This window comes from Aplidium turbinatum, chromosome 2 (assembly GCF_918807975.1).
Source record: "Aplidium turbinatum chromosome 2, kaAplTurb1.1, whole genome shotgun sequence".
Taxonomy (NCBI): Eukaryota; Metazoa; Chordata; class Ascidiacea; order Aplousobranchia; family Polyclinidae; genus Aplidium; species Aplidium turbinatum.
Genome location: NC_137473.1, coordinates 23619053 through 23763231, shown reverse-complemented (window position 1 = coordinate 23763231; position 144179 = coordinate 23619053). Strand labels below are relative to the sequence as shown.

The 144179-nt window shown below is 39.0% G+C and overlaps 3 protein-coding genes, 2 long non-coding RNA genes and 1 pseudogene across 6 annotated transcripts; 3 read left to right on the top strand and 3 right to left on the bottom strand.

Moving 5' to 3' along the window:
• Positions 1 to 42157: 42157 nt before the first annotated feature.
• LOC145788447 (calcipressin-1 pseudogene) lies at positions 42158 to 42787 on the top strand (annotated as a pseudogene).
• Positions 42788 to 63981: 21194 nt separating this feature from the next.
• On the bottom strand, positions 63982 to 65769 carry LOC145788445 (uncharacterized). The gene has a single exon (XM_082600212.1). It carries the CDS (start codon positions 65767 to 65769, stop codon positions 63982 to 63984), a length of 1788 nt encoding a protein of 595 aa, XP_082456338.1.
• Positions 65770 to 66261: 492 nt separating this feature from the next.
• On the bottom strand, positions 66262 to 69576 carry LOC145788444 (uncharacterized). The gene has a single exon (XM_082600211.1). It carries the CDS (start codon positions 69574 to 69576, stop codon positions 66262 to 66264), a length of 3315 nt encoding a protein of 1104 aa, XP_082456337.1.
• Positions 69577 to 78552: 8976 nt separating this feature from the next.
• Positions 78553 to 101041, top strand: LOC145764652 (uncharacterized). 2 transcript variants are annotated; one of them, XR_014288500.1, is made up of 6 exons: positions 78553 to 78611; positions 91997 to 92221; positions 98764 to 98838; positions 99972 to 100187; positions 100305 to 100464; positions 100817 to 101041. It is a non-coding gene; the product is annotated as an uncharacterized LOC145764652 (long non-coding RNA). The 2 variants fall into 2 exon arrangements; XR_014288501.1 differs by lacking the exon at positions 78553 to 78611 and having other exon boundaries at positions 91917 to 92221.
• Positions 101042 to 105054: 4013 nt separating this feature from the next.
• LOC145765167 (uncharacterized) lies at positions 105055 to 108320 on the top strand. The gene is made up of 3 exons (XR_014288548.1): positions 105055 to 105362; positions 105783 to 105992; positions 106343 to 108320. It is a non-coding gene; the product is annotated as an uncharacterized LOC145765167 (long non-coding RNA).
• A 13637-nt stretch (positions 108321 to 121957) lies between these two features.
• LOC145786789 (uncharacterized) lies at positions 121958 to 128099 on the bottom strand. Its single transcript, XM_082598535.1, has 4 exons — positions 127936 to 128099; positions 122760 to 122946; positions 122416 to 122534; positions 121958 to 122136 (listed from the first exon to the last, which is right to left on the bottom strand). The coding sequence occupies exons 1-3, from the start codon at positions 127963 to 127965 to the stop codon at positions 122422 to 122424; spliced, it is 330 nt and encodes a 109-aa protein (XP_082454661.1). The 5' UTR covers positions 127966 to 128099; the 3' UTR covers positions 121958 to 122136; positions 122416 to 122421.
• Between the last annotated feature and the right edge of the window lie 16080 nt (positions 128100 to 144179).

Genomic DNA, 144179 nt, shown 5'->3' with positions numbered 1-144179 from the left:
AAAACATCTAAACTTTGAAACTAATATGCCAAAAGCATATTCTACAATTCGTTGCGCACACGACAGCTTGTAGTTGAATATTTTTTTTATCATGAGATAGGCCTGAACCAGGGTAGGGTCACATCAAGTTTTGACAAAGGGGAAAAGCTTCACCTACAAAATAATACAAACGGCTTTGATGGTTGGTTTGTGCCGTGTAGCGGTTTATCTCCTAGAAGTCCAAGCTGCCCACTGATTAATAGTAGAATCGCTATGTCGCTATAACTTAATCTGCACAAATAACCTGTTTGGATAAGGCCCTTGTGTTTTACTTTCAAAGCCCGAGTGGAAAGGTTGCAGGTGCAAAATAAAATGGTCCCTCGTCTTTTACTATTATAATCCACACCCGAAATGTAAGCGACTAAGCGTGCCATAAGGTGGGGCTACTTTGAACACTTTTCACAGTTATTTGCGTGTATTTTTTAAAGTATTTAGGCTATATATCTTAAATTTGGTCATCATTGGTTGCAACCAGTGACGTTCGGTGGCTTAAACCGTTAGGAAAGCAACTTGTAAATATGCTGCAGCAAGGTAGTAGGCCTAGGCACGAAGGGCGTAACCGTCGGGCAAAGCCCGAAGGCGTGTTGCCGAAGGCAACACTTCCAGCGGGGGGTCTGGGGGGCCTCCCCCAGAAATTTTTGAAAAACACTTCCAATTTGGTGCGCTCTGAGAGCATTTTCAAAACAAATCAAACATAAAAATCTGTCAAATTGTGCTTCGCCTTTGTCGTGATCATACATCCATTTAATGTTTAGAAGTCATGAACAATCTTAATTTTAACGTTGCAGGACCAAAATCCAGTGTTAGACATGGAATAATAGTTGTCTAAATATTTAATTCGTCATGAATATTCATTCTGAGATATTCAGTTAGGCCTACACTACAAAAACTAACACTTAGGTCTAAACATTACAACCGCAAGCAATTTGTACAAAAAGCTGGATAAGTTTGCCTCCTGCGTATAGAAGCTTAACAAACTAAATATTGCACCCGCACCTGAACGTTCATTGGCGAAGTAACGTTACATCAACGCTGTAAAAAGGGCAAAGGCATGACTATGAAAGCTAGTAGGCTAAAGTACAGTAGGCTACATGGCGAGGAGACATCAAAAAACAGCAACAATTATTTCGGCATTATGATGCTTGTGCGGTGTACCGTGACGAGCACCATTCTGACGAGTTAGTCTAGCCGCTCTAGCGAATGTATGCATTGACGTCACTGGGAAAGCAAGACTCACCTGGTCTCACCATAACACATCTGATTGGCTAAGCAGCTGGTGACGTTTTGCAAAACGAGTGATGATTGGATAAAACAAAGGCGTTTTTTGACATTTTTGAATTTGGGTAAGCAAGTTTGAAAGTTGCTTACCTTGGAGCCTCAGTGATTGTTTCTGACAGAAGCGTTTGGGTTAATTGGCATTTATAGGCAAGACATGCGGTTTGGTGAGGATTTAGACTACTCACTAGCATTACGAGTAATTCTAGTCACGAATACAGTAATTTTCAAGTTAAAATAGACATGATAAAAATAATAAGAAGTTAAACCTAGAATTCAATCATTATACTTTGCATAGTTTTCGCTCAGGTAAGCACTGCTTTCCTTGCTTTCCTTCACCGATCGTCACTGGTTGCAACATAGTCTACTTTGAAAAGTACTACAACACATTTTGATACAGCCAAACCATAGTTAATAAATATACCATATAGCCTAGTATATTTATTAACTATGGCCAAACAAAACCATAGGTAGGGCTACTTTGAACACTGTCCAAAGTTATGCACATCAACATAGCGTTAAATCGCTAAAAAACACCAGATAGGGTTAGGAAAAACACCAGTAGTGGCACCATTGACAGTTGACACTGATCACTGATCAAAAAATTTTTACAACGGCCGAAAAAAGCATTGTTGCGTCATAAAGGCATGGGTATTCGCTTTGCTTTGCCTGCGTTGAAATAACTATAGTGTAGACACTTTTTTTTCTCGTCAAACGTTTGCTTCGCGTTGCTGCCACGATGTTTTCTTATAGTGTGAACGCGCCCTTACGGTAGTGCGCATTGAAAACTGCCCCAAGCGGCGCTGGTTCGACTATCGGGGTGTGCGCTTGAGCAACGCACGTTAAGGACTGCTCTCCATTCAGCGGAATCTAATGGATGGAATAATTCCCTGGCAACAAGACTTCAACAATCGGAAACTTCACTCTGTCAATCTCGGTGACCGAGCCTGCGTCAGTGATTCAAAGCCTCTACAAGTATGCGGAACTGCCAGGATTAAGCTCTATAAGAAGCTTTCCCAGTCCGAGGATAAAGATTCAATCAATCGATCAAACTCATCAGCAATGTCATTTATGCTGATGTCATTTAGAATATTTTGGTGAATGTTGCAAACAATGCTAGCATTCAACCTTTCATGTCTCAAAGTATTTCTCAGCCAGGTTTTCAATCTACGAAGATTGGAAAACGACCTCTCACAAGCAGCAGAGCTTACCGGGCAAATTAAGAGGATCTTAATCAGCTGGAGTATTTGAGAATAGAGAGGTTTTTCCAACTCGGACTATGCCTGGTAAGCTGTTTTAGCACCGTAGGCCTACAGAGATTTTGCTCCTGTTACCTTTCTGAAAGAACCAATTTGATAACTCATCGATTGTCTATTCAGCTCTGGATAATTTTTTACCATTTTAGGAACTAAGCCGGTCTTGAAAATTTGTGCAAGTTCTTTGGGTGCTACTATAGAATCGGCCGCCTTGGTCAGTGACGTCATGACAAAGTGTGACGTCATGCAAAATACCGCAACTACTTTTGGGAAGGGTGCAAAAACACGGAATAGAATTGAAAGCGGAATGGATATCGATTTTTCAATATTTGTGGTGAATAGTACCTATGAATAGTGCCTCCACCAAATGTACTGTAGCTTTCTCATTTCTGCTTAAATTTTAACAATTTTACCATCGTTGGAAAGCACGATGCTTCATTTTGTCGGCAGCAGTGGCCGACTGGTTAGCGCGTTGGGCTCGAAGTCGAGAGCCTGCATGTTCGACTCCAGTCACCCGCACTTGCTGTTGTTTCTCTGGGCAAGAAACTTTACGATAATTGCCTCTAGGCCTACCCAGTGATCGATTTCGGGTAATAGGTAGTACCAAATTTAAGTCATAAGTAGAGTAGACAACCGGAAACAGACATTGCCGTCGGCTGCAGCGTGGGTCAGGTGTACGTCGGAAGGCGTACACCGATGCATAGCGCTCAAGTCCGCTTTCCCGCAATGCAGGATAAAGATAAAACAAACATCTACCCGAATAAATTGATTGCTAGTCCAACGTATACATTGTATTTATGTAGCACTAACTTAAACTTCACTATTTTGTACCAATTCTCAGCAATTCAATTTTTACAATAAAAACACCAAACCAACACAAATTAAAAGAGTATGTCTTGCTTTATTTACCTAAACACTTTCACGTTTATATGTTATCTACAAAACGAGAAATCGTTGTTCAAACGTAACCGCTCGACGAAGCTTTTTAACAAAACAATGCAAATACGAAGCGATCAATTTCGAGTGTTCATTATAAGCCGTCCACAGTTTGATGTGATCAGTGAAAGCTGCCTCCACCAAATGCACTGTAGCTTTCTCATTTCTGCTCGGATTTGAGCAATTTTGCCATCGTTGGAAAGCACGATGCCTCATCTACCCGAATGAATTAATTGCCAGTCCAACGTAGGCATTATATTGATCTAGCGCTAATTTAAACTTTACTCTCTTTTACCAATTCTCAGCAATTCAATTTTTTAAATAAAAATACCAAACCAACACAAATTAAAAGAGTATGTCTTGCTTTATTTACCTATAGTTCAGGTCCTTAGGGGAATCTTTAGGCTAAACGTGTTACACGTTGTTTTTTTGCATATTTTTGCAGTTGATCAACCCAACTTTGATTTTAGTGGGTGCCGCAACTTTTTGGGTCACGTGATCACCCCCAAATCGGGGATTTCCCCAGAAATCACGTTTCAGCTCTTTTTACGTCATTTTTGTGCAATTACATATTTGATTTTTGTATATTTTAACTTAAAAAGCACATACAAATAAGTGAGACAAAATAAACACAAAATAATTTGATCGATGACGTCATTGTGACGTCATCAGATATGTTTTTTTGCTTTTTTAACCTATTTTGGTCGTTTGCTGTTGGTTTTAGTTGGAGTACCGGTTACTAAAACCATTTCACAATTCCTAAAAGTAGTTTCGTCATGATTGCATCTTTTATGACGTCATCATTACATTATTAAAACTAGACAACTTCAAATTCAGGAACCAAAGGTAAGTTTATTCCGAAAAAAGCGATCAAATACTCTCATTATAAGTTTTGCAAATGCTTAAAATTTTACAATTGCAAGCAATAACAATAATTCCAGTACAGTATGACGCAATAACGACGTCATCAAGGGAATAACCAGAAGAGCAGCTACCAGGGGTGAATTTCCCTTTTAGTCATGCCACTTTAAAATTTAAAATAATATGTAGGCCTAATTATGATCTACAAATCAAATTAATACACGACCCCAGATGATGCAATGTCAGAGTCTTAACACTGTTAATTCAAGATGAAAAAACTAGCGGTTTTCGATGTTAAATTCCTACCATACGTAATTTAATGTTAAAAAAATTCGTGTACGACAAGTTTTTTCAAGTTACAAGATAGAGTTTAGAAAGTCAAAAGCATTTCTTGAATGATCAGTGTGGATTGGAGATGAAATGTCAATGTGGATTGAAGATGAAACATCAGAGAGGATTGGATATTTTGTGGTCGAATTGCATGTTTCGTACTCGCATGAACAAAGACTTGTGCATTTTATGGATTTTTTCTTACAGGAACATCGAGAGCCACAAGTAGACTGACAAAACGGAACAAGCTGATTTGCATCATTATGTTTCCAACCCCAAGCTAAAGGAGAAGGTAGTTGCTGAACATTTACGAGGCTTGATTTCCGTATTTCAGCTTGATGTATCGCTCTGCGTGTATGTTGCATCAGAGCAGCTGACGTTGGTGGCAGCTTTTCAATAGCGCAACCATTGGTAAACATCATATAACGGCATTCGTCTACATCCGTGATAGTAGGACCATTGCCATAAAGAGCTATGACATACTTTTGTATGTCATTTATAGAACTAGGTGAGCTTGAGAAATTCAGAGAGTTAAATAAGCCACACATTGCGGTAAGATTAAGCATCCAACAATCCCAAGCCTTTTTTTCCAAAGACGAAACAGTATCACAGATTGTGATAGCATAAAACAAAGGTAAAGAAGCGCAAATCATCGGAGATTGAGGTGAAGATGAAACAATATCATGGATTGGAATGAAGCGAGTTTTTTCTCCAACTCCAAATTCAACCCATAGTTTACAGATTTCTAACTTGTCAAAACACGAAATTGCAACAATTACCACATCAGTATCTACTGTTTTGACTATGGCATCGGATTTTCCATGTTTCACATGGAGAAACATACGGGTGTCTGCCTCTTCGTGATCACATGGGGAAACCTCAGACATGTCCAATGTTTGATTGTTAAGAGCTGTATCTAACGATGTTACAACGATCGTAAACAAGTTTGGATCGACTGAAGTTATCACAGCTTGTTGAACCAGTTGATATAACGCAGTTTTGTTGCTGTCATTTCCCAAAAACTCAGACCAGTTGAGAGGAAGACGAGTATTACTTGTGACAGCCACGTAACATCCAGACTCTGTTTCTTGCAGGAGGTAAGCCTCAAATAGCTACTGCCATCACAGAACATGCCAGCAGTGTGATGTCAGCCGATTATGAAGTAGTGAAAGAATCTGCCTCGAAAACCGATCACTACGTCATTGATGGAGGGTTCTTGTTGCATCGAGTGCCATTGAAACTGGAGACAGTTATGGGTCTATTGCACAGTCGTATGCAGATTTTACCATTCGTCATTATCGCTTAGCAACGGTGGTCTTTGATGGATATGGTGGTCCGTCTATCAAAGACAATACCCATCAAAGACGCGGCATGAACGTCCACCCGGTTGTTCACTTTACTGTAGACACCAAGTTCATTGGAAAGAAGGAGCAGTTCATGCCTCAAGCTTCCAACAAGGAAGGATTAATTTCTGCTCAACTGAGGAATAGAAGCTGCAATGTGATGAACGCTCCAGGTGATGCAGATGTTGACATCGTCAAGACGGCAGATGGACACTTGGACAGCCCTCATCGACATAGTACGACTTTAATTGGTGAAGACACAGACCTTTTAATATTGATACTACGCTATGCTGACACTGACCCAGACATTAAAGACCTCTACTTCCGCTCCGAAAAGGCTTACGCAACCAAGATACACGACATCAACAAACTTAAAGCAATCATCGGACCAGACATAATTATGCTCACAGCTTCTCTTCATTCATGCATTCACCGGTTGTGATTCAACGTCAAGGATATTTGGTATCGGGAAGAAGACGCTTTCAAGAAACTAGTGAAAAGTCAACCAATAATCAAAGAATGTGCAAATTGCTTTATTCTCCCAAATCAGACAGGCCACATCATTATGGATCTTGGAAACAAAGCTATGACCGTTATGTTTGGCAACGATGGCAGTAGTAACCTAGAAACACAGCAATACAATACATTGGTCAAGAAAATTAAAACAGCCAAATCCTTTGTTCACCCTGAACGTTTGCCACCTACATTATCCTTTACCAAATTCCACTGCCTCTGAGTTTACTACCAGATTATGGTCAGGATGGGTAGGCTACTGACAATGGTATGGATGCTCTAGACTGGGGATGGAAAGTAGAATATAATCAGATGGTTCCAATCATGACGGACATGAAAGCTGCCCCGGACAACCTACTGAAAATGATCACTGCAATTGCGAATCGTGTTCACCTCACTGTAGTTGCCGGAGATATGTGCTACCATACCATGCTGGATGTGGACCATGCCAAACTGGTTCATGTGTCCATACAGCAATCACATAATTACAGACGATGACATCGAGAGTGACAGCGATGAGCATTAGTAATACTTGATCCATTTTCTTTCTTTACGCTGATTATGTCAAGAGTCTACATGACCACATCGTATGAGCTCTTTATGCCTGCTCAGTTAACCCAAATATATATAGAAATCCCTGTGATAGAAATTTACCGGGTTTTTTTAATAAACAATACATTGTTATTGTACATTTTTAATTGTTTTGGCAGCCATCTTAGATTGCCATATTGAATTTATAGGCTATCAGATAATTTAACAATTCTGAGAATGGTCTCATTGACTTCACAAGGTATAAAAACCTAGATATAGACACCAAAACTACACGTTTTGGTCATATGATAACCTAGTTATGGTCAATTTACTGTTATTTTAATGGTTTGGCGGCCATCTTGGTTTGCCATATTGAATTTATAGGCCATCAGATAATTCAACAATTCTGAGAATAGTCTCATTGACTTCACAGGGTATAAAAACCTAGATATAGACACCAAAACTACATGCTTTGGTCATAGGATGACCGAGTTATGGTCAATTTACTGTTATTTTAATGGTTTGGCGGCCATCTTGGATGGCCATATTGAATTTATAGGCTATCAGATAATTCAAAAATTCTGAGAATAGTCTCATTGACTTCACAGGGTATAAAAACCTAGATATAGACACCAAAACTACATGTTCTGGTCATATGATGACCTAGTTATGGTCAATTTACTATGTTATTTTAATGGTTTAGCGGCCATCTTGGATTGCCATATTGAATTTATAGGCTATCAGATGATTTAACAATTCTGAGAATGGTTTCATTGACTTTACAGGGTATAAAAACCTAGATATAGACACCAAAACTACATGCTTTGGTCATAGGATGACCGAGTTATGGTCAATTTACTGTTATTTTAATGGTTTGGCGGCCATCTTAGATGGCCATATTGAATTTATAGGCCATCAGATAATTCAACAATTCTGAGAATAGTCTCATTGACTTCACAAGGTATAAAAACCTAGATATAGACACCAAAACTACATGTTTTGGTCATATGATGACCGAGTTATGGTCAATTTACTGTTTTGTTCAATGGTTTAGCGGCCATCTTGGAAGCTATCTTGAAAATAACCGCTTTCCGGAAGTTGGATTCCTTAAGATTTTGAATATGTTAGTACTGACACTCAATACTAATCAAATCAGTTGAAAAACCATTGGTAATTTATTGTAACCAAAAAAGTAACACCAACAACAAACAAGCGACTACAATAAGAAAAACACAAGCAAAAAATTAATACATGACGTCACAATGACGTCATTAATAACATAATTTTGTGTCATTTTTATCTCGTGTATTTTGTAGTGGCAGCCAGTCCAAATGTAAAAAAATAACGTATCTAATTGCATAAAAATGCCGTGAAAAGGGCTCAAAATTGACTTGGGGGGAATCCCCGATTTGGGGGTGATCACGTTACCCAAAAAGTTGCGGCACCCACTAAAATTGAAGTTAGATTCATCAACTACAAAAAAATGCAAAAAAAACAACGTGTAACACGTTTAGCCTAAAGATGCTCATTTTTGCCCCTAAGGGCCTGCACTACTAAACACTTTCACGTTTATATGTTATCTACAAAACGAGCAAACGTTGTTCAAACGTAACTGCTTGACGAAGCTTTTTTCCAATGCATTCTTAAAGGCGATTTGATCATTGTTCAATGTTCATTATTATAAGCCGACCCCCCGTTTGCTGTGATCGATGAATAGTGCCTCCATCAAATGTGCTGTAGCTTTGTCATTTCTGCTCGGATTTTAACAATTTTACAATCGTTGGAAAGCATGATGCCTCATCTATCCGAATCGATTAATTGCCAGTCCAAAGTAGGCATTATATTTATGTAGTGCTAACTTAAACTTTACTATTTTGTACCAATTCTTAGCAATTCAATTTTTACAATAAAAATACCAAACCAACACAAATTAAAACAGTAGGCTATGTCTTGTTTTATTCATCTGTTAACTTTCACATTTATATCTGATCCAGAAAACGAGCAATCGTTGTTCAAACGTAACCGCTTGACGAAGCTTTTTTCCAATGCATTCTTAAGGAAAGGCGATTTGATCATTGTTCATTATAAGCCGCCCCGTTTGCAGTGATCGGTGAATAGTGCCTCCATCAAATGTGCTATAGCTTTCTCATTTCTGCTCGGATTTTAACAACTTTACTATGGTTGGAAAGCATGATGCTTCATCTACCCGAATGGATTAATTGCCAGTCCAAAGTAGGCATTGTATTTATGTAGCGCTAACTCAAACTTTACTATTTTGTACCAATTCTCAGCAATTCAATTTATACAATAAAAATACTAAACCAATACAAATTAAAAGAGTATGTTTTGCTTTATTTACCTAAAACCTTTCACGTTTATATGTTATCTACAAAACGAGCAATCGTTGCTCAAACGTAACCGCTCGACGAAGCTTTTTTCCAGTGCATTCTTCAAGGCGATTCGATCATTGTTCATTACAGTAGAACTCGCCTATAGTGACACCTGAAGGGACCGCGGAAAAAGTGTCACTATAGACGAATGATGACGTCGTTGATAACTTCACTTGTGCAGTATCTGCGCATGCGCATCCCATGTTGGTTTAGTTCAAACCCAGTCAGCAAATCAATCCTTTATGGTTCAACCTCTGCATACGTTAAAGGGGACCTGAAATGAAAAATGAAATTTTTTTTGGTGATTCTTTGGTGTTTAAGCATTATCTTTTTCGAAAAAATTTTTTGATATACTTTTTTGTTTGGCAAATATAACGAAAAGAAAATCAGCCACTGGATGGCGCTATGTTCCTTATGACGTAATTGGTTGTTCACTCAGTTGGCAGCTTCATACATTAACACTGGAAGCGTTGCACAAGTCGTAATTTTTAAAGATGTCTGAAATCAGAAAAGGATTTTTGTTTGAATCAAAAAGACAACGCCTTGACAGAGATGACTGTGATTCGGATTCGAGCTCCGACAGTGCCAGATCCGACAGCAGTCGGATGGAAAATTTGAAATGGTGTAGGTGTGGAAATTGTGCCATCATGCCAACAATGATGGAAAATGAATGTTGCCAGGAGATTGACGCCGTGGTAGCCAAAACGGACATAGCCCGCCAATGCATAAACCAGGTCGGCAGCTTTGAAAAGATGTGCCTGGATACAGAAGTGTTAGAAGCAATTATGGCTGCACTAAAGGATGTGGTCGGCGAAGATCTCCGAGATCCAATATCAAACACGTCAGGTTAGATAGTTGTAAAATATTATCCAAACTTTGCAGTTTTAGAACCCACTTGGTGAACTTTGTTCTTATATATGTGTGTTACACATAGCCTATGGTAGTGTAAAAAATCCAGAGGCCAGAGTTAGCTTACCGGTACCATTGTACAATGTACATGCACCCTTGCCTGGGTCACAAATCCCAAGGTTTCCAACTTTACATTCTTACTCTATGTTGTAAAGTTCTAGCCTAGGGGTTTTCTACATTGTGATTTACTGATAATGTTGCAATGAAAAAAAATGATGATGCTTATCGCAGCTTCAACTTCTGGATATATGGAAAATTGGGTCGAAAGAGGCGTAAAGTAATTCCTGCTTGTGCACTGTGCAATCCTTGCAATCCGCAACAGATTTCCTGAAGAAGATGGCCAGTACGAAGGATACAAAGAAGCCATTGATGACCACTTGCCTGATGATTTTTAATGAAAATTATCTTGCTGTTTATTGTATTATTAATAACAATTCTTTTGTAAATACAGTTTTCACCTCTCCAGAATTTTGCTTGGGATAGTATTTATATTCAAACTGTCAGTCACATAAATGCCTGTTGTCTCTCCAAAAAAATGTCAATAGAGAAATAGGAAAAATTGATGTGTGGATGAAATCCAATAAACTTTCATTAAATTATAGTAAAACTACTTACCGGTATATGATCCCCTGCAATAAAAAAATGCAGCTGAAAATTTTAGTCTGTCCATCAGTGGCTGATCCATCGAAAGGAAGAAAAGTATAAACTATCTAGTTGTAACTTTGGATGAGCGATTAACATGGGATAGTCATATTATTAATCTTAGAAAGCAGCTTGCAAAGGTCTGCGGCATAGCATTTAAGCTGAGATACATTGCCCCATTAACAATATTACAAACTTTATATTATGCTTTGTTTCAATCCAAGATCCAGTACTCAATTATAAATTGGAAAAGAGCAAACTCTACATTGCTTGCTCCACTTCAAGTGTTACAAAACAAGTTCATCCAATCCTGCTTATTTTTGCCGAGGTCCACAAATACAACTGTTCTTTATCACCAATTTAATGTGCTCAGAATTAACGATATTATTAAATTAGAGACTGCAAAATTTATGTACAAATATGTGCACAAAATGCTGCCCTGGGCCTTGGCTGGCTGCTTTATTTTTGTAAACAAAATTCACCATTATAAAACCCGTCAGAACCAAAAGAATGATTTATATTTGCCTTCTGCAACGTCAAACTCTGGTAAGAAGATGCTATGTTTTAATGGAGTGAAACTATGGAATCAAATACCAAAAGAAATACCCTACAAGAAAAGTCTTATAATGTTTTTAAATTTAAATATAAAAGTTTATTAAAAAATTTATACAATGATCACTCTTAAAACATATCATCTGCTTATTTCTCCGCACAGTTTTTTTTTTATGTTGCCCTGTGTTATTCCGCTGTTAATGTATTATGTAAAGTGCTGGTATTGCATATGTGTTAATGTTCTTAATTTTGGGTCTATTGTTTAAATGTTTGGGTGGCAGCTGACTTTGGTGACCTTTTAGTCTTTCGCTGCCATCTTTGTTGTGCGAATTATTTGTATATGTTTGTTTGTTTTTTTTTCATTCTTTTTCGCCAACAAAACAAAAATAAACTGAACTGTTGAAAGAAATTTACATCAGTCTTGTTTGACAAGGAAATAATAGTTGAAAGATTGAAATGTCCTTCCATTTGTGATGAATTCACTATGAAACATTATGATACATGGTTACCAAACTTTTTTTAGACCTGGGCAAAGATCAAAATGCTAATCTTACTCTTAACTCTAACCCTTACCTTAACCCTTCCTAACTTTAATCCCAACTCTGGCAACGCCTGATTGTAACCATGACATTAAGCGTGGAAAAATAGCTACTTCCAATTGAGTATATGGTGAGGAAAAATGTGCAAACACTGATAAAATGTAACTTTAGTATAAACATTTCACTTATAGCATTTAAAATCATAAGGCTACGGTACATGGAATCGTCAATATTATAAGACCGTATTATATTTATTTTTTTGGAAAATTAAACAAAGATGATTAATACTGCTGCAACGCCGACATTGTTAGGCCTATGTTTTCCGGGGGCTCCAGGTCCCCTGCTGCCACAGGCAAGCATATTAACCCTGCAAAGGGGGGTTTCACGACTGCCAAGTCGCTCATTGTTGCCTGGTTTCGGAGGATGTTTGAAGTTCCCTGATTGGGATAGGATCTCTACACAAACATATAGAAAATAATGTAGCGCAGTCGAGCATCTGTAGGAGCAGACAAACCTCCACGAACAGCTAAATCAAACAACTGGGCATATTCCTCTGGTACACAGTCTTGGATTTTATTCTTTGCAAGCAGAGCACTTTCGTATTACACTATAGCCTATAGTGTAAACATAGCCACAGCCTAATTATAAAGTGTAAAGACAGCATAACCCATTTAACCCACTTGAGTAAAATTCCTGTATCCAGTCTGTTAATAGGAACGAGACAAACAACATCCTTATAACTGCCATGTGCAGACTGGACCATGAATGCTAATACTGTCTTTGCAGGTATGCCATCTTCTATATGAAACAAAACTACGGTATGTGTTTATAGTTACGGTATCTACCCTGCCAATGTTTTACTGACCTGTTTTAAAGTTTTGTTCATTTCCCTCTTTGTTATTCGATCCAAACGCCCACTCTTACTCAGAGATTTGAACCCAGGTCGATCAAGTTTTGTGGCACTGCAGTAACAGTGGCTTTTACATACCTCGAAAAATCAAAGACAGAGGGGACAGCTTCAGGGATGAGCAAATATTGTAGCTCCTGTAGCTCTGCCTGTAGATCACGCTGGTAATCGCTGGCCAGAAAATGGTCGCTGCACACACAGCAGTGCTTGTTGACTGGTGGGTTTTTGAGTTTCATTGCTGAGATCCATTTCTTCAGCTTGTCTTGATTATTCAGAGGTAAACGATGAAAGTGTACCCCATTCACGTTTCTTCCGTTACTACAACCGGGAGCCATACAAAAAACCATCTCAACGCGTAAAACTCAAGTATAAAATTGTTCTCTGTATATGTAGCCCAATTGTTTATAGTTTGTTTGTATACAACCTAGTGGTTCTGAATTATTCTGCACAACCAATTACGTCATCAAAGATTTTGACCAATCAGAATCCTTTAAATCAATATCCCTTTTATTAGATTTTTGAGCTAATGACAAACTCCAAAAAAATTTTATTGTTACAAATCGCTTTTTCTCATAAAGATCTATGAATACAAAAGCTATATATTTTCGTTGCAGTGTACCTTTAAAGAGAAACCTTTTATTTTGTCTGTTGCGACTTCTCTCGTTTGACTTGTAGTAGCTTAGCTTGGCAATGTCTCCTCGTGCAGTCAAGATACGGTAGTTGGGTCCAGTTGTCGAATACCAGTGATTCCACTTGGGGGCCGTAAGGTGGAACATTCGTGGAGTATGTGTTGCATGGTTTGTTCTACCGCTCCGCAGACACATATCGGCGAATTATGAAACCCCTACCTAAACAGATTAGCTCCAGTGCAACCAACGTCACATCTGATCTGTTGTGACGTCTGTTGCGACAATAGTACGGTACAATTATACACAGTACGAATAAAATAGTACCATAGCTATCTAAATACCACAACAGAAGATCAATGTAAAAAGATGGATTTGCTGGCTGGGAACTGGCGAATGCTGATAAGGACAAAATATGATTCCAACTTAAACTGGAAATACACCGTAAAGTGTCCTTATACGGAAATTTTTGAGCCCAAGGGACAGAAATGTGGTGTCACTGTAAGCAAAGTGTTCTTATACACGAAGTCACTATAGGCGAAGTCATTTCTATATGCAAAACATATGGTTTACAAACGGGACTTTGCAACAGGTGTCACTATAGGCGAAGTGTCACTATCTATAGCCAAAGTCACTGTAGGCGAATTCTACTGTATAAGCCGCACCCCGTTTGCTGTGATCGGTGAATAGTGCCTCCACCAAATGTGCTGTAGCTTTTTCATTTCTGCTCGGATTTTAACAATATTACTATCGTTGGCAAGCACGATGCCTCATCTACCCGAATGATTTAAATTGCCAGTCCAAAGTAGGCATTATATTTATGTAGTGCTAACTTAAACTTTACTATTTTGTACGAATTCTTAGCAATTCAATTTTTAAAATACAAATAACAAACCAACACAAATTACAAGAGTATGTCTTGGTTTATTCATCTGTTAACTTTCACATTTATATCTAATCTACAAAACCAGCAATCGTTGTTCAAACGTAACCGCTCGACGAAGTATTTTACCAAAACAATGCAAACACATAGTGATCAATTTCGAGTGTTGTAGGGAGGTCCGGGGGCATGCTCCTCCGAAAATTTTTGCAAAATCACACTCAAATAATGGATTATAGCGCTTTCTGGAAACACTTTTATGGTGATATTTGTATGAAATTCATTAGCAGATAAACAGCTATTTACTTACAAATGCAGCTATTACACACGAACGGGCAAAAACTGCGGCTAAAATTAGTGAACACAAAAAACTCAGCTACACAAAAACCCAACAGAGTAAGCGATTCTGAAATTGCTTCCACATTTAGTTAAAAGAAGCGTAAATCGCGTAAACTTTGCCCGATTTACGATTTTTAAAATTTATTGGTGTCTTTCTGTGTGTCTAAAAAACAAGTCCTTATAATTGGGTGTGTTAATAGCCAGATGTCTTAGAAAACGATATAAATTTATAGGGGGGGGTGGGGCATGGCCCCTTTCGCCCCCCCCCCCCCTCTGGCTATGCCTATGGGCATCGTGCTTTCCAATGATAGTAAAATTGTTAAAATCCGAGCAGAAATGAGAAAGCTACAGCACATTTGGTGGAGGCACTATTCACCGATCATAGTAAACGGGGTGCGGCTTATAATGAACAATGATCAAATCGCCTTTAAGAATGGTTTGAACAACGATTGCTCGTTTTGTAGGTAACATATAAACGTGAAAGTGTTTAGGTAATTAAAGCAAGACATACTCTTTTAATTTGTGTTGGTTTGGTATTTTTATTGCAAAAATTGAATTGCTGAGATCTGGGGCAAAATAGTAAAGTTGTCTTGGTTTGGTGTAAGAGGTCCCGCGTGACCAAGTTTGTTGTTGATTCTACTGAAGGTGGTTTTCTGGAATCTAACGCCACTCGTACTGTATTTCCAAATATTTATTTCCACAAAGCCAAAGATTACAGTAACATTTAGATTAATACAGTCTTAGACAGTGGGGGAGGGTTGGGGTTAATTGCGGCTTAATTGCCACCTGTCAACAATACATAAAAAACACAATACAAGAAAATGACGGCGTGCGTAATTAAAGGGAAACGTCTTCTACCAGAAAGTTAAAGGTGATGTCTCCAATTTGAGTTTTAAGTTAAATATTGCTGTCAGTCCCCGTTACAGTCCCCCCCGAAAACTTTTAAGAAGTTTTCTAAAATTGGAAGGGGCTGACGACACAGTAAAGCACATGTGAATCACATACAAGAAATCGTCTGGCGGCAAGTATAAGCGTCCGCGTAAATCAATCAAAGTCAGTTATTGTCGTTGGGCTCAATCAAAGTCAGTTTCGTTATTGATCGCTCTCTGAGCTTTCCACCAGGCAAGCGAGCCACAACGGAGCGTACATGTCCGCCCGAACCTGTTTTTGTTTGTGTAATGATTGCGTATGGATACTTCAGGAACTGCGGTTCGTCTTTGTCGTTCAGGATGACGAGATCGCCTATTTTGAAGTATCTTTCTTCTTTGCGCCACTTCTGGCGTTCCTGCAAGCCTGTAAAGTAGGTTTTGTACCATCTGTTCCACCACAGTTCTGCTATTCGCTTTGAAAACGTGTAGCCTCGTCGAAGCTCGTCTCGGGGTGAGGTAATGTTGGGAGGCATACAATCATCTCTTGGTTGTAGTGTGCCAACCATTAAGTCGATGGGTCGCAATGGTGGAAGGCCGTCATCTGATGGTGACTTGGTAAGTGGTCTATAGGGTGGAGTGAAAAAAATTTTTTTTTTTTCAAATCAAAAAATCAGATTAACCAAAAGTGGCGTATGGACCTAAAACCAACTTTTGAAAAGGTTTTGGGTTTGTGCCACCTACACCCAAGTGGCCCATAATTTTTAAAGGTCATCCGAGGGTCAAATTTCATGAAAATCCCATAACTTGGAAACCGATTAAGCTAGAATGTTGGTTTTTGGCTTAAAATTTCCAGAAGGTCTATGTTTATATATGCTCTAATGCAACTTTTGTCTCTATTTTAACTACATACGCTGATAATAATAAAAAATGACGTTTTAGTTTGAAAGCTATAAAGCGTGAAGTAGAGAAAAGGCTATATTTGAACTATTTGCACCCATAGTTATGTGTTAAGGCATAATAGGTAAAAACTGACTAAGTACTGCAATACTTTCTAAGTAGTTAGTACAAAGAATATGAAGCAGCAATCATGGATATGTGACAAAAAACTCAATGACAAAAATAATGTAGCAAAGACTCATATGCAATAATGTTACAATGTTATTTGACATTAAGTTTCAAAATTTACATCTTTGGTTTCCATGAAATTTATAACTAAACTACTTACAATCAGGGTCGCATTATAAAAATTATCATGTGGTGAAAAAATATTGAAAACCTTCAACCTGAAAACATCAGGACTATCAAAGTCAGAAAAAATATATTTCGACTCTGATCCATTGCAAATTTGGGCAAGGCTGACTGGGCTTTGGTAAAGACCCTTGCCAACCTTAATCCACCACTGTTTGCAATGAGTGTTACAGAAACCATGACATCAACTCATTTATAATTACGTATCCAATAGCAATACACAGCCAGGGTTCCGAGAGGGGGAAAGTCGGGCAACTTTCCCTCCTAGCATAACATTGTAAAGGAAAAACGAGTAGTTTTTCGTTTTTTCACGTTTGAGGGGGGTCATTTTTGCCACTAAAATGATAGTGTACCAACTTAAAAAAAGCAAATTTTTGAATGAAATAGGCAGTTCCAAGTATTTTTTGATCATATTATATGTAACTTCAAATGTATCTCATCAAGAACGAATCATTCTCGTATTAAGGTAGGCGATGTTAAACTGCTTCAAGAGTGAACAAGACGTAAAATTTGATGCTGTTAAGCCTACTGATTTCTGCATCATCAATTTTCTATTGTTTTACCTTGAAAACTGGTGCTGCTAAGCGTGTAACCTACTATTTTTGCTTGATCAACGGAACCTTGACTTCAAAAACTGCGTTGGCCAGGCGTAAGTCCGCCCTGTTAGCTCAGTGGTTACGCGCCCGGCTCAAGATCACACGGCGCTGGTTTGACTCTGGGGGTCATATCATTTTTTGGAGTAATTGATCTACTGTAGCTTGTGTCATTTTCAAGTGTAACCAGGCCTGTTAGAAAATTCAAAATAAAGCTGCCTCATTCAAGAAGCCTACTTGAGCAGTTTCAAATCCATGCTTCTCTGCATTTTGTGGATTACAATTCTAAACAATATTCACTCGACAAATACCTTATTTCAGCTTGGTAAAATGTTAGTGAAACGGTTGGTTTTAAATCTTCATCCTCAGACTGACAAACCACTGAGCTAACAGGGCGGACTTTCGCCTGGCCAACGCAGTTTTTGAAGTCAAGGTTCCGTTGGTCAAGCAAAAATAGGTTACACGCTTAGCCAAACGCAGCAGCACCAGTTTTCAAGGTAAAACAATAGAAAATTGATGATGCAGAATGTTATATACTTCTGCCTAGCACTAGATGAGACGCGTGCTACTTTCAACTGGACATAATTGTAATGAATAGAAGCGCGGCAATAACACAGATAGAGCGAGTCCGCGAGTCACGTGATTACGCCATGACGTAGTAGCATTCCAACACCTCCCCCTTAAGTTTTCAACTTCTGTACATGCAATATACAAAGCGCACAAGCATAGTTGGCCCAGAAAATCACAAACACAAAAAAATCTACACCAGTATTATGGCAATTACGGCCAGTCGGGGTCTTCCACTAAGCGATTGGATTTTGTACGGTGACGGCGTGTCCTGCGCGGAGCCGGTCCAGGGGTATTAAGGTCATAGCTTTGTTGTGTTTGAATTGGTGTGCGCTCAGCGGGAGTTATTGGAACTCTCTTGCGCAAAAAGCGTCGATTACGTTCCAGGATGCGACCACTGTCAGTTTTCACCAAATATTTTCGAAATTGATATGCTTTCACAATAACGCCATAAATATCCCATTTTCCAGAGTGCACATTTTGGATGGCTACGTGTGTGCCAACCGGGAGGTCTGGTAAATCATGGGCATGAATGTCGTAATATCGCTTAGGCTACTGGTTTCAACGGATATGGCTCGTTTGTTGTCGATGCTCTCCAACTTTTTCTGCCATTCAGGGGCAAAAGCACGTCTGTGTACTGGGATAGTGTCTTGCACGGGATGGCCAAATAATTTTTGAGCAGGGGAAGCACCATCTCTTTGGGTCGGGGTATTTCTATATTGCAATAGTGCACGGGCCAATTTCTCTTCGTCAAGTGAACGGGCATTCCACGACCTGCGAATGAGCTTTTTCATGGATTTAACGGCCGCTTCGGCTTTGCCATTCGACTGTGCAAAATGTGGCGATGATATTACGTGTGTCACTCCCCAATCACGTACGAACATAGTAAAAGCATGCGAAGTAAACTGTGGGCCACCATCTGAATATAACACATCGGGCACAGCAGTGCGTGAAAAATAATTGCGTAGGGCATTAATGACAGCAAACGAAGTCATATTTTTGCGAAACACATGAATCGATGGCCAATCAGTAAAGCAATCTACCATTATGAGATAGTTGTGGCCGTTGACAAAAGCCATATCTACAGCCAGTTCCTGGAATGGTCGAGTCGCCGGAGAGCGAATCAACATTGGCTCCTTACTCAATGACGGTAAATCCTTCTGACATTCTCTGCAGGATGATACCACAGTTTCTATGTCAGAGTCGATACCTGGCCAGTATACAGCAAGTCTAGCTCGCTCTTTAGTGCGAGTAATGCCCTGGTGAGAGTCATGCAATTTGGCCAGAATATGCGAACGTAGTTTCTTAGGAATAAACAATCGGCAACCATACACAATTAAATCGTCATCTACAGCTAAATCATGACGAACATTCCAAAACGGTTTCAATTTATCAACTAATTCAGCTTTAGAGTGAGGAAAACCACTTAAAATTACTGATTTCAGCTCCTGATATATTTGGTCGTCGAGTGCCATTTCTAACACTTCACGAAGTATGACATTCAAATTCTCATATTGCGACATCGTAGCTATTTTGTAAGGTGACAGTAGGGGAGTTTCAGCCATTTCGTCACCTTCTACAGGGTCACTTACAGGGTTACGTGACAATGCATCTGGAGCATGGTTTAGAGTTCCCTTTTGCCATCGTGCGGTGAAATGATAAGCCATGAGTTTCGTCCTCATGCGCTGAAGACGGGGGTTTTCTATTTCATCTAGTCGCCGGTGATTCAAAATGGCTAATAAGGGACTGTGGTCAGTCACGACTTCAAAGTGTGGAAGTCCAGCTAAAAATTTATGGCATTTTTTAATTGCCCATGTCACCCCAAGCATCTCTTTTTCGACAGTGGCATATCTGGTCTCTGTGTCAGTCAGGAAACGAGATCCTGCTTGGATCGTGTGCCAGCTTTCTCCATTTTTCTGTTGCAATACAAATCCCACCCCCGTATTGCAAGCATCGGTCATGATCCTGGTGAGCTTCGTGGCGTCATAAAATGCCAGGATGGGGACAGTAGACAACGTTCTCTTGGCTTCTTCAAAAGCCTTTGTGTGGTGGGCACACCACACAAATTCATTTTTAGAGCTCAAGAGAGGTCTCAAAGGTTGCAAAGTTCGTGACACTTGGTCTGTGTTCACGGACAGTTGGTTAGCTAAACCAAAAAACGACCGTAAATCTGTGATAGTGCTGGGCAGGGGAAACTCACTGATAGCTGTTAGCAGCGTACAGTCAGGCTTGTAGCCATCCTGTGACAAGTGATAACCAGCAAAAGTGACATCTTTTTGTCCAAATTTAAACTTATCTCGGTGTAGGGAAATCCCTTTTTCAGCACATCTAGTGAGAAATTGTCGTACATGAGCAGCATGATCAATCAAATTATCATCGTAAATCACAATATCATCAACAATTTTTCGATAATTGCTTAAACCATGCAATGCCTCGTCCATGCGTCTGTTGTAATGCTCTGATATCGAGCAAATGCCAAAAGGGGCGCGTAAAAACTGATACCGACCAAATGGGGTCATAAATGTAGTCAAAAGCTGACTTTTACTGTCTAAGGGGCACTGGTGGTACCCTTTTAGGGCATCTATGACAGTGAAGTACTTTGCCTGCCGTTCGCTTATGTCAGCAATGGCATCAATAGGCGTGGGCGATGAATAATATTCACGTTTTACAAACTTATTCAACATCGAAAAATCCACACATAAACGAATATCATCGGAATTCTTTTTTGGTGCAATAACAATTGGGGCACACCATTCAGTTGGGTGCGTAATTGGTTCGATAATTCCTTGCGATTGCAAAGAATCTAATTCCTTTCGAACCTTATCCCTGTAAGCATAGGGAATCGAACGTGGAGCGCTCACACTAAATGGTTTGGCCTCGTCTTTTAAGTTTATTGTGAACAGTTCACCTTCCATTACGCGTACTTGTCCGTCGAATACAGTTGGAAATTCTCGTTTTAAATCATCCGCTGTTATTTCATTTTGTATTTCTGGCTGTGCCTTTTTCACTGTATTCATTTGAGACGGATAGTCCGGAGGAATAATCTTGAGATTTTGAGCAGTCTTCCACGATATCAGCATGTCTCCTTGAATAGAAGGGAACACGTACTGCCGCTTTTCCACAACGCCCACACGTGCGCGAATTGATTTCACGGGGCTCACGGCGTGGCGGTCGATCATGTGATTTTTTCGCTTTGTACGCTGACGTAACGTGAATAGTATTGTTCATTTGATCGCATTTAATTTCTTCACGTTGTTTCTTTGCTGCCTCGTGAGCGCGACATATTTGCAATGTCTGCTCAAGCGTTAAGTCCTTTTTTCTCAGCAGCTCTTCTACCGTGTCGCCGTGTATCAATCCTTCTATTACTTGGTCACGCAAAGCTTTGCTCGTACATTCTTCCTTGCAGAAATTACACGTCTTAGCCAACTCACGAATGGCGATAACATAATCATCCACTGATTCGTGTGGGTGTTGCTTGCGCCTACGAAAATTTCTTCGTTCAACGGTTTCGTTTACTGATCCTGCAACATGTGCTTTTAAAGCTGTGATAATTTTATCAACCTTCTGTCGGTCTTCTTCTGGTAAACCCAGATTGGCAACGACATTTGCCGTCTCTCTTGACAGGGCTAACCGCAGTACATTGTACTTTGTTGCTTTGTTTTCTTGGTCTAAACCGGATAGAGCAGCATAAGCTGACCACTCTTCCAACCAAGCTGTAAAACTAATGCCTCTGTCGATTTCCAAATCTAAATTGGGAATGTCCCCTCGTCTAAATGTGAAAGGCATTTCTTTCGTTCGTTTATACTCGCAGCGCCATGTTATATACTTCTGCCTAGCACTAGATGAGACGCGTGCTACTTTCAACTGGACATAATTGTAATGAATAGAAGCGCGGCAATAACACAGATAGAGCGAGTCCGCGAGTCACGTGATTACGCCATGACGTAGTAGCATTCCAACACAGAAATCAGTAGGCTTAACAGCATCAAATTTTACGTCTTGAAGCAGTTTAACATCGCCTACCTTAATACGAAAATGATTCGTTCTTGATGAGATACATTTGAAGTTACATATACTATGATCGAAAAATACTTGGAACTGCTTATTTCATTCAAAAATTTGCTTTTTTTAAGTTGGTACACTATCATTTTAGTGGCAAAAATGGGCCCCCTCAAACGTGAAAAAACGAAAAACTACTCGTTTTTCCTTTACAATGTTATGCTAGGAGGGAAAGTTGCCCGACTTCCCCCCCCCTCTCGGAGCCCTGGCTGTGTATTGCTATTGGACACGTGTAATTATAAATGAGTTGATGTCATGGTTTCTGTAACACTCATTGCAAACAGTGGTGGATTAAGGTTGGCAAGGGTCTTTACCAAAGCCCAGTCAGCCTTGCCCAAATTTGCAATGGATCAGAGTCGAAATATATTTTTTCTGACTTTGATAGTCCTGATGTTTTCAGGTTGAAGGTTTTCAATATTTTTTCACCACATGATAATTTTTATAATGCGACCCTGATTGTAAGTAGTTTAGTTATAAATTTCATGGAAACCAAAGATGTAAATTTTGAAACTTAATGTCAAATAACATTGTAACATTACTGCATATGAGTCTTTGCTACATTATTTTTGTCATTGAGTTTTTTTGTCACATATCCATGATTGCTGCTTCATATTCTTTGTACTAACTACTTAGAAAGTATTGCAGTACTTAGTCAGTTTTTACCTATTATGCCTTAACACATAACTATGGGTGCAAATAGTTCAAATATAGCATTTTCTCTACTTCACGCTTTATAGCTTTCAAACTAAAACGTCATTTTTTATTATTATCAGCGTATGTAGTTAAAATAGAGACAAAAGTTGCATTAAAGCATATATAAACATAGACCTTCTGGAAATTTTAAGCCAAAAACCAACATTCTAGCTTAATCGGTTTCCAAGTTATGGGATTTTCATGAAATTTGACCCTCGGATGACCTTTAAAAATTATGGGCCACCTGGGTGTAGGTGGCACAAACCCAAAACCTTTTCAAAAGTTGGTTTTAGGTCCATACGCCACTTTTGGTTAATCTGATTTTTTGATTTGAAAAAAAAATTTTTTTTCACTCCACCCTAGACTGGTCTACAATTTATGATATATTCTGCCATCTTACAGCAGGTTTGAAGCTCATCTTCCGTCGGGTTTTGTAGAGATAGCTCTGAAAGAGCAGCCATTGCCTTACGAATGGTGCGTATCTGCCGTTCATATAGCCCTCCATGATGAGAAGCTTCCGGTGGCCCAAATTGCCGCTCTATTTCCCACTCTTCCATTCTTCTACGCAATTCTGGTGATTTACCAACCGATTGGAGAGCAGTAGCAATTTCCTTCTTCATTAGGGTATTGGCACCAACGAAATTTGTCCCGTTGTCAGTTCGCATGAATTTGGTCCTGTAGCCTGTGGAGCAAAGAAACCTGCGGAAGACATTCATGAAGGAAGACGTAGTTAAATCTGCCGCTACTTCAACGCGCACTGCAGTGGTGACCATGCACACAAAATCACATAGCCAGCGCTCAGGCGCGGATCTAGGAGCTTTTTTGGGGGGGGCCAGAAAATTTGAAAATGAATTAAAAAGTAATGAAAAGAAAAAACAGATATGCACAATCAGTGGCGTAGCCAGGAATTTGGGGGCTTTTGACGGCCGGCGGACGAAGCCCGATGGCGTGTTCGCCAAAGGCGACACCCAGCGGCGGGGGTCTGGGGGGCTTCCCCCAGAAAATTTTGAAAAATTACTTTGAATTTGGTGCATTCTGAGAGCATTTTCAACAAAAATATGGGTATAAATATTCCTGTAAAATGGTGCTGTCCGGTGGCATAGCAAAAGAATAAGATCATGTTTTCTTTGGCATTTTTTCGGTAATAAAGCTAAGTCTCTATGTTTTCTTGTTGCTAATTCCTGGCTGAGATGTTTGAATGTTTGGTATTGGCAAAACTCGCTCTTTTAATGCAGTTTCGCTTAAAATTAGGCAAACTTTGTTTTAGAGACATAGAGACTGAAAGCATCATTTTCAATATCGTGACGTCACACGCGTGCCAAAGGGGGGTTGTAAGTCCGCTGTGGGACTAATATCAGCTGTTTAGAAGCATATCAAACCATTTAACAATTTCTCACAAAATTTCGGGGGGGGGCCGGGCCCCTTGGCCCCCCCCATAGATCCGCGCCTGCCAGCGCTTAACACAGCTTCTGCCCACTGCCACACTGAAAGGGCCTGCGAGATCGGAAGCAGTGTGTGTGAAAACATGCAACCTAGGTTGCAACCTTACAGCCGGAAGCGGTGCCATCAACTGCTCGCCCCTTTCCCTACGCCTTAACCTACAGCCCAAACAGTCCTTGATGTAATGTCGAATGGTGGCTGTGCCTCCTATTGGCCACAGTCCGTAGTCGTGTTGTAGAGTCCCGATTACTAAGTCAGGACCAAGGTGTCCACCGTCGGCATGACTCTTTTTCACATATAGTTCGGTACACCAATGCCTGTACGGCAGAAGAATTGGATGTTTGAAGTCGAAACCAAGATCTGTGTTTTGCAATCTTCCTCCTATACGAAGTAAACCATTGCCATCTAGAAAGGGAACATACCTACACAGCTGGGTCAAGAAGTGAGGTCTTTCTTTCGGGGATCCTTGTTGAGGGCTTCTTCAAAGGGAATGTGGTATTTTTCCATTCTGCTGGTGATCTTTTCCAAGGTCTCCTGCCAGGGCCGTTGACAGGATTTCTCGGGCCCGGTACCAATTTATTTTCGGGCCCCCTTCATCGACAATGTTATGAATATAAAAATTGTGTACAAACTTTTATTGATGTCGTTTAACCATGGTCATTTAACAAATCTTGCGCAATCTTAAAATTTCTTGAACTGCAAAACTTACTATCTCTATCTAGCGGTTGCTTTTTTGAACTTTTATTTGTCACATGGCGCTAGAGTATTCTAGGCTCACCAGAAGAGAATTTACAGCAAAGGTAGTGCAGACAGTCAGAAAGTTTTCAATTTGATTTGGGAAAGGTGTTTGGGCCTCAATCAAACATTTGCTGATTGCTGCAATCTGAAAAGCGGTTTTGTGCAGTTTTTAGTGCAGTGCAATGCAATTTTTAGTGCAGAAACAGGGATAGCAATCTTCTTACCTGTGCCATTTCAGTTTGAGTTTAAACAAATATTAACCTGTTTATGTTGAAATTCGTGTTTCGGGTAATATTCATGGTTAGGGAAATCACTATACTAGACTAAACTAAATTCTTATTTTACTGTTTGGTGGCTGAAGTGGCTATTTGACCACCAGAAAGCTGAAGTGTAGTGCTGTGTTAAGCCCTTTGTGGGCCCCCGGGGCTAAAATAATTTTGAGCCCCTTATTGGCAAGCAGACTTATGATAATATAGTGTGTATGTTAACTGCACTGATATGGAAAGGTGGTTCACTTCACTAGACTTTCTCACCAGTTAAGAAAACAATACAAATGTAAATAAGAGCAAACACAGGTCTATCAAGTCATAGCTACACCTTTGCTTGCAATGAAAGCCAAAAGTGTTAACGATTTCTAAACATGCTGGCAACGGTCATGAAGCGTATGGGTCATTCAACCCAGATCTTATATCACACAGTAGAAGCTGGTATCAAAATTTGACATGCTTATCACATTGAGTTCATACAATTTTTTACATCGGACAAGAATTGACAAAATTATGAGAATTTTAAATTGGTTACCTACATTTGGAAGCAATTTTTTCCAAAAATTACAATTGGCATTTGAAATTTCACGAACCTATTATTTTTAAATGTATAGCCATAACATAGCAAAACAGTTTAGAAGTGCAAAAAAAAAGTGAATTCACAAATGCTTTAACAAACAACATTTTAACACTTTCACCAAGTGGTAATTATGTTTTGCCTTATAGGATCGCCGAGGTGGAGGCTGACTTGGTGACCTCATAAGGTCTTTCGCTTCCTTCCTCTCTCACTTTTATGTAATGTACCAGTGCATTTGGTGTAATATTTTGTGAAAAAAAATAAACCAGTGATTGATTGATTAAACCACTCACCTATACAATACTTTCAAAAAGCTAACAATTACCCAATCAAAATGCTAACATGAAAACTCAAGTGTACTCAAATGTGCATAATCAGGAACTTAAGTACGATAAAAACAATAGTTACCAATCTAGTGATATATACTTTCAATTCACAACAGAACAGTGTTAATCCATAACAGCACAGAATGGCGTACATGGTTTATTAACTACTCACACAAGATACACTATTATTAGAAACCTGTTGTTAATCATGCTATATTTCACTAAAACATTTTTTTTATTAATTGCTTTATTTTTGGAACATTGTGGTTGCTGAATTTAAGAAGCACAATTATTATGAGCAGCAGTTGCTGTAATCTAACTGTTGAATTAACTTTTCTACATGTAATTATTTTTTCATATGCAAACACCATTGGTCATGCTAAAAACAGTTGTTATTGGAATGGTGCATGGGCATGAATGCTGACTTATGTAGATGAAGTTTAATAACTTTATCACATGTTGCAACTACTTCACAGGAATCACAGCATATTATACATAAGAAAATTACTATGATCTTTAACAAAACGGAGCAATATTTACAGTGCAACACTAGTTAATAGGTTTCTAGGTAAGGTCTAACAGCTTCATCACTCACTGACAACTTTGCAGTACTCAGAAAGCCTTCATAGGTTACTGGTGCTTAATGAAATGTTATAATGCTTACTGCACAATACCGGCTAACTACTACCTAGTTAAACTTTTATAACTTCATAAACAATCATCAACCCAGCAGTGTACAGAACACAGCAGAAATATAACTAATAGTAAACACAGGTCTATCAAGTTATAGCTTCATCTTTGCTTGGAATGAAAGAAATGAAACATAAAGCAGCAACGATTTGTAATCGCAAACAAAATACTGGCAACTGTCATAAAATACTTATTATACTGGTATCTAAATGTAATATGCTGGTTACACTTGCTGATAGCTACATCTGTAAAGTCAGGGATATTTATAATTGCGGGATTGTAAATGCTAAAAATGAAATGCTAATTAATCTATGAGAAATGCTATTTTGTTTACTGTTCACAATTTTTTAGCAATAAACAAAATATGACTGCACAAATGGAATAGGCTACAAATAAAACAAACATTTTTATGGCCTACAGTTAAAGGCAGGTTAATTACACTACTCAATGTTCGCTTATTACTTGCTGACCTTTGACTTTGAGGTCAGTTTTTGAATTGTTTGTCTTACTTTTGGTGGTCGTTCTTAAGCTTGTGGCCTGCTGATCACTTTATCTGGTTCTTACCACAGCAATTAAAAACATGGGTAAAGATCGCATTAAATGCTTCATGGTTTCTGGTACATTCAAGGTTTAACATTTGGCTCAGCATAACTTTTGAAAAAAAAAAACTATGCAAAGAGCTTGGAGAAAAACATTCCCTTGTTTGGAACATCTGCAAAACTTTTGCAGCACGTCTGCACCATTGCTAATCATAGTAAACGAATGTATTCCAATTGCAATAACGGCAAAGCAAAGTTTGCTAGGTTCTGACAAACCTCCATGTTCAGCCATTTCAAAGAATTCCTCTTTGAGAGTTTTGTTTATCTGAAATGTTCAAAGCAAGTATGTCAGTAGTTCAAACAAGACATCTTCTCTATGAAATGCTGAATGAAATCTTGGTATATACATAGCAAGGTTACACCATTCTAGAACTAGATTACCGGTTGTAAACCAGTAACATTCACTTTGAAGTAAAGCTTAAGAAAACAAAACACCCTGTAAAACCAAAACGTTAAGCTAAAAGTGCAACAGCCTTAATGCAGCTTCTGACACTTCAAAAAATACTTTTACCTTGCAAGTTATACCGGTAGATGTAGAAAAAATATTTTATTGTTAAATGGGATATCAATAGACCAACCATACTTTAAGCTAGTCCAGTATTACAAAAAGTATTTCATGTGTCTTGTTTACTTATTGGCAGACTTCAAAATCAATCGTACCTGACTCTTAAAGTTTATGCAAACGAGAAGCTAACCTACGTACAAAACATGAACGCTTTCACCTTATGCTAAAGAAAGGTTTCAATCTATGCTTTTGCAAAATTTAGATAAGGCATTGCAATTAAGTTATGCAAATGTCTTATATAATTTGCCCATTTATGACAATCATTTTAAAATGAGCTGTCTACTTCGTGGTTTTACCTATAACAGTAGCACACAAAGTATGGTGACCCTACCACTACCAGTGTATAAAGCGGTTTCAGTTCAACAGTTGCCAATTCCAAAGTTTTACCACAAAATACGAAAAAATAAACAACCAAAATAATTAAAACACATTTATCTTAAACACACCTTTGTAGGAATTGGGCCTGTCTTGATTTCAAGTATTCAATTGCAACCAACCTGTTTTATTTCAAATACAGGTAATTTTACTAATGTTGTCACATTTTAACTTTTCAAGATAATGTGGTTTTTAGAGATGTTTTGGTATAAGGGCCCAGCATCTCATTGGTACCGGGCCTAAATTATCTTGTCAATGAACAAGTAGGCTACACGCAGTAAACTTTAACAACTAAAAAACAGATTGTTACTGAAACGCAAAAGTCAATTACCTGTGGGCCCCCTGAAATTCTATCACAAAATAACGACCAAGATAATGTGGTGATTTTAGAGATATTTTGATATAAGGGCCCAGGCCCAGCATCTCATTGGTACCGGACCTAAATTATCTTCTCAATGGAAGTATGCACAGTAAACTTTAGCAGCTAAAAAACATGTTGTCACTGACACGCAAAAGTCTATTACTAGTAGGCCCCCTGAGATGGTGGGCCCAGTACCCAGAAGGGGGCCCGGTACTTTACCATCTGACGGCTGAAATAGCAGTTTTAACCTCTGATGGCAATTCCTTCAGATCTGATTATATTAAGATCTTGATTATGTTTGAAGTCGCGGGAATTTTTAAAATCCGGGCCCCATAAATATTCCGGGCCCGGGTCCAAAAGTACCACCTAGACCCCCCTGTCAACGCCCCTGTCTCCTGCTGCACCAGTATCAAAAGAATGACCCGTGCCTTGTCTCCTGTCATAGGTGAGATTGCCTGTGCATTTTTTCCAGTTTGAAAGTGTGTTTGCAGAGATCTGAGGCAATGATGGGCTTTGACAATCCGTATTTCTGCTTCCGTACTGCTGCTTGAGTCTGACAAGGCATTTAGTAAGTGGCGTTTTTCTTCTGCATGTGCAAGATTAACGCGCAGAACTGGACTTTTGATCCCTTCCAATATGTCTGTGTCACTGTCCCCCCGTTCCTCAGTTTTTTCTACCGGAATAATGCCAGATTGTCGAATAAATGCAGGGCCTTTGGCCCACAATTCAAAACTCTTTGTTTGCCGATGGTTGTTCCCGACAATTTTCACCAAATCAAACGTCATATAAAAACCGTTATGGTCTACTTAACCTAGCTGGCATCTTACATCATGGAAATTGCTAGAAAATGTCCAAATATTGCACCATCGGTCGTAAGACCTGATGAAATATTGCATTAGCCGCTTGAACACCTGTTTGAATGACTTCATAATTGTCTTTCATTATTGTGTCACAGTTACTGTCTACGTGCATTTGAGATATCGCAAATTATTCTAGTCATTCGTAAAATTGTTTGTTGGAAGTCAGTCGCAAGTTTAACTGTTTGCTTGGTGCTTGCTAGCTGGACAAATTTTCCGTCTTTTATCCAAGTAATCTGTTCTGTAGTGACAGTTTTAGAGGCGTACGGTGTTGCGTCCCATTTTCGATAGCCGCGGACTAATTTTACAGTAATACACTTTTGAATAGACGTTTCAAAAGAGTGTTTATTTTTCGGTCATTACATGCAGACGAACGGATTTGGGAATCTTATGTTACAATTTTCCCACGAAGAGATTATGGTTTACCGCTGTGACCATAAAAAATAAAAGACGGATTCTTGTTAGTTGGAAGGCCAAGAAGCACATAAAAAAAATAAAAGACGAGTTCTTGTCAGTTGGTAGGTCAAGAAGAAATTAAAGCAAAATAATAAAAGAAGATCTTGTTGGTTGGTAGACTACAGAAGCAAAAGAAAATTAAAGACATTTCTTCTCAGTTGGTACTGAAGAACTTCAAGTTAATAATTAAAGGCGTTTCTTTGTTGGTTCTGAAGAAAAAACAACATTGACATTCATTTGAAGAAAAAAGATTAAAGACAATCGATCTGTGCTTGAAGATTCAAGTGAACGAATCCAAGCAAGTTTTGTGGAACTTTTGGACTTCATTCATATACCCTTACATCTACGGTATTGTGCATTTAAATTCTTTTTTGTATTTTTACGATCTTTGCAGTTAAGTTTCTTATAACTTAATTTTGTGTGTTTGTGTAACTTAATATTTTTAATTGTTAAATTTAGCCCCAACATTTAATATGTCTACACTCGGTGGCGACAGGGACTCGAACGCCGTAGACTCGACTGAGTTTAAGCCTGATGATGTTCTTTGCGGTCGGGCAGGCCATTCTGGGGAGGGACCCAGTAACGATGAGGCTAAGTCAGTTCGAGAGGCTCGACATCTTAGAAGGGATATTTTGACTCAAATTGGGGAACTTTCTGTAGCCCTACGTTCTTTGAGTGATAAGCAGGAACTGTTAATTTTTAGATCTAAGTTCTCTACTTTAGAAGAGGAATTACGGCATTTCCATGCTCTTTTGAGTAAAATTTTTAAATCTGCAATCTTGGCAGAACTTCGTGATAGGGTAGATCCCGAATTTAACTCGTTGAAAAATAACTTCGAACAAAATGAAAGTGAGTTCTCAGATATGTTAGATGCTGACATACATCCTGAGGATAGCGCCTCAAATGTAAGCACTAGGATGTCAAGGAGCTCGTCACGAATAATTGCACAAATTAACCTACAGCTAAGACGAGAGGAGCTCCAGATACAAGCCGAGGCCGATGCGAGAGCTGCTGAGGCTGCCGCGAGAGCTGAGGCCGAAGCGAGAGCTGCTGAGGCCGCCGCCAGAGCTGAGTCCATACGAGCTGAGGCTGCCGCGAGAGCTGCTGAGGCCGAAGCTAGAGCTGCTGAGTTCGCACTCAAAGACGCTCAGTTGAGGGCTGAACAACGTAAAGAGGTAGTTTTAGCTGAATATCGTTCAGAGTTGGGCTCCCGGCGTAGCTCTAAGAAGGGATCTTCTAGGCATTCCAGAAGTGAACATCAATCACAGTTTAATTTACATAACCTTTTCCAGACGCCTGTTCAATCTGTAAGTGGACCAGTGCAATCCACACGTTTTCAAGTTGTTTCAGGAGGTCTCGGGGGCGCAGCTAAGGGTCTTCCGAAGGCTGTAGAGCCAAGGCCTGTGAATTATAACCGAACTCCTCCTCCAGAGCGTGCAGGTCACGGGGCCGCGATTAGCAGTAATGCTTTGCCCCCTTCACAGTTTTCTGCGCCGCTAGTTTTTAATCGCCCAGCTACACGTAATCTGGGTGGTTGTGAGAGGCGTATCGCGTCTCCTGATTTTAACTTGTGTAAGGAGCGTGATCGGGCTGTGCATGTGACTGAGCCCCCTCAGCCCCTTAAGGGATATAGCTTGTCTTCTCCCGCGAAATCGAGTTCTCAACAGCAGGATTGCTTTTTTGAATACCAAAATAGTAGGACGTTTTTCGATAAGGCGGCCTTGATTGGTTACGATGGTAATAATATGCCATTTATCTTCTTTAAAAATCGTATTACGGCCTTAATGGCAGCTTCACCCTTTAAAGGAACTCGTTTGACTTTGTTACAAGCAGCTTGTGTTAGAACAGCTGCGCAAACGATTGCTAATTTGGTTTCCGACACTCCTGGCTTGTCAGAGGAAGACAGGATAGAAATGTCGTTAGCTCGCTTGTCCCAGCGTTTTGGAGTTCGTGGAGGTCTTTTCGCCGAACCGGAAATTAGAAAGTATCGATATGGTAGCAAATTGACTTCGATCTTTTCCAGTGATTTGAAAGAGTTTAAAGATGAATTGTCGCAGTGTCTGCTTTACGCGCAAGCTTATGGTCAGCGTGACAAATTGGAAGGACGTTTTGTTTTGGATTTGGCTAAGCGACTCCCGTTTGACGCTAAGCAGCGTTATCTTGACTTTTTAGGTGATCAGTATGGTGGTACTGATGAGCCTACTTTTCAGAGTTTGTTTGAATTTGTAGTACGGGAGGAAACGCGCAAGTCGACTGATTTTAGCATTATGCTAATGGGCGATTCTGGTGAGTCGCAGCATGTTAAAAAGTTTGGCAAAGGAAAATTGCCTTCATGTCCGGTTAGGCAGACGTCGGTAAAACCCCATGATAATGTGATTTCAGGGAGTTCGCAGTACTCGACTGCTGTTGGCGCACCGCGCGGTGGTGTGGCCGGACGTAGAGACATACCGGCATGTATTTATTGTTCGTCACGTGGTCAAGTTGAATATCATTTTTTGTCTAATTGTAAAGAATTTTTGCGCTTGACACCTAAAGATCGGAGAGATGTCATTGTGAAAGCTGGCGAATGCTTGAATTGTTTGCGCCAGCATAGGCTATGTTTAGGGATTGCGTTCATGCAAACAACTGTCGTAAGTGTGGCCCTAGCAACGATAGGAAACACTATTTTCTTCTGCATGATTTTTATGTGACGTCACGTGATTCTCTGGAGTCGGTTGGGAAAGATGATGCTGGTGCCAGAGTTCCTGTGCGTAATGTTAAGATTGGAAATGTTAAAGCAGCTTTTAACCGCGTTACTGCTGCTCGTGTTTTGAATCCAATGACTGGCAAATCGAAGTTGGTGTATTGTCAGCATGATCCTGGTTCGCAGTTGACGTTTGTTTCGAGTGATTTGGTGGGCGAACTTGGTCTTAAACCGTATGACAAAGCGTCGTTTAAAATGGATACTCTGGCTGGTCAGAAACCTACTTGTGCTAATCTTGTTAAACTCAACATCCAGTCGTTAGAGACGAATGAACTGTTTTGTGATATAACTTCGGTGGTTAACCCAGCTTGGGCTGACGATATTAAAACTTTACCACATAAGCAGGATTTAAGTAGTTTCCGTCATTTTCATGACATGAATATGTTTCATTTGAATGATTGTAGTACTGTAGATGTACTGATTGGCAACGACAACGCTTATTTGATGTGGGCAAAAGAAGAACGTGTTGGTGAAAATCGTAGTGAACCGCATGCTTTACTCACTCCTCTCGGTTGGTTGGCTTGTGGTGGTAAGTCACCCTTAGTTGAAAGCGTTGCTAAAGTGTGCAGAGTGCAGACGTCTTTAGAGTCGGATGTCATCTCTGGCTTTCAGCGTAAAATTGAGTCTCGTGATATGGAAATAGCAGACCTGAATAAAGTCATTCAGGATTTGACTTTGCAAAATGAAACCTGTGAGTTGTCTCGCAATGATAATTTGGCTAGAGAACTTGTCGAACCGAATATTGAGTTGAAAGATGGTCGATTTGAGATACCTGTTCCGTTGAAGGAAGATATTGATCTACCTAACAATTTTGTGTTGGCGTCAGATAGAGCTGCTGCTTTCAGGAAGAAGGCTTTAACACTTTGCTCCTCAAAGGGAGGCCGGATTTGGCCCCCCCCTCATATTTCCTTTAATTATTTGAAGCACAGTAACGCCATGCACTTGGTTTTTCTTGACTTTTCCTAAAATTGCCAGGCGGATCTGATGATATTAAATTTGATGCTAAAAGTTGTGTAGTTTTCTTGTAAATTCAAGATTTTGGTGAATTTTTGCTATTTCTAGCTAACTTCCAGCAAAGCGTGAAATGGATTACATTGCGATGACAAGCCATAAGCTCATAATTGCTTCGTGCATCGATATGCGCGAGCAGAGAGAAGCATTCTCTTGCTTTCTTTTGTTTGGTTTGACCTCAATAATACAAAGCGCGTTATTTCTTATGCTACAAAGAAAAGCCAGTGATCGCAAAGCTGTTAATTAGAAACAATAATAGCAAACGTTTTTTGCGTTATCAGCTCTACAAAGAAGAATAGCAATCCACGATCAAAATAGTAGACTATGGAGGCCACAAACTATTCAAAACAGTTGTTTCAAGCAGATAATATTCATTGACGAATAAAAAACGTTACAATAAGAAATCTTCTCTTGGATAAAGACACGAAAACTTGGTTTCGAAATAAACGTTCTATGGAAATGCTCTCATTGACAAAACTTGCAATTGAGGAAATGTATCACTGCAAATGCTTTTGGGAGAAGCCGGAGAAATAGCGTTTTTGCAAACAGTAATTGTGAGATACTCAAAATTATGAGATAGGCTTCATTTACACGTAGCAGCTAACTCGATGGCGTCCCTTCACTGATTTATGTCGCCTACTTGTTGTTATGTCCTGTATTTTTGTTTCACAGTGCACTGTGTTTTGTTCCAAAGAGCGCAAAATAAAGATGATAATGCTTCATCTACATTACAAAATATTTTGTAATGTAGGCCTACAAACAAAATGTACAATGTACACAATGTACATTACAAAATATTTTGTACTGTAGACGAGGCATAAAGTTAGGCGTCACATAAGACAAACAACAAATCAGCTTTCTTCATCATTGATTCAACATCTGAATACGTTGCGCCAATGTATAAGAGGCCGGCTATTGTGAAGACCCGCCATTTAGGCTATAAACGATCCGATTATACCAAAAGTGGGACAAACTAGTGGATCAAAGAATGAATAAACAATGCTGAGAAAACTAAATCTAAGTGACGAACAATACCGATGTCTTCATTTATCTTGGAAAAATGCTGCCCAAACTTATCAACAAAAAATACCGTAAATAACGGCAAGGATCCCGAAAGCAGAATTTGCTCAACTTTGGCATGAATTTAGTCAGACATCTACAGTAATAATTCCACACATACAATAACGGGCTCTCAACTGCTGTAAGATAACACGATGGTTCTGGTTCTGGGCGATTTGTGTAACAGTTTAGGGGAAGACACTACTTGAAATGATGCACCACACAAAAGATTTTCAATGAAGACTGAGTCTAAAAACCGATGTGGATTGTGCTGCACAATGACTTCAAGTTCAGGACAGACAAGGCACAAAAATATCACGATAAAAATAAAGACCTTGTGGGAGATTTTCGAGAATCATAACACGATGCAAATACCAAAAACGCATGGTTTGCATGCTGCTCTAAGCTGGCCGGCAACCACAAAGGTAGACAATACAGGCAGTTTATAATTCGATAACAGCGCAATAAACATTATAAATACGTAAACCGACAATTTTCTTTTACAAACGTTTTACGTCTAATAGTAAATTTTCCCTCAACAATTTTTTGTGAAGCACTTGCAAACCACGGTTTTATAAAATAATTCATCATTATTATTTTTTACTTCTCGGATATTGTAAAACGTCATCAGCAAAATCACAAAAAAAATTTCATTACTTCAATGTAGTAGGCCTAAGAATTTCTTATAGAATTGTAGCCACGTTGTTTCAACAAAGAAGCCATTTTTTAGCAATATAGAGTTATAGAAAATAATTTGCAATCATGCAAATGGTTGGAAAGAATCTAGGAAGTCTTCTCACAATCTGGCACAAAATGATTATGTTTATTGTATCTCTGTAAAATGTTTTACGACAAACTTTGAAGCTTCGTTATAATCATTTTTATCTTTGAAGTCAAAAGTTATTTTTTTTTTTTTGGCCAGAAACATAATCACTGCCTTGCTGATGTTGTCGATATTACGCGTATTTTTAGTGCTTCAAACAATAAGGACCCAGTCAGCAATCCAGTCCTTTTACATTGATTCAACATTTGTAAACGTTAAATTTATGTAGATTTGCTGACTGTGGGTTATTTCACATTTCCTTTGTTTACGCACGTTCCTCAATTCGCTGTTGCATTATTTCGACGCTGGCGGCAATTCGCTGTTGCATTATTTCGAATTGATTGACACAATCTTCAATAAAAAGTGAGCTTCGAACTTAGCTTTGTTGATATAAATGCTGTATTTTTTGTGGATGTAATTTATGAGTCATGTTTATAAACACCCGTAAGCGAAATGACTTATGATGTGGCCTGCATGATATTTGTGATGCGACTTGACACAAATCCACAATTTCAAAAGCACCTAATTTGAACTTAGAAATTTCAGATAATTTCAACAACTTGTTCAACTGTCTTCTCTCTACTAAAAATATTCATACTACAAACTCAATTGTAGACCTAAATACACAAACGAAGATGTAAACAGCTATTCAAGCAGGCTAAGGTGTTACTTATGAGAAATTTGGTTCCATAAAACTAGAAGCTAGCCATGAGTTTGGGAATGCATTAGTTTAGGATAAAAATGTAAGACAACAAACGCAGTTTTGTTTTTTTTTCAAATTCGTGTAACAATGTTACTTTGATTGTAACTATTTTAGAATCAGTGAGTAGCTTACAATAAGATTTGCTCGCAAGTCGTAAATTCTAATCAATGCAATGATTCGGCACACCGCACACACACTTCGTGCGTTCGATCGAGCTCTTTGTTATTCAGAAGTTTGCATGAAATCGGATTAGCACGGTAATTAAATAGCGGCAAGTTAAATCAAAATTGTCGTTTTTGGGTACCTTTGCAAAAATTGAAATATCAAGTTTAACATATAAAATTTTAAAATAATGACTTTTCAAACTTATATACAAATGATTTGCTTTCACACCAGTGCAACTTCTGTTCAAATAGCATCAGCGGATAACACGTAACAGCTGATTGAATTTGATCCAAAAACGGCCCCCCCTTGAGCAGTTAACTTCCAAAAAAACGTTGAAAAGCAAAGGGTTAAAACAACCTGAACTTCGTGATTTCCTTACCGACACCATGAAAGATCTTAAATCTAATGGCTATATTGAGCGTGCTGGTGAAGCAGGAAATGTAAAGAGATTTGAATGGTATTTACCATACTTTGTGACGTCACAATTAAAAAAGCGCATTGTTTACGATGGCAAGTCTGAATTCCGAGGAACTTGTGTAAATGATGTAATGTCTTCTTGTTCTGACTTGTTAAACCCTCTGGCAGATCTCTTGGCTAGATTTCGGCTGAGTAGATTTGGTTTCGTGGCCGATATGACCAAGTACTTTTTTCACATTTTGGACTCTTCAATACGTAAGCCCAATTTTATTGAACTGCTTACGTACACAGGCAGTGCCGTTCTTATCGTGAACGAACGCCCTTTGGTACCTTTGAGTGACGACCCTAGGGATTTTACTGTCATCACCCCTGCCTCACTTTTGACCCCATACTTAGACCCATACTGTGCTGTTGGGCAGCCACATGATCGTGACCAACTAAGGAGGGACTATCAGTTCAATTTGTCACTTTCTCAGCAGTTTTGGAGCAAATGGATAGATTTTTACTTGCCAGGGCTTCAGGGCCGGAAAAAATGGCTAAAAATGGCCGAGAATTTGGAGTCTGGTCAACTTGTAGTGGTAGGTTCTCTCCAAGACATTGGTAAACGTGGGAAGTATCAACTTGGGAGGGTGCATGAGGTAGTTCCACAAATTAGGAAAGGGAAGCCTGTGGTTCGTAGAGCTAAAGTTGCCGTCTGCAACTATGATGAGAGTACGGGGAAAGTGAAAGTAGATTACGTGTTGAGGGATATTTCGTGCCTCGCCCCCGTAAAGAACACCTAAGTGTTAGGGTTTGAGCCTGGTTTTGTCTGCGGTGGCCGACCCTTGTCTGAGCCCAGAACAGTCGGTTATTATCGCAACCATTGTATATAGCGTCATTTTAGCATGTACCTATGGTACCAATTTCATGTATCGTCGTGTATTATCCCGTATTGTTGTTCATTCTTTGCATGCCCTTTGTATTTACGTATTAACTTAAACGTGAGTGATTCAAACAATTTGTGTATCGTGTGTTTTTATTCATTGGCTCACAATTGTCGTCAATTCTTTTTTAGTTATGCCATGCTAGACTGTCATAACTCTTTGTTTGCCGATGGTTGTTCCCGACAATTTTCACCAAATCAAACGTCATATAAAAACCGTTATGGTCTACTTAACCTAGCTGGCATCTTACGTCATGGAAATTGCTAGAAAATGTCCAAATATTGCACCATCGGTCGTAAGACCTGATGAAATATTGCATTAGCCGCTTGAACACCTGTTTGAATGACTTCACAATTGTCTTTCATTATTGTGTCACAGTTACTGTCTACGTGCATTTGAGATATCGCAAATTATTCTAGTCATTCGTAAAATTGTTTGTTGGAAGGCAGTCGCAAGTTTAACTGTTTGCTTGGTGCTTGCTAGCTGGACAAATTTTCCGTCTTTTATCCAAGTAATCTGTTCTGTAGTGACAGTTTTAGAGGCGTACGGTGTTGCGTCCCATTTTCGATAGCCGCGGGCTAATGTTACAGGAATACACTTTTGAATAGACGTTTCAAAAGAGTGTTTATTTTTCGGTCATTGCATGCAGACGAACGGATTTGGGAATCTTATGTTACAATTTTCCCACGAAGAGATTATGGTTTACCGCTGTGACCAATGGTGCATACCCCTTGATGCTACATCGGCCGGGTTTTCCTTTGTGTCAACATACTCTGGTATTTGGTTCCCAGTGCCACTGAGAATTTTTTCCACGCGGTTTCTGACAAACTGTGTCAGCTCTTTCGTAGTGCACTTGCACCATTTTATGACCGTCATGGAATCAGTCCAGACACATGTCTGGCGTATAGGGATACTGAGGCATGATTTGCATTGAGGCAACAGATCTATGCCCATACATAGAGCAATTAATTCCTAACGAGCAATAGAGAATTTTTTGACTTGAATTGATGGGAAGAGTCTTGACTTTCCCATGACTAAGGCCGCTTCCACATTCTCATCCTGAATTTTTCTTAAGTAAATGCATGCACCTATCGCATAGTCTGAAGCGTCAGTAAACAAATGAAGTTCATTTTCCCCACCGGAGAGGAATGAGTATTGTCGGGGGAATGGAAAAGATGATAGTTGCTGCACATCCGACACACTCTCATTCCACTTTTTCATTAGATCAGGGTTTACTTCATCATCCCATCCTAAGGTGTTGGCAACTATGTCTGAATAGCCCAGTTTGAGCTTAACAAAGAAAGGGCACCAGAGTCCTAAAGGGTCAAAGTGAGAGTTGACATAGCTGAGTGCTTTGCGGCGAGTTAGCCGAGATTCTGACACAATTGGGCGATCCTTAACATACAGCTCTAGCTGGTCCTTCTCGGCGTACCAGGAAATGCCAAGCGTCTTTTGTTGTGGAAGTCCATCCTTTGCCGAAGTGATTTCTTTTAATGGGGGTGCTAAGTGATCCCGGTCCACATCCTCTAACACAGAAAGACAATTACTGGAAAACTTGGTGAGCATGAATCTGGTTGTGGCAAGTAGTTCTGTTGCTTCAGCAATAGTCTTTTTTGCATCTTCTACTGTTTCGACAGAGGTGATGAAATCGTCTACATAGAAATCCGTTTCAACTCTGTGCAAAGTAGGTGATGTCTCCAATTTGAGTTTTAAGTTAAATATTGCTGTCAGTCCCCGCTACATTTGGTATTGTTATTGCAAAAATTGAATTGCTGAGAATTGGTACAAAATAGTAAAGTTTAAGTTAGTGCTACATGATAAATACAATGTATGCGTTGGACTAGCAATCAATTTATTCGGGTAAATGAAGCATCGCGCTTTACAGCGATAATAAAATTGTTAAAATCTAAGCAGAAATGAGAAAGCTACAGTATATTTCGTGGAGGCACTATTTACCATCATTTCTTTTCCGTGTTTTTGCATCCTTCCCAAAAGTAGCTGCGTTTTTTGAATGGCGACACACTTTGTCATGACGTCACTGACCATGGCGGCTGATTCACCACCGTCATTCTGGCAGAATAATTTTTCCGCTATCCGCCTAAAAAAGTCATCCGTGAATAAGTGCGAGGTATACAATGCGACCCGAAGTACTTTCGACAAATCTCAAATAAAACTATAATCCGCAACATAGGCTATGCCACTTAAATTTTACATGCATCGAATTCAGTATTGAATTACCTTTCCAGGGGTGTGCACCAATAGGTGGGCATTTGGTAGGAACTTCCAGCAGAACGGTTCAAAGATTGAGGATATATTTACGATAGACATTAAAATAATACGATTTTTGCATAATTGACACCTCTCCAATAAACCTCAAATAAAACTATAATCCGCAACATATGCCACTTAAATTTTACATGCATCGGATTCAGTATTGAATTCCCTTTCCAGGGGTGTGCACCAATAGGTGGGCATTTAGTAGGAACTCCCAGCAGAACGGTTCAAAGATTGAGGATATATTTACGATAGACATTAAAATAATGCAATTTTTGCATAATTGACACCTCTCTAATAAAGCTCAAATAAAACTATAATCCGCAACATACGCCACTTAAATTTTACATGCATCGGATTCAGTATTGAATTACCTTTCCAGGGGTGTGCACCAATAGGTGGGCATTTGGTAGGAACTCCCAGCAGAACAGTTCAAAGATTGAGGATATATTTACGATAGACATATATCCTCAATCTTTGAACCGTTCTGCTGAGAGTTCCTACCAAATGTCCACCTATTGGTGCACACCCCTGGAAAGGTAATTCAATACTGAATCCGATGCATGTAAAATTTAAGTGGCATATGTTGCGGATTATAGTTTTATTTGAGCTTTATTGGAGAGGTGTCAATTATGCAAAAATCGTATTATTTTTATGTCTATCATAAATATATCCTCAATCTTTGAACCGTTCTGCTGGGAGTTCCTACCAAATGCCCACCTATTGGTGCACACCCCTGGAATAGTAATTCAATACTGAATCCGATGCATGTAAAATTTAAGTGGCATATGTTGCGGATTATAGTTTTATTTGAGATTTGTCGAAAGTACCTCGGGTCGCATTGTATACCTCGCACTTATTCACGGATGACTTTTTTAGGCGGAAAGCAGAAAAATTATTCTGCCAAAATGACGGTGGTGGCTGATTCTACTGTATAGTAGAGTAGACCAAAATTGTTCTTCGTGTTACTGCTTTGGAGGTAGATGAGGAGTGTGAACAAAAGAATAAATTTTAAACTTAGTTTAGATTGAAAAACATGACATAATATCTACCATCCTTATCACATGCACAATGTTTCAAAGGAATAAATTGAAAACTAGACTAATCAGTACTGTAATCCCTTAAAATGAAAGCAACGGGATCACAAATTATCACTGAACCAATCAGTAAAAGGTCTTGTTGCGCCTCAACATGACAATCTTATTTTTACTGATCACCAGAGCTGAAGTAATGCTTAAAAATCATATTGACTTATTCTGGATTTACTACGTATGTTTACTACAAAATTTACTATGTATGAATAATTGAATATATACGGTATGTCACTTATAGATTAATGGATGCTTTGTTTCACTGAACTTCAAAACCGAAATGTGTTTAGGATAATATATATGTAATAAATGAATCTCTAGCAAATGCCTGTTTTTACATTTTAAGCATCGGCCTAATTTAGCCGATACTGCAAAAATAGCCGATGTCATCAATATTGATTACCGTATATATTGGTTCATCTCTAGAAATAAACATTGATGAACAAAACCATTTGCAAAAGGCAAGAATTGCTCAATGGAAACATAGAATTCGCATCAAGTTGTGTAGCAGTGAGATGTCCGTGTGACAAATCGGCTGTGGTTAGTTGTCTAGCGACAGGTCGGTCGTGACAGGATATCCCATTTCCTAAAATTGATGCCTTTGAAGTTAAATCTACTGGTATAATAGACATATTTTTATTCATACAAAAGATAAGAAGTCTGTCAGGATTATGATGAATGTAACGTTATGTGTGAATTGACTTAGTGAACGTACATAACTGTTGTAGACAAATTGAACTGTATGATGATATATTTCCTCTAGCATATGTTCAATTTTTCATGGTAGATAAGATTTGTATAATGAAACTGATGGACCAAGAAACAAGTGACATGGATATTGTTGATATTCCGAATCTTCCATTGGATGAATTGCTTCAACAGTATCAAGCTTTACCAACAACATTGTTTATCTGCAATGTTCATCAAAATGTATTTGAATTAGATTTCAGAAGGCAAGAATTTGAGCAAATGTTTGAGGCGTTTGGCCCAGCACATTTTGTTTACTTGCCGAGCTTTCGGCGTGTCAGAGTCAGTTATGAAACCCCTTGTGAAGCAGCCAAAGCTAAAACGTCTCTTCATCGTATTTCCTTAGTGGGTTTTCAAATTGGAGTGTATTTTGCACAAGCAACTTTACAAGATTCTGCAGCTTCTACAAATCTGCAACCTCCTGTACCAGACAAACAATTTTTGATTTCACCACCTGCATCTCCTCCAGTAGGTTGGGAACCAGTTGAAGAGAATAAGTCAATGTTTAATTTTAATCTTTTATCAAGTGTTGTTGAGCTTGAACCTGGTCAGGCACATGAACTACATAAAGCTACTGATACAACTCCAAGTGTTGTTGTTCATATATGTGAAGATACTAAACAATCAAATCCAAATTCTTTATTAAAAACAAAAATTCAACATACCAGGAGACCTGATTACTAAAGTATATGTCATTGGTTTAACGTTTTCCTGGCATTTTTTTGCAGTTAGTGTTATATACTGAAAGAGTTTTTTGTTTAATAACTATTTCCATATTAAAGTGTAACCTTCTATAATATTTTTGTTATGTTACTTCATCTTTGTTTATGTCATGAGGTGGCAAGATTACCTTACCAATGTTTGACTTATTGTGAGGTTCTGCTCTTGTATTTTTGTATTCAATATCAAGGCACAGTCATTTCGATAGTGATTCTTAGTATATATACTGATAAATACTAACAGCCACTGGCGCCGGCTTACGGGGTGGCCACGCCACCCCGTAACCGCTGTGGCGGGGTGGCAGCCACCTCATTTAGGTTACATTACTTACTGCAAATAAATGTAATTTGAACAGACGTTTAAATTTTTTTTTGATCATTGGTTTACGCTTAATTCGAGGAAAGCTACACTTTTGAAAAGAAAGTTTTGAAAATATACTTATCGTTGCCTTCCACCACCTGCTAGGCGGAGCGATCGTTTAGTTAGTGCATTCAGGCGCATAAAAACCTACTTGCGATCTACCATGACGCAACAGCGATTGAACCACGTCCTAATTTTGAATGTTTATCAAGCTGAAGCTTCACGGTTACAACTTGACCAGTTGATTAACAGTTGGATTGACAGAAAAATACTTTTGCCAAATGTTAAGTGTCAGAGCAGCGACGTAACAATAAAATTCACGACATACCTCCTGTGCTTTGTTTTAAAGTTGCTTTGTAAATTATCGAGCTACAAATCAGGTGTGAAAAGACAATTGCATCTACGAAACACGCTTAGTAAAAATCAAATAAAAGGTTAGTAAAAATCAAATAAAAGTTTTTAGGTTGCCATATTGTGCTATCTGCCACCCCGTGCAAAAATAAAAGTCGGCGCCTATGCTAACAGCTTTATAAAACTCGCATCTTGCGCATGCATTATTAACTAGTGAGAATGTATATTATGTCATAGTGATGGTAACCGCACATACATATATGTTAGATAGCCCTATAATCGTTCAATCTGTTACATCTTCCTTCTTCAAATAGGCCAACATTATTTACACAGCATAAAAAATACACTCATGAAATATAAGCAGTAACACAAATGCTTGTAAGTTACATGTCAGTGAATAAGTCATGATATCTTATTGGGGTGACAACTTGTCTGTCAGATCGGATTATCCTATTTTCGAGTCAAGAAGTACTTGATTTATTTCGAACATCAGGCACGTTTTGATTCATGTCATTGTCATGATTATTTGCACTACAGTTTTCATCAAAATCACGATGACAATACATTTGTATGTAAGATCGAGACTCATTCGAGATAACAGCATTATTCCAATAATGCCGTGTTTTATAGCATACTTTATCTCCTTTCTGCAAAGTAGGTAGGCTAAGGGTTTTGTATGACGATCAAAATAAGACTTCTGGCGATTTGGCATTACGGTATTCTAGCAAAGTTAAATCGGGTTCAGTGCCTGCATGAAAAGCATCTTCTTTATCGTCTGAACAGTGCGTTCTGCCTGCCCATTACTCTGCGGATATTCGGGTCTGGAGGTAATACTCTTAACACCATACTCTTTACAAAACTCCACAAACTCTTTCCTTCGAAACAACATATTGTTGCTGACAATTTCTTCAGGAATACCGTGTCTTGCACAAACACTTTTAACTTGTTCTACAACAATCTTTGCTGTTTTGTCAGCTAAGGAAGCAGTTTCGGATACTTGGATTAAATTCAACATAAACGATCGTTGCTCGACTGGAACAACGATTCGATCGTTGGCCATTGTTAAGTGTTCAGCTTCTAACAATATGCCTTCAGCTTTATGCAATATCATATTCCAGTAACTTTTAGCTTCGACTGGAACATTTGCACGAGGCCAATCAGACCATCCATTCTTACAATAGCTTTTGACCTTTTGTAGACCGGCACTCGCTCTGTAGCCTCAATAAGTTTGTCCATGCGAGATGGCGTAACTGGAAGGCTAGTTAGAAGAGTGTGGATTACACGAACAAGGTCATTATTCAATGTCTGGTGCAACATTCAGATAAGCACATGGTACTTTTCTTTTTCTGGAACAAATTTAAGTTTTCTATTTGTGCATAGTTTTGTTCAGCGGAAGTCATGGACCTAGAAGCATAGGCAATCAGTTTTCCATCTTGAAGTAAGCACGCTCCAAGTCCTTTTTGAGAAGCGTCAGACTGGAATGTTACAGGCTTTATGGGATCGTAAAACGTTAAACTGGCTTACATGTCAACAGTGATTTAAGATGAGTTATCGCTTCGTCATGAGCATCAGTCCACTTCCATTCAACTCCTTTCTTTAACACGTCACGTAAAACTGCTGTAATTGAGAATTTAGTAGGTATGTATTGAGATTGACTTCGTAATTCCTATCAATCCTTGCAAAGAAGTGACATCTGTGGGCTTGGGCATGTTCACAGTAACGTCAATTTTCTTTTCAATTATCTTTTCAACTACAACAAGGTTATTTACCCAATCAGTTGGCGGTACACGACAACTGGGCGAGACCAAGTGGGCGACGAGTCAAGTGGGCGACGAGCCAAGTGGGCGACGGCCAAAGTGGGCGACAGTAGCGAAAGTTTAGCCGTTCGGAAAAAATATGACTTTTAATTTTTACTTTAAAATACAATGATTAATTTGTGGAAGGGAGGCAATGAAAGTTATCACGCTGAGTTTCACGAAGCATTGGAAGCAACATTTTCATTATTTTTTGTAGTCTAGTAATAGCGCTTGCTGTTTGATGTTAATTTGCATTGTGACATCATCTTGACACGTTATTTTGCAACACATAATCCAGTCTCTGAATATTATAAACACTTGCGGTAGGTCACTAGGTCAAGCCAGTGCTAAGATCTTAACTGCTAAGTAGCTGGTATGGTAGGTACATGCATTAGACATTTGGATTTTTGTAGTGATTTTCAAGCGAAACAGAAGTTTTTTGTTAGTTGTTCGAGTGTGTTATTGTTTAAAATACATGTAAAAACGTACATACGAATCATTAACTACGGAGATTAGCAAAAATTCAGGTCATTTCAATTTGTGAGCACGCTTCTCCAGAATGTCGTGGCCTACATAGTAGGTCACCAATCCAATGATTGCCCGCAATGGGCGAGGTGAAGGTGGGACAGACGCATGTGATCAAAACAAAGACAAGTGTCTGCAATCCCAGACCATAATCTTATATGCTAAACGTTGTACTGCAAACAAAGACGTTGAATCTATGTAAAATATTGCAATGATAAATCTAAACAACTTTTGAAAAATCATTTGGTGATCTGCTTTGTTAAGTCAACATGTCAAGCAAATCTCTAAAACGAAAAGATCTGGCTTTAGCTGAAAGAGTAATTGTAATCAAAGAGTTAGAGAGGAAAACGCCGCAGAGAGTTGTTGCAGCAAAAGCAAGCGCTATTACTAGACTACAAAATAAAATGAAAATGTTGCTTCCAATGCTTCGTGAAACTCAGCGTGAGAACTCTCATTGCCTCCCTTCCACAAATCAACCATTGTATTTTAAAGTAAAAATTAAAAGTCATATTTTATACTGACAAGCTTCGATAACGGTTGGGGAGCGTTCATAACTGACTTAAACCGCTCTTTGGCCATTCGTTTGTCTCCTTTCTGAGAGGTTTCTCTTAAGCTTCACGATAAACCCTGACGCTGCAAATTGCAAAATAATGTGTCAATATGATGTCACAATGCAAATTAACATCAAACAGCAAGCGCTGTTACTAGACTACAAAAAATAATGAAAATGTTGCTTCCAATGCTTTGTGAAACTCAGCGTGAGAACTCTCATTGCCTCCCTTCAACAAATTAATCATTGTATTTTAAAGTAAAAATTAAAAGTCGTATTTTTTCCGAACGGCTAAACTTTCGCTACCGTCGCCCACTTTGGCCGTCGCCCACTTGGCTCGTCGCCCACTTGGTTCGTCGCCCACTTGACTCGTCGCCCACTTGGTCCGTCGCCCACCTGGTCTCGCCCAAGTGGGTATCGCCCACTTTGTCTCGCCCAGTTGTCGTGTACCGATCAATTGGCGTATCAACTTCAGCAATGATTTTTTGTGCTTTAAGTTTTTCAAGATGCTCTTGCAAGTGTGATCTTGTACCATAAGGGATTTTTCTGAGGTGCTGGATTACAGCTTTGTCATCAGGCTTGAGCATTATGTGGTAAGCTATTCTTTATCATAAGCTCCTATACCAGAAAAAAAATCAGCATATTTATGGGTAATATTTGAAATAGTAACAATGCCATGTTGTGTGTATGTGTCGACACGTTTAACAAGGTTTAAAATAGCACATGCAATCATGCATGTTCACCAAGAATAGCAATATCCAATGACATCAGTTACGTAAAATAACAAGTCAAAACAATTTTCACTTTTATCATAGCATTTAATTTCGGTGGTGCCTTGCGGCTTAACAATGCTATAACCAAAACCACAAAGCTTGGTGCTCATCTTCTGTAATTCAAGACCGGATATTTGTGCAAAAATTTGACTTGGAATAAAATTTGCAGCTCCACCAGTATCAAGCTTACACAATACAGAATATTTGTGACCATCAAAAGATCACCAGTAAGCACTAAGCAGGCGAGTTTGCATTTTCGTGCTGTTTTCTTGTTCATCAATGATAGAAACGTTGGTTCTGATTCTTTGGCTTTGATGTGCATCGGCTTCGTAGGTGGCTTTCAACACATCGATTTAAAATGATTACGCACACCACAGTTTTGCTGTAGGCAATAGGAGACATGTTTTGCTATAGGCAGGACATTGTCTAGATGCGTGGACTTTACCACAGTGATGCCTTGCAGAGACGCCTGGGTTGATTAACGTGGACTTGATGGCGCACACTTTACAAGCACAAATAAACTTGACAAGGCCATCAGCTTTGTCCAATAACAAGGCAAGCCAAGACGATTGGAGCTGGTGACATGCTGCAGCTTTCATCCGCCCTTAGGGTTGAACGGATAGTTGTAAAAGCTTGATAACGGATATTTGGCAATGTTATTATCCAGTTAACCGGATATTGGAAGGAACACTGAAAGCTACCCTGTCGCAGCATATCTAGTCTTTTAACCACTAAGGGCGGAATTCAGAAACCAGACTTAAGGCGGCTTAAGTCTGTCTGGACAAAAGTCTGCGTTAAGCGTCGATTTTGCGATTCAGAAAGCAGACTTACGCTTTAGCAAGGCTTATACTCGGCTTAAAAGCCGAAAGATATAAGCCACCTGCGGAGGTGGTTTAAGCCTCTGTTGAAGGAAAAAGTGTTTGGCTAATACTGGAGGTATTGAAAGTAGTAGGTTTGTTACAGCATTTTTTTTTAAATAGACCGTCTGGTGCAAAGGCCACGAGACTTTTTTGATAGTTTTTAATGCGAAGCAGGTGTGCCTGTTATCTTAGCTTGGTTGCAGGCAGAGTTTCGGTCTGACAGTTGGCTTGATTGTTGAATAACTAGACTTCTTTCAGACGCTGACAATAGTAGGTTACTGGTGTTATTGCTGGTGGTGTAAATTTTGAAATGCCTATTTTGTGTTGTTGAATAACCAGACGCTGACTCGCAGTTTAGTAATACTGCTTGTAACATCACTTTTGCAAACATACAATTGTGATTGGTCATACTTTTTCCTTTGTCTGCAATGCCAGGAAAAAACAAGTCTATTAACTATCTTACATTTGACAGTCTTCAGACTAAAGGGAGTCTATGCGCCCGCCCTTTTAGTCATAAACTGGCAACAGTACTCCTACAATTGTACTATTTTTAACTTTCAAAGCATCAAAAATAAATTATTGCAAACGAAAACCATGTGCGTATTGGCATAACGTTGTTTCAGTGCTTAATGAGTATTACTTGCTTGTGAAGGAAATTTTTGTGCCAAATCTGTTGCGTCATGGATTTCTTGGCATCTACGTTAACGAACGACTTACTGATGCAACTACAACGTTTCTATTTCAACGTCACAAAAAACGACTTTTTTCTAGTTGTAGGTTTAAATAGCACAACACTGCATTATTTGTTGATTTAGCATGAATATAGCTCAGCTACACGCAAACACTTCTTCGCGTCAGTTAACTATCGCTATGATATGAACTACTGCTTTAAATTCAGTGAGCAACTTGATGAGCGAGTTTACTCATGTTTACTGCGCTTTTAGATAAACATAGTTTATACAAATTCCCGTAACCCTTTGATGTAAATTGCATTGTCATTTTTTATTTCAATAAAAATACCAAGAGGATTTAATTACAACGATTCTGAACGCCAACTGCTTATTGACCTCATCAAAGACTTTCCAGTGTTGGAAAATAAATAAAAAAATGATAAAAAAGCCTTTCCAAAATAATCAAGCGAGGAATGATTTAACTAAAGTTTTTAACGCGAACAGCTCTACTGAAAGGACCAACAGATCAGCTGAAAAAGTTAGGGTTAGTTACCTAGTCCATCTGAAACATGGCGTTATTGACACAGGTTTAGGTTTGATACTTAGGTCACAGTATATTATTGCATATAATTGTATTTTCGTTTTCTCACAAATTTGCAAACCATTGCTTTCAGGCAACTCTTCGATGAAGAGTATGCAAATATTCACATTGAAAGGCCTGTTCGCGATCATGCAGATCCTTTTAATCAACTTAGCGACAAGCAGTTTTATCAACGTTTTCGTCTTAGCAAAACTGCAACTATGGAACTCTTTGAATTGTTTAAAAATGACGAAACGTTGACAGCCCGATCGCATGCAATACCGCCCATACTGCAGCTATTGATAAGCCTTCGATTTTTTGCAACTGGCCATTTCCAGAGAAGCGATGGCGACTTGGCCGGGATTAGTCAAAGTTCTGTTTGCAGAATTGTAGCGCGTATTTCTCGGTGCATACCCATTGTCACCCAATAGGATTCCATCAATTTCTCCATTCTCAAATTTATCTCGAATGAAGCTGTTGTCAAAAATCCGCGCATCATGTGTCAGTCCTGGCGATGATTTTGCAAGCAAAGTCAAAACTTTCCTATTTAGGCATCAAAAAGAGCTTGAGTGACCTGATTCTTTCAAATTTATGAATTATTGTAAACGAAAGCCATGTGCATATTGGCATAACGTTGTTTCATTGTTAAATGAGTATTCCTTGCTTGTAAATGAACTTTTTGTGCTAGATCTGTTGCGTCATGGATTACTTGGCATCTACGTTAGTTAACGAACGACTTACTGATGCAACTATAACGTATTTCAACATCATCAAAAAGTGCTTTTTTCTAGTTGTGACTTTAAAGCACAACATTGCCTTATTTGGTGTTTCAGCAGGAATGTAGCTCAGCTTTACAGCCTTCAGTTTCAAGCTTCATTACCTCAACCAAAGAGTTGCTATAGCAATTTCTCTTTCGCGCAAAAACAAAGAGGCTTAATACGATCTTATATCAGTCGCGCGTAAGTCGAGTTTCTGCATCGCAAATAAGCTTCTCGTATAAGCCTGGCCTATATAAGTCTGACTTACGCATAACACTGACTTATTTTAAGACGCAAATCTGAATTCCGCCCTTAAATACACATGTTATCTTACAAGCAACTCAGTTACAAGTTAATGGTTCAACTCTGTTTCATTTTTACACAATAAAATGAAAACTATCAAATGCTTATTTTTTCTGTAATGCATTTCGAATAAAGCACAACGCATCAGTAGTTGAATCGTTTAGACGAGACCGGAGTTTTGGAGCAAAAAGCTCGCATGCACTGAATGCTCTTTCTGCTTCTACAGAAGTGGGCTGAATGGTAAGCAGCGCTTTATAAACAATTTGAAGATTGGCCAGCCGTTTCGCTGTTGCTTCATAGACTTCACATTCTTTTCGGATTGTCCTTCTGCTAAGTTCTGTGGCAATGGATTTGGAAGGTGGAGTTGCAGTAGCACCAACAGATGCTGACATGATGGCTTGCTCTAGTTGTTCCTTCAAAGATGTAGACCCTCTTTCTACCCTTGCAAAAGTAGTTGATACCAAGTTGCTTTCATCTTCTACTCTAGGTTCAGGATCTCTTGCAACCTCTCCAAGTAACCTTTGCAATAGGGTTGCTGCGAGAGCGTATACCTTGCTTCTTTTTCCGAATTCACCAAACGTGTCAAGTTTATCAGAAATCTGGGATCATGCAGGTATTCAAGTAGGTGAGTGAGACATGTGTCTCACCTTTTTTTGATTCTGGTCTGAAGGCAAGATCTGACACATTCTGAAAACGCAGAATCAGTATCAGAAAGAGTTTTAAGTACAAAATCGTGAATTCGTTCAGCTGTCAGCAGCGTGGAATCTCTTCTGCAAAGTGCATCTACTGCGTGTTTGACAGGTTCAAGGACATTAACTTCAACAAGAGCCAATCTGATGCATTTCTCCACTTTTACAAACCGTTCTATCATTTGTAAAAGGCTGTTCCATCTGGTTTTTGAATCTAGAATTAACTTCAGCTCGGTATTGAACTTTTTTTGAACGTGCTTTTGCAAAATTTCATTCTTGAGAGGACTTCTGCAAAACAGAATTACCACTTTTCTAACCTTCTTTATCACGTCAGAAACAAATTCTTGAAGATTTTAGCCATTACTTTCACCCTCCACAAAATCTAGACCATCTTCTTCTACTTCTTCCATCTCCTCTTCTAAATGTTCCGATCCTTCATCATTTTCGCTTTCTTCTTCCAGTTCACCAACGTTTTCTTGCCTAGCATACAAGAAATCCATGACAGCTAAATGATAACCATGTGCAAAGCAAAGCTGGTGGATGCAACAGACCAGCCTTTCAAAACTTTTCATCACACTAGCTCCATTTGTGGTGGCTGCAACAATATCTTCCATCTTTAGGCCAAATTCGTGCAATCTTTCTTTCACCAAATCCTCTACTTTTTTAGCTGGCATGGAGCCTTTTATCCTCGCCATTCCAAGAATAATGTAGTCTGCGTGATAGTGAAGGTTTAGATTCATGTATCTTCTGTTTCTTGTGCTTGTATACTCATCAAGCGTGATAGAGCAGAATTTTGTACTCATTTTTTTCCATTTCGATTTTATCTTTCGTATTGCTTTTCAGTTGGTGGTAGAATGTCATGACAAGATTTCTGACAGTTACCACGCTTTGTGGTAACTTATATCCTCTGGATAAAAATGCTTGTCTCATTTGATTGCTGGTAGCAGTTGTGTTGAAAGAAATTCTGTCAACAGCTGCTAGCTCTGCAACAATTCTCTCTAACGAATCTTTGGCTGGTTTAAAAAAATTGTCAATCCTGCTTGTACCAGTGGAACTGCTGTCTGTCATTGCCAAAGAGGAACTTTGCATTTTTGTCTGTTTAGCCTCAACCTGAATCTTGTGTTTCAAATGCAAGTGGTTTCTCATGGCCCCTGTAGATCCTCCTTTGCAGGATATATTAGTTTTGCACGTTTCACACTTTGCCTTCTCGACATTTCTTGAACGTAGGAAGTAGGCCCACACAGGATTTTCACTTTTAAAACGTTTGAACTCCATTTCAGTCTTTTTTATACACTCGAAGTAAGATATAAGTCTACTGTCTCACGCTTCTTTCACTGCGTTTTGCGTCTATCTAACTTTTGACATGTGAGGTGAGAACGTGTGGTAATAGAAAGACTTGTAGACTGCAGTCACGTCATAACAGCGCTAAAAGCCGCCGTCTAGATCAATCAAAACTTCTAAGAAATATTTCTTCTAATTTTGCCGACTTCGCAGTTTTCACCTCTTGTGGGAAGTCACCACACCATGTTTATCGCAGAGTAGATGACTACGGGATGCTATTGGCCACCCATAGCTAAAATATCGGATTCAAAATTGCAAAAGAGGCGTAAATCACTCAACACACAGTAATACTTTTACTTTTTTATTACACGGTTAACCGACAAAAAACTATCTGGATATCAGACAGGTAAAAATGCCTTGGTTAACCGATATGCGGATATTTCGAACCTATCCGCCCTCACAGTCGTTGAGCTTGGTTGACTTCATCCGCTTGTTCTGCCTTTGGAGACTTGGGTACTTTGGACTACGTTTTGTCTTGGTTCACAATATACACATACAGTAACCGAAATTTTCTCAGTACATAGTCGTAATTGTCTTTGCTATCATTATTATCATGTCTGGATAAACGAAATTGCTAAAGATTTCTTGTGCTGCAGTCCCAGAACAATGTAGCAAGATTGCAACTTGCGTCTCTGCCGACTTAGCCTACTGGTCTCAGTGGCTACATAGTAGGATCGGAAAGACATCTCCCATCTTTTCCATGCTTCTGCTATGCTTAAACTGTTGAAGTTCATCGGGGCAGGCTGCTGAAAATGTGCCAAGTTTTAAGACTAAAAAAAAAACGATTATTAATAATTCTTGTTTCAATACGTAGGTTCTAGTAAATTCTGACACCATGTAACGTCTTGATCTCTCAAGATGTAGTACTTAGTAGTCCAGTTTTAATCCGGTGATGTCCCCGTTACCGAAGGTGGCCGGATTCATCTCCAATTGCCGCAATCGCCTTCACACCCTTCCTCCACATCGATGTGTCTAACGCGTCTTCTCTTGTCAAGTTCACCTTGCTGCTTTCCTCTTCAACTTGCCTTTTCCATGTTGTCTTGGGTCTTCCTTGTTTTCTACGACCCTCCACTTGCAACTCCAGCACTCTTCTCAAAACATGCTCATATTCATCATATTCATCCCTTCTCAAAACATGCCTATACCATCTTACTCCATTCGCTTTCGCCAACTTATCAACATGCTCATTCAACCCAAGCAAGTTGATAAGTTCTTAGGTATTTCTTTTGTCCATCAGCTTCACACCACACATTGCTCTTACCATCGCTCTCTCAGTTTTTCTTAAAATCTCCAATTCGTTTTCCCGTCCGTAAGCACCATGTCTCACTTTCTAGTATAAATTCTTCCTCTCATTTTCAACGGAAATCTTCTACCACATAACAACTGTCCACACTCTCTGAATTTCACCTAACTAAACCTTACTCTTGCAGTCACTGCCGCTTCACAACTACCATTGGCATTCAATCTATCTCCTAGATTGCAAAAGGCATTCACTGATTCAACTTCGTCATTCAGCTTTTCAACAGGACCAACCATTCCTTCTTAAATCTTCTTGCATCTTTCACATTCAAAACCATCTCCGGATCTGCATGCCACTCTCTTCATTTTTGCACTTCTTCCACATACACCACATGGGTCAATTTTGCTCATTGTGATTTCCCCTTCTGAAGAGAGAGAAGTTCTTTTATTTGCATCAACAGCACATGTGGAAAAAACAATACAAGATTACAATGTGAACTAGGTTGTTTTAATGTTTGCTGACGATGATGGGAGTGGCAGAAGGACCGAACTGGTCATCAAGTCTGCCACACCCGTGTGGTGTCATAGCTTATTTGACATGGAACGGTGTCGGAGTTGAACGCAAATATATATTCTGTTCCACGACCTTTGTCTTTTTGATATTGACACGCATACCTTTTCTTTGAAGCGACTCCTTCCATTTCTCAAATTTCTCTCTCAGATCTTCCATTGTGTCACTCAGCAAAACCAAATCATCCGCGCATAGTATCTGTCCTGATATCATAAGTATAATAAGAATCAAGATGCTGAAGAGTAGCTTCACGAAACTCGCGTCCTGCGCATACATTACACCATGTAACACAATTTTTGTTTGGCTACTGTTTTTAATGTCTCTATGTATTTTTGGGTGCTGAGTTCAAAAATCCAGTTAGTTTTTTCGTACTATCGTTACTTTTTGAGATATTCAATTTTTTGTTTTATCTGATGTAGCTGTAAGTCGCAAATTGTGTTATACTCTTGCAGTTGATTTCAACTCGACATCAAGGTCCCATTTGGTTTATTGAACACAAAATCCAGTTTAAGTTCGTAAAGAAGGCTTAATAGTGCAGCCGATAACCTCTCAAAATCTAATCAATTGTGCAAATTATGACTAAAGCATGAAATTTTCACCAATGTTAGCACATACCATAAGGGTCATTTTAAGATTGGTAGGTAAGTCAGATTTGACCTCTGATGACCTTGAGAGGTCAATGACCTCAAAGTATCAGAATATTGATATTTGACGTCATTGGTTAATCTTAAAGGTGTGTATGATGTACTCGAGTAATGGGTAGTACTAGTACCAAATTTAAGTCATAAGTAAAGTAGACAACCGGAAACAGACATTGCTGTCGGCTGCAGCGTGGGTCAGGTGTAAGTCGGAAGGCGTACACCGATGCATAGCGCTCAAGTCCGCTTTCCCGCAATGCAGGATAAAGATAAACAAACCATGCATATGTGTTATAATAAAAGTGTCTACACATTCTACAGAGTGTTGACTGTGTTAGTGTGTTGGTCATTCTTATCAGAGTTGCCAGGTTGGCCATTTTACGGCTAAACTTCACAAATTTGGCCCTTTTTGAAGTCGTTTGGCCAAAAAAATTGGGTTTGGCCTTAGTTTGACTCTTTTTCATATTGGTTTGGCTCTAAATTTTCTGTTTGGCTTTTTGCATTTAGCTTACTGTATTTTGTAAGAATGAATCAACAATGGCAACACTTGTCTTTTATTCTTTCAGTAGTGGTGATTGTTATTTGTTAACACGCATGTGCAGGCAGCAAGGATGAAAGTCTTGAACTCTTACTCTTGTAGCGATGGTTGTTAGTTTGCAGTGCCCACTAAGATATTCCATGAAACCGAGAGGTGTTGGCTATGCATCATTGAAAGAAGACCTCGTCCAGTTCAAGGGACTTCGTCACATGCCAATGGAACGCGACGTCAACAGACTGGATGATGGCGATGACATAGAAGCTAACTTGAGGATACACAGTGCTCAGTGGCACAAGAAATGTCGCTTAACCCATTTATGCCTAGCGTCCTAACTCCTATATGTAGAACACCTACTCAAATTAAAATTTTTCTTCGCACGTTCAGTTTTTAGATTTAGATGAAGTCAAAATACGTTTATGAGTGTTTTTGCAACATATATCACAACTTTTTTCAAAAATTGCTTGTTTTGTTGAGACTTGACATCATTTTCAATTTTCCCGATTTTGCTAATTCTGAAATTTTGAAGATGCATGTCGAATTATATCAATAAATCCGCATATGCAAATAAGCTTCCAAAAATATTTGTCGTTGTCTTTATTCGTTATGTATCAACATATTTTACAGCAAATGTTTAAATTTAATTGGCAGCAAAATTTTCGAGAAAATATTCAAAACATTAGTGTCCTATATATAGGTCGCTAGGCACACGTGTTAGCAAAATGAAGCAAAAGCGACAATCAATTCCCACGCATCAAGTGGTATCAAACAGCGATTCCCTATGATTTCCACGCTGTATAACAAAGTAGTTGTGTTTGTTTTTAGAACAATAACATAATTATCGTAATTTACTGAAATTTTTGATAATTTTTTAGTTTTCTCTTGGCGTTTTTACATGGATGGCATCTTGACGTAGGCCTAGGCGAATTCGGCCTCAAAGAGATTTCGATCCGCTAAATGACTTATTTCAGTGATGTGTTGCTTTGCTAATTTTCATCTTCGTATTTTGTGAACTTTCGTTTCAATAAAATGCTCGATGACAAGAGATTTCCCATTTATCACTTTGAGCGATAACGATTATGCCTACGCATTATGCACAAGAAACTTGCAAAATTTGATAGCGGATTTGCCTAGCGTCCTATATGTAGGACGGTTTTTTTCTCGACCAGTACTAACATAATTAAGAAAAAATTAATTCTGAAATGTTTTTTAGGTCATGATTATGCAATACTTAAATTTTCAATTTTTTTTTTTAAGTAGGCTACTTTCACTTTCGGCACAAATGGGTTAAAGTTCAACAAAAAATATTTGACCAGCAGAAGAGAGCAGAATCCGCTTCAGGACAACAATTTGGTACCGGTACTCTATAACCCTGCATGGCACATGATCAGCAGCTGCCCACAGGCTTGCAGTCAACCGAGGCTATCTGTTTCCATCTGCAATAAGCCAGGTGGCACAGCAGATTTGCACCAAGAACCTACAATGAGAATTGATAAGAACGTTCGAAGATGTGCCACTGAATTGGAGGACACTGAACTGCTGGCCAAGCTTATGACACCCACATGTCGCCTAGAGTGCACATATGAGAATTGTATAGTACCGATTAGCGTAATTTACTTAAAGGGCGGGGAAACCCAAATTAACTTTGCGAGTTTTTTGTTTCAGCGTGATGTCATTGTGTACAACATGCGTTTTAGCAATAAAAAAATCCAAATTTTGTTGCCCTCGTCTCGCTAAGGCCGCTTTTGTTTGATACCCGTTTGCGAGGTCTCGTTGCGCATCAAGCTGTGATTCTGTTCGCTGTGACGTCACAAGGTACATATAGTTGTGGCCAAAAGTTTAAGACCAGACTTGATTTATGACGATTTTTGCATTACTTCAAAATACTGCATCAGATATAAGATGATGCATAAAGATGATGCAATTGAAACAATATATGATGCAGTATTTTGAAGTAATGCAAAAATCGTCATAAATCAAGTCTGGTCTTAAAGTTTTGGCCACAACTATATGTACCTTGTGACGTCACAGCGAACAGAATCACAGCTTGATGCGCGCGAGACCTCGCAAACGGGTATCAAACAAAAGCGGCCTTAGCGAGACGAGGGCAACAAAATTTGGATTTTTTTTTTGCTAAAACGCATGTTGTACACAATGACATCACGCTGAAACAAAAAACTCGCAAAAAGTGAATTTGGGTTTCCCCGCCCTTTAAGTTGACTTATTCGGGGTTTGAGTTCTTATTGAAATTGTTCGTGAGTCCTGATTATTGCCCTGCAGGGCCCGATTAACCATGAGGCACACGAGGCTCAGGCCCTCTGGTTTTGGGGGCCCCCATTTTTTTAAACATTAGTAGGGAAAGTACTATAATTTGGACCACCTAATAAAAAATCTTAATATTTTTAAAAAGATCCATAGCATTGGGGTGCAACCAACTTTATTTGATAAGTTACAGGCTAGTTGGTTTGCAAAAACAATTCCAATCAAAAAAACATAACACAAACAAAGAAAACTACATTATTATTTTTTTTATATAGTGGTCCATATTATCAACCCAAACTTCAAAGGCATGAAATAGAACACAAACACTCAATAAATAAAAATAGTCTGAAACGTTCATGATAGTCATCTCAAACAAGTTTCAAATCATTGATCGTTGGCACAGTTGTCACAATTAGTAAAAATGAGCATTTGATATATCAGCACAACTTTCATGGGCCAATTTCTTGCACTGACAACACTGAATCCAATCCTCATCAGTGGACTCGTCACACACAAGACAAGTGCATGCAGAAGCAGCATTGCTTGGAATAACTCTCTTTTTTGAAAACTTAAAGGTTAAGCCTTTTCTCACTTGTTTTGCTGGTTTAGCTTTTTCTGTGAACTTGATTTTATGTTTGTGTGGCGTAGCCTACCTGTCAGCACAGTAGCCTTTGTAGTTTTTCTACGTTTTCTTCCCTTCGTAACTTATTTTGGAAGTGGGCTCATTTCCTCGACAGATATCCTGCATGAAATGCTAACTGAACAAGGTTGTAAGTTCTTAACACTCAATGACGATGGTCCTGGTGCTTGTGAGATTGCTTCATACGGTGCATCAGCTAAAGTTCCAGCATTTAATTCTGTTGACATGATAGAACTTTTTGTCACTTTCTCAATGTTTACCACATCTTGTGACAAAGGTGTAATGTTTCGAGAAATTGCATCTTGAGTAGACCATCGCCACCTAAAGATACGGCCTGATTTGTCACATTTTGCATAAATTTCCAGGTTTTTCTAACTTTGGACAAACGTTTAAATAATTTTTTCTAAAAATTAGATTTTTACGCTTTCTTTATTCTTTTCCCCAGATAACACAATAGGTTTTAACATCTTCACATGTTGAAAAATAAAGAAATTTTGATTTTGAAGATTTTAGTCAGACTGTTAATTTTCAATAACAGTCTGATTTTGCGTTTTTTAACTTACTTTTTCTCATTTGCTGCTGCTTCCCCAAGGCAACAAAAAAGTTTTATGTCATTAGGAAACCACAAAAAGTAAGAACATCTCAAAAAATGTCAGTCAAGCACCAGCAGTAGCTGTAATCAAAATCTGCAAAATGTGACAAATCAGGCCGCATCTCCAGATGGCCATGAGTAGACATATCTTGATCATCAATTATCACAGGGGCGTATCCTCAATGGAAGCAAGGGAAGCATTGCTTCCCTTGTCTAAATTGAAAAAAGAGAAAATTATATTTTTTAGTAAAATGGTTTCGTAATTTCTTTACCTGAATACAAATTAGAACGGTTTCTAACTCATGTCCCCGTATAATTTCAGCTCGGTTTTAATTTTAAAAAAGTTGGAAGCTTACGGAAGCGAAGATTCGTATCGCTTCCCTTGCTCTCGTTTTTGCTGTACTAAGAAACAAGTGAGAGACTAAGGAAAAAAAGCAGAGCAAAGTTTGCGCGAGTTACCTTTCTTTTAACTAATCCACGGAAGCAACTTTTCAATCGCTTCCCCGTCGCAGGGTTACCAGATTGGCCAAATTCCACAAATTAGGCTTTTTTTAAATTAATTCTTTAAAATGCATAATAATCAATATTTCTCAAATATTGTAACCTTACCACATGAAACCATGTTCACCATTGTTCAATATATTATGTTCTATACTTGTTTAATACTCGTAATGTGGCGGATTAATACTCATCCACTACAGTCCTTTTATACTTGCTATTTTTCGGGCTATACTTGCAGAATTATTTTTGATACAATTTCTTGAAATCCGCTACAAGTCATAAAATGTATGTACATTTTATTATTTTTAATAGAAACAGGTAAATATATCCATTTGGCCTTTTGTCTAATATTTTCCTTGTTTTTGGCCTTTTTTTGTATTATTTTTGTTTTTAGACTTTATCATAGTCTGGCAATTCTGCTCTATTGGATATTGCGCCCGTGGGCTAAAAATGAAAAAATTTAAAGCGCTGTTATGGTTATAATATCAGGTAAAGCAAAAGTAAGCAAAAGTTTGAGCCAAATGTTGGCTTTACACTGCTATCCTGGCTGGATATACTTTGGCATCAGACAGGATACGTGAGGTCTAGGCTAAACTTGACGGAAATGAATTCTGTCTTAAGCTACTATCAGTAGGTAGTTGTAGCTGAATTTTTGGTGTTTTCCAATTTTAGCCGCATTTTTTGCCACCTTTAATAAGTTAATAGCTGTTTATCTGCTTATAAATTTTATACAAATATTACCCTGAAAGCAGTGCCGGATTAAGGGGGGGGGGGGCGGACTGGGCTGAAGCCCAGGGCCCCCACTTTCGGGGGGCCCCACCTCAAAGAAAAAAATCTACTAATTTTTTTAGTTGCACAGCTCGAGATTACTGCTTTAATTCGTATCTCAAACAAGCAAGGGCGGCTCACCCATATGTGCTGCGGTGCTGCAGCACCCCTGCCCACGGGAGTGCCCAGCCCCAGTTATTCAATTTTTCTTCTTTGTTTTTAACAAAGAACATATTTGATACTTTCATATCCGAAAATGGTACGGATTATGGGTCAAAGTTATGATAATGCTGTCAATATGAGTGGCAAGTTTAACAGTCTTCAAGCTCTTCTGCGCGAGAAATGTAGTGTAGCTCATTATGTCCCTTGCACAGCACATTCACTTAATTTAATCGGTAAATGTCCTGTAGAAACATGCCGTTCTGCCGCTGAGCTTTTTGAATTGTTGCAAAGTCTTTATTCATGGCTCGTCTCGTCTACTCATCGTTGGCAAGTCTATCGAAAATTCCTAGATGGTTTGCCTGTTTTGAAGACATTATCTGATACAAGATGGTCAGTTAGATATGATGCAGTTCTTCTTCTATCGAGTCTTCTAAAGTTCGTTGATACACCACAGATTGACACATTCTTCCGCAACGGAGTTCTACACTGACAGGTCCCACCTACTGCACCGGGTGGCAAGCCGAGGGCAAACAAGAAGGTGATCCGCTGCATAGGCGTAGCCAGAGGGGCGATAGGGGCCGTGGCCCCCCAAATTTTCCAAGTTTGGATTCCGAAGTTGAGCCCTTTGTTGAAAACATAATAAAGTTTGTAGAAATTTATATCGTTTTCCAAGACATCTGGCTATTAACACCCCCAAGGACTTGATTTAGACACACAGAAAGACACCAATAAATTTTGCAAATCGTAAATCGCGTAAAATTTACGCGATTTACGTTTCTTTGAACTAATTTGTGGAAGCGATTTCAGAAGGCTTACTCTGTTGGGTTTTTGTGTAGTTATTGAGTTTTTGTGTAATTGAGTTTTTAATGTTCTCTAATTTTAGCCGCAGTTTTTGCCCGTTGGTGTCGAAGAGCTATCTTTAATAAGTTAATAGCTGTTTATCTGCTAATAAATTTCATACAAATATCACCCTAAAAGTGTTTTCAGAAAGCGCTATAATCCATTATTTGAGTGTAATTTTTCAAAAATTTTCCGGGAGAGCATGCCCCCGGACCTCCCTAGAATACGCGTGCCTTCGGCACGCTCTAACCCCCCTACCATTTTTATTGCTTCAACCCACCAGGATACGCCACTGCACATCAAGTAGCGATGGCTTTAAATCAAACACTTTGTTGTTCTCTTCAATTCATCAAATATTTGGCCCCCACCAACATTTTTTTCTGGCTACGCCACTGGTCCGCTGTTTGGGGCTCGGTGCCACAGATAGCCTACATGCAACTGGGGCCGTGTCGTAGCCCCACTCCACCATTAATTTTCAGCGAAAATGTCACTTGATAAGGGCCCCCACTTTCAGTTCAGCCCAGGGCCCCATAAACCCCTAATCCGGCCCTGCCTGAAAGTGTTTCCAGAAAGCACTATAATCCATTATTTGAGTGTAATTTTGCCAAAAAATTTTCCGGGGGAGCATGCCCCCGGACCCCCCTAGAAAACACGTGCCTTCGGCACGCTCTGATCCCCCACGAGTTTTATTGCTTCCCTTGCTCAACCAACCAGGATACGCCACTGAATTATCATCAGCGGTGATACATTGTTTGGAGAGGTGTCTACTTCATGAGGCTTGTCAGTAACTTCAGCTGAGTGAAAATCACTTTCATCAAATAGCCTACAAGAGGATTAATGGGATAAATTACTGCTTTTTTAAATCCATTTACTGCATTTAAATCCATTTTAAATCCAATTTTCATGCTTACACATGTCATCAGAATTTAATCAAATTGTTTATAATATCAAAGTGATTATGCAAATTACTGGTAGTAGCTTTTATCACTATAAGAAAGCAAGTTACAAATATATTTTATGATGCACTCTAAAAAGTTTCAAAAAAATGCATAAATCTCATGGAACGAACTTCATTTCTATGCCTGTCTTCATTACTGAGAAACAAATTTCGACCAATTGACCATAACCTGGACCACTGGTCTATATTACCAAACAGTTAGGTGGTCCATATTACAGTTAGCATAATCTTATGTTGCTTGGTGTCATTTAGAATTAATAAACTTAAACAGTGGACATTTCTTCAAGATTTTCGCAGATAGTCATTAGTAATGCCTCTCCTGCAGATTACTTTTGTTTGTTCACAAACCATGAAATTATTTACTTCAGTCATTGAAAAAACAGCAGTGGTCCAAATTATCAGCCGGTCCACTTTATAGCACTTTCCCCTACCGTAGGCGTAGGTAGTGAAAGTTGTTGTGCCAGTATGTGCACACTTGTTATTTTTGAGTAACAATTTCAAATTGTCTAACGGTTTTGCAGTAACAGTTGAGCACTCCTGCTCTGCATCGAAAGCGATTGCCAATAGGGGCCCCTAAACTTAGCTGTGCCTCGGGCCTCCGTGAGCTTTAATCAGGACCTGTTGCCCTGGCTTAACTTTTCTGAACAAGACCACAACTCATGTTATATTATAAGTTACATTGATTATATTAATGTCTAAAACGTTTTCTGCCTAGACTGGATAAAGTGCAGGCCTTACTTATTAGAAGAAATGGTGTATTGAAAACGACAATAATAAAACAAAACAAACAGTTGCTTACCGAATTCTTACATATTCCCTAGTCACTCCAAATCTCCAGATTTATAAAACAATGACCACTCCAGTCCATGCCAAAACGTAAAAAGAAAGATCAACTAGCAAAAATTGTTAATGCATGGCCGGGTCACTCAAGCATGAAAATAGAATGAAGCAGAGATACAACAATAATATTAAATGGGCGGGGAATCGTTTCTAACATACCCACCCCCAAAACCAGAGTTTAACAAATGAGGGTTTTACCACTGTAAAACGATTACAACGAAGCAAAATACAAACCAATTAATTGCCACAAGGTGGCCAAATAAACGACAATGAACATGAATTATGCAAATATCGACCAGAATCAAAAATATTCGCGGTTAGCAAGGATCACAATTGCAACACAAAGGCTGGCTTGCATTACACACAAACTTAATAGAACATGCATAACAGTAGCTCGAAGACACGCCCAAGAAGAGTTAATAAACCCTTTTGACCAACATGCTTATAGCGATTGCTAAGAATAAGCACAAAAACATTAAGTCTACCGACAACTGGAAGTCAGTATAAACGGATACACGAAAAACAAATGATAGCATACATGGTACCAGTGGCAGAAGTGGGGATATGGCATAAACAAAAGCACACATACAACCTAATACTGCGCAATGCTATGACCAGCGCAAGTGACATTAACGTCAGAGCAAAAGTAGGCTACCAGAAAAAACACGCGACTGTTAAGTCGAGTCGTGATAGTTAAGCAATGAATTGACAAAACACAAAAAATAATATCGCACATAGCAAAAGCTTTAGTAGTGAGACAGGTGTGTGAAATAGTCAGACCAAAAACAAAGCTAGACTGCTACAGTGTAAATAACTGCAGGATGCAAATAGAAACAACACTATTAATGGGAGTCAATAACACAGTTATGGCAGAACTGCTGGATGCAAATGCATCGACGACACCGCGTTAGCTGCGGTAGTGAGGAGCACAAGAATAATAATAGTAAAATAAACACAAACACGCAATACAATTCAAATATGAAACCTAAGTAGCATGAGCAATGTCAGTTGTGCAATCGTGCCAACCAGCCAGCCTAGAAAACAAAATTGTCATTTTAAAAGTCCATACTGCCCTCTAGCAGGCAGATCTTTCTGATGTCGCGAACAAACTCTGTACCGTCAGCAACCTTTACTCGCACGCGTCTGACAAGTTTATTAGTGTCCGGCATAACTTCCTTTACAATAGCCTTGGGCCAGTGCCCACGTTTAGTTGCCTCGTCCGTTATCAGTACCAAATCGCCTGGTTTCAAGCTTGGAGATGTGCCAAACCACTTTTGTCGGGGCTGCAGCAGAGGGAGATATTGCAACAGCCATTGTTCCCAAAACTTGTCTGTGAGGTATTGGGTCTTTCTCCAAGAGCGTCGATAACCGTCAGCCTTCATAAAAACATCTGGCGATAGGGTGTCACAAGCTGACCCGGTGAGTATCATACTGGGAGTCAGGGCTTGCAGATCATCTGGTGACGATGGGAGCGAAGTGATGGGACGATCGTTTAAAATTCTTTCAATCTCTGCTACCAGCGTGAGAAGGTCGAACTCATCCAACGTAGCGTTTCCTACCAGCGACCGCATCAATTTTCTTAATAAACGAAAAAATGTTTCGTAGAAGCCGCCTTGATGTGAAGCACGCGGAGGGTTGAAGTGCCAGTTCGTTTCATGCCGAAGTAAGGCATCGGTGACTTTCTTTTGATGGAGGTTGTTGAGTCCTTGCCGAAGTTCGCGGTCTGCAGCAACAAAGTTTCCTCCGTTGTCACTGTACAGATCAGTAGGACAAACGTTTCTACGGCTGCAGAATCTTCGGTAGGCTTGAATGAATGCACTTGCCTCCAGGGATTGCACGACCTCAAAGTGCACAGCACGGGTCGCCAAACAATTAAAAACACAAACATATCGCTTAACACTGCTGCGGCCGCTCTTTACCATCAACGGACCAAGAAGGTCAGTGCCAGCAGCTTGAAAAGGAATGGATTTGTTTACGCGTGGAGCAGGTAAGTTGCCCATCTGCTGTTTTCCGGCGGTAGCTTTCCAAAAACGACAGTTCATACAGGAATGCAAGACCCTTTTAACAGCTGACCGCCCTTTGACAATCCAATAACGGGAAGCAATGGCGGTAAGGACTTGTGAGCATCCCATGTGTCCTTCTCGTTCGTGATACCTCATGATCACTAGATCGGTGATTGGGTGCTGATGTGGGAGAATGATCGGATGCCTTCTTCCGCTTGACAGAGAAGATTGTTGCAATCGCCCACCAACACTTAACGTTCCGTTAACAACATAGGGGTTTAGGGACTGTAGCTCCTTCAAAGCCACATGCTTCTTCAGCTGCAGGTCGGACACGAGTTCCACCGGGGCGTCGAATCCTGGGTGGTTATGGAGAACTGCGAACACCGTCGGGTACACTTGATGCTGGGCGGCTGTGACAATGGCAAGTTCAGCTTCGTCCATCTCCTCGACACTGAGCGAATCTGTCTTAACAGTCAAGGAGTCATCTCGGCATTTCCTTTTCAGGTACAATTTGAAGCGAAGCAACCATGCAACCGTTCTTTGTAGATCGTGGAAGTTCGAGTAGCGGGTAAACAACCGACAGAGAGAGTCCGAGTCCGTAATCGCGTGTTGTTGGGCTGAGCAATGTTCAATGTTTTTAACCTCTGGATCGTCTGACGAAATTCCGCCAACAAAGTCGGGCTGGTTTGGCCAATTGCTCGTGACATCATGCAAAAACTTAGGACCATTGAACCAAAGCTTAGCGGTATTAACTTTATCAGGCCAAACTCCCCGAGACGCGAGATCAGCGGGGTTTAAGGTAGTCGGTACATAATGCCATTGATTGACACTGGTAAGCATGTGAATAGTGCTCAGCCTATTAGCCACAAAGGTGTGAAAACGAGTCGAAGTATTATAATGTAACGCAGCACAACAGTTGAGTCTGTCCATAAGACAACACAATTGAATTTAAAATCACACTCCGTCAGGATAAAATTGCAGACTTTGGCAGCGAGCACAGCAGCAGTGAGCTCCAGGCGAGGTACGCTGACAGGCTTTAATGGAGCCACTCGAGACTTGCCAAATAGAAAATTACAAATTACTACAGAATCATCATAAAACACTTTAACATAAAACACGACCCCATAGCCACTGGTACTGGCATCACAAAAACCATGCAATTCAAAGCGGATAGCACATTTACCAAAAAGAGTCAGGCTTCTAGCGATGGAAACACATTCAAGCTCTGGAAGGGCCTTTAACCAAGCTTCCCAATTAATGTTTACTGGCCCAAGGCCATTAAGGGGTTCATCCCAATCAAGTTGAGCGTCACATGCCTGCTGCAGGAGTTGCCTAGCAGGTAAAATGAAGGGTTGTATTAGACCTAGTGGGTCGTATGTTTGCGAAATCATGGAGAACGCCTCTCCGGGTGTTAGGCTTTTGTTGGATACTCACCCTCACCTCCATGCAATCGCTCGCAGCATTCCACACAACACCAAGGGTTTTCTGCGTTGGAAGCTGGCACTGAGGCAAATCGACCTTCGACGCCAAGTCTTCCTGCAACACAGAACTCAAGACCTCTGCACTGTTAGACAGGAATTTAGTTAAATGGAAGCCGCCACTTTGTAATAGTTCACGCAGTTGTTGTATTAGTTCGATAGCCTGATCCGGCGATTCACATGAATGACAAATATCGTCAACATAAACATTTTTTAAAACTGTGTTAACAGTGTTTTGATCAGCACCTGCTTCATTGTCTTTGGCAGTCATCCGAAGTGCGAAGGCAGCACAGCATGGCGACGACTTTGCTCCAAACACATGAGTTTGTATACGGTAGTCGACAGGTTCCCCCTTGAGATCATCGTCCGGATACCATAAGAATCGAAAGGCATCCCTGTCTCCTTCGTCTACACGTACTTGGGAAAACATGGCCTTAATATCGCCCACAACAGCGATCGGATGTTGCCTGAAGCGAAACAATGTTCCTACAAGGTTATTGGTGAGATCTGGGCCATGAAGCAGCTTGTCATTTAATGACACGCCTTTAAACTTCGCGCTGCAGTCGAAAACGACTCTAAACTTGGCCGCATTGGTCGTGCCGTGATGGGGCACATAGCACGTCTTCCCTGGTGTGTCTACCACACCAATTTCAAGTGGCACAGCATAGCCACATTTAATATATTCCTGCATTTTACCACGATACTCATTGAATAACTCCGGGTCAGCAATAAATCGCCGCTTCATTCCCTCTAAGCGCTTGAGTGCCATAGAGCGATTATTGCACAGGTCCGGGTGTTCATCTTTCCACAGCAACCCTACAGAATAGTGTCCATCCACCTTCTTCACTGTGTCCTGCATGATCTGCAGCGCACGTTTATCCTCAATTGAAGGACAGGGTACCTGTGGCTCACCGATGTCATTAAAATCCTGCAACAACACATTTAACATTCTATCGCAAGACTCTTTTACGCTAAGAAAGTTTACCATTACTGGTGAGTTGAGCTGCCTATCGCCACCATCCTTCCCATAAATGGTCCAACCCAGAAGGGTGTGCAGTCCGCATGGTTCCCCTGGTGCGCCAGTACGAACTTCCTGCAAAAGATAAGCCTGGTGAAGATCGCTACCCAATAACAACTCAACCTTCCTATCTTTTAGTTCAGGGAACTTTAAGTCCTCCAAATGACTATATGCACTACTAAGTGCTTCGGTGGGGATACTGTGGCTGACATCCACAATCTGGTCCATCACCAGAGCATCTGCAACGGAAAACACAGCTTGCTCTTCCATTCCCTGCACAGCCAAAAAATCAATTTTCTTGTCATGAAAGAAGACAGCATTGGTGGTCAGCAACTCTACATTGCTTTTTGTCGCAGCAACTCCTAAGCGAGATACGAGGCTTGAGGAGCATAGACTGACGCTAGAACCTTCATCGATAAAAGCATAAGTATACGTATAGTTGGAGGGGTCCCCAGCCCATACCTTAACTGGCAAAACCTTAAAAATTGTTGTCCCAGATGTTGCTGGCACAGTTGCAGACGTTGTTGCTGAGATGCCCTTCTTCAGAGAAGAGGGGCTTTCCTTTTCCACACGGTTTACATGCAGAAGTGAATTATGCCTCGATCCACACGTTGCACAAGATTTCTTAAATCTGCAATCAACCACTCTGTGGCCTGCTCTCAAGCAACAAAAACACAGTCTATGCTTTTGCACCAGGGTTCTTCTTTCTGCAACAGGCTTTTGTTTAAACATCTCACACTTCCATAGGGCATGCGACTCTGCACACAAACAACAGGACTCTTGTTTATGGTTAGCAGATTGGGAAATCTGCTCTTGGGTTGTGCAAACCGAAGCACGCTTGTAGCCACCTTGCGGATTAGATCGAGCCAGCGATGGTTGTGGAGCTCTCTTAACATCTTTGCCTGGTTGCATAAGATGGCCATATTGGCTGTCGGCTCGAGAGGCTGCATCCTCGACCAAGACTCTTAAATCACCAAACGTGGCACAGTCCGATCCTAAGTGATTAACATTAACGAACTGCTCCTTTAGCTTATAAGGAAGTCGCAGGAACAGCCGTTGAAGCACCTCATCACTGTTTAAAAGATGGGACTTACCCCAGCCATCGAAACTGACTTCACACTTATACATCTTGTCGCAAAGCTTTGTGAGGCCCGGCGCATCCCACTCTGAAATAGGGGGTCCTTGCAGCAAATCTTCCTTCACTTTGGCCATGAGTTTTCCAGGGTTGCCAAACCTTTTTCTCAATCTATCCCATGCCATTCCATATGCTCTTTCACTATTTTGCAAGCAACTCAGGCCAGATATTACTTCCAAGGCCTGGCCTACACAATTGTCCTCCAAAAAGGCGATGCGATCTTCAAAGCTTAGATAGTTTGACTCAATGTATCGTTCAAAACGCCTTTTAAAGTTAAAGAACTTTAACACATTGCCGTCAAACTTCTCCAGCGACAACCGAGGACCATGAACATTTTGAAACCCTGCACTGAGCTGGGGTTGAGGCACGACAATGGGAAATTCACTACTATTATTAGCTTCAGTGCGAAAGGGAGATGTGTAAGGATTAAGAATATTACTAGCACTACTGCTGCCCTGAAGGATACCCTGTTCTGCTTTTACAGGTGGTATCTTTACACCACTCTCACGGGGTGTCACGTGACTGCTAGACTCAGCAGCTTTGCCTGTGTCACTGCCTGCATCCATAACTACAGATGATGTTTGATGTGACACTTGCTTGGATTGCTCTCGACAGCTTCGAATGAGGGTAGAGCATGCTTCAAGCAAACCATAAATGCTTTCCCCCATACGGTTCATCCTAGATTCTATTGAGCCTGATTGCTGTGGTTTGCATTTGAGTAAATCTAAACGTTTAAGGGAGAGCTTCCTTTGAAGTTCAAGGCATCTTTTATTTACCTCCAAAACTTCAGAAGAACTCAGGAAATCATCACTTGAGCATAGCTCCATGTCGATGGAAGTTATGCCAAGCTCGATTTCAACCAGCTCTTGTTCTAACACAACGAGACCTGGCAGCTCTTCGCTACTGTCATGTTGACCACTAATATTAGAGGCGGCCTCATGCTGCTCTGTTGAGCCACTAGCATAACCATTTGGCTTACTCCGTCTTGGGGTTTGCTTGGACTTTTTACGAGCCATAATTAACACACAGCAATATACAAGCTACAAAAAACAAAATCTGTATGGTACTTACCTTAGGTGAGGTGACAATTGACCTTCACGATGTTACGGAGAATGTCAGTAAGTAACCTACTAAAATTACAGGGTTTAACGGTAACCAGTTCTACCTGACTAGAACAATGGCCTGACAGAGTACAGGCTTAGAAGCTTCAATCTTTGGCAGACCTGACAAGACTGCCCAAAGTGAAGATCTATTTACAAAATTTAAACAAAGTTTACAACGTGGCGGGCTCAAAGGCACAAACCAAAAAATGAATCCTTGGCAGACCTGAAAAGACTACCCTAGGATAACAAACAACTAGTTACAAAGTTCAAAGAAACTTTACAGCATGGCAGGCTCAAAGGCACAAACCAAAAAATGAATCCTTGGCAGACCTGAAAAGACTACCCTAGGATAACAAACAACTAGTTACAAAGTTCAAAGAAACTTTACAGCATGGCAGGCTCAAAGGCACAAACCAAAAAGTTAATCCTTGGCAGACCTGAAAAGACTACCCTAGGATAACAAAACAAATTACACAACTAGCTAAAGTGAGCTAGACAAAGGCACATACCATAAATGAATCCTTGGCAGACCTGAAAAGACTACCCTAGGATAACAAACAAATTACACAACTAGCTAGAGTTAACTAGACAGGCATAACCTTGCACCAAGCAAAGGTATGTTTTATAAATGTTGTCTAAAACGTTTTCTGCCTAGACTGGATAAAGTGCAGGCCTTACTTATTAGAAGAAATGGTGTATTGAAAACGACAATAATAAAACAAAACAAACAGTTGCTTACCGAATTCTTACATATTCCCTAGTCACTCCAAATCTCCAGTTCTCCAGATTTATAAAACAATGACCACTCCAGTCCATGCCAAAACGTAAAAAGAAAGATCAACTAGCAAAAATTGTTAATGCATGGCCGGGTCACTCAAGCATGAAAATAGAATGGAGCAGAGATACAACAATAATATTAAATGGGCGGGGAATCGTTTCTAACAATTAATGCTCTGAAACAGCCTAACACAATAAGAGTTAGGACCAGCCATATAAACAGGTGCCGATGCTTGCCGCGCATCTGAGTTGGTCAAGATGAAAATCCAACTGAACTCTGGCAAGCAAACACCTGCCTAAAATGTCTGGTCTAGCCAATGAAATAATCAAATAGGGCCACGTATGCGTTTTGTTGACCAATGAAATAATTGCAAGTACTGTACGAAAATTTATATAATTCATCACTCTGCACTTAAGTAGCCTAATTTAATCTGACGCATGTGTGACATCCTTCTGCGGGGTTCACACTGACAAGCATAAGCGCAAATCATAAAGCGTGTCAAAAAAACGATGGTTCACACCATAGAAATAGAATAGAAGCGTCATTCCCATTCACGCTCCACACACCGCGATGGCACCACTCGGGTGCGCCCGCCGCCATTTTTGTTAGCACAACCAATTGTGAAAGCCTATTCAACCGGTAGCCTACCTCTAAATACCCATTGTCAGGCATTGTGGGCATTGCCGGGCATTGTCAGGTATTGTCAGGCATTGTCAGCTTTTTGGGGGGTTGTGGAGCATTTTCAGGGGTTGTCGAGCATTTTCAGGGGTTGTCAGGTATTGTAGAGTAGTCTAACTACTTTCAGGAATTGTTGGAAATTTCCAGGCATTGTCGATCATTATCAGTGGTTGACAGGCTTGTGAGGCATTGTCGAACATTTTCAGGCATTATCAAACATATTCAGGGGTTGTCGAGCATTTTGAGGGGTTGTCAGGCATTGTAGAGTAGCTACTTTCAGGCATTGTTGGGAGTTTTCAGGCATTGTCTAGGATTTCCAGGCATTGTCGCTCAACATCAGTGGTTGGCAGGTTTGGTAGTCATTATGGAACATTTTCAGGCATTGTCGAACATTTTCAGGGATCGTCGAGCATTTTCAGGGGTTGTCAGGCATTGTAGAGTAGCTACTTTCAGACATTGTTGGGAATGTCCAGGCATTGTCTAGGATTTCCAGGCATTGTCGATCATTATCAGTGGTTGAAAGGCTTACTAGTCATTATAGAACATTTTCAGGCATTGTCGAACATTTTCAGGGGTTGTCGAGCATTTTCAGGGGTTGTCAGGCATTGTAGAGTAGCTACTTTCAGGCATTGTCGATAATTTCCAGGCATTGTCGATCATTATCAGTGGTTGGCAGGCTTATCAGGCATTATAGAACATTTTCAGGCATTGTCGAACATTTTCAGGGGTTGTCGAGCATTTTCAGGGGTTGTCAGGCATTGTGGAGTAGCTACTTTCAGGCATTGTTGGGAAATTCCAGGCATTGTCGATTATTATCAGTGGTTGACAGATTTTTTAGTCATTATAGAACATTTTCATGCATTGTCGAACATTTTTAGGGATTGTCGTGCATTTTCAGGGGGGGCGGGAGGGGCGGACCGCCCCGGCGGCAAGTCTGGGGGCGGCAATTTCAGACTACGATTTTTGATTTTGATTATAATCTGATAAAAAAACGCATTTCATTTTCACACAGGGCCGGATTTAGCTGATGGGGGGCCCGGGGAAATTTTAGATCAGGGGACTCCGTGCAAAAAAATTTTTTGTGCCTACGGCGCGAAACACCCCCTTGACGTCTACAGTAGCATTAATCCACCACTGCACAGCATTTTTCAGAAACTACAAATCTAAAAGAAAAAAAAAACACAAAATCACACTTTTTTCACAGAAAGAATCTAAGGTACTTTACAATGTCTGAGAACCCCTGACACCTAAAAATGTTCGACAATGCCTGAAAATGTTCTATAATGCCAACAAACCCGTCAACCACTGATAATGATCGACAATGCCTGGAAATCCTAGACAATGCCTGAAAGTAGCTACTCCACAATGCCTGACAACCCCTGAAAATGCTCGACATCCCCTGAAAATGTTCGACAATGCCTGAAAATGTTCTATAATGCCTGATAAGCCTGCCAACCACTGATAATGATCAACAATGCCTGGAAATTATCGACAATGCCTGAAAGTAGCTACTCTACAATGCCTGACAACCCCTGAAAATGTTCGATAACCCCTGAAAATGTTCGACAATGCCTGAAAATGTTCCATAATGACTACGGTACCAAACCTGTCAACCACTGATAATGATCGACAATGCCTGGAAATCCTGGACAATGCCTGGAAATTCCCAACAATGCCTGAAAGTAGCTACTCTACAATGCCTGACAACCCCTGAAAATGTTCGACAACCCCTGAAAATGCTCGACCATCCCTGAAAAAGTTTTCCCTGAGCTTTTTTTGAGGCGATTTGTGCAGTTCATAGCTGCACAATAAGGCATTTTGTAAACAATTTGTAGCACGTATACCCGCACAGCAAACAATGTTGGCTGATCGGTGGCCAACGGTCGCGAACGTCGCGGTTGGCTTTTCGTCGCAAAACAACCATTTGCCAACTAACATTATTTCTTTAACTGAACAAAGAATCACTAAAAAAGTGTAAATCATGTTTTAATTTGGTGATATAAACCACGTAAAATATTTTTTTCACCAAATATATATTGTGTACAACTTGGTTGTTGACACAACGTTAAGACAATGGTGGACCAACGTCGCATTTGTCGTCGTGGGCATTCGGTTGAAAACCAACCTTCAGCCACCGATTGTTTATTTTTATATTCCCGGTGAAATAATCTTACATAATGAAAAGTACCCATTACACTTCTGTGCACTGAAGCTTTTACAAATTTTTTTTCAACAAACGTCAATATAATAAATAGGTTGTTAACATAACGTTAAACCAACGAAGAGCCAACGTCGCGTACGTTACCGTGGGCATTCGGTTGTCAGCCAACGTTTTGAGAATAAATTCTAATTTTGGTGTTTCTGGCAAACGAATTAAGAATTATGGTAAGTGTGTATTATAATTCTGTAAAATGAAGAATTTTTAAAGCTTTATTTCAACAAAAATTTAATATGAATAATGGTTGTTGACGCGACGTTGAGCCAATGGTGGGCCCCACCTAGCGCGTTCGTCGCCGTGGGCATTCGGTTGTGAACCAACCTTTCTACAACAAATATCATTTTTCGTATTCACAACAAAATAATTCTTACTATTGGCCAGTATGTGTAACAATTTGACGAAATTAAAGTGAGCGAAGGTTTATTCCAACAAAAACGCTATATAAAAAATAGTTTGTTGACGCGACGTTGAGCCAATGGTGGGCCCCACAGCGTGTTCGTCACCGTGGGCATTCGGTTGTCAGCCAACCTTTTGAGAATAAATCTTAATTTTGGTGTTTCTGGCAAACGAATTAAGAATTTTGGTAAGTATGCATTATAATTCTGTGAAATAAAGAATTTTAAAGCTTTATTTCAACAAAAATTTAATATGAATGATAGTTGTTGACGCGACGTTGAGCCAATGGTGGGCCCCACAGCGCGTTCTTCGCCGTGAGCATTGAACGGTTGTCAGTCAACTTTTTGAGAATAAATTCTAATTTTGGTGTTTCTGGCAAACGAATTAAGAATTTTGGTAAGTATGTATTATAATTCTGTGAAATAAAGAATTTTAAAGCTTTATTTCAACAAAAATTTAATATAAATGATAGTTGTTGATGCGACGTTGAGCCAATGGTGGGCCCCACAGCGCGTTCGTCGCCGTGGGCATTCGGTTGTGAACCAACCTTTCTACAACAAATATCATTTTTTGTATTTACAACAAAATAATTCTAACTATTGGCCAGTATGTGTTACAATTTGACGAAATTAAAGTGAACGAAGGTTTATTGCAACAAAAACGCTATATAAAAAGTAGTTTGTTGACGCGACGTTTAGCCAATGGTGGGCCCCACAGCGCGTTCGTCGCCGTGGGCATTCGGTTGTGAACCAACCTTTTGCCAACAAATCTTAATGCGTATGCAATTGAATCAAATAGTTTTCAATTAAAGAAAACAAAAGTCTCAAGAAACAAAATGTTACAATCACTCCTATATTAAATACTTTATTTCATTGAGAGGTAGCATCATATTCACATGGCAATGGCATGCTTTATTTTTTGCGGCTAGTCGTAGTGCTATAGTACGTAGCCTATAAAGTAAACGATTGTTTACAATAGGAAAGCTTTTTTGGAAGCGCAATCCTGATAGTTTTGCGTTTGGTACCCGGGGAAGCTTTGATCGAAACTGACAAAGTGAAGTTTCGGCTTGTTGTTAAGTGTTGTTTCTCCAAAATTTTGGCATCTACTAGGTGCCACTAAGTAGAGAGTTTGCTTTGGTAGAGAGGATCTAGTTTTTCCATTTCTTTTCTGAGCAAAATTAATTATTTTTTTTGTTTTTAATATGTTTAGTTCGTTTTGTTTTGCTGCGTAATCTAGTGTCTACACCAGCTCAGTGGCCAAGTGGTTTCGTTTTTGGCTCTGGTACTGGTAGATTTTAGATCGATTCCAGGTCGGGTCATACCAAAGACTTACGGGTAAAAACAGTACCAACTGTATTCTTTATTGCATAACGCAGTGAGAATAAACCAGGTAATAATATGATAACATCGTAAACCTGATATAAAATAAAAACGAGTCCTGTTGCTAAAAGACCTTAGCTGTTGCTGAGCGACAATAAGTAAAAACCATAACATTATTATTATTATCTAGTCTCAATCTAACCACAGTGGCCGAGTGGTTATCGCTCAGCAAAAAATGGAAAAACGGATCGATGCCTTCGAGCTCTGGTCATACAGGCAAATGTTTAAAATTTCATGAAAACAAAAGATCACTAACGATGAAGTATTATCCACATTTAATTCAAGCAAAATTCTCTTACAAATAGTCAAATAAAGAAAATTGAAGTATTTCGGACACACAATAAGGCAAAACTCGTTACAAAAATCATTAATAGAAAGGAGATAAACGGTAAAAGAAACAAAGGCAGACCAAGAATGATTTAGACATCAAACATCACTAAATGGACAAAATTAAGTTATGAAACTGCAGTATGGTCGAGAACAATGGTGCATTGTATCCAATCCTCAATACGAGAAAGGAATATAATGATAATGATCACCAGATGTATACAGTGACAATCTGCTTTATTTCGACGTTTCGTCAATCAGACACGACTGACTTCTTTAGGGGGCTAGACCAGGTAGTGACTACCAGTCTAGCATGGCAAAACACAGGACCATGTTGCTGAAATCAACTAAACATGCAAAATGAAAATTCAACTTCTAGACAAAAAATTATCGCGCGCAAAGTTTGAAATAACTTAGAAGAAGGGACTTAAATGTTAACGATCAACAAGAAGCTTAAATAACAACAGGAGAGGAGAGTGAACGGCATGAGTCATCATGATGAATCGAGTTTTGTACGCACTACTACACAGTTTTACAATCAGCATGAAACCAATTTAAACAACGTAAAATAAGATCTTACAATAGTTTTTTGTAGATCGCAGGAAAAGAGATGCCATCATTGCGATTCATCACATGAGGCTTTTGATTGATGAACCAACTTTCAGAACACATTCGCTTTTTATAATCACTTTCAACTTTTAGAATTTTAGAATTGGTACCGGTATATAATAAACTTGAATATGTTAAACTTGATAACGTTGCTCGGCTTCGTATGCCCATGGTTCAACAAGACAAATTCTCTACCGAAGCTCTATAATTTTAGAATCGCTCCAAGTTATTTTATGATCTGAAGTTATGACATGCATGCAAGGAGCAGAATGTTCCTGGCGTTGATATTTGAAAGCTCTTTTGTGTTCATTAATGCAAGATTTAAGATCTCGTTTGGTTTGGCCAACATAAATTAAATTGCAATCATCACAAGAAACTTGGCACACTAAACCTGAGATTTCGCTTTGTCTTTTAAAAACGGCAAAAATTTACTTCTTGTCAAGAAAGGTTTCAAAGCGACTTTTACACTAATTTTATTTAAGATACGCCGAATTTTTCAGAAACTCCCTTAAAATAAGGTAAAGAAACAAAAAACTTATACTGGGTATAGATAGAGGTACAGTATTAAACTTTTTGGTTGTCGTTGGCAAGCATGCTTTCTTGGAAATCCATTGAGGAACAACGTAGGCCTATTGTGTATGCTTTGTTCTGTCGTGAACGTTCATGCGAAACTGCGACATGTGTGTCAATGCTGTCATACAAAGTTTTAGCTGCAGTAAGTTTTTGATGTTTGGGGTGGTGTGAATTAAAATTTAAATATCTGTCAGTGTGTGTGGGTTTTTCGAAAATCGTACTAGTCAAAGTGTTTGTGGTATAGTGAGAAATAACTAAGACGTCTTAAAATGGTATGAAGTTGTTTTTTTCATGTTCTGTTGCGAATTGAATTGAAGAAGATATGCTGTTCAAATGAAGAGCTTGTTTCCAAAACCGCTTAAATCCACTTTCGGTGATTTCGAGAAAACCACGAAAAACGTTTATGACAGTTTCGCTTGGTAAATGTAATGCGCTTTTGATTTCTGACGATGTATAACTACCTACTGAATTGAGCCATGACGTTTGTCCAGATCTAAGGAATATTAGAATGCTTAGAATCGCCTTTTTATAAAATTAGAAATGTGGATATAAGCGGTTTTGGAAATAAACTGGAGAATAAAAATTGCCAGAATGAAAGAAACCAATTTTTGAAACCATTTTTCCAAGCTGACCACCACTAATTTATCACCACAACCCAAATCCGCTTTAAACAAAGCAAAAAAACACAGTTATAAAGCTCAAGTAGGCTACTAAGCACCGTTGGTAACTGCAACAATAGGCTGCAAGCAAGGATGCCAGCGACAAATTTCCAATAAACTTAGATTGTGTGCTAAAAAAAACCCAGATGAGGCAAAAAAAACCCAGGTCCAGAAAATATGTAGTAAAGCGGTTAAAAAAACCTGCGTGCGCTTTCAGCACCATTTTTAAATCATTACACAGAAGCCTCAGAAAGCTACAAATAGTAACACGTAGCCTATATATATATAATTATACAATAAAAAAAACAATGAAAACTATCAATACTACAAAAAAGTGCTCAATGCTAAGCAAAAAAGCAAAGCAGAGCAATTAAATCAAATATAGTAATTAATAACTATATTTGATTTAATTATACAATATACATGCTTATGTTGGTATGGTAGTTAATTAATATAACTATATACAAAAACAAGAGCTTGGTAGGCCTATATGGGCTCACAGCAAAGATTTTGGTTCAAAATTACCTTTATGGTAAAGCGTCTAGCTAGCAAGGTTCAGTGCGTGTTTAACCAAAATTTCTAAAACTGACTAGACAAAACCAATAAGGTTAGTTTTGACTTTTGAACTAAACTTTTTGCTGTGTGAGTTGTAGACTGCGGCTGAGGAGAATCATCATGCCTGCTTACTGCTTGGTGTATATACAACTACGATAACTTGGTACTTAGCAATAAACCCTGCTTAGCCTTTTTCATTTGAACATAATGTTGAAAAGAATAACTCAAATTCACAATAAGTAAATGTTCAGTAACACAAATAGTTGTACTACTCCAATTTTTAGTCATCCACATTTTCATAAAGTTGGATCATTTCTTTAGCATCCTGTAGGCTACCTCACTGACTGCAGTAGCTGATGCAAAAAAACATTACCAGTAGGCTACCTTATCATTTTTGTGTTGCAGTGTGGACCATTTATCGAAGATCCCAGTGCCTTAACAGTTCTGCTGCTGGAAACGAGTTAGCTCGTGCAATTGTGATGTAATTTAACGTCACATGATGTCACAATGCCCCAAAAATCCTAATGTGTTGCCAGTCTGGGGGCCTGACAGGTTGCTTCAATTTTAAACCAAAAAAAACGATTTTTAACCCATTTCCCCGCCAAATTCTTAAAATTAAATAAAAGTCAAAACACCAATCAGTGTGAACAAAGCTTGAAATTCAGCAATGACTTTGAGGTCTAGAAATTCTTAGACTGGGATAATGATGCCAGGCTACTAGTATATTGATCAATGCACATAGGTCATGTAAAAGAGCTTACTTTTTATGCAGCAAGGTAATTGAAAGATTCTATTATTTTTTAAGGTTTAGACTAATTTACCTATTCATTTAAAGTCACTAGACTAGACTAGGGTGCGGCTGATGCCCCGTAAAATTTAAAACTTGATTGTAGCAACCCTAACTTTTTTTTGGAAGTGAGGCTTGGTCTACAAAGCTTAAATATGAAGTTTCAGCAAAATTGAATAAGGTCTAGGGGGTCCAGATTGCAATCAAACTTTTATAGGATTATCGATTTTCCCAAATTTCAATTTTGACATTAAATTGAGTGATTTATGTTTAAAAAAACATTTGAGTGATTTTTGTATATTCATTGCTCATGTGATACCAGCTAATTTTTGTAAATTATTGCAAATTATAGTTTTTATGCTGTGAACAGAAGCTTAGGTTTCATTTAGAACAAGTGTGTCAATTTAGGGGTAATTTTGCATACTTCGTGCAATGGAATTTCTGAAATTTTTGCAGAATTATGGCAAACGTTCTAAGTTTAGGCAAAATCTGTGAAACATACTTTGCAAAAAGTTTTAAAAATGGTGTCTTTGGATTGCAAATTCTTTGAATGAATACCCTGTTCAGAACATACCATAACTGACACTAGAAAATCAGAGTTTTATACTTTTAATGCCGTTTACCACGGCGCTGTGTACGCTTTAACCATAATAAATTTAATATAAGCACTCCTTTATTGCTTTTGAGTTAAACTTTAGATATTACGAAGTGACATTCTAACATTTGTATTTCAGTACTCTGTAATACATAATTGCATATCATTTCACCACAGGTTTTCATCTTAAAAAGAATTACTTCACCCACATGGTGCCTACACGCAGCCTAAAGTAAGGGGCGACCTATATCTTCTTGAAGTTGTATACAAGCACCAGTTTTAATGCCCTGTATTACAGCTAGTTGTGTCAAAATCAAGAGATGTAACAAAATCTTTGCAATTCCAATCTTCAAGCAACTGCATAGTAACTTTGGACACAAGTGCTCCAGCTGTTTCTGTTGAATGGGTTGGAATTATTGGAACACCCAACAATTTAATGCCACCGATGCCAGATATCAAAACTCGGAGATTTTCATCTTGCTTCTACTTGCTGGTTAAAGTCTCCAGAAGCTTTCCATCCCAACGTACAGCACCAACAGCAGGTGGTGACCACGCGGAGAGAATTTTTTATGAGATATGTTGCGCTGTTTCAACTCTGTGTCTGTGTGACTGAGATGGATGAAGATTTAGCTTCAAAGCATCTCCAGAACAAGCTTGAACCATAGAATGGAGAGTAAGAGATAAGGCAGTTGGTGTAATGCTGTTTCTGATAGCTGCAGAGACTAATCCTGGAGATTTCATTATGTCATGAGAAATGAACATGGCTGTTCCTGTTTTTGATCTTTCATGAGAGTGTTTTTCCTCTACCTCACAAATCATTGAATATGTGCAATTGTGCATGGCTCGTTGTCCACGTCATCCTCATCCTCAGCTTCTAAATGAATAGCATTATTTATGCCATTAACTCGGGTCTCCTCCTTTGGCGGCTTTGCTACTCGTCTATCTTGTTGTTGTGGCCTGGTACTGATCTTTTTAACTTTTGCTTCTAACACTTTATCTTTTCTAGCCATACTTGCTTCCCGGTTGCCTTGTATACTGATAAGGAATAGCATGTCTTCTTCATTGCTATTTTTTTCATTACATTGCGTGGCCAGAAAGGAAAGGTTTTGCTAAGCTTTTTCTGAAATTTTTGTTCTTGTATATTTTTAGTGGTTTGCCTTTGTCTCTCTTAATCTTCATTTGAAATTCTTGCTTGTAAAAAGAAATTATTTTTTTTTGACATTTTTTGCTTTGCAACTGTAGAAATGTTAGCTCACAAGTAAAACGTAAAAACTTGCTCAACTGTACTGTAATTACCTGCCTTCCTGATAAAATTGTTTGAATTAATTTGAAAATCACTTGCTTGTAGGTTGGTAACTTGCTACGTTTGATACCTTGATCTGCTTTTGTGGTAACCGTAGCGAGTAGAACATACCGAGGGTCATGTTGTGCATGAGAAGACATAGCCTAGCAAACTTGTTTTCGATTAAATAGCCTACCAACTGAATACAAACTATGCGTATTGATTCTGGACTGCATTCTGCAATTGATAAATACGATTCTATGAATGTTTCACCACATAGCATACTAAATGTCTAAGGTAATTCACCATTCCTAAGTTGTCACAATTAAAATGGTTAGGAGCCTTGTCTTGATATAGGAGAAGTGCTCTGTAACGACTCCTTACATTTAACCTTATTCTGAACCTGGGAACAATGCCTTAGAAATGATCTGCACTTACTAGACTGAAACTTGAGGTATTTGACTGAGCTAAACAGCACGGTAAGTCATTTTGAAGGTATTATGACATCACATAGGCATGTTTTCACTTTTAGCGATTCTCAAGGTAAAGCTGACAATAGTGACCAGGAAGATTTCAGTCACTCACATTTAATAAAAGTTGTGTATTGTACTGGCTAATAGTAATACACAGACTATGTTGTTCTACTGCTTAATACTTGCATTCTCCAGCAATTACATATCAAGCATATTTTGCAATAGGTTGTCACGTAACTTCTCAAATTAGTGTTTGGCTGTCTGCTTGCAAAACCTTACTTGTTAAAAAATAGTATGGAAAATAATAATAGCCTACTGTGTGAAACATTGCAACTGTGGAGCATAAATGACCTTAAATACAGAATTTACCATGATAAATGAAGGACTATGTAGCAGTGTAAAACTACACGATTATGGCAATTAAGTACCAAATTTTTCAATTTTCAATTCAAATCTGGACCCCCTAAACATTTATAGATTGATCTTAAACTTCATAAATATTGTTTTTGTACCAAGTGTCACCTATAAAAAAAAGTTAGGGTGTTTTGCTTCAGGTCGGGGCATCAGCCGCACCCTAGACTAGACTGCTTACTGGTACTAGCTAGAAGTCCTGTAGGCTATCTAACCCTAGTCGCTAAAAAAATCCAAGCAAGCATTTTCTTATGAATATAGGCTATGACTATGCTATGATGTCAACAAAACTTTTGAATGTAATGTAAAGGCAAACCAAACGTGGTAGCCTATAGGTTTCATCGAAAGGAAATATGCTTGCAATCGCCTAGTTGGTTAAGTTAAACTTCGGTAGCCTACCGTACAGTAGCCTAGCTACCGGCCAGCATAAATTGTCATTTTTACATCGTTTCATCGTCGCCAGACGTTGAAATCGTGTAAAAAAGGAACTTTTGCTGATCAGGTATAAGTTGCAACTGAGAAATATTTACAAAAGCCATTCGATTTGTTCAAAGAACCGAATTAGCCTAACAGTTCGTATTTACATTGATTCAATGTTTGAATACGTTGAATCACTCGGTCTATCGTTTTTTTTTTTACATTGATTTCACGTCTGAACAGGTTGATTCGATGCAAAAAAAAAACTGTTTTGCTGACTGGCGCGCTTGTAAATGCAATGGTCATTTCGACGATCAATTGCAACACTGATTTGCTCCAAAATTTCAAAGTGCGTTTCAATAGTTTGGCAACCCATTTTTTCATTACCATGGCAACCAGAGAAAAAGGAGAACTCCTCTCACTTTTTCAATACGCTGGCAGCTAAAGCCTTAATACCGTGCAAGCTCTGTACAAACTTAAAAACCAAAAAAACCTAGATTTACCTAAATTTGAAATAAAAAAACTTAAAACCCAGATGTGGTCAAAAAAACCCAGATCTAGGTCGAAAAACCAAGATCTGGCATCCTTGGCTGCAAGCCTACAACACTGCTTATCAGTGTTGCCAGATAGTAGATGCTTCAAACTACCAAACACATTTCAAATTTTTCGAAACTGACCAGAGACTGACTGTCAACTCACCAAAAATGTTTTCCAAAATTCTGCCAACTCAAAATTTTACTGCCAAACAACGTAAAATTCTGCCAAATCTCGAATTTGGTAGTGAAATTTACCAAATGGTAACACTGCTGCTTATCACGAAACGATGACGAAAACGGTTTAACAATCAGCGATATGTCACGTGATACAATGGCTTAATATGATTGGTTAATTGTGGATACAAGTGGTTTTGGAAACAAAGTGTGATGGCGCGTAAGCGGTTTTGGAAGAAAACGCAATATTTAGTGTCGAATTTGAAGCAGAAAGAGAAGGTTTTGGAAAAAAAGGAATGGATAGTAGGTACCTATGGTAATACTCTACCTAATGACACTCTAAACTCAATTTTGGTAAAAGTGGCGCCTAAGCGGTTTTGGAACTGGGCTCTTCAAATGTTGATGGAATTGGTTGACCGCAGACTTTTTATAATGTAAAAAGTGTCATCTACATATCTCACCCAAACTTGCGGTGGTGTATGCAGGGCCGGATTTAGCTGATGGGGGGCCCGAGGCACTTTTAGATCGGGGGACCCCGTGCAAAAAATTTTTTTGCGCCTACGGCGCGAAAACCCATCTCTACGTCGACAGTAGCATCAGTCCAGTACCGCACAGCATTTTGCAGAAACTTTAAAGGCCAAAAGGAAAAAAATAACACAAAATCACATTTTTTCCACATAGGGGGGCCCTTCAAAAGTCGGTGGGCCCGGGGCAACTGCCCCCTCTGCCCCCCTCCTAAATCCGGGCCTGGGTGTATGGAATGAAGCGATGGCAGTGCGCTCAGTGTATTTCATGAAAATGTTAGCCACGACCGGGAAAATGCAAGAACCTATCGGCGTACCATAAATTTGGCGATTAAGAACGTTATTATAACAAAATGCAATGGACTCAAAACACATTATCAAAGCTTCTATGACGTCATTCATAGAAAGTTTAGTGCGTTCGTGTGAAGACTTATCTTGCGAAAGTAATTGAGAGATAATCTGCAAACATTCTTTGAGAGGAACGTAAGTAAATAAGCTCACAACATCAAAAGAAACAAAGCAATTATTGTAATCAACAGAGGTGTTTTTGATTAATTGTACAAACTCAAAAGATTTTTTTACGGTGTATCCTTGGTTCAACAATGGCGATTCAACAAATTCAGGTTCAACAATGACAATGGCGAAAACCACGCTGAGATATCCACCAAAGCAGCGGCTAAAATCAAGAAAGCCATTTGTACGCGCTGCACAAGACCTTCTGGCAGCCTCTGGTGGAAATCCTAGCAAACAGTGGTGTCACGCGGCGTGGTGTGAACAATGGTCAAGCAGCACATCCCCACTTCGCCAAGTATTCAGATCCACGCCCGAGAACCAGCTGGGCCATGGTCTCTCTAGACTTGCCTCATCAAGGCGTAACCGTTTGCTCACTGGTGTTGGACGCTATGGTGCAGACATGTTGCGCTGGGGCTTGGCAGAAAGTGCTACTTGTGAGTGTGGTGAAATGCAGACGGCAGCCCACATTATCAAGGATTGTCGGCTATTCAGACCACCTCATGGTATGGAAGGCCTAGATTCTATCGACGACGACACCAGACAGTGACTAACCAACGGATGCCCTGACATATATAGCGACAACACGAGAGAAGAACAACGGCGATGAAATGTCAATTAAAAATTTCAATAAATTATAAGTAGGCGAACCGATAAAGGACAAACAATAAAACAAAAGATATTCATGAAAAAAAGTTAGCTGCTTTACGACAATCACAGCTCTCAGAAAGAAATGACACATCATAGTTGACAAACCGATGGGTGAAAAATCTAAGCCAGAAAGAAATCACTAAACGTCAAGTCAAAGTGTTGAAAAAGGGTCACAATTTTGCCATTTAGCCCAAATTGATTCCGAAATTGGATATTGTAGCAGCAACAGAGAAAGGATACAGATTACAGAGGTGTGAATGACGCAGCTGGTGTTGCAACGGTCAGATCAAAGATTACTCAAATTCTGAATTCGGCAAGACCCCCTCCACCCAATCTTCTTCCAGAAGAAATGACAGCTTTAAAAGAACAGAAATTTGACAGCTCCATCAAAATAATAAAAGCCGATAAAGGGAACGCTACGGTAATTATGGACAGTTCTGAGTATCATAACAAACTCTCTGAACTTTTAAATGACAATACTACATACAAAATTTTAAGACGTCAACCTAATCCTATTGCATCTATTGAAAAATCTGTAAACAAATTAGTTTGGCGATTTGCAACTAAACGAAAAATCACTATGCCAGTTTATTATCATCTTAAGTGTAATAAGAGTGTAACTCCGAAAATTTATAGATTGCCCAAAATTCATAAAAACCACACCCCTCTTCGACCTATCGTGTCCTTTATCGGTTCGCCTACTTATAATTTATCGAAGTTTTTAATTGACATTTTATCGCCATTGTTGAACCAAGAATACACCTAAAAAATTCTTTTGAGTTTGTACAATTAATCAAAAACACCTCTATTGATTGCAATAATTGCTTTGTTTCTTTTGATGTTGTGAGCTTATTTACTTCCGTCCCTCTCAAAGAATGTTTGCAGACTAAACTTTCTATGAATGACGTCACAGAAGCTTTGAAATTGTGTTTTGAGTCCATTGTATTTTGTTATAATAACGTTCTTTATGGTCAAATTTATGGTACGCCGATGGGTTCTTGCATTTTCCCGGTCGTGGCTAACATTTTCATGAAATACATTGAGCGCACTGCCATCGCTTCATTCCATACATACACCACCGCAAGTTTGGGTGATTGCCATATTACTTTAGGTCGTCTGTCAGGGGACACCCACCATCAAATTTGTCTGTCAGATACATTTTTGTGAAGCTTAACACTCATACATTAATTTTCAATTGGTTTTATCCGGTAACTATTTCAGCTGACCTAGCTCAAGTTAGGGGGGGCCACCTACTTTAGGTCGTCTGTTAGGGGACACCCACCATCAAATTTGTCTGTCACATATATTTTTGTGAAGCGTGACACCCACAGATTAATAATCAGTTGGTTTTATTTGGTAACTTTTTCAGCTGACCTAGCGCAAATTTTTTAGAGGGTATAAAACTTGTCTGTCAGAGCCCTCCCACCACCGAAAATGTCTGTCACATACCAGACAATCATGTAGAAACAATTTACTGTACAACCAACTAAGTTTCAAGCGGTCACTTTTTCAGCTAACCTAGCGCATTTTTTGGGCCATGAAAATTGCCCCCCATTCCCATACCCACCACCGGCGGCCCGGCAAACTTCCAGATTATGAGTACCCACATACCACCGGACATCGCTGTATGAATAGAAATTGGTAACTTTTTCACCTAGAGTGAAGGTCGCGGGCTCCCGGTCTAGTAAGCGCAGAAAACCCCCTCTCTCACACAGGCAGGTAGTAACAAATGGCTGGAGAGCTTTTACTGCGTGCGTGCAGTGGTGCCAAAGTAAGGGGGATGGGGGGATATATCCTCCCAATATTTTGACAGCATCCCCCCCAATAATTCAGAAAAAAAATAGTTGCTATGAAGTTGTACTTCGATTTAGTTGTTTGCAAGCATCTCAAATTGCTGTTGCTTTTCTTTTATTGATGTTTGATCACAGTTCTAAATTGTCTTGGATTTGACGCTAGACAATGAAGGACCTTCATTGAAGGTATTAAGGACGAGTTGGACCAGGCCACTGGCCACGGCACTGCAGTAATGAAGAAACTGCAGAAACGTATTTGGGACTTGTGCTGATTTTGCAGCCTTTGGCACTTATAGAGCAATTTAGTATCACGCTGCAAGGAGAAAAGCTCGACATTGACTCTTGTGAAGAGCTGTTTCAGACCCTGAAAATCACTCGAGAGAAATGTTGTGATTTGGAGTTTGAGAACAATTACAAAAATGCAGTTTCACTTCCGGAAAAAATTTGCTACTAATTTTATCACGCCTTTGCAAGCACCACGGCAAAGAAGAGTCTCTGAAAGATTGGGTGGAGGCTCGATGGCAGCTCCTGCAGACACTCAACTGCATTAAGTTATAAAATACTTTACAATCAGTTCATGGATAGAGTTATCTCTGAACTGACCGAGCGGTTTGAAAGTAGCCTGAATTCCGATTCTGCAAAGTATAAAGAACTTGCACGAATTTTCAAGACCGCTTAGTTCCTGAAATGGTCAAAAATTATCCAGAGCTGAATAGACAATCGATGAGTTATCAAATTGATTCATTCAGCAAGGCAACAGGAGCAAAATCTCTGTAGGCTACGATGCTAAAAAAGCTTACCAGGCATTGTCCGAGTTGGAAAAACCTCTCATTATTCTCAAATTTAATACTCCAGCTGATTAAGATCCTCTTTTTGCCTGGTAACTCTGCTGCTTGTGAGAGGTCATTTTCCAATCTTCGTAGATTGGAAACCTGGCTGAGAAATACTTTGGGACATGAAAGGTTAAATGCTAGCATTGTTTGCAACATTCACCAAAATATTTTAAATGACATCAGCATAAATGACAGTGCTAATGTATTTTCAATGTGCACTACCGTAAGACGCAATTCAGCTGTAACAAGTTCTTGTGATGTGTTTGAAAGTTAGCATTTTTGTCATAAATTTGCAGATGTTCTTCTGTAGCTTCGATTGTTTTCAATCTCCTGACTACTAGTGACTTTGTCCTATAGCGCACTAATACTTCTACATTCAACCCTTAGGGTTGAATGTAGAAACTAAACTTAAGCTGTCCTTAGCCATAAGAACTACTTAAGTACTAATCATGTCTTAAAACTGTATGCAGAAACTAAACTTTTGACTAAGCAATACTTAAGTTCTTATCAAAATGTTCAAAAGATAAGACTGCTACTGACCAGTCTTAAGTTGTGATTATTTCTGGCAGTGCCTAAAGTTATGGTAGCCTACACGTTAGGCTGATACGAGGTGATGGGGGGATTGCTTTTATACTGGTAGAGTTGCTCCGTTCGCTTTTGGTTGATTTTCTTTGGAATTTTTATGGTTTTGAGAAAACTACAGGAAATTTCCAAACTACCGACGGCGACCTCATGGGATTGCACCAAAGCACAGTTTGCAGAGCAGTTCACAGGATTTCAAAGTGTATTGCTAAAAGAAAATCTAATTTTATGAAGTTTCCTACCAACTTGGCGGAAGTCAAGCAAGCTTTTTTTGCTATTGCTGGGTTTCCTTTAGTTGTGGGTGCAATCGATTGCACGCACATACCCATAAAGTCACCAGGTGGAGACACCGCCGAAGTTGTTAGAAACCGCAAAGGTTACTTTTCTGTAAATGTGCAGGCAATCTGCACAGCAGATCGCATTTTTACGAATGTTGTTGCGTGATGGCCTGGGTCAACTCATGACTCCAGAATTTTTGAAAACAGCGTCATACGGGACAGACTCGAAACCAATGAAATAAACGGTCTCTTGTTAGGAGACAGTGGGTATGCATGTAAGCATTACATAATGACGCCAGTGCTGAACCCAGCTAACGATAGGGAACGAAGATACAACAGGAGTCACATTAACACACGTGTTCGAATCGAACAGTCATTTGGTGTACTGAAGCAACGCTTCAGGTGTCTTCGCGTTCCACTGCGGACACATTTCAGTAACTCCTTGGTAATAATAATAGCAGTATTCTGTCTGCACAATTATGCAGTTAAACGTGGACAACCACTTCCAGAAGATGTTGTTGAACAAGATGACCACAATCAAGGATCCGAAGTAGATGATGCTGCTCCTTTATCTTCCTCAGCAACAAGCTTACAAGGACGTGGGGTTCGCTTGCAGTTAATAAACCAATACTTCCAATAAACCAATACTTTCAGTTAATAGACCCTTTGGCAAGAGTTTATGCGACTATGCATGCTTGAAAAAACTCAGATTCATGGTAATAAAAAACTGGTATCAGGGAATTGAAGTGATTTATTATCATCGTTACCTTTAGAGGTTACAATGATGGTTCAGCAAAGTTGACCACATTTAATAATGAGGCATGTAAATTCACTGCAGGGGGTAACTACAATTTGCAAAAATGCACAAGTATTGTAGACTTCAGTTATGTAAATACAAGAGGAAAATACTTCACCGCAGTAAATTCTAGCGCGCTAATCAAATTGGGGGGGGGCTCGCAAGCGCGCAAATCAAAGTGGGGGGGCCCTGAGCAACTGCCCAATTTGCCCATTCTTATATCCACCACTGCAAACGGCTGTCGCTCCCAGTGACCAGTATGTAATTTGCAGTACTATGTCAAAACTGGATCGCTTTATACATTATTTTTAATTCTTGTTATTAGAAAGGGTTATTACAGCATACAAATGACCAGAATTAGAAGTTTCGTATGCGCAGGTGCTGCTTTGCAAGTCTAGTGTCGGTGATGTATCAGCGACGACGTAAGAAATTCTTACGCAATGCGACACGTACGTAGACTTAAGTCATTGACTGAAAACTTAAACAGAACTTAACTAAGAAGAGATTAAGAATACTTTCTGCAACAGGAAATCGACCAGGACTTAAACAATGCTTAGCTAAGTTCTTCTTAGCGTTAAGCAGTTCTTTAGTTAAGTTTAGTTTCTACATTCAACCCTAAGTGTAGTGATTCTAGTGAAGGAGAGCGCAAGAAGAAAAGTATAACTTCTGTTTTTTTTGGAAAAACTAAGTATTCATTGTAAGTTCATAGGTTCGAATCCCGCTGGAGGTACCAATTTTTCTTTGCTTGTTTCTTAATCTTGCAGCAGTCATTCACAAGAGCACTGGTAGCGCTTTTATCTCCACGATTTCTTGTCTGTATATTATTATTAGGCTGTTAGCAGCTAATTTACCGAGGTCCGGTGATTGTTTAATAAACTTAATACCAGAACCACTAAAATTGTGTATAAAGGTATGCATCCTCCCCAATGTTCAAAATCGTCTAAACTTTGATAAAATTTTAATTTATCCCCACAATCCTTCATTAACTTCGGCACCACTGCGGGCGTGCCAACAACAGTTTTTTCATTTGTGACTTTTGTCCAAAATTGACCAATGGTTTCTTTCTTAAAATAGTTCATCAATACACTGTCGCACTGAATGTCAATAAACTCCTCTTGAAACTCAAAAATGCATAGGTAGCCTTCCTGTAGGGTATCTACATCAATAGCAAATGGATTGCGCACCCATTCCAAGGCAAATCCTTTGCATTTTTAGGGATAATCAAATCAAATTATCGCATCAATGAACCCAAATGCCTTTCTATGACAAGCTGAACATCGTCAAAGCCAAACTCCGTCTTGCAGTAACTGTTTCAAAACAGTAGCCTAAATGATGCTGTTTTCTGGGACACGATCTTTTTCCACAAATTCAGCTTTTCTGTAAAAGCAATCAGTTTTTCAAATACATCGACCAACATTATGTTTGGTCCTTGCAAAGATTTATTCAAGATAATCAGCTGCGAAAATATATCAGAAAGATACACCACAAACAAAAGCCACTTTTGATCAGCAAACTTTTCTACCAAGCTATACTTCTTGTTTATTAAAAATTCATTCACCTCCTTGCGCACCTTTTTCCTTCTTTGAAGAGGATGTGGGAAATGCATTAATTTTTCATTTGATAAGGTTTAAAACAATTAATTGTCCAAGTTTAGCAATTAATTGTATTTGTTTGGGGTGGTTTTTGAAGCAACTAATTGTTACAATTCCCTAGTCTAGTGTTACTGTAGGCTACTGTTGTGCAGGGAATGGGATGGAATGGAATGGAAGACGTTTTTTCCATCTTCCATCCTGAGATTTTCTTCCATTCCATCTCCATTCCATCTTAGAAATCTTCCATTCCATCTTCCATTCCATCTCAGAAATCTCTTCCATCTTCCATTCCATCTTCCATCTTCACATTTTGTGATCTCCGCGTTGAATATGCCACAAACAAACTTAAAAACCATAGGCTAAATTTAAGCTAAAAATTTAACAGCAGTATTTTCCTAAAGATTACGTACCATTTGGTGTTATAACTAGAAACGTAGATTGATTCTATAAATACAGAAAGAAACAACACCTAGCAAAGTTAAAAAAACTGTTGTAGTAGTCTACGTTGGCAGGCCCTGATTTAGGGGGGGGGGGCAGAGAGTGCAGGTGCGCCGGGCCCCCGACTTTTGAAGGGCCCCCCTACGTGGACAAAATGTGATTTTGTGTTATTATTATTTTATTCTTTCAGCCTTTGAAGTTTCTGCAAAGTGCTGTGTAGAGCAGTATCGGATTAATGCTACTGTAGTTGTAGAGGTGGTTTTTCGCGCCGTAGGCGCGAAAAAATTTTTTTTGCACGGGGGCCCCCGATCTGAAAGTGCTCCAGGCCCCCCATCAGCTAAATCCGGCCCTGCACGTTGGAGAAGATAACAAAGTACCTAACGAAAATACTTGAGAAGCATCGCAGACAATTGGTGTAATAAAATGCATGTCTTGATAAAGCGTTAGAAAGTTAATGATGGAATTGGGATGGAATGATGGAAGATTGTCTTCCATCCCATCATCAAGATCTTCCATTCCTTTCCATCCTTGACATTTTCCATCTTTCATCCCAAAATCTGTCTTCCATTCCATTCCATCTTCCATTCCATCCCATCCCATTCCCTGCTGTTGTGTACACTTCACCGCAAAATGCGTGTGGCAAAATCATCGAGTGAAACCCGCAGCGTAATTAGAATAGCAGAAATTACGAAAACTAAATTAGTGGTAGGCAGTTTTAACTTTGCTCAAGAGACATTATTTTTTATCATCACATCTTACAGCGACCCAGCCAAATGAAACGGCGAACCAAATTTGGGTCGGGACCCAGGAGTTGAGAAGCACTGCCTTATGGGGAGTTTCTGAAAAAATTCGGCGTATCTTAAATAAAATTGGTGTAAAAGTCGCTTTGAAACCTTTCTTGACAATAAGTAAATTTTTGCCGTCTTTAAAAGACAAAGCGAAATCTCAAGTTTGGTGTACCAAGTTTCTTGTGATGAGTGCAATTTAATTTATGTTGGCCAAACCAAACGAGATCTTAAATCTTGCATTTATGAACACAAAAGAGCTTTCAAATATCAACGCCCGGAACATTCTGCTCCTTGCATGCATGCCATAACTTCAGATCATAAAATAACTTGGAGCAATTCTAAAATTCTAAAAGTTGAAAGTGATTATAAAAAGCGAATGTGTTCTGAAAGTTGGTTCATCAATCAAAAGCCTCATGTGATGAATCGCAATGATGGCATCTCTTTTCCTGCGATCTACAAAAAACTATTGTAAGATCTTATTTTACGTTGTTTAAATTGGTTTCATGCTGATTGTAAAACTGTGCAGCAGTGCGTACAAAACTCGATTCATCATGATGACTCATGCCGTTCACTCTCCTCTCCTGTTGTTATTTAAGTTTCTTGTTGATGGTTAACAATCAAGACCCTTCTTCTAAGTTATTTCAAACTTTGCGCGCGATAATTTTTTGTCTAGAAGCTGAATTTTCTTTTTGCATGTTTAGTTGATTTCAGCAACATGATCCTGTGTTTTGCCATGCTAGACTGGTAGTCACTACCTGGTCTAGCCCCCTGAAGAAGTCAGTCGTGTCTGATTGACGAAACGTCGAAATAAAGCAGATTGTCACTGTATACATCTGGTGATAGTTTAGCTTAATTAAATGCCTGGAGAACAGCCTCATTCAATTTTCAGCAGAGTCCAGAGACTGGAGTCGCATGGAAAAGCATTGGTGAGTACCATTGTTGTTAGCATTTTTGATAAAGCATTAGATGATTCAATTAGTCCGATGTAGTACTATTAAATGCAATATATAATTATTCATAAAGTTAGATTTTAGGACACACCTGGGCATTGGCGTAGCCGGGGCGAAAGGGGCCATGCACCCCCCAAATTTTCAAAGTTTGGATTCAGAAGTTGAGCCCTTTGTTGAAAATATAATAAAATTTATATCGTTTTCCAAGACGTCTGGCTATTAACACCCCCCAGGACTTGTTTTTTTAGACACACAGAAAGACACCAATAAATTTTGCAAATCGCGCAAAGTTTGCGCGATTTACGCTTTTTTTAACTAATTCATGGAAGCAATTTCAGAATCGCTTGCTCTGTTGGGTTTTTGTGTAGCTGAGTTTTTGGTGTTCTCTAACTTTAACCGCAGTTTTTGCCCGTTTGTGTGTAAGAGTTACCTTTAATAAGTTAATAGCTGTTTATCTGCTAATAAATTTCATACAAATATTACCCTAAAAGTGTTTCCAGAAAGCGCTATAATCCATTATTTGAGTGTAATTTTGCAAAAATTTTCTGGGAAGCATGTCCCCGGACCCCCCTAGAATACGCGTGCCTGAGGCACGCTCAAACCCCCCACCACTTTTATTGCTTCCCTTGCTCAACCCACCGGAATACGCCACTGCACATCAGGTGGCAATGTCTCAAATCAAACACTTTGTCGTTCTCTTGAATTCATCAAATATTTGGCCCCCCTAATTCTTTTTCTGGCTACGCCACTGCGTGACCTGGGTGTGCAGGGTAGTGATTTTTAAGTTAGTTTCGATAATACTACATAGATAATCTACTGTCTTTTCAAGGAAGTCAACTTTTTGTAGCAAGCTCGCGCGGTGCGTTTTTTTTGTAGGGTTTATTTGTTTTGTTTTATATCGCCAGTTTTGTGGCTCAGACTGCTGTGTTGTATCGCAATTTTGCAATTGTGGTAGGCTAAGATATAATTAACCAAATCGATTAGTTTTCACATAAAATCTCAAAAACACACTAAATTATTTGGTCAAGTTTTTGTTAGGTCAATAAGGTCATTTTTACATTTTAAAGTAAATTGTTTTGAGTTTTCAGGTCGATGAAAACTTGCTCGAGTTGTATGGAATGGGCTACATCAAATTTTGACAATCTTTTTTTACTCCAAGCACAAGCATGGTCTGAAATTGAACAAACGATGGATTGCGTGTAAATTAAATGTGATTAAATCCAAAACGTCTATTACGAGATAATTTATTTTTTGTGGCCCGGCAGCAAATGCATCGCAAACTTGTGGTCGCTGACCTCTTCTGTACATCACTGTTAAGTTTAAGCGTTGAATGAATATGGACGTCGCCAGTGTTTTTTTTGAGGTGTTTTGGGGGACCGAAACGGTCCCCCAAATTTCTCCAGCGGTTTCCCAAAATTTGGACTTGCAACTACAGTAGAAAAGTAATGGTTGTTTCTCGCTATGTCTTAAGCAAATATGGCTATTTTTTGATATTTAAATGAAACACTTGCGGTCTCTTAAAACTACTTAGCGGTCGCCCAAACCAAACCTTAAAAAAAAACCTGGACGTCGCTATTATAACATCACGGACAGGAAGCTAAAAGCTGCCGTGCAAGATGAGGCTCAACAAGATTGTCATATTGGAGTTTTTAATGCCAAGTTTGAGAAATTTGGCGTTTGTTTTAATGCATTTTTTCTTTTTCAGTTTGGCCTTTTGACATATTTTTGGCGTTTTTGGAATTTTTTTAGCATTCTAAATAGAAGTTTAAAAAACTTCGGTAGTAAAAATTGAAAAATGATAGAAATCATGCTGTTGACAAAATCAGCTAGCTCAAAATGTAATAGGATAATGAAAAGCATTATCAGGATGCGGGCTTTTCAAACCTGATGTTTTATAATTAATCACTGCGAATTGGTAAAACAGAGTTTTTTACACTTCTATTTCAAATGTTAAAACAATTCAAAAAACGCCAATATGGCAATCCTGTTCGAGCCTGATCTTGCACGGCAGCGTTTGGCTTTCTGTCCATGATGCCAGGCGCGGATCTAGGATTTTATTTTGGGGGGGGGAGCCAGAAAATTTGAAAATGAATTAAAAAGTAAGAAAAAGATAAAACAGATATGAACAATCAGTGGCGTAGCCAGGAATTTGGGGGTTTTGACGGCCGGCGGGCGAAGCCTGACGGCGTGTTCGCCGAAGGCGACACCCAGCGGCGGGGGGTCTGCTTTACGAAAATTTTATGAATTTAATTTAATTAATTTATTATAATTTATTAATTTATTAATTTATTAATTTATTTAATTTATTATTACACATTTAATTTATTATATTTTATTTGGGCCTCCCCCAGAAAATTTTGAAAAATTACTTTGAATTTGGTGCATTCTGAGAGCATTTTCAACAAAAATATGGGTATAAATATTCCTGTAAAATGGTGCTGTCCGGTGGCATAGCAAAAGGATAAGATCATGTTTTCTTCGGTATTTTTTCGGTAATAAAGCTAATTGATCTCTATGTTTTCTTGTGTGTCCGACAAATTGTTCGTAAGCAATTGTTCGTAAAGCAATTGTTCGTAAAATTAATTCTTCGTAAAACAATTCTTCCTAAAGCATTTTTTCGTGCATGCAGTTAAAATTTGATGTAGGCTATACGAAGAAATGCTTTACGAAGAATTGTTTTACGGATTTCATTTTACGAAAAACAGTTTACGAACAATTGCTTTACGAACAATTGCTTACGAACAATTTGCCTATAACCGTTTTCTTATTGCTAATTCCTGGCTGAGATGTTTGAATGTTTGGTATTGGCAAAACTCGCTCTTTTAATGCAGTTTCGCTTAAAATTAGGCAAACTTTGGTTTAGAGACATACAGTAGAGACCAGGGATGGAGGAACCACGTGGGCCTCGTGGGCCTGGGCCAGGGATTCATAGTATAGGGATCGCCAACTCGGTTGAATATCCGACAATCGGAGTGTAAAAGTGCTGCCAGATAGTTTTTATATTTTTAGAAAAAATATTATTTTGGCATTTTTAAAGTAGTAGTTGCCCAAAACTTGCCCGTAAATAAATATTTTAAAACTGATCTAAAGCAGTTTTATTGTTCACTTATCAAACTATCATATTTTTGGCAAATTTACCTTCTCTTGTACATAAAACATATTAAGCCTACTTAAAAAATAATTACCGGCTTCAACACTTAAAACATGAAGCCATTCCTGAGGTGTATTTTAATTTTCTCAATTTTTTTTATTCTTAACTGGTTTCTAATAATTTTTTTTACACCTGCAAGTTTTATTTAAGTTTGGTACATAAATTTAGAACATTCTTATTGCAAAGTTACTCAACTACAAACTACTTTAACTCAATCTTGTGCAACTTTAAACTTCAGGTTAGTTTTAAACGGACAAGCTTTGGGCAACCACTACTCTTTAAAAATGCCAAAATAATAATTTGTTCTAAAAATATAAAAAATATCTGGCAACACTTTTACACTCCGATTGTCGGATTTTCAGCCGAGTTGGCGATCCCTAAACTATGAATCCCTGGCCTGGGCCCACCTACTTTATTTTCTGGGTGGGCCTGGCCCACCCACTTTTGAAAGCCAAATATTTTTGAAAAGGTAGCGAAAGATTTGACCAAGATAACCTTCAGTTTTTTGTGATAGGCTATAGAGAAAGTAATTTTAGCTGCAGCAAGGGTAGAGGATGCAGCAACTTTCTCTCTAAAAGAAGGCACTTGAACCAGGCTAGATGGGGATATTGATGTTAATTCTCTCGAAAACGAACTCAAGCTGTTAAAATAGATAAAACATTTACATAAATCTATCAAAACTGATACAGTTTTACCTGGAAATCCCTATGTTTAATGCTACTGCAAAAAGGTCTTTTTCGTGCCACAAACTGGTGAAAATTACTTAAAAAGCAGATTAACCCAAGAGCTCTTGAACCATAGGATGAACAGTTGAACACATTCACAAAAACTTGATCGATCAGGCTGATCTCACCTCAATTTGCCAAGAATGTATTGCTTTCAATGACCGTGTTATTAACTTTTTAGGAAAAAATTTCAAGTGTAATACAATAGCAGTCACCTATATAGTGACAGTTGAAGGAACCTTGTTGTTGTTTGATACCAGCAGTAGGCCTATTATATTTGTATATTGGTGGTGCAGCTGTTGTGTATGCACTTAATACTGCAGGCTGTTACTCGCGGATAACTTTGCTAACTGTTAAATATGTGTAGGGATACCAGTACCGGTAGCCTACTCCTGGTATTGAAGCTTTGTGGTAATTAGCTGTGCTTTGTTGATGCCAGTGTTATGTTTGCATATTGGTGCTGCGGCTGTTACATATGCGCACAGCCTACTGTATAATGCTGCAGACTATTTATCCCAGGTGGTATTATAACTGTGTGTGTATTGTTTCTTTTTTATTTGTGTGTTCATCGCCATATTTTGTACAGCACTATAAAGCATAGAGAAATAAAGCATAGTAGCCTAACCTTAGCGGGTTTAACATACTCTATTACACACAAAAATATAAATAATTAAAATAAACTCAAACGCATTCCACACGTACGTAAAGTATTTGGAAAGCAGCTATGCTAAGGGGGGTCTGGGGGGCTTCGCCCCCCAGAAGTTGGATTGAATTTGACTGCTGCGCCTCTGGGCCCACCTACTTTTAAAATGGTTCCTCCATCCCTGGTAGAGACTGAAAGCATCATTCTCAATATCGTGACGTCACACGCGTGCCAAAAGGGGGGTTGTAAGCCCGCTGTGGGACTAATATAAGCTGTTTAGAAGCATATCAAACCATTCAACAATTTTTCACAAAATTTCGGGGGGGCCCGGGCCCCTTGGGCCCCCCCCATAGATCCGCGCCTGCATGATGCTATTCAACCTTCGAATTTGGTGTCGGCAATTGTCGAGGTAAATGCTGAAGTAATCTGACAAAGTATGAATTGCGTCGGCAAAAATAGTGCGGACGCAAATTTTGAACTCGTGTTGCATACAGAAACCCAATCAGCAAATCAACCTTTTTCACACTGATTCAACGCCTGCAGACGTTGAATCAATGCAAAAAAGGGCTGATGTTCGCCAGCAATTGCTTAACTGGGTGAAAAAGCGTGTCCAGTAGAGCGAAGGGAAAACTTTAACTCCTGCGTGAGCGATGGCTAGTAAGATCAAAACCATTGAATTTAAACAAAACTAGGTCAGTAAAATATGCGATGAAGACTACCCATAACGTTCTTCAAGCAAAGATACTCGTAATGTGTGAGAATTGAATTGAAAAATGATACAAAATAAGAGGTTTTATGGCTTTGGTCGCAATTATAAATATTACCCCTTTGACGTTCTCAACATTTGCTTGTTCGATTTTCGTGCTGAAAACGTCACACAATTTGAAAATGGTAATGCAAGTTACTGTTTAACGATGAAGATTTAATATTGCCGTTGGTGGTGGGTGTCTCGCTTTCGACTTTTCGAGCATTTTTACTTCATTTTTCTGTGTTTTTATTCTGTTAAAGTTGTTTTTCTTGTGTAATCAGTTGCCTGCATTAGCGACGTCTATTACCATTATCATTACCTAGCCAACCTTACATCATTATTTTATGCGGTCGCTGAAGTTTGAGGTTGAATGCAACGATCATGGAATGTTACGTATTATTAAGAACGATTTTACACACAAAAGTCAAAAAATTGATCGCCTAAAACAGTTCTTTTTGCACTCTTGAGCAGTAAATACTATTTTCTAAAATGTAGTTATTTTGTCTCGTGAGCTGTGCTTATTGCTTGACAAGGGCATAAAGTTGTAGAATCGATAGGAAATCATTAACTTTAAAAATGCGGTTTAAATTATGGCAAATAAACGTATTCAAAGTTTTTACTTCAGCAATTGAGGACGCCATTTCGTAATTTTACGCCGGCAATGATTTTGCTGGAGTAAAAATAAGCTAATTTTGAACCTTGGCTATTATAACGACGCCCACGAATTGAGCAACCAATGAATTTGACATCTCTTCAATGTTGGTATGTCGAATTATTTTTCACGTGGCCGGTAACACTGATACCTGTTTTAAAAATAGGTTTTTGTTCGTATAGTTGTGTTTTTAAAAAAGTAAAATTTCATAATTAATGATGCCTAAAGAGAAACTACACAAACTATTGTCATCACGTACAATAGCCTACGCCGCAATGCAATAATGCAAATGCGCCAGCATTTTGAAGATTTGTCGCAACAACGCTGTATCTGGCCCCAGTCATTCAAAACGAAGTAATGGAAAAAACTGATTTTTCCAGTAAATTTGGTGAGATTTCTAGCCGTAATAAATAAAAGCCAAGAGAGTCAGACTTCGAATATTTTTTCTCAAAAGTTTGTCAGTTATGTTTCAATCCATCGCAACATAGTCTTTCTATTATTCCTGTTTATAAGCTGTTTTCAAGAAATATAATTTATTTTATTGATGCATCCTACTATATTAAATGTTGAAGCTTTAAAAATTTTCAATTGTTTTTCAGGTCTCCAAACAGATGTTTTGCAAGATGTAAATGTCATTGATGAGGATATGTCTCTGTCAAGATTTGAAATTAAAGGTACGGTAAATCTAAAAATCTATTGCATTACTTTCTTTAGTGAGTTAAGCTGTCATATGTTGTTAGTTCCCTAAACTTATTTTGTAAAAAACCTTTATACCTAATGGCGGTGGGGTGGCGTAACGGATAAGGTGTGCGCTCTCCAATGATTCAATCCTTGTTCGATCTGGTTGTTGAAAAACACCGCTAACTTCCACCTTGGGTGCAATAAATTGGGTGGGCATAGTTTCTGCATGGAAGGCGGCCGAAGTCTCGTCAGTGCCAAAGGTTTAACCGTTTAACTGTCACGGGCTCTTTAAAGAGCCCAAGCCCTAAAAAATAATCACTTTTTGCAATCACCATTACTCTGGTGTTTGTTTTCCAAACTGCATGGGTCTTACTTTCTTAGAAAGAGGAACCTTGTATTGTCTAAAAGTTGAAAAAAATTACTTGGTTTGTATTTGAACTTTTTCTTCAATTTTCAATCAGTTACAGAGAATTTTTATTTTTTTGTGCAAAGTGAAGTTTATGCGGCTCTTTCGTCGCATAACACATAAACATTATCATGACAACGTCGCCTGCAAAGCTTGACACTTGCCTGACGTTTAGCAGTGACGTTTACCGCAGTTTAAATGTTTTTTTTTACATATCTAAACGGAAACAAAAAAGTCAAAAAACACAAAATTTTTGTAGTTTGTCAGAAATTTTAGTCATTTGAGGCATCTTTTTAAACGAAATACACAAAATTTGTAAACATATTGTAAAAGACTGTTGAAAATGCAACAACTGTAATGTTTTGATTTTTTTTTCTGGCAATTACCGTTCTCAAAATACGGCAGTACAAAATCAAAGCCTTGCTCAAGCTAAATTCTGAAAAATGCATCAACGAAAGGGTGGCAGTTAAAGGGTTAGCCTAATGTGAACCTTTTCTTCTCAATATTGCCCAAATCTTAGAATCGAGAATGGAACCACCTTTACTTTTACCCCTTTACCTAATGTTTCTTTTTCAACAAACTCTCAGTTTTTAGTGAATAAGCCTCTGTTTCGGCCTTTTGGGCCTCACCAGTGCCGTTATGACTCTTTATTGAGTGCTTTCAGTTTTATTTTAAAATTTAGCAAAAAACACCATTCAGTTAAAGTAAAATGTATTTCAGGTTTGCGACAAAAGCATTGACTGGCATCGAGGTACAAAAAATACAGCAAGCCAAGACCCACATGTTACTTGATTCTCTGGTGAAAGCACAAGATGATCATCAGCAGTGTCTAAGCGAGCCTCCTAGTGATCTTGTGCTTCCACTCAACAGCCAGGATGATGTGCTGTGCAGAACATAGAAACATTTCTAGAAGATAAAGATATAAGAAAACAGTTGGTGAGTTACTTCTAAAATATCAAGTTCCAGCTGCAGAAGGCCATTTTGTCTGTTTTTGTAGTTGTTAAGATCGTCTTGTTTAAAATAGGCAACATCTAAAATTATAATATTTTACAGGTTATGTTCTTTGGATGCATTGGAGGAAGAGATGTCTTCAGCACTGTTCAGAGGCTCATGAGCCATGTCATGACGAATACATTGGCAAGAGAGTTCAACATGACTGGAAGAAATTTTAAGCGTTCGTTTCGAAAATTAAGCCTTCTCGAAATGATCCAGGGTGAGGAGATTTAATGCAATATTGCATGAAAAAGGTTTTTATTACAGTGACGAAAAAAATCACAATTTTGTATTTGTAACAGAAGTAATTCGCAAAAACTTTGAAGAAATGATTTCAAAGTTTATTTGTAGCAGGATAATTCCCATTTTCTTTTCCAGACTGTTGTAATCAACGTAACTCTGAGTTTATCAAGCATGGAAGATGCTTTCAGAGCTTTTTTCAGTGCGATTAGTTCATTACTTTACGGGAAAAAGTTGCTTGTTACGTGGCTTGAGCAACCGACCTTTTCCACAAGACATATTGGTTTGGACCAGCTATTTGCAAATTATCCGAATGACATTATTATTTTTAGATGGAGTACGAAGAACCCACAACTTGTCCACAGCAACAAATTCAAATATCGATGCCGCTATTTCAGACTGGTTGAAATACGCAAGAGATTGGGATAGTGGGCGTTTGAGAAGAGGAAGACAGGAAATTTGATTTCAATTTGCCTCTTATGCCCTTTTCTGGACCGCTGTTATATTTAGCATGTTTTTTGTTTTTGCTGTGATGGTTAGAAATAAAAACAAACTTAATTGCCATCTGTCCTACTTTTTGCTTGTATGAATGCCTTTTCTAGCAATGTTGTACTGAGTGGAATGCTAGTATGATAGGTGATAAGGTTTACTGCGAATTGAGGCCTCGATCCCACGTTTTTGTGGTCATCATTATCAGCACAGATGAACTCGAAAAAAGTGAGTTAACTACACGCCACCATGTGGTCAAAGTTTAGAAACTTTTTCGGTTTGGTAATGTCGTTCTGTCTATCCTTTGTCAAAGTAGAATGTGAGCGTTTGATCGTAGATTAACAAATGGATGGCCAACGCTAGGCCCACGAGTAACCAAATCGTTTTCGCCACAGAGGAGATGATTGTAAATTGCGTCATTGATTCCACGTCGACCCAACAAAAGCGTTTGGTCATAGGTTGTGCAACAGTGCACCAACGTTGGTTCTACGATTAAACAACTCTTTTTTGCCACAGTGAGGATAGTTGTAAATTACGTCGTGGATCCCACGTCGACCCAACGAAAGCGTTTGGTCGTCAGGTTAGTCGCAGGTGGCAAATGGTTGTCCAACAGTGCAACAACGTTGGGTCTACGATTAGGCAAGCCTTTTTTCGCCACAGTGAGGATAGTTGTAAATTGCGTCGTGGATCCCACGTCGAATCAACGAAAGCGTTTGGTCGTCAGGTTGGTCGCAGGTGGCAAATGGTTGGGAAAGGGTTGGCCACCAGTGCGCCACCGTGGGATCGACGTTTAGCCAACCGATTTTTGTGACTGACGATTCGCCCACGTTGGACCGCTGGCCAAATATCTTACGCGCCAACGTCGGAAACCAACGGAGGGCCCACGGAACGTTTCCGATGGTCCAACGTTGGGCCAACGACACGTTGTTGTGCGGGTATCAACTTGAGAAAGCTCCAGCGGTGAATACCATGTGCTAACAAAGATGGCGGCTAGCAAGTTGCGACGGTGCCATATAAAGCGCTCTATGAGGCTTCTATTCTATTTCTATGGTTCACACTGAAAAAAAAGTGTTCACACTGAGAGCGTGAAGCGTGACCGAATCGCGCCACCGGTTTGGAGATCTCGATTTCAAGCGTGAAAACAGAAGTTGAATTATTTCAACTTTTCCCTTTCGCGCTTGACATGAGAACTCGACCTGTTCGACTTTCGAGTCGAGGTTTGGAAGAGGTCGGCTGATTGTACTCGCTTAGGCTATAGTTTGTCAGCAGTTTTGGCTCTGTAGATATTTTGTAACACATTATTATCAGCAGTCAGTTCAAATTCTAGCCAGCAGCAAGATGTAATTGATTTAACATACTGGCATTTAAAGATCAAAGCCTAGGAAAAAATACTAGGCCTATAATATTGCTGTAACATAAACCAGGGTCAGATCATCAAATCTCACTAGAATACTTAAGTGAGACTAAATAGTTGACAAATAATTCCAAATTTACAGAAAAACCAGATTGTTTTTGTTTTAAAACTAATCAAAGATACCGTAAGTTAACCTTATTTTTCCAAACATCCTCATTGCAAAAAGATCAATAAGGCTAATACAGTTTACAACTTTATACGGTATATAATTGGCAAATAAATGAAAGCGTAGTTCAGGTTTAGATGCATTATACTGAATTAGAATATGTAGGCTACAGTATTGTAGGCTATGCTGTTTTATTAGCCCTAAATCTATGAAGGCCGAGTGGCTATATTTGACTTGGCCTGCTACAATACAGGGCAGTACCGTACCGATATAACACAATGTACCGGTATTCGATATAGGCTAGGTCTATGATTTAAAAGTAAAATTTAGTATGGTACTTTAACAAACAAACCTAAGTCATGACATAGACTAGGCCAAGTGTTCAACCTGCAACCGTACGGCCGCATGCGGCCGTCGATAAATAATTATGCGGCCGTTAACACGTAATTTAATAAGCATGTGTTGGCGGCCGTGCCCTGTTTTTGAAATAAAAAAATTATTTCATTAATAAAAATGAAATGTATTTTAAATATTATACAGGGATATCTAGAACCACTGGATACCCTTGTAGCTTGTAATTATATATAATATTTCAAATTTTAAAACTTGAAAAACATTCTCATCATAAGTTTTTGTAGGCTAGGCTATATTGTTAAAATCGTTTTGAGACAAAACTTTTTCCTCAACCTAATTTCATTGTAACGGTAGCCTACATTCAGTGCCGGTCTTTGGGGTGTGCAAATCGTGCGATCGCACAGTGCCCCAAAATTAGGGGGCCCCGCAATTTAGGCTACTCAAAAAATGCAGTAATTTTTGTCATTTCCAATGGAAAAAAATTCAATTCGATTCACAAGCAAGTACCGGTGGCGGTACCGGTAGCCCATTCCTTGAAGTCATAGTTGCGGCTTTAGGGTGAGGCAAGTGCTGAGGGTGAGGCAAGCACCATTTTACAGTAATATTCATACCCAAATTTTTGTTGAACATGCTCTCAGAATGCACCTAATTCAAAGTAATTTTTCAAAAATTTCTGAGGCATTCCAGTCCAGACGCTGGGTGTCACCTTCGGCGAACACGCCGTCAAAACCCCCTCCCCTTTCAAATACCTAGCTACGCTACTGAATTGGATCATTGTCATTAGGGCCCACAAAGCATATTCTGCACAGGGCCCGAAATACCCTAAGACCGGCACTGCCTACATTGCATTATGTCCTTAAAAAGAAAAAGAACACTAGCAGAGGAGAAAAGGGTATTCAATTCCAAATGGGAGTTGGGTTATTTCATGATGGAGACGGCAGCGCATACTATGATGTGTCTAATATGCAGTCAAGTGGTTAAAACTGTTAAAGGAAATAATGCAAAACAGCATTTTTGTCGTCATATGTCACACCATTATGCAAAATTGAAAGGCGAGTCGAGGAAAATCTGTGTCGAAAATTTGAAGAAGAGTGTGAGTCTGCCTTTTCACGAATGAAGTACCTACAAAAACGAGTACCGAACAAATCAGGCTAACTGAGACTGGTGTCTTAACCGGTGCTCGTATGCAAAATCAAGGGAGTTGCAATGTCGCAGACTTTTATTGAATAAATTTATTTCAAAATGTTTGATATTTCATGGTACTATTAGGTATAGCCTAAGTATGATAAGTTTTGTAAATATTAACGAATAAATTATTCTCTTAGATAACGCAAATTGAAAAAAAAAATCATTTAAAACTCACTGGCGGCCGTGCTTTATAGAATTAATCGGAATGCGGCCGGCAATAGCAAAAAGGTTGTGCACCCCTGGACTAGGCTATGTCAATGGTACATGATCAAGTGGTATTAATTTTTTTATATTGCAGTTAACATTGCTTCAATTAAAAAAAACATACAATTAAATAAAAACTGGTAGAACTTAAAATGTTGCTGCTCTGTACTATGAAAAGCATAATAGGTACAAAGATAGGAACTAAGAAGTTGAAGAAAAAGCTACGGAAAGAAATGAAAAAAGATATAGGCCATCCGGGTAATTATTATTAATTTATATTCTGACTTAAAAAATATTAAATAATGATTGATAACAAAACAAATTACGGTAGTTGGAAAACATTGCTGAAATGGTAAAAAAACGTTTCTGCTGTTGCTGATGTCAGTGAGCTGAAGAGAAATCTAGTTCTAGTTTGAAAACATGTGTTGTTCATATTTTTGTAAACTGTAATGTTTTGGTTTTTCACTGTGTGTTTTACTGCTTTTGTGCCATCATACTAATCTCAGGTGTACGACTGTACGTAATGCTTATTTACAGGGTAGCAACTGAGCTATCTAAACAAACTTTGTGTTGCTTTATTTACGTATTTGATGATCAGGGATGTTGATGATGAATAAACACATGGATTGAAATTAGCAATACGAAGTAAAGGCGTGGCTATGTTTACAGCACTAGTGTTACCAAATAAGAATTTTTTCCATAATTTAGTAAAGTTTAAAGTAGTTGAAGACAAAAACTTGTGATTTATGAGATTTTGAAATCTTGGGCAAAACTCTTAGCTTAAACCTATCCTTGGCAACACTTTTTACAAAACAATGCTTTTTGATTGCAACCATGGTAATCCATGGTTACATATAACCACTTCGAATAAGTACTGTTACTGTAAGCTCACAGATACTACAACTATGTTGTGAGTGAGGATTTTAGTTTCTAAAATGATGATATGAAGAAAATAATTAATACCATACCTAAAATTACAGAAATCGAAAAGTTGTTTGTGTAAGTCTTGTGCAGATAAGTCTTTTAAATGGATATTTTCCACAAAACTTGCACAAGAAAGATCACAACAGCTTTGTTGGAAATGCTTTCAATTTCTTGCTTTTAATGGAAGAATCTTCACAAAGTATGAAGTAGAGAGTGTGGTTAGCCTACACTTAGTGAGTGACTGTATAGCATTGTCTCAACAATGTCACTGTGAAGCTGAATATATGTATAGCAATGACAATTACTCTTAAGTACAAGCGCATGAGCTATATGAATGCAAAATCTGATTGTGGTCGAGCTGTGGGTTACCTTCAAAACAAAACTTTTCCTTTATGTATACATGTTATGTTACCAAATATAAATCAAATATAGTTATTACTATCTAAACCCTTGACAGCCTGTTTCACCTAAAGGAGGATCATCAGAATGTCCTTATTCAAATAGAATCTCTTCTTGTTACTAAATATATTAATTATTGTGGAGATTCATCTGCTAAAATTAAGAAATTTCATGCTTAAAATTAGTAAAAGTTAATTACAAATGCTTATTTTATGTGCAGCTGTAGAATTGAAAGACCCGGATGACAAGTTCAGTGAGACTGTGAGAGCATAAATTTGTAATGACTTTCTGTCTTAAAGCATAAATTTCTTTGAAGACTTCACTGAGGGGTAATTATTACCTAGAATCAGAAAATGCAAGGTGATGATGTGAGAGTCCTGCTGGGGGTATTTAAGAAAGACCAAAAAGTTCACACAGAAATAAAATACAAGTAAGAAAAAGAAAATTTTTGTCTTGTCTGATAAGCGGATAATGCAAGTAACATCAGGACATGAAAAAGCATTGCATTGTAAGAACTATAACAGATGTCGAGCTAATTGTGTCCCTTGTCCTTGATATTAAAAATATTAAATATCTTCAAATTAGGTATGTAAGATGTATGCTTGCTTTTCAATATATATATACTGTACAAACGTTTACATCCCAGGTCGACCAAGCGTGTTATTTATATATATATTGTTATTTAAGTGTTGAAGGTTTTTGACATAAATCAAGGAACTTCAGTACTTTGCTGTGGTTCTTTTTTATGCGGCCTGCATCATAACTTATATATTTTTTCAGGAATGTTTGCTCTCCATGTTAAAAGAAAACTCGTCAGCAATGCAGACAGCACTGTCTACCGCTACATACAATACAGATGAAGAAGCATTGTTTGGTCAATTGATTAACCACGCCAAACTTTGAATTAGACAAACACGCCTCTGATATGTGCATGTCACACAGTGTTTAGTATGTGTGCACCATTCAACAGAAAAGCACATAAGTGTGATTTAACTTGTCTTGTTTGATTTTTTAATATTTGTGTTAATCATATAAAGTTTGCGGATGATATTTGTTACTCTTCCCCCAGTTTACATGGTCTCAAACAAATATCTTCTAAACTACTGTGTCGGTTAATCGGTTATGCCTCCAGACATGGCATTGTTTGTATTTGTAAAAATCTTTTGGTTGTTATTTTCTCAACATTTCAAACTTTCTTGAATCACACTCGCTTGAACCTGAGAAATTTCTTTTTGTTGGGTCGGTTAAGTGTTTAGGTGTGTATACAATATACATGTAACTGTTTGTCTAATGAACTGGATATTTTGCGGCAAATGCGCTCACTTTGCTGCATTGCCAACAAATGAAAATCGCTATTTTATAAATGTTCAACGACTGTTAACCATACTCTGTTTTACTCATACTGTATGTCTTTTTATGCTTTGTAACTGTTGCATAAATATCGTCTTTTTTGTTTTAATCGTTTACGAGTAGCTTATAATGACTAGTTTAGAACGCTACATAATCTGTCACGATATGTGAGCGCACGTGAAAATCAAATTAATTGTGTTTTTCTTCTTGATCAAATGATCACCCTGCTTGCCATCAGTTTGTTGCAAATTGCAATGTGACTGGTTTGAAAAGTGATAAAAGATTGGAGGGGAGTTTGGCACTAAAATTGTATTGTATGTATTGTAGTAATTTGAAGTAAGCCTTGGCTTAGACAATATGGTTTGCACTGACGTTATTCAGTTCATTTGAGATTATTTGAACACCGTAAAGAAGCTGTTATATGCAACCCAGACAGCCACTCTATTTGGCCAAAATCGTACCCAATCTGGTAAAGATTTGGACCAGATAAAGTGGCTGTCTGGGAGGGCTGTGGAGTCTTGCGAAAAATATGCGACTTCTCGTTTTATAACTAGCCAACTCCGGCTTCAGAGTTTCCATTTTTTTTTATAATTTTTATCGTTTTCCATTTTTGTAAAATTTAATTTCATCAAAGTTATGATCGAAATTGATACAGCGACTTTTACAAATTTAACAAAAACAAGCACTTCTATTTTCGGGTGAAGTTTTAGACCCAAATACCGCGAACAAGAAATTGTATTCTTTTAAAAAGAGTCTAAACAAAAATTTTGTTTTTTGTTATTTTGTATCAAGTCGGAGTGAGCCTTTTAAATTACTCCATTCCGGACACGCCAAAATTCCTCCGACTCCACAGCCCTGGTTACAGTACATATATTGTTCTGTATATTGTTTGCAATTATTTGAATTTGTATATCTAGTTTACTTTGATATGTGTGGCTGATAAAAGTGCTTATTGTCTGCAAATGTATGGACTGTGCATTCGCAATGATCTGTGGACTTACATATATGCACTGTACCGTCATTTTCATGCTTATACCAGATTAGCTTATTTCTTGCTATAGTAATCGTTCGTTGTGTTACTTGGTTCAATCAGTGTTTAGAAACTTTAGAACGTTTACTGCCACTGGTATGATTGATATCACTTATCATTATTATGAATCTTTCTAGTCGTTAGAGTAGGGTAAGTTTAAGATGATTGGTGTAGGTTTTTTTTCAAAGGATTCAATATTGCAGTGTATGTTTAGGTCTTGGTTTCATCATATGCCTAAGCCTTATGCTAGGCCTATTTGCCCATTGTAGATACGAATGTAGCTACACTATCTGCGGCTTGATTTTTCGTTTTTTTACGTTGTAGTTATCGTCAATTTTCGTTTTCCTCAACTTCGAAGCCTTATTACAATATACTGGTACACCGTAGTTGCTTGCTTTGGTACATCCGTGCTTGGTTTGGTAGTTTTTAGAGCAAAGAATTAAGAGCCCGACGCGTGTAGCTGTAGCCTATATTGCCAGTCTTATATGACTGTTGATGTTTGCAGAGCATCTGATGTCAGCCACAGTCTGTACTTTTTGGACAGTTGTGATGCGGAGATATGTTAAGGCAAGACTGTCTTGGTTAAGGGCAAACCATAAAAGTTGTAATAGAAGCGGGGAAGTTAACACAAGATTCCAAATGGAATTTCACAAATGGGCCACTTGAATTACAACCAATTGTATTTTCCAACATCGCTGAAATAAAAGTAACCTGCGCTTGCAATTTGTTTTTATTCTGACCATATAAGTTAATATATGGCAAACATAGCAGAGGTCCAAAAAAGGGTAGAAGCGACAAAGTGGAGCTGACACGTTTTGTCAAGAAAGCAGATCATCTAAGGTACCTACTACTACTCATTCTAAACTACGGTAACGATGGAAGCATTCCTCCATTATGTCACAAGATTTTGTTCTCCCAGGACCCAGGTCATCCCTTCTTTGAAATATGGGTGCACCAACCATCTAAATGTTTTGTGAAAAATTTATTAAAAATACCGTAGGCTACCGTCTTCAGTTTGTTTTGTTGGTTAATCAGCCAGGAAGTGAAGTAGACCTACTTGTAGGCTAAAGAACAATAAACAAACTTTTTTTAAAGTAGCCTAGGTCTATGCCAGAAGAAAAACTTCATTGTTATTTGCAAGTAGTCTTGCATAGGCTACTTTTCAAAAAAAAAATACCAAGTTTTCTTGTTGACGAAGCATCAGAGCGGATTTAAATGCAATGTCGGGTTTTGTTATAACTTTGAAAGTTTGTCAACGGATATATGAACAAGCTTACTCACTCAATGGCTTCCACACGCTTAACGTCTTATTTCTATAGAAACCAATGTGAACATGTCAGCGCAAATCATAAAGCCGAAACACGCCCACCCGCTATATGCTAAATGCTAGACAAGCTCAGTGTGAACCCCGCATTCGAGTGATTTATGAGTGAGTCCGATATCTTTACAAAAGTTCCGACGTATAAAGAATGACCTAAAAATTCACACACAATATCCTTAATTGCGGAACTCCGATAGGTGATCTGGGGATAAAACAATAATTGTTTGTGCAGTCTTCTGGCCACGCTTCGCACGCATTTCCAATTCATCAATAGGTTCTTGTTTTCAGGACATTACTACTTGGTTAAGAAACACTAAAATACTTTGATATAATGAATCACGTAGGCTATAATCTTTGCCAAACAACAATCCATCAAATTGTGATGTGGCTGATAATATGGGTATGTTACACGTACAAGCTGCCTGCAGGAGACCTGATTGTCATCGAGGCAAAATACCATCGCAACTGTCTCCGTGCATTATACAACAAAATCAGACCAGCAATCAGCATCACTCAAGGACGAGAACGATGATCGATTGCATGGCATAGCCTTTGCTGAGCTGGTAGTGTTCTTGGAGGACATGCATGAAAATGAGGACAATGCCCCTGTATTCAAACTCTACCACATGGCTAACCTGTACAAGACCAGATTAGAGCAGCTGGGTGCCACGGTAACCAACAGCTGGGTGCCACGATAATCAGATAAATTCTGTGACACCATCCCTCCTTTCTCTGGTTAACATAATCCTCGATGGGGCGAACATCAAGCAGCAGACTCAGTTGGCCAACACAACTGCTGCGCTTACACTATCGCAGCTACTGGTGTTCAACAGAGTGAAGCATGCATGCTGCATAGAGTCGACCTCAGTACGCCACAACCGCGAGAGAGAAACCCAATTCCCACTCTACCTGACCCTCAAGGTTCACGCTGTGACCAGGAGCAGACGACTGATCGACACACTCTTCGGCCTAGGGATGTGTGTTTCGTATGATAGATTACTACAGCTCACAGCAGACATTGCCAATTGCGTCTGCCAGCGCTTCAACATGGAAGAAGTTGTTTGCCCACCCAAGCTGCGCCAGGGGCTGTTCACTACTGGAGATGTTGATAATATTGATTATTACACTAGCTCTGCTACAGCCAAGGATTATTTCCATGGCACTGGTATTGTAGGCGTCAGTCCTACGTGATTCTATGAGAAGGTACCCACGCTCACTTCAAATGCTCTCTTCGACCCTTCTCCACAATGAACTAACGATTGCTGCCTTTTCGGTGACGTAACACTCCGCAAGTTACGCAAGCAGTATATTATTGTTGTCATAGCCTAAGCGCAGAAGCATCAGTTTCAAAGAATGAGATATAGATAGGAATAGAAAGAGAGAGATTTAAAAACATTGATTGCGATACCCTTATTCAAATAGAAACACAATGAGGTTAATTTTGTAAAAATTAAGTAAGCAGTAATATAATCATTATTCAGAACCTTCACCTGCTCTACTTAGAACTTAACTTCATCAAACTATGAAAGATAAAGTACCATAAATTATGTTAACTTCAAACATTAGTAATGCAATAACTTCATGCATCAATTCTGATTTTCAAGGCAAAGCGACAAGTATATATATCGTTGCAGTTACAAAGGGAATTTATACATTGTGTTTGAAGTCTATTCCCAAGGGAAGAAGTTTACCGCAACAACAAATTGTGACGTCAGAAGTGCGGGTGGCTGGAGTCGAACATGCTGGCTCTCGACTGCGAGCCCAACGCGCTAACCAATCGGCCACTGCTGTCGACTGTTGTCTTGTGCGGCCGATGACCGTGTTGCTATATTTTTTAACAGCCTGTGGCTATTCTTCACTGAAATACAATTTGTGAAAAGACTTTTTCAGAAAAGAGTTTTTTTCTGTCATTGCATACAGACGAAGGATTTAGTCCAGACGCTGAACTTAAAAATATGGTCAAACCCAGAAAAAAATAAAATTAAGCTGAAACTTTGCCAGGTGGTTCCATTGGTGATGTGGAGTCACCAAAAAAGAGCTCCATGATTCCCCTTTGGGAATAGTGAGTTTTGGCCATTTTTCCATAATGGCAGCAGCTCACATAGGCCAAAAATTCGAAATTGTCTAAAAATGATCTTTTAAACCTCATTAAAAAGATTATTTAATGCTGAATCGCTTTCATATCAAAAGTATGGTAAAAAAATACACACATTTGGAGTTATTACAAGACTTACTCAATGCAACAAACAGTGTAGGCCTACCTGCGTAGGTGATTAAAAATGAGGCTGGTACACTGTTTGTTGCATTGAGTAACACGTTGGTCACAGCGGTAAACCATAATCTCTTCGTGGGAAAATTGTAACATAAGATTCCCGAATCCGTTCGTCTGTATGTAATGACCGAAAAAGAAACACTCCTTTGAAACGTCTATTCAAGTTTGTATTTCTGTAAAATTAGCCACCTGGCTGTCGAAAATGGGATGCAACACGGTACACCACTATAACTTGTCACTATACAGAATAGATTACTTGGATAAAAGACGGAAATTTTATCCAGCTGGCAAGCACTAAGCAAACAGTTAAATATGCCTCCAACTTTCAAGCAACCATTTTACGAATGACTAGAATAATTTGCGATATCTCAAACTCACGTAGACAGTAACTGTGACGCAATAATGAAAGACTTTGTCACGCAATTCAAACAGGTGTTGTAAGTCGATGATGCAATTTTTCATCAGGTGTTACGAACAATGGTGCAATATTTGGACATTTTCTAGCAATTTCCATGACGTAAGATGCCAGCTAGGTTAAGTAGACCATAACGGTTTTATATGACGTTTGATTTGGTGAAAATTGTCCGTAGCATAGCGGCCCCTAGTTATGACAGTCTGACATGGCATAACTAAAAACAAAGAATTTAAGGACAACTTTGAGCCAATGAATAAAAACACACGATACACAAATTGTTTGAATCACTCACGTTTAAGTTAATACGTAAATACAAAGAGCATGCAAAGAATGAACAACAATAAGAATAATACACGACGATACATGAAATTGGTACCATAGGTACACGCTAAAATGACGCTATGTACAATGGTTACGATAATAACCGACTGTTCTGGGCTCAGACAAGTGTCGGCCACCGCAAACAAAACCAGGCTCAAACCCTAACACTTAGGTGTTCTTTACGGGGGCGAGGCACGAAATATCCCTCAACACGTAGTCTACTTTCACTTTCCCTGTACTCTCATCATAGTTGCAGACGGCAACTTTAGCTCTACGAACCACAGGCTTCCCTTTCCTAATTTATGGAACTACCTCATGCACCCTCCCAAGTTGATACTTCCCACGTTTACCAATGTCTTGGAGAGAACCTACCACTACAAGTTGACCAGACTCCAAATTCTCGGCCATTTTTAGCCATTTTTTCCGGCCCTGAAGACCTGGCAAGTAAAAATCGATCCATTTACTCCAAAACTGCTGAGAAAGTGACAAATTGAACTGATAATTCCTTCTTAATTGGTCACGATCATGTGGTTTCCCAACAGCACAGTAGCCTATGGGTCTAAGTATGAGGTCAAAAGTGAGGCAGGGGTGATGACAGTAAAATCCCTAGGGTCATCACTCAAAGGTACCAAAGGGCGTTTGTTCACGATCCGAACGGCACTGCCTGTGTACGTAAGCAGTTCAATAAAATTGGGCTTACGTATTGAAGAGTCCAAAATGTGAAAAAAGTATTTGTTCACATCAGCCATGAAACCAAATCTTTTAAGCCGAAATCTAGCCAAGACATCTGCCAGAGGGTTTAACAAGTCAGACCAGTCAGGACAAGAAGACATTAAATCATTTACACAAGTTCCTCGAAATTCAGACTTGCCATCGTAAGCAATGCGCTTTTTTAATTGTGACGTCACAAAGTATGGTAAATACCACTGAAAACCCTTTACATTTCCTGCTTTACCAGCACGCTCAATATAGCCATTAGATTTAAGATCTTTCATGGAGCCGGTAAGAAAATCACCAAGTTCAGGTTGTTTTAAAGCCTTCTTCCTTAAAGCAGCAGCTCTATCTGACGCCAACACAAATTTGTTAGGTAAATCAATATCTTCCTTCAACGGTACAAATATCTCAAATCGACCATCTTTCAACTCAATATTCGGTTCAACAAGTTCTCTAGCCAAAATGTCATTGCGAGACAATTTACAGGTTTCATTTTGCAAGGTCAAATCCTGAATGACTTTATTCAGGTCTGCTATTTCCATATCACGAGACTCAATTTTACGCTGAAAGCCAGAGATGACATCCGACTCTAAAGACGTCTGCACTCTGCACACGTTAGCAACGCTTTCATCTAAGGGTGACTTACCACCACAAGCCAACCAGCCGAGAGGAGTGAGCAAAGCATGTGGTTCACTACGATTCTCACCAACACGCTCTTCTTTTGCCCACATCAAATAAGCGTTGTCGTTGCCAATCAGTACATCTACAGTACTACAATCATTCAAATGAAACATATTCACGTCATGAAAATGATGAAAACCACTTAAATCCTGCTTATGTGGTAAAATTTTAACATCGTCAGCCCAAGCTGGGTTAACCACCGAAGTTATATCACAAAACAGTTCATTCGTCTCTAACGACTGAATGTTGAGTTTAACAAGGTCAGCACAAGTAGGTTTCTGACCAGCCAGAGTATCCATTTTAAACGACGCTTTGTCATACAGTTTAACGCCAAGCTCGCACACCAAATCACTCAAAACAAAAGTCAACTGCGAACCAGGATCATGCTGACAATACACCAACTTCGATTTGCCAGTCATTGGATTCAAAACACGAGCAACAGTAACGCGGTTAAAAGCTGCTTTAACATTTCCAATCTTAACATTACGCACAGGAACTCTGGCACCAGCATCATCTTTCCCAACCGACTCCAGAGAATCACGTGACGTCACATAAAAATCATGCAGAAGAAAATAGTGTTTCCTATCGTTGCTAGGGCCACACTTACGACAGTTGTTTGCATGAACGCAATCCCTAACCATATGCTGGCGCAAACAATTCAAGCATTCGCCAGCTTTCACAATGACATCTCTCCGATCTTTAGGTGTCAAGCGCAAAAATTCTTTACAATTAGACAAAAAATGATATTCAACTTGACCACGTGACGAACAATAAATACATGCCGGTATGTCTCTACGTCTGGCCACACCACCGCGCGGTGCGCCAACAGCAGTCGAGTACTGCGAACTCCCTGAAATCACATTATCATGGGGTTTTACCGACGTCTGCCTAACCGGACATGAAGGCAATTTTCCTTTGCCAAACTTTTTAACATGCTGCGACTCACCAGAATCGCCCATTAGCATAATGCTAAAATCAGTCGACTTGCGCGTTTCCTCCCGTACTACAAATTCAAACAAACTCTGAAAAGTAGGCTCATCAGTACCACCATACTGATCACCTAAAAAGTCAAGATAACGCTGCTTAGCGTCAAACGGGAGTCGCTTAGCCAAATCCAAAACAAAACGTCCTTCCAATTTGTCACGCTGACCATAAGCTTGCGCGTAAAGCAGACACTGCGACAATTCATCTTTAAACTCTTTCAAATCACTGGAAAAAATCGAAGTCAATTTGCTACCATATCGATACTTTCTAATTTCCGGTTCGGCGAAAAGACCTTCACGAACTCCAAAACGCTGGGACAAGCGAGCTAACGACATTTCTATCCTGTCTTCCTCTGACAAGCCAGGAGTGTCGGAAACCAAATTAGCAATCGTTTGCGCAGCTGTTCTAACACAAGCTGCTTGTAACAAAGTCAAACGAGTTCCTTTAAAGGGCGAAGCTGCCATTAAGGCCGTAATACGATTTTTAAAGAAGATAAATGGCATATTATTACCATCGTAACCAATCAAGGCCGCCTTATCGAAAAACGTCCTACTATTTTGGTATTCAAAAAAGCAATCCTGCTGTTGAGAACTCGATTTCGCGGGAGAAGACAAGCTATATCCCTTAAGGGGCTGAGGGGGCTCAGTCACATGCACAGCCCGATCACGCTCCTTACACAAGTTAAAATCAGGAGACGCGATACGCCTCTCACAACCACCCAAATTACGTGTAGCTGGGCGATCAAACACTAGCGGTGCAGAAAACTGTGAAGGGGGCAAAGCACTACTGCTAATGGCGGCCCCGTGACCTGTACGCTCTGGGGGAGGAGTTCGGTTGTAATTCGCAGACCTTGGCTTTACAGCATTCGGAAGACCCTTAGCCGCGGCCCCGAGACCTCCTGAAACAGCTGGTAAACGTGTGAATTGCACTGGTCCACTTACAGATTGAACAAGCGTCTGGAAAAGGTTATGTTCATTTAACTGCGATTGATGTTCACTTCTGGAATGCCTAGAAGAGCCTTTCTTAGAGCTACGCCGGGAGCCCAACTCTGATCGATATTCAGCTAAAACTACCTCTTTACGTTGTTCAGCCCTCAACTGAGCGTCTTTGAGTGCGAACTCAGCAGCTCTAGCTTCGGCTTTTGCGGCGGCCTCAGCAGCTCTCGCGGCGGCCTCAGCATATGGGTAGTTGAATTAACAAGCAACTATGAGCATGCTGTGAATATCCAGGAATGATTCTAATAGCGCAATGCAAGTTATCATAACAAGATTTATTAAACTACTATCGGTGCCAATTGTAATTTTACGATAAACAAAGATTATTTACGATAAACAAAAGCCCTTCTATTGTCACACGTAATAAAAGCCTTCGTATCCCCTTCTTTAGATATCCCTGGTGTAGACATATTAAATGTTGGGGCTAAATTTAACAATTAAAAAAATTAAGTTACACAAACACACAAAATTAAGTTATAAAAAGCTTAACTCCAAAGACCGTAAAAATACAAAAAGAATTTAAATGCACAATACCTTAGTTGTACGGGTATGAAGTCCTAAAGTTCCACAAAACTTGCTTGGATTCGTCCACTTGAATCTTCAAGCACAGATCGATTGTCTTTAATCTTTTTTCTTGCCAATGAATGTCAATGTTGTTTTTTCTTCAGAACCAACAAAGAAACGCCTTTAATTTTTAGCTTGGTTCTTCAGTAGGCTACCAACTGAGAAGAAATGTCTTTAATTTTCTTTTGCTTCTGTAGACTACCAACCAACAAGATCTTCTTTAATTATTTTGCTTCAGTACCAAACACTAGACAGAGTAAAGTCTTTTATTATTTCTTGCTTCAAGTTCTTCTTGGCCTACCAGCTAACAAGCGACGTCTTTTATTTTTTATGTACTTTAAGTGCTTCTTGGCCTACCAGCTAACAAGCCACGTCTTTTATTTATTTTTTGGTCACAGCGGTAAACCATAATCTCTTCGTGGGAAAATTGTAACATAAGATTCCCGAATCCGTTCGTCTGTATGTAATGACCGAAAAAGAAACACTCCTTTGAAACGTCTATTCAAATTTGTATTTCTGTAAAATTAGCCACCTGGCTGTCGAAAATGGAATGCAACGCCGTACACCACTAAAACTTGTCACTACAGAATAGATTACTTGGATGAAAGACGGAAATTTTATCCAGCTAGCAAGCACTAAGCAAACAGTTAAATATGCCTCCAACTTTCAAGCAACCATTTTACGAATGACTAGAATAATTTGCGATATCTCAAACTCACGTAGACAGTAACTGTGACGCAATAATGAAAGACATTGTCACGCAATTCAAACAGGTGTTGAAAGTCGATGATGCAATTTTTCATCAGGCGTTACGAACGATGGTGCAATATTTGGACATTTTCTAGCAATTTCCATGACGTAAGATGCCAGCTAGGTTAAGTAGACCATAACGGTTTTTATATGACGTTTGATTTGGTGAAAATTGTCCGTAACACACGTCTTATAGTAATATACGAGACAGTCAACCGATGATTCCTCTTTGGGAATAGTGAGTTTTTTGTCCATTTTCCATAATGGCAGCAGCTCCCGTAGGCCAGAAATTCGAAATCACCTAAAATTGATGTTTTATACCCAATTAGAAAGATAATTTTATGCTGAATCACTTTCACAAAAGAACTGTAATCCAAAAGTGCTCACTTTTGATTCATTGAACTGTCATAGGCTAAGTTAAGATTTAAATTTCTAACGAAAACGCATGTCTTATCATTACGTGGCGTTTATCAATTCTGTACTGAAGCCTGAAGGCAATCGAGGAGAGCGTCACTCATCAATTAGCACGTGTGCAGTGAAGCACGACACAACAGCTCCACAGGATCGTTTTCTTTCGAATGATAGAATGAACACAACAAAGCTCAATTTATTGAACTGATTTCTGAGAGTCGAGCCAAGAAAGATGGACAGCAAGTAACTAACTGAAGGTGATGCTGACACTGAAGTTGTGGAAACAGCGATCAATCTTTTTGCAAACAGACGAAATCCTATTGTTGTAGCCGACGACACAGACATCATTGTCATGTTACTCTATCATTGGAGGAAAGATTTTCAAGATGTTGTGTTTTTCCAAAAAAGGGATGGAGGCTGGAGCATGAAAACTGTTTCACCACCACTGGAGAAAATCAGTGAGCATCTTCTATTTATTCATGCATGGTCCGGCTGTGATACTGTTTCGGCTCCATTTGGAAAAGGATAAGCAAGTTTTTTCAACCTTGCGAAAAAATCTGATGAACTGAAAGATTTATCCACAGAAATGAGCGATGTTTGGGTAGACCAAGCTAAAATGGCAATGTTAGCAGAACCAATCTTTGTAGCAATGTATGGGGAAAGAAATCTGACACTTTGAATTTCAGGTTAGTTTTAAAAGTGACGGACTTGTAAAGTGACGGTTTGCTCGAAAAGTGACGGTTTGCTCGACAGACTTGTTACACAATGAAACTAACAAGTTGAAAAATATGCTACATTTAAATGGATACCCGTCATACTTTTTTGATAAGATATTAAAAGCTTTTTTGGATACGAAACCGAAAGATAAACCCGAAGAAGACGATTTTAGCAACTTTTTGATATACCATTCTTGGGAAAAGATTCGGTAAAATTTTCAAAAAATCTAGCTAAAATTGTCAAAAAGAAATTTGATTGTGACATTTACCCTGCATATAAAACGTTCAAAGTAGGCAGATATTTTCAGCTGAAGTCGCCTACGCCCTTTGCTCTATGTTCTAGTGTCGTTTATAAATTCAGTTATTTGCGTGATGCAAGCCTGACATACATCGGTATGTCAACAAGACATTTATCGACTAGAGCTGGGGAACACCTGAATTTGAATTGGCAGCAGTGGCCGAGTGGTTAGCGCGTTGGGCTCGCAGTCGAGAGCCTGCATGTTCGACTCCAGCCACCCGCACTTGCTGTTGCCCAGGCAAGAAACTTTACCTCTACCCAGTGATCGATTTCGAGCAATGGGTAGTATCAAATTTAAGTCATAAGTAGAGTAGACAACCGGAAACAGACATTGCCGTCGGCTGCAGCGTGGGTCATGTGTAAGTCGGAAGGCGTAGCCTACACCGATGCATAGCGCTCAAGTCCGCTTTCCCACAATGCAGGATAAAGATAATCAAACAAAAATACGGAAAAGCGCAATTAAAGATCACATTTTTTTATGTACAGAATGCCAAAATAACGTTTCTATCAAGCAGTTTGAGATCATGTCCAGAGGCAGGTCTGAGTATCAAACTAAGATCTTGGAAGCCTTGTACAGAAAACGTCACAATCCACTTTTGAACAGACAATTGTATGCTTGCGGCTCGTCTTTCTTGCTCTCTGTATTTTAAAATTAGTTTTTTCGCACCTTGCCTTTCTACCATATCAATATCATGTGATCTGTTTAACACCTTTTGATGCAGTTACCTTTGATTCTCGTGGAGCCTATATCATTGAGTTTGAGCTAGTCAGAAGTAGGCTACTGTGCAGTTTTGTCTTTTCTGTTTATAGATTTAGTTAACCATTGTATTTTTTCAGATGTAGTTAAGTTGTATGTATATTATTCGTCTGCATCTTGCCACCGTTGGCTTCTGCATCTTGCCAACATTGGATTATGCATCTTACCAACGCTGGCTTCTGCATCTTGCCAACGTTGGCTTCTGCATCTTGCCGAAGTTGGCTTCTGCATCTTGCCGAAGTTGGCAAAATGTTTTATGCACCATTTGGATGCATCTGGCCAGCGTTGGCGTCTGCATATTGCCAACGCTGGCTTCTGCATCTTGCCAACGTTGGCTTCTGCATCTGACCAACATTGGCTTCTGCATCTTGCCATTGTTGGCAAAATGTTTTATGCACCATTTGGATGCATCTGACCAGCGTTGGCGTCTGCATCTTGCCACCGTTGGCGTCTGCATCTAGCGAACGTCAACTTCTCCATCTAGCCAACGTTGGCTTCTGTATCTTGCTAACGTTGGCAAAATGTTTTATGCACCATTTTGCTTCATCTTGCCAACGTTGGCATCTGTATCTGGCCAACGTTGGCAAGATGGCTCGTGCACCATTTTGCTTCATCTGGCGCCTAAATTCTGGTTGACTTTTATGCACCATGATGCTGCTTCATCTAACCTATTGACTATTGTGATTCCCGCGCTTTAACCAAGGTTGGCCATGCGAAGCAAGCTGGTGCATGAAACATTTAAACAACATTGGCATCTACATTTGCCAAACGTCTCTGTACCTAAACCCAGAGATGTACGTATGCGCCGCAAATTCTACGCCGCATACTTGCGGCGTAGACTTTTTGTTTGCGCTAACGCTTGCGGCCACATTTTTTGGATAGTTTGCGCTTGAGGATGCGCCGTAAAGTTTTCGCGGTTTTTTAGCGCATAGCGTCAACGCATACTTTTTAATGTCTCAGTGGTTGTTTGCAATTTTTTTTGTCAAACTGCGAAATGTTGACATCTTGCAATTGCCCATTGTTCTAGTGTTGTGTCACAGTGTCATCTATTGTTCAGTCAGCTGGAGTTTGTTTGTATATCGCACTACTGCCTTTGACGCTAGAGTCCCATGTGGAGACTGAAGTCTTGCAGAAAAAAAGAAAGAATTAGTTAAAACAACTTAGGCCTACTGAGAAATTACTTAGTAAATTACGGGTCAGAACAGGAATGTAATGTAAGCAAGCAAGTAGGTAGGTTGGTAATGTCGCTCCATGTAAAATGTAAACAATGACTTGGCTTCGTAGTGTGAAGTTTTTTTAGTCAAGCAGTGTTGAAGGCGTTTGTAAGCAATTGTGAGCACTTTAATTTATATTAGTTAAGTCTTGCATTTTGGGGCAAATCAGAAACTTCTCAGGCAATGAGCAGTGCAGCCTATGTATCTAAACAAACTCAAATAGTTGGTCTCCGACCGTGATTGCTTGCATGATGTTGTACTCTGATTGATTGAATCTTTATCCTCGGACTGGGAAAGCTTCTTGCAGAGCTTAATCCTGGCAGTTTCGCATACTTGTAGAGGCTTTGAATCACTGGCGCAGGCCCGGTCACCGAGATTGACAGAGTGAAGTTTTCGATTGTTGAAGGCTTGTTGTCGGGGAATTATTCCATCCATTAGATGCCGCTGAATGGAGAGCAGCCCTTAACGTGCGTTGCTCAAGCGCACACCCCGAGAGTCGAACCAGCGCCGCTATTGATCTTGAAGCTTCTTCGTTCCAGAAGTGACGCGCTAACCAATTGAGCTATCGGGGCGGACTCTGTATGTTATATGTAGTACATTACTTTGCCTTTGCCGGTTATTCCTGTTGTAGGCTATGTAGCGTAGTAATGTGTAGGCCTACATACAGTAGGCTATCAAGCTAAGGTAATTTTTACTTGACAATTTATACATTCTGTTGCGTAAGTATGTAATTATATATATTTTGTAACTTGATGAGCAGTTTAGCAAAACATGCATCCAGGGGCCAAATGTGAGAGGCTTTTGAGTAGCCTACTGCTAATAACACTATAAGTAATGCTAACTATCCCTGAATGCTAATAACAAAGAGTTGTGCAGTTCAGAATCTAAACTTGCTTGTGTCTGGCAGTTTTGTCTTCCATTAACCCACTTTTTAAAAATCTTAATCAGAAAAAAGCATAGAGCTTACTGAGAGAATCATGGCATTAAAAGCAACATTAGTCTTATTCAAACGGAATCATTTTAAAAATAGTGTTTTTTATAATGGATTTTTAGGAAGCGACAGTTAGTAGGCTATATTAGGCTACTAGGAGCGACAGTTAGTATAATACTAGAATTTTCTTGATAGGCATATGCTATACAGTTTCTTACACTACACTATTGTATTCAGGGAATAACTTACGGTAACACTAATCTCCAAGTGAAATGGAGCATGATAATACAAATCCATGGCCCTACATGAAAAAGTATTTTAAGCTCTCTTCTTCGAAAGGCAAAAACTTATATTTTCAATGCCAGATGTGCCTTCTGGCCAAAAAGATAATTTCTTGTAACGAGAAAACGCGAAGTGGCTTGAAAAGTGTGTTGTTTCGAGCGGTTTATACCGTGTGAATGTTTGGCACCTAGCAAACAAAATGAGTTTACGCTAGAGTATGCGCTAACGCCGCCAACTTTTTTTACAAGTTGCGTTGACGCATGCGGCGTATAATTTTTCGAACGTTTGCGCTGACGGCGTCAATATTTTTTGTATGCGCGTACATCACTGCCTAAACCTCGCTCATCACCAAAAGTTTATTGTTGAACCTAGCTAATCCTTGGGCGAAAGAACAGCAGCAACACGGATTTATAAGCAACACTACTCCCTTTGTGACAAAGCAAAGTAACAGCCGAGCTTCGTATATTTTCACATTTATTAGAAACAAGCCACATCAAATCGTATTGATAGATGGAGATTCATTGCACATCAGCAGCTTTTTCTTGTGTATCTTTATCATTGTGAATTCCTGCAAATGAAACAAAAATATTTAATTCAAGAGGGCTGTTTGGCAACAGTGTAGGATTTTGATCAGTTTTCGTCCAGGATAATACGAAGTTAATTGACAATCTGCAATATCAATGTAATATCCCTCTCCCCAACGTGCGTGACAAAAAACTTATCATTCGATTCTGCGCCACGCAGAGCGATAAGTAAGTTCCAATACATTCTAATTGCGTGTACAGTAGTTATTCAACAACTAAAGCAACACATTCGCTGTTGTCTTTCAAACATATAACAAGCTCACCAAAAGTTAGTTTTTGCCGTTTTCGGCCACCTTGCCTGTCCTTCCAATTTCGAAATCACTTTGAAACTCTTCATCAATTTGCTGCACGGCAGCAGCTTTGTCGTGCGCCATCACCATGTCTAATCATGAAAGTAAAAAAAGAAGTGTTAAATCAGTATATAAATGCTGACATAGCCTACTAACCACCATGTTCGTTGTTCACATCAATGCGAGTACACCACTAAAACATTTTCATACATTACTCAATACTCTTCACAATTACATCATACATTAATCAAAAGAACAAAATGGCATAGTTATGACATAATCATTTAGTCGTAGTAGAAACATTTATCCGTACTCACCAAGAACAACCTTTTTCAGATTCTTTTTTAAACAATCAAACGATTGCTTAAACTTTACGACGTTTTTTTTTTCTTTCTTTTTTCTCGACATGACTTGAACTGTGTTGTGTTCGATAATAATAGTTTGAATAAATCCACTGATACAATCGCTTGCATTTTTGCCAACAACTTGACTTAAATTTGCCACCTGCAAAATGTAAATCGAATGTAATGACAGGGGTTTCATCCATCATATTAAAAAGCTTCAGCACTTGTTACAGAAATTTTCGACTGTTACAAATGACAGCCAACGTTTAAAGTTTATTTTGGGATTCCAGTCGTCTGTTGTGTTGCGTATGTAGGTCGCAGTGTAGGCAGGGGCGTTGACAGGGGGGTCTAGGTGGTACTTTTGGACCCGGGCCCGGAATATTTGAGGGGCCCGGATTTTAAAAATTCCCCGCGACTTCAAACATAATCAAGATCTTAATAATCAGATCTGAAGGAATTGCCATCAGAGGTTAAAACTGCTATTTTAGCCGTCAGATGGTAAAGTACCGGGCCCCCTTCTGGGTACTGGGCCCACCATCTCAGGGGGCCTACTAGTAATAGACTTTTGCGTGTCAGTGACAACCTGTTTTTTAGCTGCTAAAGTTTACTGTGTGTACTTCCATTGAGAAGATAATTTAGGTCCGGTACCAATGAGATGCTGGGCCTGGGCCCTTATATCAAAATATCTCTAAAATCACCACATTATCTTGGTCGTTATTTTGTGATAGAATTTCAGGGGGCCCACAGGTAATTGACTTTTGCGTTTCAGTAACAATCTGTTTTTTAGTTGTTAAAGTTTACTGCGTGTAGCCTACTTGTTCATTGACAAGATAATTTAGGCTCGGTACCAATGAGATGCTGGGCCCTTATACCAAAACATCTCTAAAAACCACATTATCTTAAGTTAAAATGTGACAACATTAGTAAAATTACCTGCATTTGAAATAAAACAGGTTGGTTGCAATTGAATACTTGAAATCAAGACAGGCCCAATTCCTACAAAGGTGTGTTTAAGAATGTGTTTTAATTATTTTGGTTGTTTATTTTTTCGTATTTTGTGGTAAAACTTTGGAATTGGCAACTGTTGAACTGAAACCGCTTTATACACTGGTAGTGGTAGGGTCACCATACTTTGTGTACTACTGTTATAGGTTAAACCACAAAGTAGACAGCTCATTTTAAAATGATTGTCATAAATGGGCAAATTATATAAGACATTTGCATATCTTAATTGCAATGCCTTGTCTAAATTTTGCAAAAGCATAGATTGAAACCTTTCTTTAGCATAAGGTGAAAGCGTTCATGTTTAGTAGGTTAGCTTCTCGTTAGCATAAACTTTAAGAGTCAGGTACGATTGATTTTGAAGTCTGCCAATAAGTAAACAAGACACATAAAATACTTTTTGTAATACTGGACTAGCTTAAAGTATGGTTGGTCTATTGATATCCCATTTAACAATAAAATATTTTTTCTACATCTACCGGTATAACTTGCAAGGTAAAAGTATTTTTTGAAGTGTCAGAAGCTGCATTAAGGCTGTTGCACTTAGCTTAACGTTTTGGTTTTACAGGGTGTTTTGTTTTCTTAAGCTTTACTTCAAAGTGAATGTTACTGGTTTACAACTGGTAATCTAGTTCTAGAATGGTGTAACCTTGCTATGTACCAAGATTTCATTCAGCATTTCATAAAGAAGATGTCTTGTTTGAACTACCGACATTCTTGCTTTGAACATTTCAGATAAACAAAACTCTCAAAGAGGAATTCTTTGAAATGGCTGAACATGAAGGTTTGTCAGAACCTAGCAAACTTTGCTTTGCCATTATTGCAATTGGAATACATTCGTTTACTATGATTAGCAATGGTGCAGACGTGCTGTAAAAGTTTTGCAGATGTTCCAAACAAGGGAATATTTTTTTCCAAGCTCTTTGCATAGTTTTTTTTTTTCAAAAGTTATGTTGAGCCAAATGTTAAACCTTGAATGTACCAGAAACCATGAAGCATTTAATGCGATCTTTACCCATGTCTTTAATTGCTGTGACTAAGAACCAGATAAAGTGATCAGCAGGCCACAAGCTTAAGAACGACCACCAAAAGTAAGACAAACAATTCAAAAACTGACCTCAAAGTCAAAGGTCAGCAAGTAATAAGCGAACATTGAGTAATGTAATAGGTATATATTATATTCAATTAACCTGCCTTTAACTGTAGGCCATAAAAATGTTTGTCTTATTTGTAGCCTATTCCATTTGTGCAGTCATATTTTGTTTATTGCTAAAAAATTGTGAACAGTAAAAAAAATAGCATTTCTCATAGATTAATTAGCATTTCATTTTTAGCATTTACAATCCCGCAATTATAAATATCCCTGACTTTACAGAGGTAGCTATCAGCAAGTGTAACCAGTATAATAAGTATTTTATGACAGTTGCCAGTATTTTGTTTGTGATTTCAAATCGTTGCTGCTTATGTTTCATTTCTTTCATTCCAAGCAAAGATGAAGCTATAACTTGATAGACCTGTGTTTACTATTAGTTGTATTTCTGCTGTGTTCTGTACACTGCTGGGTTGATGATTGTTTATGAAGTTATAAAAGTTTAACTAGGTAGTAGTTAGCCGGTATTGTGCAATGTGCAGTAAGCATTATCATATAACATTTCATTAAGCACCAGTAACCTATGAAGGCTTTCTGAGTACTGCAAAGTTGTCAGTGAGTGATGAAGCTGTTAGACCTTACCTAGAAACCTATTAACTAGTGTTACACTGTAAATATTGCTCCGTTTTGTTAAAGATCAGAGTAATTTTCTTATGTATGCTGTGATTCCTGTGAAGTAGTTGCAACATGTGATGAAGTTATTAAACTTCATCTACATAAGTCAGCACTCATGCACCATTTCAATAACAACTGTTTTTAGCATGACCAATGGTGTTTGCATATGAAAAAATAATTACATGTAGAAAAGTTAATTCAACAGTTAGATTACAGCAACTGCTGCTCATAATAATTGTGCTTCTTAAATTCAACAACCACAATGTTCCAAAAATAAAGCAATTAATAAAAAAAATGTTTTAATGAAATATAGCATGATTAACAACAGGTTTCTAATAATAGTGTATCTTGTGTGAGTAGTTAATATACCATGTACGCCGTACGGCTTGTACGCCATTCTGTGCTGTTATAAATTAACACTGTTCTGTTGTGAATTGAAAGTATATCACTAAATTGGTAACTATTGTTTTTATCGTACTTAAGTTCCTGATTATGCACATTTGAGTACACTTGAGTTTTCATGTTAGCATTTTGATTGGGTACTTGTTAGCTTTTTGAAAGCATTGTATAGGTGAGTGGTTTAATCAATCAATCACTGGTTTATTTTTTTCACAAAATATCACATCAAATGCACTGGTACATTACATAAAAGTGAAATAGGAAAGAAGCGAAAGACCTTATGAGGTCACCAAGTCAGCCTCCACCTCGGCGATCCTATAAGGCAAAACATAATTACCACTTGGTGAAAGTGTTAAAATGTTGTTTGTTAAAGCATTTGTGAATTCACTTTTTTTTGCACTTCTAAACTGTTTTGCTATGTTATGGCTATACATTTAAAAATAATAAGTTAGTGAAATTTCAAATGCCAATTGTAATTTTTGGAAAAAATTGCTTCCAAATGTAGGTAACCAATTTAAAATTCTCATAATTTTGTCAATTCTTGTCCGATATAAAAAATTGTATGAACTCAATGTGATAAGCATGTCAAATTTTGATACCAGCTTCTACTGTGTGATATAAGATCTGGGTTGAATGACTCATACGCTTCATGACCGTTGCCAGTATGTTTAGAAATCGTTAACACTTTTGGCTTTCATTGCAAGCAAAGGTGTAGCTATGACTTGATAGACCTGTGTTTGCTCTTATTTATATTTGTATTGTTTTCTCAACTGGTGAGAAAATCTAGTGAAGTGAACCACCTTTCCATATCAGTGCAGTTAACATACACACTATATTATCATAAGTCTGCTTGCCAATAAGGGGCTCAAAATCTTTTTTGCCCCGGGGGCCCACAAAGGGCTTAACACAGCACTGCACTTCAGCTTTCTGGTGGTCAAATAGCCACTTCAGCCACCAAACAGTAAAATAAGATTTTAGTTTAGTCTAGTATAGTGATTTCCCTAACCATGAATATTACCCGAAACACGAATTTCAAAATAAACAGGTTAATATTTGTTTAAACTCAAACTGAAATGTCACAGGTAAGAAGATTGCTATCCCTGTTTCTGCACTAAAAATTGCATTGTGCTGCACTAAAAACTGCACAAAACCGCTTTTCAGATTGCAGCAATCAGCAAAGGCTTGATCGAGGCCCAAACACCTTTCCCAAATCAAATTGAAAACTTTCTGACTGTCTGCACTACCTTTGCTGTAAATTCTCTTCTGGTAAGCCTAGAATACTCTAGCGCTATGTGACAAATAAAAGTTCAAAAAAGTAACCGCTAGATAGAGATAGTAAGTTTTGCGGTTCAAAAAATTTTAAGATTGCGCAAGATTTGTTAAATGACCATGCTTAAACGACATCAATAAAAGTTTGTACACAACCTTTATTTTCATAACATAGTCGAAGGGGGCCCGAAAATAAATTGGTACCGGGCCCGAGAAATCCTGTCAACGGCCCTGAGTGTAGGCTACTGTAGGCTATGACATATGACTGTAGGCTATGACAACATTGTTGTCGCAATGGGCGCAAAATAAAACATGTTATTATTATTCAGTTGACGGCAATGAAAGCTACATTCGCAAATACTCTACAACCATCACAGACCTATCCACACGACATAAAAATACAAACACATTTAAGCAGTCAGGCAAACACTGCCGGAGCAGCAAAATCAAAGATTGAGCAAAACCCTACACATGTTGTGGGACATCACAAGCTCTGCTACTTTGCTGATATCTTCTTAGCACTCATCTAGGAGCACTGGCACTAAATTTGTCACGAGAATATTTCATATGAAAGTTTTCCATTGGTCATTGAGTTTTATAACATTCTCTAAATTGAGTTTTATAACTTTCTTTAAATTGTGTAAACGTAGCCTAGTGACAAAAACGACTTTACACAATCATTTCAGGTTCAATGAATAAAAGACATTCACTTACCAGGTTTTCATAAACATTGTCGTAAGTCATTCCTATAGTTTCATTTTGATCATTTCTAAAACTTTTTTCGGCCGTAATATCTCAATTGAATTCGATTTTTTATATTTTCGATGCAAGAAGCGAAAATTCCTCTTAGCGCTGTTCACATGAGCATTGTGCTTTCGGCTTTCCACGTAGGCTAATTAGTTGTGTATTGCGCACAACCACCATGCTTGAACAGTCGAAGTGAATCGAGTGACGTCATAATCCCTTTAGCAAAGGATTAAGTCATGGCCTTTGTCTTCCTTCATCAAAACAAACCAAGTTCTTCTACTAAATTGCATCTCCTCACGTTGATATAACACATCGCCGCATTCTAAAGCTTTGTTGCCTATTTCACTTCAACGCGTCATATTGCCCAGTCAAAGTTTAAGTAGTGACGTCATAATGGAGTTTTCACAACAATTATTGTGCCTGCAGTATTGTTCTATGCACCGCGGGAGGAGAAAAAACGATTCGCCGGATCGTTGAAAGTAAAAGTAGCAATCGTTTTGTGAAATCTCGCTTCAAGAAATTGAGGAGAGATTACGACGCAACATGACTGCTCCTGAAGCTGGCCTATTGTGCAAGCTTTGCTACATTTAAAGTAAAGACGCTTTGTTGGCGACACGAGAATCTCATCCTCGTGTTTAAAATCAGACAGTGAGCGAGACTGCTCTCAGAACACAATCAATAAGTGATAGCGTATCAATCGATTTTTTTTTACATTGATTCAGCGTCTGCAGACAGGTCAGCAGCGCGGCGGCAGTGCAGCCGCAACTCAATGATCACATGATCACCACAATCATGCTGCTGTGTCGAGCGCTACCAAACCTCAACAAGTGAATTCGATTAAGCTTACAAGTTGTTTTAAATTTTCTTGAACTGCACGCAAATTTTGAGGTTAGTCTTGAAAGAAAAAATGTTTTCAAAAATATTACAACACATTTTAGTATAGCTAAACTTGAAAATTAAAAAAGCTTTTGTTGAACACAAGAAAAAAATGAAGACCTGGCAACTTGAATTAGCAACCACGTTTTTAAGTTTATCGCTTGTTAGTTACCTTACCAACGTTTGCAGACGTTGAATCAATGTAAAAAGAACGGATTATGCTAGTTGGGTATTGAAAGCGCCAAAGCCTAAACTTTCTGGAAGTGTCCTCTGAATCACAAGACATTTATTGCACTAAATTATCTGAAGCAATTGATTATGAACAAACAATTTTTATCATGGCGTTGTTGGTACAAGAATACGGTATGCTAAAGAAACTGTGTTTTTCCACTAAACCACATGAGTCATTTAGTTAAAGAGTCATTTTATTGTTGGCTATTAATATTTTCAAAGAATAAATCAAGTGAAGCTGAAATGAAGTAGCCAACGTTGCAATTGTTTATTTTGTAGAAACGTGTTGGGCGAATGGAAACTTTAAACTGGTTCGGTATCAAGCACGTTATCGCGTTCGCGTTTTGTTGCTCCTACCTTTTTCTAGACCTCTGCTCCGTTTGGCATAAACAAACTTGGCAAACTGTTGGCTACACTTCTGACCAACCCTGGTCTTAAATATTCATAGTAGCCTACAGTATACTTGTACGGTACCGTATCAAAAAATAATAACAGCATTGATAGCCTATTATAAAAATGTAAAATTGTAGCAAAATCATGGTAGCCTATACAATACATTTGCATAATTTTAAAGAAAACACCGAAATTTTTATGCATTGGCACAACGCGGGCAATGCTTCTGACCGATGTTAGCCAACCACACAACTGTGTTTTGAAGCAATACCACATGAAAAGAGGTTTGTGTTAGTATTTTTAAAGATTAAAACAAATAAACCTGAAATTAAATCTTTGAGACCTTTTTGAACGCATAATAAGAAGTATTGAAATTGTTGGCGTATTGTTGGCAACATGTTGGACATAATTGCCAATCTTGTGCCCTCACATCCAGCATAGGCTATAGCCGACATTGCAATTGTTTATTTTGTGGAAACGTGTAGGCAGAGATGTACGTATGCGCCGCAAATTCTACGCCGCATACTTGCGGCGTAGACTTTTTGTTTGCGCTAACGCTTGCGGCCACATTTTTTTGGATAGTTTGCGCTTGAGGATGCGCCGTAAAGTTTTCGCGGTTTTTTAGCGCATAGCGTCAACGCATACTTTTTAATGTCTCAGTGGTTGTTTGCAATTTTTTTGTCAAACTGCGAAATGTTGACGTCTTGCAATTGCCCATTGTTCTAGTGTTGTGTCACAGTGTCATCTATTGTTCAGTCAGCTGGAGTTTGTTTGTATATCGCACTACTGCCTTTGACGCTAGAGTCCCACGTGGAGACTGAAGTCTTGCAGAAAAAAAGAAAGAATTAGTTAAAACAACTTAGGCCTACTGAGAAATTACTTAGTAAATTACGGGTCAGAACAGGAATGTAATGTAAGCAAGCAAGTAGGTAGGTTGGTAATGTCGCTCCATGTAAAATGTAAGCAATGACTTGGCTTCGTAGTGTGAAGTTTTTTTAGTCAAGCAGTGTTGAAGGCGTTTGTAAGCAATTGTGAGCACTTTAATTTATATTAGTTAAGTCTTGCATTTTGGGGCAAATCAGAAACTTCTCAGGCAATGAGCAGTGCAGCCTATGTATCTAAACAAACTCAAATAGTTGGTCTCCGACCGTGATTGCTTGCATGATGTTGTACTCTGATTGATTGAATCTTTATCCTCGGACTGGGAAAGCTTCTTGCAGAGCTTAATCCTGGCAGTTTCGCATACTTGTAGAGGCTTTGAATCACTGGCGCAGGCCCGGTCACCGAGATTGACAGAGTGAAGTTTTCGATTGTTGAAGGCTTGTTGTCGGGGAATTATTCCATCCATTAGATGCCGCTGAATGGAGAGCAGCCCTTAACGTGCGTTGCTCAAGCGCACACCCCGAGAGTCGAACCAGCGCCGCTATTGATCTTGAAGCTTCTTCGTTCCAGAAGTGACGCGCTAACCAATTGAGCTATCGGGGCGGACTCTGTATGTTATATGTAGTACATTACTTTGCCTTTGCCGGGTATTCCTGTTGTAGGCTATGTAGCGTAGTAATGTGTAGGCCTACATACAGTAGGCTATCAAGCTAAGGTAATTTTTACTTGACAATTTATACATTCTGTTGCGTAAGTATGTAATTATATATATTTTGTAACTTGATGAGTAGTTTAGCAAAACATGCATCCAGGGGCCAAATGTGAGAGGCTTTTGAGTAGCCTACTGCTAATAACACTATAAGTAATGCTAACTATCCCTGAATGCTAATAACAAAGAGTTGTGCAGTTCAGAATCTAAACTTGCTTGTGTCTGGCAGTTTTGTCTTCCATTAACCCACTTTTTAAAAATCTTAATCAGAAAAAAGCATAGAGCTTACTGAGAGAATCATGGCATTAAAAGCAACATTAGTCTTATTCAAACGGAATCATTTTAAAAATAGTGTTTTTTATGGATTTTTAGGAAGCGACAGTTAGTAGGCTATATTAGGCTACTAGGAGCGACAGTTAGTATAATACTAGAATTTTCTTGATAGGCATATGCTATACAGTTTCTTACACTACACTATTGTATTCAGGGAATAACTTACGGTAACACTAATCTCCAAGTGAAATGGAGCATGATAATACAAATCCATGGCCCTACATGAAAAAGTATTTTAAGCTCTCTTCTTCGAAAGGCAAAAACTTATATTTTCAATGCCAGATGTGCCTTCTGGCCAAAAAAATAATTTCTTGTAACGAGAAAACGCGAAGTGGCTTGAAAAGTGTGTTGTTTCGAGTGGTTTATACCGTGTGAATGTTTGGCACCTAGCAAACAAAATGAGTTTACGCTAGAGTATGCGCTAACGCTGACGCCGCCAACTTTTTTTACAAGTTGCGTTGATGCATGCGGCGTATAGTTTTTCGAACGTTTGCGTTTGCGCTGACGGCGTCAATATTTTTTGTATGCGCGTACATCACTGCGTGTAGGGCTAATGGAAAGTTTAAACTGTTTGGGTATCAAGCACGTTATCGCGTTCGCGTTTTGTTGCTCCTACCTTTTTCTAGACCTCAGCTCAGTTTGGCATAAACAAACTAAAATGAAACTACTTTGTTGGCAAACTGTTGGCTACCCTTCTGACCAACGCTGGTCTTAAATATTCATACTATACTTGTACGGTATCAGAAAATAATAACAGCATTGATAGCCTATTATTAAAATGTAAAATTGTAGCAAAATGATGGTATACATTTGCATAATTTTGAAGAAAACACCGAAATTGTTATGAATTGGCACAACGCTGGCAATGCTTCTGACCGATGTTAGCCAATCACACAACTGTGTTTTGAAGCAATACCACATGAAAAGAGGTTTGTGTTAGTATTTTTAAAGATTAAAACAAATAAACCTGAAATAAAATCTTTAAGACCTTTTTGAACGCATAATAAGAAGTATTGAAATTGTTGGCGTAATGTTAGCAATGTTGGCAAAATGTTGAACAAAATTGCCAGCCTTGTGCCAACATACCCAGCATATAGCCAACGCTGGCCCAGCAATCAATGTTTGCTGGGGAGGATATATATCGAAACTCCGTATTGTAGTGGGACTGTGAAAGCATTATGTTTACAAAATCCTTTAGTTGATCTTATAATCGGAAATGTTATTGAGAGAGATTCTGAAGTTACTTGTTATTCTTGTGGCAAGAATGGTCACTTTGCTCGAGATTGTTCTGCAGATAATCAGCGACAATCTCACGATCACGGATACTACAAGCGCGAAGAACCGAGGAGAGGAGGCAGGCGACGACCATTTGGAGTTTGTTATAGATGCGGTAGACGCGGACACTTCGCCAGGGAGTGCGTTGCTGACGGCGGACATTCGGAAAACAGACGTTGCCATGACAACCACTGCTACCGATGTGGAGAGAATGGACACATAGCCAGGAGTTGCCCTTTTAATGAAAAGGCTTGCTACAACTGTCACAGAGAAGGTCATCTGGCCAAGGACTGTCCGGAGAGGAAGTGTTTCCAATGTAAGAAGATGCAGGCCCGCAACCAGCAAATATTTTCGGGGGGGGCATTTAATTTTTATCAAAGAACAAACATTAAAATGATGCATTGTGACATTTTTATGTTAATGTCCACGCCCATTGATAAGGGACAAGAGTGCGTGACACCAGTGGCATAGCCAGAAAAAAAATTTGGGGGCGGCCAAATAATTGATGAATTGAAGAGAACAACAAAGTGTTTGATTTAAAACATTGCCACCTGATGTGCAGTGACGTATCCTGGTGGGGCAAGGGAAGCAATAAAGCTGGTGAGGGGTTAGAGCGTGCCGAAGGCATGCGTATTCTATGGGGGTCCGGGGGCATGCTCCCCCGGAAAATTTTTGCAAAATTATTCTCAAATAATGGATTATAGCGCTTTCTGGAAACACTTTCAGGGTAATATTTGTATCAAATTTATTAGCACATAAACAGCTATTAATTTATTAAAGGTAGCTGTTAAACACGAACGGGCAAAAACTGCGGCTAAAATTAGAGAACACAAAAAACTCAGCTACACAAAAACCCAACAGAGTACGGTAGCCTAAGCGATTCTGAAATTGCTTCAACAGATTAGTTAAAAGAAGCGTAAATCGCGTAAATTTTGCGCGATTTACGATTTACAAAATTTATTAGTGTCTTTCTGTGTGCCTAAAACAAGTCCTGGGGGTGTTAATAGCCAGATGTCTTGAAAAACGATATAAATTTCTACAAATTATATTATATATTTCAACAAAGGGTTCAACTTCGGAACTCAAACTTTGAAAATTTGGGGGGGGGCATGGCCCCTTTCGCCCCCCCCCCCCTGGCTACGCCTATGTGTGACACTACCATGTTACGGTTCAATGGTCATAACTTATGTCAATCACGTTTTTGTTTAGTACAGCATTAAAGGAAACTAGCCTTTGTAACCTTTTCTCATTTAGCTATGACTACCCAAGGAAGAAAATTACGATAATACAGTAATGTGTTCAGTCGATTACAAATAAAATACAACATCTGTAGGCTACGAACTGCATTGGCACGACTGGAGTCATAAATTAATCAATAACATATATTTACATCAACATAAACAAACAGATACCGTACATATGAATAAACTCAACACGGTAATTACAAATTACAATCCTGAAACATTTTGTTGGCTCAACAAGCTTTTATGTTTGTAGGCCCAAAGAAGTTGACTTTGCAAATGCAAAATGACATTTTAATTTAGAGCATAATGTCTAACTTTCTACTTGATTTCGCAATTTTGTTTAACATCAATTCCGCGCCTGGAATTTGAGTAACAGATAATGAGGATGCCAGCCTATAGTTTATCGAACAAAATCGTTAGCATGGCTTCCAACCAGCGTAGCCTACTTTCGGTTTCGATAGTATGGCTTTACGTGTACGACGTACTATTCATAGTACATTTCATACTGCATAGAACGCTTAAAATTTTTTCAAAAAATTTCGGGGGGGGCAAATGCCCCCAATGCCCCCCCCTGGTTGCGGGCCTGAGAAGATGGGTCATCTTGCGCGCCGATGCACTGAAATTGTTGAGATCATTATTATGAGTTGATTATGAGAGTTGTGTTATGAGTTGTGGATTGGTAGTTGGTGCAGAAATTATTGGTGATTGAGACTTGAAGTAATTGAATACAAGTAGATGAGAATTGGTGCTGATATAAATTGTGTTCGAAATTAGAGTAAGAAGAGAAGCCGTTCGTTAAAGTCCTTCAAGAGTTTTCATTATCATTTTACCGGTAGAACTATCCGATCATTTAACTGACTACTTTTCGGTTATACCCATTAAACTACGTCATTGAACCTTTCCAAGTCTTTTTCCTGGTAAGAGATAGAAAGAAATCGTGATAGTTAGCTAGATCATCTTCAGTTAAGCTTATTCAAATAGAATATTTGCGGATTGCGCCGCAAAATTTTCATACAGTTGTTTAAGATTGTGAATGTTTGTGAAAACTCATCGGATGCCAGAACAGCTCCACATCCATTTATAAAAACATGCACTACAAGATGGCTTGTGAGAGGGAAAGTTCTTTAGAACTTACCGTATCAACCAACTGTAATGAGCTTACCGCATACTTTACCGCAGCAGAAACTGCTCAATCAAGACTTGATGCCAGATATAAAACACATTTGTAATGGATCTCAAAAATTTTCTGTATTTTGTGGCATTTTTTTGGCAGCTTTTTTGAAACCCTGAAAAATTTGGCAGTTTTTATGAAACATTTGGCAGGCAAAGCTATTTTGAATCTGGCAACCCTGCGACAGTGTTATTGGGGCTGTCTTGTGAAAGAACAGGGAAGCTGTACGAATGTGTTTGGTTAATTTAATAGCCTAGCTGATAAGCTCAGCTCCCAGTTACCAGGCTATAGGCCTAGCGCAACTACCGCATTAGTTACTATAACAATTAGCCCAGTGAGTTCAGGCTATAAGTTTTACTCTTGTGTCTGTATTCATATAGCCACTAACATTAAAATTGCATTATTGCTTGCAAAAAGTGTTCAAAAGTTCTGATACTGGATCCAGGAACATTCTATTTGTCTTAGTTTGTATTATGTCTTAGAACTTAGATGCATTGCAGGCCTCGAAATTCGTTTTTGTTGACGGCGGACAAACGTGTCCGGTCTGAGCAGCTATCTCGGCGGACAAATTAAATCTTACGGCGGACACACCAGTTTTAACGTCGATCGTCATACTTAATCCCTTTATCTTGATAAGTCTTCGCCATTTGAGAACCATAGATACGGTTTAGGCTTTTTAAAATTTCAGCGAAGTCACTCTGAAAGGCTTTCATCAGACCAACCACGTGCGCTTGACGCCGTGTAGCTACTAAAAATGATGATGATGATAATATGATGATTGTTAAAAATTTAAATTCTATGGAATTTTTGTGTCTGATGCAAATAAATAATAAAAAAATAATCCGCCGCATAACTGATTAACTTCCACCGAACGAGGTCGTGTGGCTTCTTGCGTCACAATGCTCTGGGCACGAGTCGGAAAACTTCTACACTAACGCGTAACGCTACTATTTTCTGATGTTCAAAGTTTCACTAGGCTTTTTTCTTTAGGTTTATTTTTGCGTGTCATGTGAGCGAAAGTGACGAAAAGAATAAACAAAACATTAGAAAAAGCACAATTATTTTTTCCCCTCTCCGTGATGCGGTCGCCTCTCTAAAATAGTATCAGTATTCCATGAGACCACGGCAAGCTCGGAGTTATAATCAGCGCAGTCAAGGCCATTCAAACATATGCGCATGATTAGAGCTTAAATAACATCGATCTTCAAAGACGTGCGCCAATCTCCACGAGATCACTGCTTGTCGTTAAGATACGTGATACCGAGATCTATTCCGTGTCTTTTCTCCAGACCGGCTAGTTGAGGGAAAAGCGTAAATGCGAGCTCTTCTTTAGCGATAAAATATGCGATTTCAAACAACCTCTTAATTTTGATTTTTTTTTTGTCACTCGTATTGTCGATGGCCTTGATGACCGGAAATTGATGGCTTGGGGTAAACGATGTGTTGTGATCTTTGACAGAGCTAATCCTTACATTCGTTGTTCCTTTAATATATATATGCGTCTATCACCACTAAAATTCCTAGTAGTAGGTTCATCGCCCTCATTCTCACTTTCAGAAATTTCCCTGGGTATCTTCTTTTTTACTGTAATACCAAAACTTAAGTTTTGCGGCATCTTGCTGTAGTAGCCTATACTCTTATAATCTAACTTTGTAACCAACCTTGCATTATCAATATTACTCGGAGATCAAAGCCAGACATTGTGACATAAGACTTGAACTAAGTTGCGCGTGATTAGTGTAGAAGTACCGGTACTCCCATCAATTCTTAGCTAAGAATTCACCTCTGTTACGCTGATTCAATGTCATCAATCGTTGAAGCAACGTAAAATTCTAAAGTTTTTCAGCTTGAATGGAAGGTAAGAGATACAGTATTAACTTTTTCTAGATGCGCGCTTGGAATGCGATAATTTCGCTTTCCCAGCGCAAATTATATTCTTGCAACAGTTGTTCGTGCTATGCAATGACGATTTGTATCGCCAGTTTCTGCGATATTTCTCGGCGGACAAATATGACCGATCTAGAGGGTACTTCCCGCGGACATCACATGCTGTGACGGCGGACATGTCCGCCGTGAATTTCGAGGCCTGCATTGCTGATAAGAGAACATGATCTGGTTAGCCTAGTCAATTAGTGCGCAACTGTACTGGTACTGGTAGGTTACTAGTTATATGACATGAGTGCTTTTTGCCACAATTGACTTTCTAAAAAATAACGCGTTAAAATATTTTTTGAAAATGCGGTGGCAGTGCGGTGCAGTGTCAATGTTCCAGATAAATTGCGGTGTGCGGATAGATGAGTCAGTTGCGGTGCGGTGTGCGTGTATACATGTACGTATACCTGGTAGGTTATATAAGTATGGTAGGTTATATAAGAACTGGTAGGTTATATAAGTCCCCCCACCCCCCTTGGTAACTCATGACAAATAATAATAACCGGGTTTTTATTTGCGCCCATTGCGGTAACATACAGTACACTGCGATCACATACCGTATGCGATACAACAGACGACAGGAAGCAGAGAAAGTAACATATATATAGTCTTCGAGTCAACTGCTCCCCTTATTTTGGCTTGCCATTAAGTGTCTTTCGCCGAGACACAGCTGCGTGACACAAAGACAGGAGTCAATTCAATTTTCTCTTGATCTCCTTAGTTGTGCGATGTTCTAGGTTTTTCCCATATCATTACTATACGACTTTCCCCTAAAGGGTATACCGTACCCCATTCAGTGCCGGTCTTTGGGGTGTGCAAACCGTGCGATCGCACAGGGCCCGCAAATTAGGGGACCCGCAATTAACTCAGAAAATGCAGTAACTTTTGTCATTTCCAATGGAAAAATGTACCAGCCTCATTTTTTAACAGGTAGGTGTTTTGAGACTGTATTGTTAATACAGTAGCCAATAGCTGCTTAGCTTATTAGTTATTTTCTTGTGGAAACACAAGCATTTCAAAATGTTTAGGCCTATCTGGCAATCTGCTGCGTTTGGGTCGCATAATGCCCTTTCCAAGTGAAAACATGCGTTCTACAGCAGCGCTGGATGGTATTGGTGTGTTGGTATTTCAAAATCAAGTGTTGAAAACGTTTACTCGGAAAGGTATCACTGTTCCAAGCGTGCTGTGATGGTTTAGCATATATAATATAAATCACTGAAAAATGACTAAATATCACTGAAAAATGACGCATAGCGCTTGACGCTCAAAATCGGCAAATATAGTTGACGGCGCTATTATTTCCATCAACTAAAAAATAAACTGACGGCGCTATCCTCAGCGTCAACAAAAAGTTGACGCTGTCAACGTACGTCGTACAATACCGGGAACTGGTCAGACTAAACTTTGAGATGGATGTAAACATTGAAAAAGAGTGGAGACAGGACGGATCCCTGAGGAACACCATTCTTGAGACGTCTTGGCCTGCTTATTCGTCCGCGTCCGGTGGTGAAGGTGAAACTGCGGTTGTAGACAAGCTCCATTATCATTCTGATCATGTGCCGGTCGGGAAGAAGGTGAAGCAGTTTGCAGGCGAGGCCGCGGTGCCACACTGTGTCATATGCTGCAGTGAGGTCAATGAACACAGCACCAGCCTTTTTCTTTTCCTCGAAACAATCCTCTATGTCTTGGCTCATGCGAGTGACCTGTTCTACAGTTGATCGGCCATGGCGAAAACCTGCTTGCTCTAGTGGTAAGACTAAGAGTGGGTCGATGGTTGGATCAACTCGGGTGTTGATGAGCCGTTCGAGGATTTTATAGAAGATGCAGAGGAATGACATAGGACGGTAGCTCCTAGCGTCATCCAGGGGCTTGTCGGGCTTTGGTATGGCTATGACGTCAGCTCGTCTCCAGGTTTTGGGTATTTTTAGTTGGTGCAGGCAGGAGGAGAGGATAGCGTGCAGCCAAGATTTCAGTGCTTTACCGGCATGGAGGATGAACTCTGGGCATTTATGGTCTTTGCCCGGTGCTTTGCCTGGTTTTATAGGAGATTTAGAGCATGGTGGAAATCTTCGAGGGTGAAGTCTCGGAATATACTTTGCTTAGGTGGTGTTGGATTCTTCCACAGTTCTGACACAAGGAGTACCGGTACACTTTTTTGCAGCGTAGATGGTTAGGTCGCAGAAGTCCTGGTATCTTCAGCTGAATCTCTTTGCCAGATCTTACAAATCTCTGACTAGATCCATAAAGCGCAAATTATCTTCTAACCCTTTCACATTGACAATCTTCCAAAACTGAAGAAGCATTTTTATGAACTTAACCATTTCTACAGTATCAATAGAGTCAAAGGCTGTGTGAGTTTACAATAGCCTACTGTTTCCGGAATGGCCCGTTTTGGCGAGTCCGATTCGACTAGTCCGATTCGGCGAGTTCCCTATTCGGCGAGTGCCCTATTCGGCGAGTTTTTGAAATTTTTAAAAGGAAATTATCGGGTACCGTAGTCTAATTGCAATTGCCATTTTTACATCGTTTTAACGTCGCTAAACGTTGAAATCGTGCAGAAAGGAATAAAAATAAAATGTTTGAACTGTTAATTAAATTAAAATTCGTCATGTCAGTTGAGTTGTTTTTATTTCTGACCATCATATGAAAAACAATACACGGCAACATAGCAAAGGTAGAAGCGACAATTCACGTCAACATAGCAAAGGTGTTGAAAAAGGTAGAAGCGACAAAATGCGAACGTTAAAACGTGCTTGAGACCGAAGTAAGTTAAGTTATTGAGTTGAAAGAAATTTGGCAAGGTTGCATCACCTTCAAAAAAATTTAAGATATGAAAGAAAAATAAAACAAAGAAAATGTTCCAAAAAAAAATAATGTTTATGTCTATAAGTTAGTACTTTTAAATAGTTAAAATCATAGGCGCCTAACTATTTTTTTGGCCGTGGGGGCGAAAGCGTGTTTCATCAGCAGCAACGTAAATTCAGCAAAATGTTACGCAGATGGATAATGTAATTATGTCGTTACACTAGGATTGCTTTTATTGCCACACTCGGAGTTATCGGTACGTTTGACCTACCGTTAATTATTATAAAAAAAGCTCGACCAAAACACATGCTATGCGTCTGCGTTGGCTAGCGGTTGATGGACTGCGACTCTTTAAGCTAAGCGCAACATAAAGTTTAGCAACGAACTAGATTTATTAGCATGAAACAAGAGACGAAAAGGTTTACTAAAAGGTATACTGTAAATGGAATGAAAATACTAACTTGATCATATGCTTGAAAATATACCTGTTGAAAGCAAAATCATTCATGTTTACATCAATTCAACAGCACGTCACCTTTAATAAATTTAAAAGTTGCTGACATCCGTAAACAGCCCTTGAAAAATAGTTACAGAGAGACGTTTGATTAAGTTTTCGACTTAACATTGCTCCCTTTTCACTGCAATATCGCAACTTATGGCTGACCAGCTTTCAAGTTTCAATTCGCTGTAATACGCCCGTTTTCGTGTTGCAGATGAAACAAAAGATGCGCATATTCCCCCGCCTTGCAGTTTGCGCCATGCAGTTTGCGCGAGTCCGTTGTTGTGTTGATTATGCCGCTTGTGCGACTGTGGGCAGTGCGGTTTGTACCAGCCCTTGTTACGTTGGTTAGTGGTAACCTCGGGCCGAGACTTCAAATTCATTTTCACAGCAACCGATTCACTGCCGCGACAATTCTCTGCAGAGGTTTCGACTTTCGAAAGCGACAGGAGGCTGTTTGCAAGCGCATTAAGTTAAACGCACGCTGCGTCAACGTAGCAAATTATGTTGCTTTTGGGTGCATTCAACATCTGATGACATTGAATCGACGCAAAATGGTGGATTTTTGCTATGTCACAGGCAGCAAAATCAGTCATTTTACATTGATTCAACGTCTGCAGACGTTAAATCAACGTAAAAATGACAGATTTTGTTGTCTGGTGTGGGATTGTAGCATTGCTACTCGTTCTAGTGATTATTTACTGCGAAGCTGTTGCGGTTTGTATTTAAAAATGTTTTCCTGCTGCCGATCGCTAGTTCATCTATTGTTTTATGTATCAATGCCGCATAAAAAGTTGCTCCCACGCGGAAATATGCGTGGGGGCCTGGCCCCCACGGCTTAGGCGCCTATGGTTAAAATGATTAGTTTGGATCAACTGAAAGGAAATTATCAGGTAGGCTACCGTAGCCTAGTTATACCGACCAGCAAAAATTTGTTCCAAGAACCCAGTTAGCCTAACAGTTCATTTTTACATTGTAGTAACAGAATGAAAAGGCTAACCAAATGTGTGGCCTATCGTTTTAACGTCGCTAAACGTTGAAATCGTGTAGAAAAGGGTGCTTTTGCTGACTAGGATATGTTGAAACTGAGAAACATTCACAGAAGCCCTACGATACGTTGCCGTTTTAAGATAATGTATTCAGACGTTGTATTCAGACTAGAATATGTAGATAAATTTCAGACTAGAATATGTACGGTATCAGTTTATTGTTAATAATGTAGCAGCGACAACATTTCGTATCCAGTTGTTGGTGGTGGAGCTTTAATAATTCCGGTGTTTTCCTTTGCTTTCTGTGTTGCTGGATCGAAGATTAAAACTATAAACAATTACGTTGTGAGCAAGCATTGATCTTCTGAGTTGGAGTTAGCAAACAATATAGCAGCGTAATCGACCTCGTGTCCTATCATTCCTTGCCGACTTCGCCCAGGAATGTTGCCATCCCACTGATGGCTGTGTATGGGTGGATATGCTGAAAGCAGCGTCCGCTACATATTTATGGGTGGATATGCTGAAAGCAGCGTCCGCTACATATTTATGTTTATTAAATAAAATTCAGACTAGAATATGTAGATAAATATGTTGAACGTTGAAATCGTGCAGAAAAGAATAAAAATACAATGTTTGAACTATTAAATTAAAATTCGTCATGTCAGCTCAGTTTTTATTTTTGACCATTATATGAAAAACAATACACGTCAACATAGCAAAGGTAGAAGCGACAAAACGCGAACGTTAAAACGTGCTTGAATTCGTCATGTCAGTTCAGTTGTTTTTCTTTCTGATCATGATATCAAAAACAATATGTCAACATAGCAAAGGTGTAGAAAAAGGTAGAAGCGACAAAACGCGAACGTTAAAACGTGCTTGTGACCGAAGTAAGTTATTGAGTTGAAAGAAATTTGGCACGGTCGCAACATTTTCAGAAAAATTTAAGAAATGAAGGGAAATTTAAAAAAAAAAATGTTGCAAAAAAAAATCATGTTTAATGTCTATGTTGTCGCATTGATTGATTGAATTTTTATCCTCGGACTGGGAAAGCTTCTTGCAGAGCTTAATCCTGGCAGTTTCGCATCTTGTCGAGGCTTTGAATCACTGACGCAGGCCCGGTCACCGAGATTGACAGAGTGAATTTTCCGATTGTTGAAGTCTTGTTGCCGGGGAATTATTCCATCCATTGTCGCATACCCTCATATAATTGTCGCAAACCCCCTCTTTTAATTTAATGTCTATAAGTTAGTACTTTTGAATAGTTAAAATGATTAGTTTGGATCAACAAATGTGTGGCCTACAGCTTGGATTGAAAAGAAATTATCTGGTACCCAGTCTTCGAAATTAGCATATTTTTACTTCGGCAAAAACATTGCCGAGGCCAAACGGCAAAAATTGAAATTGCCTCGGCAATTGCTGTGAACGTTTATTACGAAAAAATTGTGGGCTACCACAAAATGTAAAACGAGAAGCGAAAAATATAATTGAGTAGTCTATCAAGACCGCATTGTTTGATTTGTTGTGATGTAATAATTCCAAAAGTAGCGATAAAGCGAGCAACGCGATACCCCCGCTGTTACGATAATTCATGTTAAATAACTCACGGGGGTAAGTATGTTCATTTTGGGTTGATTCAACGTTCGAGTCAGCACAAATCGATTTAATTTTCCCGACCGGTTGTATTGCGTAACAACAATGCTCAATAAGAAATGACGACGACGACGTCATTTCTTAAGACGCTTGAAGACGGAAAACTGCCCGTTCATGAACGCGCGATGTCATATGATCGTAAGCATTACTTTTCTTTACTGCCGAAGTACTATTTATCCAATTTTGTACTACTTTTTTAACTGGGCCCCGTAGCTTTTCTAATTCCGATTTGTTTCCGTCATAAAATTCTTTACAAATTTTGCAAAATACTACACAAACTTTTCCTTCTGTCCCCTCTGCTTCATAACCTATAGCAGGTAAATTCCACTTTTTAACTGTATCTTCTCTTCCTTTACCATGATTTATATTGGCAATGACACTGGTAAAGAACAAGCATTCCATGAAAGAATAACTTAATGCGTAACAATTAAGCCAGTATTTATAAGGTTGCAAACTTTTTTTATAGTTCACATGAGCATTGTCAGCGCATAAAATTGCACCTGTTGTTGTTACGCAACCAGACATCTATCACAAACCGCAATTAACAAAGCTCAACCTAAAAAACGTGTTAACCTACAGCTATTACTTACATGTATTCGACGTCTGTTGATGTTGTGTGGTTCGTTGTGAAAGCGGCGCGATCGTTTCTGATACAGCTGGACGAGATAACGGAAGGCGAAGCGCGATAAGGAGTAAATGCTTACAACAATTTGACGTCTACTGGCGTTGAATCAATGCAAACAGGGTGATATTTCTATAAGCGCTGGTGAAGTAGAAAGTAACCCAAATAAAAACATTAAAGGGATACTAAAGGAAAAACCTGACTTGGCGACTTTCCATGTTCTTTGTGTTTAACATGCTACCATAAAACGATTTTCAATAAAATTTTGCCCCATTGCGGTCTGACCCCCATTGCTCGCGTGGTTTTGTCTGTGCTGTCAAAACGGGAATTTGCGTGAGCAGCGAAGCGTGCGACTGTACCGCCTACGTCATAAAAGCTGATCGAGCAATATTTCTTACTGCCGGTGATTTAACTGTATGTATTCTCTCATTAACCAGAGTATCTATGATTACAAGCGGTAGTTTTTATACTTGGAGAATTAAATAATGTTTTGTCTAGTTCAAATACTGCATTCAAAGAAATGGCATACACATGATTTTACACAATCAACCAACTCTACATAGGCTACTGTGTAAATTCATGCTCGTCTGATCACATAGG

Coding starts and splice junctions, on each gene's coding strand:
- LOC145786789 (XM_082598535.1), bottom strand. CDS start 127,965: ATGACTTACGACAATGTTTATGAAAACCTG. Junction 122,947..127,935: donor ACAATGTTTATGAAAACCTG/GTAAGTGAATGT, acceptor TACATTTTGCAG/GTGGCAAATTTAAGTCAAGT. Junction 122,535..122,759: donor TCTGAAAAAGGTTGTTCTTG/GTGAGTACGGAT, acceptor TTTCATGATTAG/ACATGGTGATGGCGCACGAC.
- LOC145788444 (XM_082600211.1), bottom strand. CDS start 69,576: ATGGCTCGTAAAAAGTCCAAGCAAACCCCAAGACGGAGTAAGCCAAAT.
- LOC145788445 (XM_082600212.1), bottom strand. CDS start 65,769: ATGCTTACCAGTGTCAATCAATGGCATTATGTACCGACTACCTTAAAC.